Source organism: Thalassophryne amazonica, chromosome 18, assembly GCF_902500255.1.
Source record: "Thalassophryne amazonica chromosome 18, fThaAma1.1, whole genome shotgun sequence".
Lineage (NCBI taxonomy): Eukaryota > Metazoa > Chordata > Actinopteri > Batrachoidiformes > Batrachoididae > Thalassophryne > Thalassophryne amazonica.
The window spans coordinates 56,054,401-56,196,537 of NC_047120.1; the positions used below are offsets into that span (position 1 = coordinate 56,054,401).

At 41.1% G+C, this 142,137-nt stretch overlaps 9 protein-coding genes and 1 long non-coding RNA gene across 12 annotated transcripts; 6 read left to right on the forward strand and 4 right to left on the reverse strand.

Annotated features, from left to right (window-relative positions):
• Positions 1-2,126: 2,126 nt before the first annotated feature.
• Positions 2,127-7,671, forward strand: LOC117530984 (coiled-coil domain-containing protein 189-like). The gene is given in 10 exon segments (XM_034193969.1): positions 2,127-2,148; positions 2,267-2,301; positions 2,404-2,469; positions 3,143-3,306; positions 5,209-5,229; positions 5,232-5,278; positions 5,393-5,509; positions 5,587-5,665; positions 6,697-6,792; positions 6,873-7,671. Coding segments are annotated over 10 exon segments (801 nt in total). The 5' UTR covers positions 2,127-2,130; the 3' UTR covers positions 7,031-7,671.
• Positions 7,154-9,449, reverse strand: LOC117530610 (phosphorylase b kinase gamma catalytic chain, skeletal muscle/heart isoform-like). Its single transcript, XM_034193496.1, has 3 exons — positions 9,384-9,449; positions 8,221-8,346; positions 7,154-8,104 (listed from the first exon to the last, which is right to left on the reverse strand). The coding sequence occupies exons 1-3, from the start codon at positions 9,447-9,449 to the stop codon at positions 7,859-7,861; spliced, it is 438 nt and encodes a 145-aa protein (XP_034049387.1). The 3' UTR covers positions 7,154-7,858.
• An 8,201-nt stretch (positions 9,450-17,650) lies between these two features.
• Positions 17,651-30,581, forward strand: rnf40 (ring finger protein 40). The gene is given in 22 exon segments (XM_034193497.1): positions 17,651-17,710; positions 17,712-17,804; positions 19,871-20,038; positions 20,213-20,316; positions 20,318-20,427; positions 20,430-20,489; positions 22,423-22,561; positions 22,563-22,624; positions 22,803-22,921; positions 23,066-23,183; positions 23,186-23,211; positions 23,536-23,610; positions 24,500-24,618; positions 24,680-24,686; positions 26,118-26,294; positions 26,475-26,610; positions 28,421-28,599; positions 28,740-28,822; positions 28,824-28,913; positions 28,915-28,995; positions 29,838-29,955; positions 30,378-30,581. Coding segments are annotated over 22 exon segments (2,313 nt in total). The 5' UTR covers positions 17,651-17,665.
• Positions 30,582-37,188: 6,607 nt separating this feature from the next.
• Positions 37,189-42,079, forward strand: LOC117530985 (coiled-coil domain-containing protein 189-like). The gene is made up of 9 exons (XM_034193970.1): positions 37,189-37,210; positions 37,329-37,363; positions 37,466-37,531; positions 38,201-38,364; positions 40,258-40,328; positions 40,443-40,559; positions 40,637-40,715; positions 41,746-41,841; positions 41,922-42,079. The coding sequence occupies exons 1-9, from the start codon at positions 37,193-37,195 to the stop codon at positions 42,077-42,079; spliced, it is 804 nt and encodes a 267-aa protein (XP_034049861.1). The 5' UTR covers positions 37,189-37,192.
• Positions 42,080-42,200: 121 nt separating this feature from the next.
• On the reverse strand, positions 42,201-52,115 carry phkg2 (phosphorylase kinase, gamma 2 (testis)). Of its 2 annotated transcripts, XM_034193950.1 has the most exons (10): positions 51,591-52,115; positions 46,263-46,438; positions 46,111-46,165; positions 45,943-46,008; positions 44,874-45,037; positions 44,694-44,784; positions 44,436-44,589; positions 44,201-44,290; positions 43,265-43,390; positions 42,201-43,148 (listed from the first exon to the last, which is right to left on the reverse strand). In XM_034193950.1, the coding sequence occupies exons 1-10, from the start codon at positions 51,683-51,685 to the stop codon at positions 42,903-42,905; spliced, it is 1,263 nt and encodes a 420-aa protein (XP_034049841.1). In that variant the 5' UTR covers positions 51,686-52,115; the 3' UTR covers positions 42,201-42,902. The 2 variants fall into 2 exon arrangements, with proteins under 2 accessions (XP_034049841.1, XP_034049842.1); XM_034193951.1 differs by lacking the exon at positions 44,201-44,290 and having other exon boundaries at positions 51,591-52,111.
• A 225-nt stretch (positions 52,116-52,340) lies between these two features.
• LOC117530954 (E3 ubiquitin-protein ligase BRE1B-like) lies at positions 52,341-90,261 on the forward strand. The gene is made up of 20 exons (XM_034193920.1): positions 52,341-52,406; positions 52,717-52,859; positions 54,935-55,102; positions 55,277-55,556; positions 57,492-57,695; positions 57,876-57,994; positions 58,140-58,286; positions 58,654-58,728; positions 59,622-59,741; positions 61,246-61,425; positions 61,607-61,742; positions 63,615-63,736; positions 63,877-64,136; positions 64,996-65,113; positions 65,540-65,689; positions 77,337-77,549; positions 77,679-77,804; positions 87,627-87,767; positions 87,866-87,967; positions 90,064-90,261. Exons 2-20 carry the CDS (start codon positions 52,722-52,724, stop codon positions 90,238-90,240), a joined length of 2,976 nt encoding a protein of 991 aa, XP_034049811.1. The 5' UTR covers positions 52,341-52,406; positions 52,717-52,721; the 3' UTR covers positions 90,241-90,261.
• On the reverse strand, positions 79,529-86,752 carry LOC117531006. Its single transcript, XR_004566498.1, has 3 exons — positions 86,741-86,752; positions 80,433-80,438; positions 79,529-79,624 (listed from the first exon to the last, which is right to left on the reverse strand). It is a non-coding gene; the product is annotated as an uncharacterized LOC117531006 (long non-coding RNA).
• Positions 90,262-92,806: 2,545 nt separating the features above from the next.
• Positions 92,807-107,769, forward strand: LOC117530994 (tumor necrosis factor receptor superfamily member 12A). Its single transcript, XM_034193984.1, has 5 exons — positions 92,807-93,194; positions 103,167-103,265; positions 103,361-103,504; positions 103,728-103,776; positions 104,673-107,769. Exons 1-4 carry the CDS (start codon positions 93,113-93,115, stop codon positions 103,766-103,768), a joined length of 366 nt encoding a protein of 121 aa, XP_034049875.1. The 5' UTR covers positions 92,807-93,112; the 3' UTR covers positions 103,769-103,776; positions 104,673-107,769.
• An 8,840-nt stretch (positions 107,770-116,609) lies between these two features.
• Positions 116,610-132,767, reverse strand: znf646 (zinc finger protein 646). 2 transcript variants are annotated; one of them, XM_034193915.1, is made up of 4 exons: positions 132,581-132,767; positions 125,221-127,972; positions 122,016-123,095; positions 116,610-118,223 (listed from the first exon to the last, which is right to left on the reverse strand). In XM_034193915.1, exons 2-4 carry the CDS (start codon positions 127,764-127,766, stop codon positions 117,329-117,331), a joined length of 4,521 nt encoding a protein of 1,506 aa, XP_034049806.1. In that variant the 5' UTR covers positions 127,767-127,972; positions 132,581-132,767; the 3' UTR covers positions 116,610-117,328. The 2 variants fall into 2 exon arrangements, with proteins under 2 accessions (XP_034049806.1, XP_034049805.1); XM_034193914.1 differs by lacking the exon at positions 132,581-132,767 and adding an exon at positions 131,859-132,095.
• znf668 (zinc finger protein 668) lies at positions 132,188-138,593 on the forward strand. Its single transcript, XM_034193925.1, has 2 exons — positions 132,188-132,406; positions 136,579-138,593. Exons 1-2 carry the CDS (start codon positions 132,367-132,369, stop codon positions 138,543-138,545), a joined length of 2,007 nt encoding a protein of 668 aa, XP_034049816.1. The 5' UTR covers positions 132,188-132,366; the 3' UTR covers positions 138,546-138,593.
• Positions 138,594-142,137: the final 3,544 nt, after the last annotated feature.

Here is a 142,137-nt window from a genome sequence, read left to right on the forward strand (position 1 = left end):
GATTAAAAAAATTAAATGACCTGTAATGTAGAGATCTTATATGGTGGTTTAATGAGTCACTTGAATAATTGCTTTGTCCCAACTTCTCAGTGTCTCCACAAGAATAACTCAGAATCATCAACGTGATACTACTTATAACACAAGCTTACTACATTCCCTGTGTTAAATTTTAATGGTGATGTTCATTCATTCATTCATTCATTCATTCATCTTCTACCGCTTAGTCCAATTAAGGGTCGTGGGGGGCTGCAGCCTATCCCAGCAGTCATAGAGCACGAGGCGGGGTACACCCAGGACAGGATGCCAGTCTGTCGCAGGGCCACAAACAGACAAACAAACACAGACACACCCACACACGCACCTACGGACAATTTAAAGACTCCAATCCACCTAACCCGCATGTCTTTGGATGTGGGAGAAAACCGGAGCACCCGGAGGAAACCCAGGCACACACAGGGAGAACATGCAAACTCCACACAGAAAGGCCACGGGAATTGAACCCACGACCTTCTCGCTGTGAGGCAACAGTGCTAACTACTAAGCCAATATATATATATATATATATATATATATATATATATATATATATATATATAATATATATATATATATATATATATATATATATATATATATAATTCCTAAATAGAGCCTTGTCATTTGATTGGTGGTTTGTATGTCACGTGATATGGATTATTCATACCATTTGCCATTGTGTTCCATTTACCATGCAATTTTGGTTCAATTTAGCGTGCAGATTTGGTTCTATACATTTTGTGCTATTGCACACCGCGACTATAGCACGCGCACACTAGCAGCAATGGCGCTTAGCTTAAAACCAAACATGGCAAGTTTTGCTTTTGCACAGCATCAGGTATGGACTACATCGTCGATTGTTTTTGAACTATCTGGTTTTGCAAGTTGACTGAGAACAATTTTGGGTTGGATTGCTATCTGAAGTTCATGATGGACTGTTTGGAACCTCTTGACATCAAAGGACCCTTGACACACACCAAAATGTAAGTCCCTTTTCTCTATATAAAACAAATAATGAATGTTTTTTCATTGGTGCAATGAAAAGAATATTTAATTCGGTGAAACATGGACTGTTCCATTCAATGAACCACACGAGTTGAATGGAGCATTCCATCTTTCACCGAATTAAATATTCTTACCATTGCACTTGTAAACATTCATTATTCTAATTCTATATAAACATTCATTTCTAACTCCACTGAGCCAAAATTGTATGATTTAGTATTTTGTCACCTGTTGCCATTGTGAATCTTGGTGTGTGTGTTTCATTGATGCAGACTTTTTAATCATCTGGACTCAGAGTTCAGTGAACCAACTCACATCAAATGTTATGAAACTGGAGTCTGAGAGTTTCATCTTGAGTCAACCCCGAGTTCAGGGTTTGTTCAACCTGCTTTCAGAAACAGGCCGCTGATCATTGGCTTTGAGTGACAAATCTCTTTACACGTAATACCTCGAGCTCCCCCTGGTGGCTAAAATAGCCTGAACACCCCCCCCCCCCCATTAACCCCATGTAAATTGTCTGGATCCGCCACTGCGTTGGTAACTCAAAGACATCTAAAACAGTACAGTTAACAATATGATTTCCAGAGGGAAAATATTTGAACCTGTGCGATTATATATGTTATTGTTATTCCCAGTTTCCCCCATCGTCTTACTTTCGTACAGCCGAGTTTTTTTTTCACTGATACTTTGTAAAGTTCAGTACAGTATACTAGTTAGTTTAATAGTACTCTAACATCAGGCATCATGACGGATACATATCTCATACTTGTATAATATAATAATATAATTAACGAATTAAATTTAAATAGAAACCGGAAGTGAAAAGCGTTGCTAAGTTACAACGTAACAAAACGTGGAAAACGTCTTATTTACCTTCCACGGTTTTTTTGAAAGTCCGACTTCTCGACGTAATATTTTATAGTTCCCTGAAAAAAACAAACAAATAACAACAACAACAAAAAAAAACAACAAAATCTCCACTGCGCCACGGTGGAAAAAAGCAGTTTTAAAATCCCACGGAACAAAGCTTGTGGAGACGCGTGTGACGTAATGCAGAGTGAAGGATTTTTGGACACAATTTTTTTTTTAATGGATGCGAAATTGAAGGTAAAAACTACACCAGCTTTAAATACAATTGCTAATTTTAAATGAGAACAAGTTAAAATAGAAAAGCTGAGAGAACACGGTTGCGTTCTTGTGAATTTGACATCATGTTCTCTTTTAGGAACAAAAGCCCCCAAAAGCTAAAATTATGCTTTGGTGAGAAAAGAGTGCATCCAGATTTCTACAGTTTGAGCTTCATTAACTGCTTCCAACATGTCTTGATAATATATCTAACGCTAAATCCAAATGTGTTCTCAGGACAGATGTCAGCTACCACGACATGGAAGAAATCGACAAACTGCAGAGTGCAGCTGATCTGGAGAGGTTTCGTATTTTACACAAAAATACTCTGTAAAATCTACTCATCCTCTTACCTATTTTTATAGTTTCACGATATAGTGAAACACATAACTGTAACAGTCGTTCATTTCTGGAAACGACCACCAAAATTGGCATACACGATACTTTTTGAACAAAAAACAAAATGATTGACTTGGGGTGACGAAAAGGGTGAGAATTAGGAGACGGATTCTTGGGGCCCATGATTGACAGAGGCCCAGAGAGGCCCCTAATACAATTATAATACTGACAAAATAATACGGGGGGTCCCCAGTAAGTTTTCTTTTTATGGGGCCCAAAATCCTGGTGGCACCCCTGCAGCCAGGTAGGGGTCAATGAAGGGTTATACAGGGGTTAAAATTAAAAGATGCTCCAATCATATGGAAAACTATACAACATTATTTGTCTGATCACAAAGATTCCAAAAAGGTATAGTTTGGACTATCTGTGACTGGATGTTAAGGAGTTATGGGGTAAAAACAGTAAGAATGGTAACAAAGGTCAGTTTCAGTCATCATCATTCAACACAGTCAAAACTATTCCCTTTATTAATCCTATTAGCTCTTTTTTTAAATTGTCATAAGACAGTAAAAAAGTCAACGGCCAAGAGAGTATTTTTTTTTTTAAATAAAAGAACACTTCTTTTCTTCTGTTGCAGTACTTTAAACCGAGTCTTTCAATTTGACATCCCTGAACCACAGAAAGGAGTTCTGCTTGAGTTGTACGTGCAGTCTGTGTTCTTTTGTAGAGAGAATGGATTCAGTAAGGAGCAAACATCTGCTGTCCTGTCAATCATTAAGTCCATTCACGAGGTCAACATCGGTAAGTTATGTTACTGGAAGATCTCACAGAGTTATTTTGTGTGTGTGTGTCTATATATATATATATATATATATATATATAGGGTTGGGTAGGATTACTTTGAAATGTAATCCAAAAGTAATTAGATTACAAGTAATCCAAATGTATGTACATACATACATGTAATCCACATGTATTCTTTCAAAGTAATCCTACCCAACCTTGTATACTATATTATACTATACGAGGTACCGGAAGCTGCATTTCAGAACATCAATGCTCAGCGGAAGCTGCCAGAGCAAAAAACAGCCATCGTCCCAAATGGCACACCTACAAGAACAGAACTAAGTCAGATTTACAGTGAGGAAAATAAGTATTTGAACACCCTGCGATTTTGCAAGTTCTCCCACTTACAAATCATGGAGGGGTCTGAAATTTTCATCTTAGGTGCATGTTCACTGTGAGAGACATAATCTAAAAAAAAAAAAAAATCCGGAAATCACAGTGTATGATTTTTTTAATAATTTATTTGTATGTTACTGTTGCAAATAAGTATTTGAACACCTATGAAAATCAATGTTAATATTTGGTACAGTAGACATTGTTTGCTATTACAGAGGTCAAACGTTTCCTGTAGTTCTTGACCAAGTTTTCACACACTGCAGCAGGGATTTTGGTCCACTCCTCCATACAGGTCTTCTCTAGATATTTCAGGTTTGGAGTTTCAGCTCCCTCCAAAGATTTTCTATTGAGTTCAGGTCTGGAGACTGGCCAGGCCACTCCAGGAACTTGAAATGCTTCTTATGGAGCCCCTCCTTAGTTGCCCTGGCTGTGTGTTTGGGGTCATTGTCATGCTGGAAGACCCAGCCATGACCCATCTTCAATGCTCTTACTGACGGAAGGAGGTTGTTTGCCAAAATCTCGCAATACATGACCCCATCCATCCTCCCTTCAATACGGTGCAGTCATCCTGTCCCCTTTGCAGAAGAGCACCCCCTGAGTATGATGTTTCCACCCCCATGCTTCACGATTGGGATGGTTTTCTTGTGGCCGTTCTCATCCTCTAAACATGGTAAGTGGAGTTGATTCCAAAAAGCTCTATTCTGGTCTCATCTGACCACATAACCTTCTCTCATGCCTCCTCTGGATCATCCAGATGGTCACCGGTGAACTTCAAACGGGCCTGGACGTGCTGGCTTGAGCAGGGGGACCTTGCTGCCCTGCAGGATTTTAAACCATGACACCATCATGTGTTACTAATGTAATCTTTGTGACTGTGGTCCCAGTCATTGACCAGGTCCTCCTGTGTAGTTCTGAGCTTTCTCAAAATTATCCTTACTCCACAAAGTGAGATCTTGCATGGAATCCCAGACCGAGGGAGATTGACAGTCATCTTGTGTTTCTTCCATTTTCTAATAACTAATCATAACAGTTGTTGTCTTCTACCAAGCTGCTTGTCTGTTGTCCTGTAGTCCATCCCAGCCTTGTGCAGGTCTACAGTTTTGTCCCTGGTGTCCTTACACACCTCTTTGGTCTTGGCTATGGTGGACAGGTTGGAGTGTGATTGATTGTGTGAACAGGTAACAAGTTCAAACAGGTGCAATTAATACAGGTAAAGAGTGCAGAATAAGAGGGCTTCTTAAAAAAAAATTAACAGGTCTGTGTGAGCCAGAATTCTTGCTGGTTGGCAGGTGATCAAATACTTATTTGCAGCAGTAACATACAAATAAATTATTAATCATACACTGTGATTTCCAGATTTTTTTTTTTTTTTTAGATTGTCTCTCACAGTGGACATGCACCTAAGATGAAAATTTCAGACCCCTCCATGATTTGTAAGTGGGAGAACTTGCAAAACCGCAGGGTGTTCAAATACTTATTTTCCTCACTGTAACTCTTTCATTTTTACTTCATATCTTTCAGAAACTTCATTGGACAACAGGGAGCATGCTGTGAATACTGCAAGGAGCTTCTGCTCTGTCATTCAGTCCGGGTGGGTCACCGGTTCAACTTTAAATGACAGGAATGTACACAAATATAGTCTGTTATACTGTCTACAAAAATATATTTGTCTTCATACTGATGTCTCTGATCGTGTCCACCACAGCGGCCTCCTGTCAGTGTTAACCTCTTCAGCCTTAAGGAGGCGACTTGTATCCTTGAGTATATCCACAACTCCTACATCACACACTTCAAACTCTATAAATATATTTTCACTCCACAGGTAGGAGCATGAAGGCAGAGTTAACTTTGAGTGAGATGTTCTCCAGCTGACACTTTTTCCCCTTCATGCTATCACAGGAAAAACTTGATCTGTATTTTTCTTACTCTGGGGTTTCAGAGGAAAACATTCTGGCGGGTGAGGATTCAGCTGTTTCAGGTAACAGTTACAGAAAATCAGTCCCAGATAGTTTCACAAAGTGTCATATTTTGTAAAAAAAAAAAAAAAGTGTTACGTGGAATGAAATTTGAAAAAATTAAACAAAAATGGGGAAAAAAAAGTCTAATTACAACTTATCACAAGTTAAAGTTCTCAAATGTAAATTAAGAGATAAGGAAAAGGGTCAAATTTATGTTTTCATATTAGACATGTAGACATTACACAAGACATGTCTTATGATCTTATTGTCATGATTCGTAGGGATGCATTTTTCATAAAATTGACAATCTCTGTCCTTAAATTTGTATGGCTAATTACCAACCATAGGTGGTACTGAGGTGGGACTTAAGGGGGCTGTAGCCCCCTCCCCCACCATCCCAAGGCTTTCAGTATTCCTAGTATAAGGCCACCTGAAAACTCACAATTACAGTTGAAATTCTGTTATTTTCAGCCTAATTTGGAATTACTCTGCCCTCAGTATTAATAATAGTATTGAGAGGTTTTGCCCAACGATAGCAATTGATAAATTCTCTGCAAAGTAGTAAATCACTGTTACTCAGAATAGTGTGTTATTTTAGATTGATTTTTTTTTTTTTTTTTTTTACAAAATACAATTGTATTACGGAATTGACATAACATCAACATTTAATTTTGGTCTGTATCTAAACTAATTCATAGATCTTCACAGCAAATCATTTAGGCACCTTTACTATTAACAATATAACATGGTTTTTAAGTTACATGTTGTTTTAAATTAGCTCTTTTGTTAATTTCCTTCACTTCCATAGACTAGGTCAGCTATTTTACACTTGGTGTCTTTCAGTTTTGTTTAAACAGTTGCTATTTTTCTTTCTTAATACTGTATGTAAATCAACATATATGAAGTAGGCATTTGAGTTTTAGTGTAACATGCACATTTACTACAATTTTTTTCATCCCTTTGCACTTTTTTCTGCTTCCATTTTGACACTTTGAAATGACAAGAATTGATTTATTTCATCTTTCAAACTGTCCCCCACCATTTGCATCAGATGTTGACAATGTGACAGAAGCAGAAATACCACAGAAAGAAACATCTCTTCAAACTCAAGAAGTGTCCAACTTAGAGTGTGAAGGAGCCACACTGGGTAGGACGACAGATTAAACAACACTGTTATAAATTGACTCATGCAAAAGGAAACTTTTGGCTAATTAATTTTTCTTTTAGTCTCTATGTCAGAACTGAGGGCATTAATTGAACAGGAAATCAGACAGCAGATGATGCTTGTGTCTGGACAACTGGACCAACGATTGAAAGAAATTGCAGCTCAGCACAGCAGTGCACAAGAATCCACACAGCATGAACACACCACCATCAATTCATGACTGATATTTTTTTTCCAGGCAATCCTGCATCCAGTTTGTTGATGTGAAACCAGAGCTCATAAAATAAAGACTACTCCAAGACTGGTTTTAGTGTAATTAACCTTTTTTTTTTTTATACAGCACATACATGATTCTTTTATTAAATAGAATATTTGTGTTAGATACAGTCAGACTTCACAGTTACACTAAGTGGGTTTATTGAGGAAAGGCTCTGTGCATGACAGCTAAAGTATTTTTTTTCTAAAAAGAACTAAAATACTGTACAGAACATAAATATTTCAAAAGGTCCTCATATATCGCTTCATAGTACTTTGTTTGCAGTGGCATATTTGTAAAACAGCCTTTATGCAATAGGTGTATATGATTATTAAATAACCAATCACAGTGCTTTAAAAATCAGCTTTAACCACACAGTGATTAGAAACACTTTCCTCAGTCATAACTGATGATCAAAAGGTTAAAATTCCTAATATACAGTATGCAATGCACCTTCTTGTTATGTGTTTAATCAGGACACTGTGTAATGTGTACTATTCTGCAAAGTGGCATCACAAATAGCTTTGTTCTGCAAACCCTCTGACTTGACTTTGTGGTGTTTCCATCAGGAAAAACTTCAGAGTATTATAATAATAATAAAAAATTCTACTGAGCATGCCTGAACTTAAACTGCAAAGAAGGGATGCACAGTAAGGAATAAGAAAGTCCAGGTCCCTGAATTCCTCATTGTAAAATTAAACACAGTAACTTGATAAGGCATGCGCTGACACAACAGTACATGCAAATGGTAATATATAAAACAACAAATCCACATGGTTAGGCATGAGGTTTTTAAGTGTCAAAGTCCTCCAGGTCCAGTAGCACAATCTTAGCTGTGTTTTGAAAGAGGGCGGCTCTGTTCTGCTGCTCGCCTTTCTTCACCCAGTGTCCGTAGATGCGGAAAGCACATCCGTCGATGAGTTTGCGGATGCCGCGAACAGAGTAAGGATCTCTGCCCAGCACCTCCCGAGTCAGTGGCCGAGCTTTGCGATAACGGCTGTACATCCTGATACACGCTAGCACAGAGATGATCAACACCTGTGGAGGGAAACAAAAAAAAAAAAAAGTACTTTAAAGGATCTTTACTTCAGGACATAGTTCTCTGTGTGTTACAGTCTGCTGCCTTGAAAAAAGGACTCAGTATGGTGACTCACTCGAAATGTCTTTCTGGGACTGAAGAGTCGTACGTCCTCCTTCTGGTACTGTCTGAAGAAGGAATGTGATAACGCTTGTTCTGCAGTCAGACGGAGAGCTGGATCGAGTACCAGCAGCCTGGATATCTATCACAAAAATATACCAACACAATGCAGTTATGCCATATACCATGTCTGAGAAGCTGCTGTTTGAACAATCTTAATTTTGTGTCAAATTATAGAAAAAAATGAAAGGTTCTACATGCTCCATTGGAACACACTGTAAGAAAATAAAGTGTTGGTATAGTAATGGCTCAACAAATTTCTCTTGGGTCCAGTTAAACATTTTTCCCTAAAATAACTATATAGGAGCCATTTCCAACCTTAAAAACACTAGGGCCCACTTTAAAAACCCAACCAAACATTTAACAACAGTTTGATTGACGCATTAGATTCAGATAAAGCATTTCCATCTAAATTATGTTAAACTAGGTTGGAAGAATAACAATGTAAATGCCATGACTTTGTTTTTATTACTTCTGATTACATTTAAAAATAATACAATACATATTTTTTTTTTTGGGGGGGGGGGGGGCACATTTATACTTGAGTTTTCAGTCCATCTAACCTGCATGTCTTTGGAAGTGTGAGTAAGCTGGACCACTTGGATGGGATCCACACAAACACAGGGAGAATATGCAAACTCCACCAGTAAACCACTGTGCTGCCATAAACTTTATCATCACATAAAAAAAAAAAAAAAAAAATGTATTTATTTATATTTAATGCCACCTGCAGCTCCCTCGGGCCCACACATTGAGAACCACTGCCTGATGGTATATTTTCCCCCCTCTGCCCTCCTGTATTTCAGCAACCAATGACACAGGGGAACTAGGGTTAAAATACTTGAACACAATCCAACTGAGCAAAAATAACAACAAATTCCATTTCTGACCTTTGAGTCAGATGAAATTATTCCATATGTTGGGAGTAAATCAACCCCAAAATCAAAAGTATACACTGAAAGAGAACTGCTGGACCAACCTAAAAAAGGCAACACATAAATGAATAGGTGGAGCTAATTTGTTAATTAATTTTAACATAAATGGAAAGTCAGAATATTAAACACTAAACATTAGGTTTAAGAAAAAAAATTGGCATCAAGTGTAGAGAAAGAACCTTACTAGAGCCTTTACAGTGTCCGACCTGTCGTCCCACTCCGGAGAGCTGAACTGATAGTGCCCCTCCATTATCATTCTCAGCATCAGCATCTGTTTGCGATGCCAGAATGGCGGTGAACCGGCCAGTAAGGTGAAAAGGATCACGCCGCCACGCCCACCTTACCAACACGTACACCAAAGCAAGAAAGATTCAGAATTAAAACCCAACGCCTGCCTTTACATTTTAACATTAAAATACCCAGATAAACGTTACATCACTTACAGATCAACCTCCTTGCCGTAGCCTGGGTGCATTTCATCCATGGAACATTTAGTATTTCCGGGGCCATGTAACCAGGAGTACCACAGAGTTCTAGTTACCACAACACGAAGAACAGAAAGGATAAACCTCCCTCTATATGCAAAAACTAAAAAGTGTACATTTGTTTTAAACTGTGTACCTCTGAGCTTCTCCCCGGGCTGTAGCTGCACTGAGAAGCCAAAGTCAGACAGTTTGATATGCCCCTTGATCATCCAGGAGAATGTTCTCAGGCTTCAGGTCCCGGTGAACGATATTCAGGGAGTGAAGGTATTGCACACCGCTTCCAGCAAGCTCGCATTATACTCCTGTTTTTATAAGCCCCACAGTTACATTTAAGTTTCCACAAAATTTAAATAATTTACTTTACTACACTTTACTATAAATGTTTTTTTTTTTTGTGGTATTTCAAAAGTTACAGCTAATGTTACTGCTGGTATAGTATTTTTTTTTTTGGGGGGGGGGTTTATGGGAAATAATAAAATTTTGCTCAGTGAAAACTTACAGATATGAACAGGTAAGTACATGATGTATGCATGTTCAAAAATCAACCTTTATGCTGCAGTCGAGTTAACTACACTTTTGGTAACCAGACAAAAACACGGTAACTGAACGTTAGCACTGACAACTGATACAGCAGACCCCCCCCCAACCCCCCCCAAAAAACAAAAAAACAATTCAACCTCACAAAATAGAAAAGCAGGGAGAAGCAATCGATGCCTGTCTCAATCATCCAACATTTATGACAGTAAATCTGTGACTTTGGATGATTGAGACAGGCATCGATTGCTTCTCCCCGCTTTTCTATTTTTTTTGAGGTTGAATTTTTTTTTTTTTTTTTAGGCTGTAGTTTCTGAGGCTGAATATTTTGATGCTAAACAAATTCAACCCTAGAAATTCAACTTCAGACACTGATGGCACAGATTTACTTCCATACATTTCCTATTAAATGGTCATAATAGTGTTTTATTTCTTTTGCTGGATATCTGCTGGACAGGTAAGGCAACAGTCACACAGGTCTGCTGTATGGTCATACTCTGATTTTGATGCAAAAAAAAATTTCAACCTTAAAAATTCAAATTCAACTCTGATGGCACAGATTTACTTCCATAGAAACTGCACAGGTAGGCTGGTATCAGTAGCCAAACCTGCCATATCAAAAACCAAAATGTGTGGAATTTTAATTTTCTGATGGGATGTACCAATGTTGGAAGCTCACCTAGCTTCTTTTTCACTCAGAGGTAACTTTTTCTGTGAGGTAGTCAAACAGCTCTCCACGCCTCATGCTGAGGAGAGAGAGAGAGAGAAAAACTAAGGACATTGATTTCAGGAAAAAATTATGGATCTGGCGGGGAATGAAATGATACATTTCTTTCCATTTTCTCATACTCACCAGGTCAAACACCAAAAATATGAAAGTTGTAGACTCATAGGAATCAATGAGGGTAACTAAAGAGATTCCAAAAGCAGCTGAATCAATGCATAGCTCCTCCACAACTAACAAAAACACAGAGATTCGCAGTGCAGAAAAGTAGAATTCCGACGTACTGATTGAGGAGTGTCCCTTCACCATGTTGAGGACTTGAATTTCTTTAAGTGTGGAGATTTTCACCTCCTGCAACTGCTGAAGTGGTCATCTTCTCTGCTGTGATCTCAATAATCTTCACTGCCAACTCCTGCCCAGTGTGTTTGTGCACACAACGGCGCACCACACTGCTTACACCCCCTAAAACACAAGATCTGCAGCATCTCTACCAACAACAAAAGTGCTATTTGTGTTAACATTGTGCACTGACCTAGAATCTTTTCTGTCGTCAATGACGACTACAACACACAACACACACACACACTACACACACAACACACACACACACACACACACACACACACACACACACACACACACACACACACACACACACACACACACACAAAATCAAGGTAAAACGTTTAATTAATAAACCATTTACAGTTAGAGTTATATATTATTTTACTACTCCATCTACTTTTGTATATTTGTGTTGAATGCAAATGTTTGTTTTGTATTATCTTACTGGATTGCATCATATTTCTACTGGTTTTGCACTCAAATACACATAAAGTATTAAGTAGAGGACCCTTTTAATATAATGAAGTGCTAACACAATGTCTCATGCCTCATTAAAGTACAGTCACAACATCTGTAATAAGTTAATGTACCAAAAAACTTTTTTTTACAGTAATATTATTACCAAGTGGTAGACATATTAATTGACTGGCCAGATAATCACGCATTTAAATGCATTTGACGATAATCACCCTTGGCCAATGTCTGCAATCAAACATAAACGAAAACTACTGTTGCCTTTGACAAGAGAGCATGTCAGGCTGGCATCGGCGGAAACACCTGCCAGGGTCCCCCTTGTGCCAATTTACATGCAGATGGGTGCCTGAAAACAGTGGGAGTGATGTTTTGAAACAGTAGGAAGATTCACATACTGGATGTAATGTTACCTATCCAACAAACCAACAAACAAACACGTAAAACCTCGAACAGGGACATTGCAAACAGTAGACAGTGTTAAATAAATGTTCATTAAATACAGCTATTTTTATTGTGATTCTGTATTGGAGCCCATGCGAACAAACAAAAATAGCTGTTGATACAGTAACATACAAACTGCGAATTGCTATAACGACACCTCTTCTTCTTCTTTGTCTTTCGGCTGTTCCCGTTAGGGGTCGCCACAGCAGATCAATGTTTCCATCTCACCCTGTCCTCTGTGTCTTCCTCTGTCACACCAACACCTGCATGTCCTCCCTCAGACAATCCATGAACCTCCTCTTTGGCCTCCCTCTTCTCCTCCTGCCCTGGTGGCTCCATCCTCAGCATCCTTCTCCCTATATACCCTGGGTCCCTCCTCTGACATGTCAACCACTCTCAATCTCGCCTCTCTGACTTGTCTCCAAACCGTCCCACCGGAGCTGTCCCTCTGAATGTTCATTCCTAATCTTGTCCCATTTTGTCACTCCCCAAAGAGAATCTCAACATCTTCAGCTATGCCCACCTCCAGCTCTGCCTCCTGTCTTTTTGTTAGTGCCACTGTCTCTAAACCATACAACATAGCTGGTCTCACTACTGTCTTGTAAACTTTCCCCTTCACTCTTGGCTGATATTCTTCGGTCACAAATCACTCCTGCCACCTTTCTCCACCCACTCCACCCTGCCTGCACTCTCTTCTTCACCTCTCTACCACACTCTCCATTACTTTGAACAGTTGACCCCCAAATATTTTAAACTCATCTACTTTCACCACTTCTACTCCTTGTAACTGCACTATTCCACGGGCTTCCCTCTCATTCACACACATGTACTCAATCTTGCTTCTACTGACTTTCATTCCCCTTCTCTCCAAAGCATATCTCCACTTCTCCAGACTAGACTCAACTTGTTCTCTATTCTCACTACAGATCACAATGTCATCTGCAAACCTCATAGTCCATGGGGGACTCCTGTCTGATCTCATCTGTAAAGCTGTCCATCACCACTGCAAACAAGAAAGGACTCAGAGCTGATCCTTGGTGTAATCCCACCTCCACCTTGAATGAGTCTGTCATTCCGACTACGCCATCTCACTGCTGTCCACATATTCTTGTACATGTCCTGCACTACCCCTAACATACTTCTCTGCACATCCAGACTTCCTCATACAATGCACAACTCTTCTCTTGGCACCCTATCATAAGCTTTTTCCACAAACACACAATGTAACTCTTTCTGTCCTTCTCGTACTTTTCCAACAGTATTCTCAGAGCAAACATTGCATCTGTAGTGCTCTTTCTCGACATGAAACCATATTGCTGCTCACAGATCTTCACCTGTTTTCTAAGCCTAGCTTCTACTACTCTTTCCCATAACTTCATGCTGTGGCTGATCAGCTTTATGCCTCTGTAGTTACTGCAGCTCTGCACATTACCCTTGTTCTTGACAATAGGAACCAGCACAACTTTGTCTCACCTCCTCAGGCATCCTCTCACTTTCCAAGATTTTATTAACAATCTGGTTAGAAACTCTACTGCCATCTCTCCTAGACATTTCCATACCCTCCACTGGAATGTCATCTGGACCAACTGCCTTTCCACTCTTCATCCTCTTCATAGCAGCCCTCACTTCTTCCTTGCTAAACTCTTTACTTCCTGATTTACTCTCACCACATCATCAGCCTTTTCTCTTGCTCATTTTCTTTATTCATCAACATCTTCAAATATTCCCCCATCTTCTCAGCACACACTCCTCACTTGCTCAGCACTTACCATGGCACTTTTACCACCCTAACTGCTGGCACATCCTTTCCAGCTCTGTCCCTTGTCTGGCCAATCGTACAAGTCCTTTTCTCCTTCCTTCCTATTCAACTTCTTGTACAGCTCGCAATATGCCTTTTCCTTTGCTTTGCCACTTCTCTTCTCGCCTTACGCCGCATCTCCTTGTACTCCTGTCTACTTTCTTCATCTCTCGACATCCAAAGCTTTTTCGCCAACCTCTTTCTCCTTATGCTTTCCTGGACCTCTTCATTCCACCACCAAGCTCCTTGTTTCCTCCACGTCCAGATGTCTACCAGTACTGTCCTCGCTGTCTCCCTCACCACATCTGCAGTACTTTTCCAGTGTCCAAAATTGCTTCCCCTCCAACCAGTGCTTCTCTCACCTGCTCAGCTAAATTTCACACAACAGTCTTCCTCCTTCAGCTTCCCCATCTGATCCTTTTGTTGAGCTCTCACTCTTCTCTTCTTCTTACCTCTAAGTCATCTACAACAACCATCCTATGCTGTCTAGTGACAACTCTCTCCTGCTACCCACCTTACAGTCTGGATTTCTTTTAGCTTGCATCTCCTATAAAGAATGTAGTCCACCTGTGTGCACCTTCCTCCACTCTTATGTTACCCTGTGCTGGCTCCTCCCTTTTCTTAAAGTAGGTATTCACCACAGCCATTTCCATCCTTTTGCAAAATCAACTACCATCTGTCCTTCCCATTCCTATCCTTGATACCATATCTACACATTACTTCCTCATCACCTCTGTTCCCATCACCAACATGCCCATGAAGTCTGCTCCTATCACACTCTTTCATGCTTGGGCACACTCTCCACCACCTCATCTAACACACTCCAGAAATCTTCTTTCTCCTTCATCTCACAACCTACCTGTGGGCATATGGCACTGATGATATTCATCATCACCCCTTCAATTTCCAACTTCACACTCATCACCTGTCAGACACTCGCTTAACCTCCAACACACTTTTAACATATTCTTTCCTTTAAAATGACCCCAACACCATTTCTCTTCCTGTCCTCACCATGGTACAACAACTTGTACCCACTGCCGATGCTCCTGCTCTTACTTCCCTTCCACTTGGTCTCTTGCACACACAATATATCTACCTTTCTCCTCTCCATCATATCAGCCAGCTCTCTCCCTTTAACCAGTCATACTACCAACATTCAAAGTCCCCACTCTCATTTCCACCCTTCTAGTTTTCTTCTCCCGCTGTTCGTGCAACGTTTTCCTCCATCTCTTTGTCGTCTTCGCCCATCAGTAGCCCAATTTCCCACCGGCACCCTGTTGGGCAATAGCACCGGTGGCGGGACGTGTTAACCCGGGCCCGCGACTCGCATCCGGTATGGAATCGATTCTGAGTCTGCATAGTTGGGTTAACTTGTTTTATGCTGGATGCCCTTTCCTGATACAACCCTCATTTATCCGGGCTTGGGACGGCCACCAGAATGTACTGGCTGCACCCACCATGTGGCTGACCATCCTTATTTAAACTACCCCAAATCCAATTCATACACAACCCTAACTCGATTTAATCTATGTTTTGAGCTTACAGTTTGTCAACTGTCTCCTGTACAGCTTTAACGCCACAATGTCAACCTCCATCTTGTGATAATCATGACAGTTTCTTATTGGATGCGGTACGATCACGGCGGTTTGTTATTGAATGGTGAGGAATACAGTACTGTATCAATAGCCAATTTACACAACTTAGCAGTATATGTCAGACATGGGCCAGTCTGTTCTATATTAGAAACATGTCATTAAAAAACCCATTTCAGTCATGCACTAATATTACACTATGTTAACAACAACAATAAGCCTACATCGGCTTATCTCCGACTGTGTAGTGTGAAGTGGATGAGACACCAGTCCAACACCGGTTACTTCCCCATTATTTACAGCTAAGTAAAATAAGACAATGCAGATAAACTGTCTTGTCCAGGACACAGACAGGTACGGATGATCAGGAATTGAACCCAGGCCTACGTATTGAGAGCTCAATTCCTTATCCTGCTGAGATACTGGTCAACAAGGCTATGAGTTTATCCTTGCTGAGTTAGTTTGTACTTTCAAAAACATTTTTTGTAGAGGTAGGTTTTGTGACCGGGGACTATGTGATGGGCGCATCGGCGATGATAGAATTCCCACCGCCCATGCTGCAAGAAAGGGAATTTGCAGCAATGACAAAATGGTAAATGGATTGCATTTATATAGCGCTTTTCTATCTGCATCAGATGCTTCAAAACGCTTTACAGTAATGCCTCACATTCACCCCCGATGTGAGGGTGCTGCCACTACACACACATAAAAGCATGTCTTTTGAGTGCAGGTGTAGTTGCAGGATCATTGAACTTCACCGAACATGTGTTACTTCATTTCATTGTCTTTGACAGATTATTTGGTAATGTACCCTTTCTGAGTGTGACATATGCATCATCTTTGTTAGGGAAGAGTGAGTTGTACTGTGTAGAACATTATGTCCAAAAAAGACAACTACTTCTAAAAGAACAAAAATCATTACTATTACAACTACTCACCTTCCAATCACCTCTTTTGGGTCATATTTCTGGTAGAACTCTTTGGCACCTACCCAGTCTGGCAATTCATCTCCAACAACGATGTCTTTGGTCATGGTGATACAAATCTGCAAGCGGAACGACAGAGAGGACACCCTGACACGGAAGTGCTTCGTTTTCTTCTCGTTTGCAGGCACTTCGGCAGCTGTTCACACGTTTCTCCTCTATTTTGTCATTCTCAAACATATCTGATTCATCATCACAGCTAACTGTACCTGGAAAGCCGCTTTACGGACCAAAACACTCACCGTGTATGCAGTAAAACGACAAAAGAACTGTGAAATGAACACAGGGAATAATGGACGCAACAGAAAAACTTAAAATAATGCCACATCAGTTCGAGGAAAATCACATGAAACCATCTAATTCCCCCGTAGATGGACGTAAGCTAACAGCAGCAGCTACCAACTGTTTACTTTCTGGGCACATTCCTTGAAACTACTTCAGACTTGTTTTACCACGCGGCGTGGCTTTACTGCCACCATGAGGGCGGAGGGGAGAATGACATCGAAGCTTCAGTACAAAAACGACCGTAACAACAGCAACCTTTCAAAATAGAATTCAACAAATGGAAATAATATTAATTAATGCCGCCTTTAAACAATTTGGTTCACGAAAAAAAAAACTTTATTCGAGTCGTTTCTTGTGCCAGAAATTCATCATTTGATTTTTAGTAAAAAAAAAAAAAAACTTTGACAAAATAAAATATTAAGTGGGAAATCTGTCGTCACTTCCTGTCTGGGTATCTTTTTTTTTTTTTCAATCGCCGCCTGAGAAGGTTTGTAGCATCACTATTACGGGGAGACAAAAGCGTTTTTGCACAACATAAAGCGGTTTTTTTTTTCTTTGTGAGAAATATAAAGCACTGAGTTGATATTCGTAGCATAGAGGTTAGCGTTAGCATAGCTTAGTTGGAGGTTGCTAATGTAGCGTTAGCCAAATCAAAGGTAGCTAGAAGCTTTTCTGACTGGCGCGTTCAGCATCAACTGCGATAACCGTCTAGGAATAGTAATTTTAATGTCGGTGCACTGAAAGCAGTTTGTAGGAGTGACTGTGTTTTGAAGCATGTTTGTCTTTTGTAGGGGAAGGAACGATGTCAGGTGTTGGGGGAGGAAAGCGTCCCTCAGGGGGGGACAGCCCCCCCCGGCCCACCTGAGAAGAAGAGCAAAAAGGAAGAGAAGACCACCACCACTCTCATTGAGCCCATCCGAATAGCTGGAGTATCTTCCACGGTCAGTGCTTGAATGCCTCTAGTTTCGTATGTTGCTTCTGCAGACATATTAGTGCTTCAACAATCATACCCATGATTACAATTCCCTTCCTGTGTGACACCAGACATACAGTAAACATGATAAAGTGGTTTATATAAGGTAAAAGTGATTGAAAACAATCAAGAGGAGTACACGGGGGCTCGTAGCATGGGAACACGTACAGATTATGGCCCCATAGGGTAGAAAATGAAGTACCTTGAAATATGTAGTGTAATATACCATTTTAAAGGGTACGGTCTGGAGCAGTGGTTTTCAAACTGGAGTTCTTCAGGGTGGGCGCGAGAGAAGGGTATCATGAACCAGTTCTTTTCGAGAATCATTAAGAAATGATTCACCGACATCAATAGCCTTTTTGCTTAATGAGTCCCTTATCGGTCCTTCAGAGCCGCCATTGTTTTTAAGGGTGTTTAATTGGGAAAATGATAATTTCTTTACATTGATTACAGGCCCTGCAGCAGGTCTGTAATCAACTGCTTCTGTAACGGCTCCACTTTGAAGCATGAAACAACGAAGCAATGCTGACCCACTGCTTCATTGGTTCATTGCTTCACTGCTTTTCAGAAGCAACAAGTCCGCTAATTAAAGATTATTTTTATTTATATTCAGAGATCAAGGATCCAGTGACCAATTTCATATTTATTTACTTTAAGACTCAATAAAATGTTATTGACATAGAAAACCTGTAAAGCCTACTTTTAGTACACAGAAAATTCACAGGAGGTATTCATAAGGGAATCAATAAGGAATCGAATTGATAAGGACACCGATGTAGATAAAATCTTATCGATACCCATCCCTTATTATTTATGTTAAAATGTCTTAGTTATGCCAAAGACATTTAAAAACACAGAGATGTTTTTAAAAAATGATGTTTAGAATATGACAAAAACTAAAATAGAAGAATATTTCTTTAAAAACACATGTTTAAAATGTTTGAAAAGGGTGTAAAATGTATGAAAGAATACAAAGTCCTTTAAAACATGTTTAAAATGTTTACAAAGGCTGTAAAATGTGTAAATTAATAGACAATTCCTTAAAAACGTACAAATACTTTTAAAATGTGTTTAGGATGTAAAAGAATAAAAAGAAACACACAAAGATATTGAAATTGTGTGTATGTATGTCCATGGGGGGGGGTTTCAGCTCATCATTTGTTCTTTGAGGGGGGCTCACTCTCCCACACTTTGAAAACCCCTGCTCTGGAGTATTAACACATGAAGTGTCAGAGCTTAATATCTGCTCAGTGTGGAGACACAACTGAATAACATTCAGATCACCTTGCCACAGGCAAAAAAAAAAAAGCATTTTTGAAGATTATTGTACCAAACTTTGACTAGTCTACTTCCTTAAAATTAATACTCTTCCAACGGCATGTCCGTATTTCTGGTCTAATAACAGATACACAAAAATGTGACGTACAGCAACTGAGAGAGATTTGTTGGAACTGTTAGCTACTGCTTGAAGTGTTTAAACCAAGATGCATTGTGGGTACCAAACAACAGTGTACTCTGTCCCCCCATGGCATAGTTCCAAGCTGGTTCTGCTACAACTGGAAAGCTGCAGAGCGTGACATACCATGTCTGTGTATCATTAATGGACCTGGTATCAAATACATTCAAAGAAATAGCTGACTAAATAGTAACTAAATCTTAACTATACCTTAACTAGTGGCATTCCATAAACAGCTGCCCTGCATCATTGATATGTCATCTCTGGGATGCAAGTTTTGTGACGTACAAAAATGTGATGCACTCTAACAGGAAACAATAAATGACTATACATGTTCCCATGCAACAAGCCAGGGTTGGTGTGACAGCAGTCACTTCAATAACTGAAGTGATAATGGAACTCTATTGTCGTCTGCAAAGCACCCGTGGAGTCACTGGGTGAACCGTCCTCCAGTTGAGAAACTGGCACGATATGTGAACTCGGACTTAAATCGATGCCAGTTGAGTGGTACGCCACTGCAGACATATTCATACAAACAGCATTTCCGTTATGTTGATTTCTGTATTTGTGTTGTGCAGGAGGAAATGGACATGAAGGTGCTCCAGTTCAAGAATAAGAAGCTATGTGAGCGTTTGGAACAGAGGCAAGCTATGGAGGATGAGTTGCGAGAGAAAATCGAGAAGCTGGAGAAGAGACAAGCTACCGATGACACCACGCTGCTTATTGTCAACCGCTACTGGTCACAGGTGATTGTACAGTGTGCACATTTAATTCAGTCAATTAGATTCTATTTTTTAATGGTGGCTTGGGTTGAGAAATGTCGACAAAACAGTGTCAGTATTTGGCATCTGAGTAATGCTGTGTGAGTGATTCTCCTTGAGAGTGAACAGCTCTGTCATTTACTGTGTTTTACTTTACAGTTGGACTCAAATGTCCAGGTGCTGCGCCAGCGCATTATTAAGCACGAGGCTTCAGTATCTGCCCCACCTTGTGTCCCAACTCCAGTGGAGGAACAAAATGTTACCAGCCTCACCATCCTCTGCCTTAACTCCACCTCCACTCCCAGAGGTTCGAACTGACGGGGAGCAGACAGTACAGCAGGACCAGCATCAGCTGGAGCAGGAGCAGAAACCCCCCTTCCTGATGGATCAGAAGAATTGTTGACACCCGTAGACCCACCACAGGATACACCAGTGGGTAAGCAGGGTCTTTTCTGGCCATGGTTCTTTAAATGCTGCCAAATTTATATCGTACTACGCTCTGGTTATGGATAGGGATGCACCGATCCACAATTTTTCACCTCCAATCCATCCCGATACCTGAATTTGGACTTGTACCGATACAGATACTTTTCCGATCCGATACCAGAGCTCTGCTTTAATATTATTAATATTATTATTGTTGTTGTTGATTTTATATGAGGATATTTTCTTAAAAAGGAGACCTGAAAGTTGAGCTACAATATGCCAGAAAGTGCATCTAAGATGAAAGCCTAGATTTGATGTTTTGGTGAAAGAATTAAGTACTTTTTTTTTTTATAGCCTTATTTTTATAGACTTCAAGAGAAAAGACTGCACTCTCTCTCCCTGCCTGTCTCCCTCTCTGTCTTGCTCCCTTTGTCTCTCTCTTCCTGTCTCCCTCTCTGTCTGTCTCTCTCTCTGTCTCTCACTCACTCTTTCTCTCTCTTGCTCGCTTTCTCTCTCCCTTCATCTCTCTTTCTTGTGCTTCCTCTCTCGCTGTTTACGTGCTGCGCAAACTTACAACTTTTGGTAAACACGAAGCCTTTCAACTTTAAAATAAATATCGTCATCGACGCTCATGATTTTAATGGATTAAAGGATTTTAATGGAGACTTTCCCTTTCAGTGGACAGAATTTCTGTTCGCTGTCCACCTCGGCTGCATGCTGACCTGGTGTTTTACAGCCTCGGAACAGTGAAGCGGATAACTTTTTAGCACACATTTTCAGCAACAATTCAGTTAATTTTTTGCGAAATCCCTGCTCGACGAACAGACAATTTGAAGCTGAGAGCTGAGCAGAAATTTGCCGCTAATCGCAGCTAGAACACTGCGGAAGAGAGCTCTCTCAAACAGCCCGCATCAGAAAATCCATCCTCCTCCCCCTCGGCAGTAAACAAGCAGAGGGCAAACAGCAGCAGTCGAGAGGATTCACAGTGGCTCTTCTCCGGTATTGGAAAATGTTGCCGGTTGGATCGGTATTTTCCGATACATGAATTATGTCGGTATCGGAACCTGACTCCGATCCGGGATTGGATCGGTCCCATCCCTAGTTATGGACTCGTGTCAACATGATTTAAGTTTTTTTGTACTGGTTTAATGGCACATTGACGATCACATCAGTTTACGTCCTGCTCCTGTATTGAATTTAAAGCCCCATAGTGGTCGTTTTGTGCCCAGTATATAGAGTGAATGAAATTTTTCAGTGGGTTTATGTTTCAGGTGTAGAATTTGAGATGCAGAGTAACACAAGCTACCAGCTTAGACATCTGGTCCATCAGCTGTCAGTGTAGAGAACAAACAAGAAAAAAATAAAATGTAAATTACATGGCCAGCAGATAAATGTCGAATGAATATCAATATTTGTCTACAATTTGGGCAAATGTCTGCATATTTGGTAGCAGTGCACTCTGTCACTCCAGAATATCACAGAATGTAACAAATGACACTCAGTTTAGAGATTGTATGTTTTTATGTTTTCTGTACCCACTTACTCCATTCAAGGGTCACAGGGGTCTGGAGCCTATCCTAGCAATCATGGGGCATGAGGCAGCGTACACCCTGGACACGACGTCAGTCTATCTCAAGGCCATATAGATAGACAAATGCATTCACACTCTCACCCACACCTACGGACAATTTAGAGTCGCCAATTCACCTAACCTGCATGTCTTTGGAATTGGGAGGAATCCGGAACACCCGGAGAGAACCCAGGCGAGCACTGGGACAACATGCAAACTCCATACAGAAAGGCCCAGGTGGGAAGCGATCCCATGACCTTCTTGCTGTGAGGAAGCAGTGCTAACCACTAAGCCACAGTGCTGCTCTGGGGTTGTTGCTCTGCACAGATTGAAGTTTAATGCTTTATTTGTATTATTACCTGCTTTCTGGCAGCCAGTGCATCACCACCACCTCCTCCCCTTAGTGAGAGTGCGAAGGGTTTCTTGGCCACGCTGGAGCATAGCAGTGATGAGGAGCTCACCCTGCACCTTCAGGAGCATATGCAGTTCAGCAAGGAAGCCATCGCATGCCTGGTGTGTCTTTGACAGGCTGCACAGCCGCGTCGATGACATGTGCAAACAGGTTCAAGCTGCAGGTAACTGGAAATGTTTGTACCTACAATGGATAATTGATGATTCACTGACACAAACTAAGAGGAATTTGAGCACATTGTTTATCTGATGATCAAATTCATTTCTTCCTACATATTGCTTCAGTGTGACTATTGATCACAGTGTTGATTGGATACTGCTAACCTGATCTTTTGTTGGCAGTGTGTAACGACGACAGCCAGACTGAGAACATTCTGAAGTGCACGCTGCTGGAAGAGAATAGTCGTCTGCGAGACTTAGCAACCCTTCTACAAGGCCGCCACCACAAGATGTCAATGGAGGTTTTTTGTGTGAATATCAGGGAGAGAAATCGCTGAATTGTGTATTTGAGAAAGTTGTCAGAATGTCCACAATTAGCCACTGCATATCATTTTAACATGTCAGTGATGAAACGGCAGTTTAAACCTGTCTTTTATGTCTCGCAGTACAATGAGCTGGTGGACAAAGTGACCAGCTCTGAGACTAAGGTGACAGAGATGGAGACGACTGTGGAGGACTTGCAGTGGGACATTGAAAAACTTCGCAATAGAGAACAAAAGCTTAACAACACCTTGCAGAGGCCATGGAGCAGGTGTGTGTGCGTGTGTGCGTGCGTGTGTGCTGCGTGCGCGCGTGCGTACGCGCGTGCGTACAATGTCTGGTTTTTACCTCTTACACATCAGGACAGTAATACAATTCAAACATCAGAGCATGTCCAGCCAGCCAGCCAGCTGCTATTGATGCTTAACTCGCTGTCAGTCCAAGTGTTGATGAACAGATCATTTTCTTTATTGATATGAAAATTCAAGGAAGCAGGTGTTCAAATATGTCTGATCGGATGATGTACATACTGTATGTAGACATCCTTTATTTCGCTGCTGTGCTTTGTTTCCTATTTTTGACATGTGTTTTGCAGCTGAAGTCTGGTTACAGCAGCACCGGCAGTGGTGGGGGCCTTGCTGGAGGTCAGATTACTTTGAACATTCAAAAGGTGACCCTTCACTAGGAGTATCCCTTGTTTTATTTATTTATTTCTCTTTTGAAATTATATTATTTGCTTGGGGCCCTATCTTGATGATCTGTGAGTGCATAGTGCATGTTCATTTGGAGCGCATCCAGCTCCACATTAGTGTTAACATAATGTGTAATCTGAGCACAGATTAGGATGCAGGTTGTAAAAGGGTTCTTTTTATTCGCTTGATTAGTTATGGGTGTGATTTAGTTAAAAGATAAGATAAACCAATCGATATCACCTGTCACTACTTGCACATTGATATTTAGATGATGGATGTAGAAGTGAGGGTGTTTCTGGGGAGGAAATGTTTCCACAGGCAGAGTGTCAAAGAAGAATCATTACAACACCTGCAGCACTGGAACCAAACCGAGTAGAGCCGAGTAGTGCCACATATGTGTAATGGAAAGGGGTTTAACTCATCTCAACATATCCCACCAGGCACAGCCTCCATTGGACAGCTCTGTAATGGGAGGAAGCAAATCAGTATAAAATGTGGCACATTTCAGTTATTAAAGTTTTTTTTTATTTTCCATAAGTGTTTATTTTGGACCAGGTTTTTGCTGGTCTGTCATACAGTTGTGTTTTTGCTACAACATGATAGCAGAGCACCAGCAGTGTACTTGACCACACCTTATTTTACATTTAACATGCCAGTGGGGGTGCAGATCAGAGCAAGTAGACTTGTAGCTACTGTGGGTGAAAACTAGCAGTGACATCTGGGCTACACTTTAGACTGCTTTGAGTTTAGGTAGAAGATGGGACCTTTAATCTCTGATTAATCAGTGTTTTTTTTTTTGCTTTTTTTTTATTGGTGTTGTTTCTTTGTTTTTGATCATCCTTGCCCCTGTCTCCTCCTTTTTGTTAGTTTGAGAGTCTGAATGCAGAGTTGGAGCATAACCAGGAATTGGCCAATAGCCGAATGGCAGAGCTGGAAAAATTGCAGGTGGAGCTCCAGGAGGCTGTGAGAGAAAGCAGAAACTCAAGGTAATGCTATGGTCACTGGAATTCTACAGAATGTTGGTATCAATACACAGTTTCTGTGTAGGCTCTCAGTTGTCCAGGTGGTTTCCATAGTAGAGCTTGAATCTTCGACTGGACTGGGTTGCTTGACGTGAGGACGTTTCGCTTCAGATCACAGAAGCTTCCTCAGCTAAAATTCTTGATTTGGTAGTCTGACTTCTGTCTTGGATTGTAAACTTGGATTTTGTGCTGTCTGAAAACCCACTCACACTGACCAATATCTGCTCTTTGGCTCAAACCACCCCTTGAACACAAGCTCGGGGATCAGGACTCTTCAACACAGAGCCCTACAGGTGCCCGCAACTGCAGATGGAAGGGCTAAAGAACAACAACTTGTACAGAAAGCCCTCACAGTATGTGGGTACCCACGATGGTCCCTGGACAAAGTGCAGAAGTCCCAGAAAACAAGAGACCAGATAGACAGGAGACAAGAAGAAGAGTGTCTCTCCCTTATTTAGCAGGAGTAGGGTAAAAACTACAGAGGATCTTCAGACAGCACAAAATCCCAGTTTACTTTAAACCGGTTAACACCTTGAGGCAGAAATTAGTTCACCCTAAGGACAGGATCCCTAGTTACAAACAGAGCAATGTAGTGTATTTTATCAGATGTCAGTAAAACTGTAATGAACACTACATAGGTGAGACTAAGCAACCTTTACACAAAAGGCTATACCAACAAGGCAGAGAGGGCTCAAATGGACCTCAGTCTGCAGTTCATCTCCACCTGAAAGACACTAACCACACGTTTGAGGACAAGGAAGTTAAAATCTTAGCCAGAGAGAAGAAATGGTTTGAGAGAGGTGTCAAGGAAGCATTCTTTGTAAAACAGTTGAAACCCAGCCTTAATCGGGGAGGGGGTCTGAGACGCTTTGTCCCGTTTACAATGGGGTACTCAGGTCAGAGCAGTTTCAGTCTTTTGTTCATGGTAATGAGTCATTCACGTCATCAGGAGAGTCGTCAAGGGAGCCATCAGGAGAGGCTTCCGTCCCATCATAGGGAGGGACAGCTGCCCTGTCATTAGGAGGGCTAACTAGAGCACAATAGGTGCTAATTAGAGCTATTGTTTAGTCACTAGCCTATAGCAGTCGGCCACTCGGTAGGAGGGGTCTGGTTAGGTTTAAAAAAGTCCAGCTTTTGTTGGCTTCTGTTTATTCTTCTCTACAAGAGTCAAGACAGAAGTCAGACTACCAGAGCAAGAATTTTAGCTGAGGAAGCTTTTGCGATTTGAAGCGAAACGTCCTCACGTCAAGCAACCCAGTCCAGTCGAAGATTCAAGCTTCTCTACTATCAATACACAGGTTGATAAAGCTGGATAGTGTGAAATGAACTCTGTTTTCATCTGTGGATGTCGCCATAGTTGGGGGGGGGGGGGGGGGGGGGGGAAGTGGTGATGAATGTGATATGTTCAGAATTTCATTGGTTGATGTTCGCGTATCTTCTCAATCTCTCCACTTCATTGGCAGATGGACTTGCAGAATATTCCTGAGGAGGTTGTGGAGACGTTGGAGTACAAATGTCTCCAGTCTCAATTCTCCCTGCTGTATAATGAGTCTCTTGGGGTCAAAACTCAGCTGGATGAGGCGCGGGCTCTCCTGCTCACTGCCAAGAATGCCCATCTCCGACAAATTGAGCACATGGAGGTAACTCTTCCAGGAATTGGTTCCTTTGGTATTTTTGTTTTTATGAAGACGAGAGAAAGAAGATCCCCTGATACCACACACCCTGACTGTCGTCTAGTTTTGCAGCTCTCACATATTGCCTGGACAGTTCAGTGTTTATTTGATGAGTAACAGTGGTTGACAATGTTTCCATCTGTTCAGAGCGATGAGCTGTCCCTTCAAAAGAAACTGCGAACGGAGGTCATCCAGTTGGAGGATACTCTGGCCCAAGTGCGTAAAGAGTATGAAATGCTGCGCATCGAGTTTGAACAGAACTTGGCCGCTAATGAGCAAGCAGGTACATTTCCAGTTTTGTCATCTTATCAGTCATAAAAAGTTTGTAAAGGGTGAAGGGAAACACTTCCACTGCATGGTGAATTAGTAGACTCTGTCTTTCTAAGTCTACACCAGTTCAAATCAGTTCTCTTCACTTTTTTTTTTGAAAGTCAACCTTGTAAGACCCGAGCTTTGATTGTGAGCAGCACAGTGATACGAGTTGTGTTTTTCCGCATCTTTTGATAGCAGTGTACAGACATACAACCCCTGGCAAAAATTATGGAATCACCGGCCTCAGAGGATGTTCATTCAGTTGTTTAATTTTGTAGAAAAAAAAGCAGATCACAGACATGACACAAACTAAAGTCATTTCAAATGGCAACTTTCTGGCTTTAAGAAACACTATAAAAATCAAGAAAAAAAGATTGTGGCAGTCAGTAACGGTTACTTTTTTAGACCAAGCAGAGGAAAAAAATATGGAATCACTCAATTCTGAGGAAAGAATTATGGTATCACACTGTAAATTTTCATCCCCCAAATTAACACCTGCATCAAATCAGATCTGCTCATTGACATTGACCCTATGCCATGACATTGACCCTATGTGTCTTTTTGCAAGGAATGTTTTTGCAGTTTTTGCTCTATGGCAAGATGCATTATCATCTTGAAAAATGATTTCATCATCCCCAAACATCCTTTCAATTGTCCAAAATATCAACATAAACTTGTGCATTTATTGATGATGTAATGACAGCCATCTCCCCAGTGCCTTTACCTGACATGCAGCCCCATATCATCAATGACTGTGGAAATTTACATGTTCTCTTCAGGCAGTCATCTTTATAAATCTCATTGGAAAGGCACCAAACAAAAGTTCCAGCATCATCACCTTGCCCAATGCAGATTCGAGATTCATCACTGAATATGACTTTCATCCAGTCATCCACAGTCCACAATTGCTTTTCCTTAGCCCATTGCAACCTTGTTTTTTTCTGTTTAGGTGTTAATGATGGCTTTTTTTAGCTTTTCTGTATGTAAATCCCATCTCCTTTAGGCGGTTTCTTACAGTTCGGTCACAGACGTTGACTCCAGTTTCCTCCCATTCGTTCCTCATTGTTTTGTTGTACATTTTTCGATTTTTGAGACATATTGCTTTAAGTTTTCTGTCTTGACGCTTTGATGTCTTCCTTGGTCTACCAGTATGTTTGCCTTTAACAACCTTCCCATGTTGTTTGTATTTGGTCCAGAGTTTAGACACAGCTGACTGTGAACAACCAACATCTTTTGCAACATTGCATGATGATTTACTCTCTTTTAAGAGTTTGATAATCCTCTCCTTTGTTTCAATTGACATCTTTCGTGTTGGAGCCATGATTCATGTCAGTCCACTTGGTGCAACAGCTCTCCAAGGTGTGTTCACTCCTTTTTAGATGCAGACTAACGAGCAGATCTGATATGATGCAGGTGTTAGTTTTGGGGATGAAAATTTACAGGGTGATTCCATAATTTTTTCCTCAGAATTGAGTGATTCCATATTTTTTTCCTCTGCTTGGTCTAAAAAAGTAACCATTACTGACTGCCACAATCTTTTTTTCTTGATTTCTTATAGTGTTTCTTAAAGCCAGAAAGTTGCCATTTGAAATGACTTTAGTTTTGTGTCATGTCTGTGATCTGCTTTTTTTCTACAAAATTAAACAACTGAATGAACATCCTCCGAGGCCGGTGATTCCATAATTTTTGCCAGGGGTTGTATTAGGTCAGTTCTGGGTGCAGTACAATGTGTTCGAGATAATCAACGCATCCAGATAAAGCTGAGTGACTCAAAACTAAAGCATATATTGACTGTAGTCTATGTTTTGTCTGCCTTGATCCCTTGTGGCTTTTCTCCGGACCAATCAACAAGGAGATGCGACACTTAATCAGCAGTCTTCAAAACCACAACCTGCAACTGAAAGGTGATGTTCAGCGTTACAAGAGGAAGTTGCGGGAAACTCAAATGGAGATTAATAAGGTAGGTGACCTGTTTGATGGCCTCCTGATTTCAGTATTGGTTGGATATTCAAAACGGGAGCAGTGCAGCTGCAGTTACACATCTCTCCTAACCCAGGTTACTTTGTGCCTTTAGAACATAACTTTTTCCTTTAATAACAGTTACGTTGCCAGAGTGGTGACGCAGGAAGTCTGGTCTTAGAGGAAACAACAAATGACAACGTTGATGTGAAGAAAGAGGAGGAACGACCAGGAGGAGGAGGAGGAGAGAAGGAAGGAATTGGAAAGACAGCGGGCCCGCGAAAGAGAGTGGGAGAGAGAGGCTGAACGTGAGCGGGCGAGAGAGGGAGAGGCAACGCACTGACGAAATGAAGAGGAAGGACTCGGACACATTAAAGATGCTCAGAATCGACCTCAAGTAATTCTGTTTAATTTATTTCACAAGTCAATTCAAAGCACCATACACAAAGTGTTTTTTTTTTTTTGTCTAGTTCTGATTTAGTAGCTCATATATAGTTAAATCCTTTCGTGGTACTCTTCAGATATTTTCTCCATTTTTTGGAGGGGGGGGGGTTCACAGATGATAAGTGTAAGATTTGTGGAAATGTTAATGATCACTCTTGCCAGCATAGTTGCCATGCTTGTGTCCCAAAAAGAAAGGCATGGGTTCAAGCCCTGCCTATGGCCTAATCTCTTTCTACATCTGGAGGTGCATCACGATTGGCCTCCAGAATAAAATTTGTGCCAAATCAACATGGATTATTACCAGATCCATGGTGCTGATCCTGAGCAAATGGGGGGGAAAAGTTTATTCTGTTTGTACTTGGATCGTGTCTGTTTTTTCATTTGTCTAGCTGTTTATTTTGTATGAGACAAACTATGATGGCCGATTGAGACGTTTTGAGCCTGACTCAGAAAAAGTAGGGCGTGGTTCTCTCTTTCTTCTCCATTGCCCCTCGTTCATCTTAAACTCGTGGATGGAATCACACAAAAATTTCTCAGGGCTTTGAATTGTGTTCTGGTCACCCACAATTTTCCTTTGGTTTTAAGTGTGTGATTAATTGCAGATTACAGACAAATGTGTGACACCCCCAGACGAGAAAAAAATCTGTTTTTCATAGCTAGTTGCCGATTGTGTCATGCAAGTCTCATAGTACTGCTACATTTTAACGTCGAAAGTGTTAGTAAACTCCTTTCGAAGTGCTCAGTGAATGAATAAATTCTTATATGTATTTTTTTAATCTACACTAACCCATCCAGGAAGGCCCAGGAGTCCCAAAAAGAGATGAAGCTGCTGTTGGACATGTATAAGTCGGCCCCAAAAGAACAGAGAGACAAAGTGCAACTCATGGCAGCTGAGCGCAAGTCAAAAGCTGAGGTTTGTCCTCATTGTGTGTCGCGTCGTCCCCCCCCCGGCAATACAGCTTTTATTATCTGCTCATGAGCAAATATCCAAATTTTATAGGCACACACCAAGATATGTAAAACTGTAAACTTATATCCACTGTATTGTATTAAAAAATGTAGGGTTTGATTTTAGACAGAAAATAAATGTCCAAACGTTCCTGTTCCAATAGAAATTGTGCAGCATTTTCATAGTTACAAAAACATCATTAAAAGAACACCTTGATGTCTTTGTGGGTGTACTGATGTTACAAAACAGGACAATTGTTGCAGATGATCACTGAATTCAAATAGCTGGCCTGCTTGCATGGAAAACATTTTTTTTTTTTAAATGCAGAGGCAACCTAAAATAAATAATGTAAAACAAAAATGTAAAATTAATTTCAACCCTTGCAGGTGGATGAGTTGAGGATGCGTGTGCGAGAGCTGGAGGAGAGGGAGCGGAAGGAAAGTAAGAAGCTAGCTGATGAGGATGCCCTCAGGAAGATCAGAGTGGCAGAAGAGACCATTGAGCATCTGCAGAAGAAACTTGGCGCAACTAAACAGGTAGCATATATTGTGCGTTTCACAGTGAAACCTGCCAACTCAGGAAGGAGATAGCACTACTTTTACTTGTACCTCTATTTTGTAGACATTTTCCTGCTTTAGCACTCTCTCTCTCTCTCTCTCTCTCACACACACACCATGTTAATGATGAAAAAAGAAACAATCGAATTGTCATGATTTCATTGTGCATAGAGCTGAGCTGGTCATTGATTCTTTATAGAGCTTAGACACAGTTTTTCACCATATCAGGATTATGAAAACTTTTGCCTCTCAGAATGTGGCTGTTAGAAAATTGTAAAGAAAGAATAGTTCTGAGACATTGATAAATTGTCACCCAATGCCTATTTTGGTATCTAGATGGATTTATAAAACTGGTGTTGTCATTATAAAATTCTATAAAATAATTGCAGAAAGGACATATAGCATACTTTTTTATTTATTTTTCCTTTTTTAATAAGTTTGTTGTAGTAGTCTACTTGCAGGCGTGATGGTTACATTATTTTGTTCACTGTGCCTGTATGAATGGTCTTACAGTCAATTCAATTTATTATTTTTATAGTGCCAAATCACATGAAGCTGCCTCAAAGCGCTTCACATGAGTAAGGTCGAACCTTACCAACCCCTCTGAGCAAACACACAGGCGACAGTGGTAAGAAAACTCCCTCTGGTGATAATGAGGAAGAAACCTCCAGCAGACCAAATCCAGAGGGGTAACCCACTGCGTAGGCCGTTCTAACAGTTAACAAGGTTTTTACAAATTGTACAAGAATTTCTTTACAAGCAAGAGTCTTTAATTGAAAATAGAGTCCATTTTCGGTCTCTAATACATAGGCGTCCATGTCTAGCACCAGTAGGCTGCAGGACAGGACCTCTGGTCAGTGGTGGAACAGGCTTTTACAGTTATAGTTACCGTATTTTCCGGACTATAAGTCGCACTTTTTTACATGTTTTGACCTGGGGTGCGACCTATACTCCGGTGCGACTTATAAATGAAAAATATACCGGTAGGATCTCAATTAATTTACTGTAACAAAACAATTTTACGTGACAGAGTCAATCTATGTTTTAAAATGGCCACCAGAAAAGGCAATGCATCATGGGCACTGTAGTATGGTGGCCGTCCTATAGGTTATGCTGGTCGCGATAACCAATCAGAGAACAGAACGTTGGACGCGTATTCCTCACCTCACCCACAGCGTGAGAAGCTGACGAACACGGTGCTTGCTGTTATTCCAGCATGGCGAACAAAACAGCTTCAACCCTTGGATATCAGTGTGAGCAGAGTGTTTAAGTTGACGCTGAGAGCTGCGTGGGAGCACTGGGTGAGCGACGGTGGAGGATTAGCGTGTGCACTTGGAAGGAGCTGGCGTTGATGATTGTGAAAAGCGTTTGAAGCAGACGAACATGGTGTTTATTCCGGGACAGCTAACAAAACAGCTTCAACCCTTGGATATCAGTGTGAGCAGAGTTGACGCCGAGAGCTGCATGGGAGCACTGAGCGACGGCGGAGGATTAGCGTCTGCACTTGGAAGGAGCTGTATCGACACCGCTGGGTGGTCATGAGCTGCGCAGGTAGGCGCTGCATGGTTTGGCTCGCAATGTGGTCCGCAAAATACAAACAGGTAAAATGCAGCTCACGAGAGGGCACTCAAGGCTTGTGTGACTGTTCCTGCAACTTCTGACTACCATAGAAAAATAAAAATTTCAACGTTACTGATAACTTAAGACAACGGAGAAGGCCCGAAAAAATGCCACCAAAAAGAAAATCATACTCTGCAGATTACAAGTTGACTGGTTAAATATGCATCCGAAAATGGTAGCCGTCACAATATTATCATCTGAACTTTTCATGTTAACATACCTGTATGTCCATGGGACTTATAGTCCAGTGCAACTTATTTATGGTTTATTTTTCTTTATAATGGATAAAGTGGCTGGTGCGACTTATACTCCGGTGCGACTTATAGTCCGGAAAATACGGTAATTACAAAGTGACATGCATATAAGAAATTATAGAGACGGTTTAAATGCAAACCTCTTTCAAATTCTAACCTTAGACTGGAACTGCAGGATATGAAAAAACAATTCAGCTGTGTACCTTTGATTCTGATATAAATGAGTCAGCTGTGTGAAAATGAAAGTAGTGCAATGAGTATTGCATTTACCTGAAAAAAGCTTCTCCATATCTCATGCAACAAAAGAGGAAATGAAAGATTAAAATGTGGCTTGTAATTTGAATCTAGTCAAGTTTAAATGTGAAACTCTGGCAGTGTTTCAGGTCACTTTAAGGTTGTTTGTAGTTTTTTTTTTTTTTATTATTTTTTTATGTTTTTCAGTTTCCATCTTTATGAAGACACAGGGAACAGTAAAAATAAACAAAAGGCAGCAACCAAAAACAGCAAACTGCCAGACCAGAGACAACGAAGTGGTATGAACATACAACTGATGAGATCTATATCAAATTTAAACGGTCAGAAACTTATCCATGAGCAATAATCTGACATTGAGTCAGGAAAGGTCCCCATATTGCAGCATGTCTGTGTTGTCTGTCCGTATTGTCCAGGCGAAGACGGTCCATCTGTATCGCTGAGACCATTTCTCTAACCCAGTGATTCTCAACCGGGGTGCCGCGGCACCCTAGGGTGCCGTGATCGATCGTCAGGGGTGCCGTGGGTATTTTTCATATTCGCGATTACCGTGAATTATTTATTTTATCCACAAAGCATAAAACGACTCAGAATCTGACGTCATTGTGCTGCAGCCTCGCTCTCGTCTTAAGGCGGGACAATAACAAGGAGGCTGACGGCCGATTAAAACAGTGCCGTCTCCTTCAAAAGCCGTCTAAAATGCGGAGCTGTCGGTGTGTGTGTCTGTGCCTGTGTGTGCATGCGCGCGAGTTAACAGGCTGCAGACTGTGAGGGAGGGGTGGGTGAGGGAGGGAGGGGGTGGGTGAGGGAGATTCCTGAATGCAGGCGCTACACGTTCAGTGCGCAGCGAGCGCGGAGCAGAGAGAGGATTTTAAATGGAGTGAACATGTTAACAAAACGAAAACGTGAAGCTTTTACTTCTCTCTGAACTTTCTCTAAAGGTGTGATTCTGCCGTTACCGTCCTGTTCACACCGTGTGCGCGTCGTATGCTGAATTTGAGATCATGAGATGAAATAAACGGTCAAATATATTTAAAAACATATTTAAAAAATGAGAATATGAATGAACTGAGAGCCACAAAAAAAAAGTTCAGACGCAGAGATCACAAAAAGCAGGTGAGAACGCTGAACTTTAACAGCTGTTATTTTCCAAAGGTATTTATTTGTTCAATCTTAAGCTTAATGCAGTGTTTAAGCACAAAACGTGACTGATGAGGAGAAACAATTTCAGAAATGCAACAGAAACAACCACAAATCAGAAAAAGTTGGGACTGTATGTAAAATGAAGATAAAAATGAAAATGTTGCACCATTCCCAGTTTCTCCACTCACAGAAGCCAAACGTTCTTCCAGAGTTGTGTAATTATACTACAATAGTAGAATATAAAGAAGGGGAAAAAAGAAAAAAAATAGACAATATATTGTCAATCGCAATTATTTGTCTGACAATTAATTGTCTCCAGAAATTTCTAATCGTGACAGCCCTACTTGAGATCAGAGCGCAAAATGCTTGAGGATTTTCGAAATGCGATGTTTTCTGTATCGATTTTCTATTGCGATAATTGGGTTTTGCGCAAAACCAGAGGTAATAGCATTATTATTATTTTAGTTGGTGGTGTGCCGCAGGATTTTGTAAAATAAAAAGGGTGCCGCGGCTCAAAAAAGGTTGAAAAACACTGCTCTAAGCCAATGTTCAAAACGAGGGGTTGGTGGATTTCCAGGTCATCAGGATAAGTTTTTGGCAACTACCATTCCAAGTTGTAATGCTGACCATAAATCAGTTGTGTATCCCAAGCTGTTAGAAGAACATCCGAATATTGCAATATGGCGATCTGGTTTAATATCTCTGGAACAACATTTAGAAAACCAATTAAAAATTGCAGATCAAAACCCAAATGCTCTGGGGCAAAACCAAAACAGATGTGCTAGTGTTCCTTCAACAGAAGGACATTTATCACATTGAGAAGATACATTGGGAAACATTTTGCTTAGTTTTGTCGTTGAATATCATCTGTAATTACTTTGTACTGGATAAGTCTATAGCAACTGTTAATGGAACAGGAGTGAACCTTTGACATGGCTTCATCCCATAGTTCATATGGTACTTCTGAATTGAGATCTTTAGCCCAGGATACACGCAGATGTTCAGTGGAAACATGAATGATAAAACTATCAACAAACCTGGAAATCAAATGTTTAGAGTTGGGACAAAGCCTTAGATTCTCATAAAATGAATGTGTGTTTGGAATAAATTCAAAGTCTTTAAATGTTTGTTTCATATAGTGCCTAATTTGTAGATAGCGAAAGAAATGCGAATTTGGAATATTGTACTTATGATGTAGTTGGCAAATGAGGGAAAATGACAATCTATATACAGATCGGCAAAAGATGAAATGCCCCTCTCTCTCCAAATGTTGAATGCAGCATCTATCTGTCCAGGTTTAAAGAGAATTGTTGCAAATCTGAGCATAGATACAGTCTTTAGGGAGTTAATTTCCCATTTTAATCTGATGCAAGATACGCACAGAATTTGTCAAAACAAAGTTTTGCTGGTTCAAATTTTCCAGTGTGACACTTGAAAATAAAAGTGTATGTAGTGAAATGTTATCAGCCTCGGGAGCCTCAAGTTGTAACCAAGAGGGGACGGCACCTCGCCCCTCTTGGTTGATAGAGCTCCCTTGTTTCCAATAGGTGAGGGCCCTGGAGTTGGCGGCCCAATAATGTTTAAAGATTGGGAGACCAAGGCCTCCTTTATCCGTTGATTTATAGAGATGAGCCTTAGATATCCTATGAGATTTAAATTCCCCAGACAAAAGCAGGATAATAGTCCAATTTTTTTTTTAAAAAGGATGCACTAAGATACATGGGCAAGTTCTGAAACAAGTATAAGAATGTTGGTAGAGTAACCATTTTAATTGCATTGACTCGTCCTGTCATAATTAGTGGTAAGATTCTCCAGGCCTCAATATTACTTTTAAACTTTCCATTGAATCAGAAAATTTGCCTTAAATAGATCTATATATATATATATAATCATGAGCCTTGTCATTTGATTGGTGGTTTGTATGTCACGTGATATGGATTATTCATACCATTTGCCATTGTGTTCCATTTACCATGCAATTTTGGTTCAATTTAGCGTGCAGATTTGGTTCTATACATTTTGTGCTATTGCACACCGCGACTATAGCACGCGCACACTAGCAGCAATGGCGCTTAGCTTAAAACCAAACATGGCAAGTTTGCTTTTGCACAGCATCAGGTATGGACTACATCGTCGATTGTTTTTGAACTATCTGGTTTTGCAAGTTGACTGAGAACAATTTTGGGTTGGATTGCTATCTGAAGTTCATGATGGACTGTTTGGAACCTCTTGACATCAAAGGACCCTTGACACACACCAAAATGTAAGTCCCTTTTCTCTATATAAAACAAATAATGAATGTTTTTCATTGGTGCAATGAAAAGAATATTTAATTCGGTGAAACATGGACTGTTCCATTCAATGAACCACACGAGTTGAATGGAGCATTCCATCTTTCACCGAATTAAATATTCTTACCATTGCACTTGTAAACATTCATTATTCTAATTCTATATAAACATTCATTTCTAACTCCACTGAGCCAAAATTGTATGATTTAGTATTTTGTCACCTGTTGCCATTGTGAATCTTGGTGTGTGTGTTTCATTGATGCAGACTTTTTAATCATCTGGACTCAGAGTTCAGTGAACCAACTCACATCAAATGTTATGAAACTGGAGTCTGAGAGTTTCATCTTGAGTCAACCCCGAGTTCAGGGTTTGTTCAACCTGCTTTCAGAAACAGGCCGCTGATCATTGGCTTTGAGTGACAAATCTCTTTACACGTAATACCTCGAGCTCCCCCTGGTGGCTAAAATAGCCTGAACACCCCCCCCCCCCCCATTAACCCCATGTAAATTGTCTGGATCCGCCACTGCGTTGGTAACTCAAAGACATCTAAAACAGTACAGTTAACAATATGATTTCCAGAGGGAAAATATTTGAACCTGTGCGATTATATATGTTATTGTTATTCCCAGTTTCCCCCATCGTCTTACTTTCGTACAGCCGAGTTTTTTTTTTCACTGATACTTTGTAAAGTTCAGTACAGTATACTAGTTAGTTTAATAGTACTCTAACATCAGGCATCATGACGGATACATATCTCATACTTGTATAATATAATAATATAATTAACGAATTAAATTTAAATAGAAACCGGAAGTGAAAAGCGTTGCTAAGTTACAACGTAACAAAACGTGGAAAACGTCTTATTTACCTTCCACGGTTTTTTTGAAAGTCCGACTTCTCGACGTAATATTTTATAGTTCCCTGAAAAAAACAAACAAATAACAACAACAACAAAAAAAAACAACAAAATCTCCACTGCGCCACGGTGGAAAAAAGCAGTTTTAAAATCCCACGGAACAAAGCTTGTGGAGACGCGTGTGACGTAATACAGAGTGAAGGATTTTTGGACACAATTTTTTTTTTAATGGATGCGAAATTGAAGGTAAAAACTACACCAGCTTTAAATACAATTGCTAATTTTAAATGAGAACAAGTTAAAATAGAAAAGCTGAGAGAACACGGTTGCGTTCTTGTGAATTTGACATCATGTTCTCTTTTAGGAACAAAAGCCCCCAAAAGCTAAAATTATGCTTTGGTGAGAAAAGAGTGCATCCAGATTTCTACAGTTTGAGCTTCATTAACTGCTTCCAACATGTCTTGATAATATATCTAACGCTAAATCCAAATGTGTTCTCAGGACAGATGTCAGCTACCACGACATGGAAGAAATCGACAAACTGCAGAGTGCAGCTGATCTGGAGAGGTTTCGTATTTTACACAAAATACTCTGTAAAATCTACTCATCCTCTTACCTATTTTTATAGTTTCACGATATAGTGAAACACATAACTGTAACAGTCGTTCATTTCTGGAAACGACCACCAAAATTGGCATACACGATACTTTTTGAACAAAAACAAAATGATTGACTTGGGGTGACGAAAGGGTGAGAATTAGGAGACGGATTCTTGGGGCCCATGATTGACAGAGGCCCAGAGAGGCCCCTAATACAATTATAATACTGACAAAATAATACGGGGGGTCCCCAGTAAGTTTTCTTTTTATGGGGCCCAAAATCCTGGTGGCACCCCTGCAGCCAGGTAGGGGTCAATGAAGGGTTATACAGGGGTTAAAATTAAAAGATGCTCCAATCATATGGAAAACTATACAACATTATTTGTCTGATCACAAAGATTCCAAAAAGGTATAGTTTGGACTATCTGTGACTGGATGTTAAGGAGTTATGGGGTAAAAACAGTAAGAATGGTAACAAAGGTCAGTTTCAGTCATCATCATTCAACACAGTCAAAACTATTCCCTTTATTAATCCTATTAGCTCTTTTTTTAAATTGTCATAAGACAGTAAAAAAGTCAACGGCCAAGAGAGTATTTTTTTTTTAAATAAAAGAACACTTCTTTTCTTCTGTTGCAGTACTTTAAACCGAGTCTTTCAATTTGACATCCCTGAACCACAGAAAGGAGTTCTGCTTGAGTTGTACGTGCAGTCTGTGTTCTTTTGTAGAGAGAATGGATTCAGTAAGGAGCAAACATCTGCTGTCCTGTCAATCATTAAGTCCATTCACGAGGTCAACATCGGTAAGTTATGTTACTGGAAGATCTCACAGAGTTATTTTGTGTGTGTGTGTGTCTATATATATATTATATATATATATAGGGTTGGGTAGGATTACTTTGAAATGTAATCCAAAAGTAATTAGATTACAAGTAATCCAAATGTATGTACATACATACATGTAATCCACATGTATTCTTTCAAAGTAATCCTACCCAACCTTGTATACTATATATACTATACGAGGTACCGGAAGCTGCATTTCAGAACATCAATGCTCAGCGGAAGCTGCCAGAGCAAAAAACAGCCATCGTCCCAAATGGCACACCTACAAGAACAGAACTAAGTCAGATTTACAGTGAGGAAAATAAGTATTTGAACACCCTGCGATTTTGCAAGTTCTCCCACTTACAAATCGGAGGGGTCTGAAATTTTCATCTTAGGTGCATGTTCACTGTGAGAGACATAATCTAAAAAAAAAAAAAAATCCGGAAATCACAGTGTATGATTTTTTTAATAATTATTTGTATGTTACTGTTGCAAATAAGTATTTGAACACCTATGAAAATCAATGTTAATATTTGGTACAGTAGACATTGTTTGCTATTACAGAGGTCAAACGTTTCCTGTAGTTCTTGACCAAGTTTTCACACACTGCAGCAGGGATTTTGGTCCACTCCTCCATACAGGTCTTCTCTAGATATTTCAGGTTTGGAGTTTCAGCTCCCTCCAAAGATTTTCTATTGAGTTCAGGTCTGGAGACTGGCCAGGCCACTCCAGGAACTTGAAATGCTTCTTATGGAGCCCCTCCTTAGTTGCCCTGGCTGTGTGTTTGGGGTCATTGTCATGCTGGAAGACCCAGCCATGACCCATCTTCAATGCTCTTACTGACGGAAGGAGGTTGTTTGCCAAAATCTCGCAATACATGACCCCATCCATCCTCCCTTCAATACGGTGCAGTCATCCTGTCCCCTTTGCAGAAGAGCACCCCCTGAGTATGATGTTTCCACCCCCATGCTTCACGATTGGGATGGTTTTCTTGTGGCCGTTCTCATCCTCTAAACATGGTAAGTGGAGTTGATTCCAAAAAGCTCTATTCTGGTCTCATCTGACCACAACCTTCTCTCATGCCTCCTCTGGATCATCCAGATGGTCACCGGTGAACTTCAAACGGGCCTGGACGTGCTGGCTTGAGCAGGGGGACCTTGCTGCCCTGCAGGATTTTAAACCATGACACCATCATGTGTTACTAATGTAATCTTTGTGACTGTGGTCCCAGTCATTGACCAGTCCTCCTGTGTAGTTCTGAGCTTTCTCAAAATTATCCTTACTCCACAAAGTGAGATCTTGCATGGAATCCCAGACCGAGGGAGATTGACAGTCATCTTGTGTTTCTTCCATTTTCTAATAACTAATCATAACAGTTGTTGTCTTCTACCAAGCTGCTTGTCTGTTGTCCTGTAGTCCATCCCAGCCTTGTGCAGGTCTACAGTTTTGTCCCTGGTGTCCTTACACACCTCTTTGGTCTTGGCTATGGTGGACAGGTTGGAGTGTGATTGATTGTGTGAACAGGTAACAAGTTCAAACAGGTGCAATTAATACAGGTAAAGAGTGCAGAATAAGAGGGCTTCTTAAAAAAAAATTAACAGGTCTGTGTGAGCCAGAATTCTTGCTGGTTGGCAGGTGATCAAATACTTATTTGCAGCAGTAACATACAAATAAATTATTAATCATACACTGTGATTTCCAGATTTTTTTTTTTTTTTAGATTATGTCTCTCACAGTGGACATGCACCTAAGATGAAAATTTCAGACCCCTCCATGATTTGTAAGTGGGAGAACTTGCAAAACCGCAGGGTGTTCAAATACTTATTTTCCTCACTGTAACTCTTTCATTTTTACTTCATATCTTTCAGAAACTTCATTGGACAACAGGGAGCACTGCTGTGAATACTGCAAGGAGCTTCTGCTCTGTCATTCAGTCCGGGTGGGTCACCGGTTCAACTTTAAATGACAGGAATGTACACAAATATAGTCTGTTATACTGTCTACAAAAATATATTTGTCTTCATACTGATGTCTCTGATCGTGTCCACCACAGCGGCCTCCTGTCAGTGTTAACCTCTTCAGCCTTAAGGAGGCGACTTGTATCCTTGAGTATATCCACAACTCCTACATCACACACTTCAAACTCTATAAATATATTTTCACTCCACAGGTAGGAGCATGAAGGCAGAGTTAACTTTGAGTGAGATGTTCTCCAGCTGACACTTTTTCCCCTTCATGCTATCACAGGAAAAACTTGATCTGTATTTTTCTTACTCTGGGGTTTCAGAGGAAAACATTCTGGCGGGTGAGGATTCAGCTGTTTCAGGTAACAGTTACAGAAAATCAGTCCCAGATAGTTTCACAAAGTGTCATATTTTGTAAAAAAAAAAAAAAAAGTGTTACGTGGAATGAAATTTGAAAAAATTAAACAAAAATGGGGAAAAAAAGTCTAATTACAACTTATCACAAGTTAAAGTTCTCAAAATGTAAATTAAGAGATAAGGAAAAGGGTCAAATTTATGTTTTCATATTAGACATGTAGACATTACACAAGACATGTCTTATGATCTTATTGTCATGATTCGTAGGGATGCATTTTTCATAAAATTGACAATCTCTGTCCTTAAATTTGTATGGCTAATTTACCAACCATAGGTGGTACTGAGGTGGGACTTAAGGGGGCTGTAGCCCCTCCCCCACCATCCCAAGGCTTTCAGTATTCCTAGTATAAGGCCACCTGAAAACTCACAATTACAGTTGAAATTCTGTTATTTTCAGCCTAATTTGGAATTACTCTGCCCTCAGTATTAATAATAGTATTGAGAGGTTTTGCCCAACGATAGCAATTGATAAATTCTCTGCAAAGTAGTAAATCACTGTTACTCAGAATAGTGTGTTATTTTAGATTGATTTTTTTTTTTTTTTTTTACAAAATACAATTGTATTACGGAATTGACATAACATCAACATTTAATTTTGGTCTGTATCTAAACTAATTCATAGATCTTCACAGCAAATCATTTAGGCACCTTTACTATTAACAAATATACATGGTTTTTAAGTTACATGTTGTTTTAAATGAGCTCTTTTGTTAATTTCCTTCACTTCCATAGACTAGGTCAGCTATTTTACACTTGGTGTCTTTCAGTTTTGTTTAAACAGTTGCTATTTTTCTTTCTTAATACTGTATGTAAATCAACATATATGAAGTAGGCATTTGAGTTTTAGTGTAACATGCACATTTACTACAATTTTTTTCATCCCTTTGCACTTTTTTCTGCTTCCATTTTGACACTTTGAAATGACAAGAATTGATTTATTTCATCTTTCAAACTGTCCCCCACCATTTGCATCAGATGTTGACAATGTGACAGAAGCAGAAATACCACAGAAAGAAACATCTCTTCAAACTCAAGAAGTGTCCAACTTAGAGTGTGAAGGAGCCACACTGGGTAGGACGACAGATTAAACAACACTGTTATAAATTGACTCATGCAAAAGGAAACTTTTGGCTAATTAATTTTTCTTTTAGTCTCTATGTCAGAACTGAGGGCATTAATTGAACAGGAAATCAGACAGCAGATGATGCTTGTGTCTGGACAACTGGACCAACGATTGAAAGAAATTGCAGCTCAGCACAGCAGTGCACAAGAATCCACACAGCATGAACACACCACCATCAATTCATGACTGATATTTTTTTCCAGGCAATCCTGCATCCAGTTTGTTGATGTGAAACCAGAGCTCATAAAATAAAGACTACTCCAAGACTGGTTTTAGTGTAATTAACCTTTTTTTTTTTATACAGCACATACATGATTCTTTTATTAAATAGAATATTTGTGTTAGATACAGTCAGACTTCACAGTTACACTAAGTGGGTTTATTGAGGAAAGGCTCTGTGCATGACAGCTAAAGTATTTTTTTTCTAAAAAGAACTAAAATACTGTACAGAACATAAATATTTCAAAAGGTCCTCATATATCGCTTCATAGTACTTTGTTTGCAGTGGCATATTTGTAAAACAGCCTTTATGCAATAGGTGTATGATTATTAAATAACCAATCACAGTGCTTTAAAAATCAGCTTTAACCACACAGTGATTAGAAACACTTTCCTCAGTCATAACTGATGATCAAAAGGTTAAAATTCCTAATATACAGTATGCAATGCACCTTCTTGTTATGTGTTTAATCAGGACACTGTGTAATGTGTACTATTCTGCAAAGTGGCATCACAAATAGCTTTGTTCTGCAAACCCTCTGACTTGACTTTGTGGTGTTTCCATCAGGAAAAACTTCAGAGTATTATAATAATAATAAAAAATTCTACTGAGCATGCCTGAACTTAAACTGCAAAGAAGGGATGCACAGTAAGGAATAAGAAAGTCCAGGTCCCTGAATTCCTCATTGTAAAATTAAACACAGTAACTTGATAAGGCATGCGCTGACACAACAGTACATGCAAATGGTAATATATAAACAACAAATCCACATGGTTAGGCATGAGGTTTTTAAGTGTCAAAGTCCTCCAGGTCCAGTAGCACAATCTTAGCTGTGTTTTGAAAGAGGGCGGCTCTGTTCTGCTGCTCGCCTTTCTTCACCCAGTGTCCGTAGATGCGGAAAGCACATCCGTCGATGAGTTTGCGGATGCCGCGAACAGAGTAAGGATCTCTGCCCAGCACCTCCCGAGTCAGTGGCCGAGCTTTGCGATAACGGCTGTACATCCTGATACACGCTAGCACAGAGATGATCAACACCTGTGGAGGGAAACAAAAAAAAAAAAAAGTACTTTAAAGGATCTTTACTTCAGGACATAGTTCTCTGTGTGTTACAGTCTGCTGCCTTGAAAAAAGGACTCAGTATGGTGACTCACTCGAAATGTCTTTCTGGGACTGAAGAGTCGTACGTCCTCCTTCTGGTACTGTCTGAAGAAGGAATGTGATAACGCTTGTTCTGCAGTCAGACGGAGAGCTGGATCGAGTACCAGCAGCCTGGATATCTATCACAAAAATATACCAACACAATGCAGTTATGCCATATCCATGTCTGAGAAGCTGCTGTTTGAACAATCTTAATTTTGTGTCAAATTATAGAAAAAAATGAAAGGTTCTACATGCTCCATTGGAACACACTGTAAGAAAATAAAGTGTTGGTATAGTAATGGCTCAACAAATTTCTCTTGGGTCCAGTTAAACATTTTTCCCTAAAATAACTATTATAGGAGCCATTTCCAACCTTAAAAACACTAGGGCCCACTTTAAAACCCAACCAAACATTTAACAACAGTTTTGATTGACGCATTAGATTCAGATAAAGCATTTCCATCTAAATTATGTTAAACTAGGTTGGAAGAATAACAATGTAAATGCCATGACTTTGTTTTTATTACTTCTGATTACATTTAAAAATAATACAATACATATTCTTTTTTTGGGGGGGGGGGGGGGGGCACATTTATACTTGAGTTTTCAGTCCATCTAACCTGCATGTCTTTGGAAGTGTGAGTAAGCTGGACCACTTGGATGGGATCCACACAAACACAGGGAGAATATGCAAACTCCACCAGTAAACCACTGTGCTGCCATAAACTTTATCATCACATAAAAAAAAAAAAAAAAAAATGTATTTATTTATATTTAATGACCACTTGCAGCTCCCTCGGGCCCACACATTGAGAACCACTGCCTGATGGTATATTTTCCCCCTCTGCCCTCCTGTATTTCAGCAACCAATGACACAGGGGAACTAGGGTTAAAATACTTGAACACAATCCAACTGAGCAAAAATAACAACAAATTCCATTTCTGACCTTTGAGTCAGATGAAATTATTCCATATGTTGGGAGTAAATCAACCCCAAAATCAAAAGTATACACTGAAAAGAGAACTGCTGGACCAACCTAAAAAAGGCAACACATAAATGAATTAGGTGGAGCTAATTTGTTAATTTAATTTTAACATAAATGGAAAGTCAGAAATATTAAACACTAAACATTAGGGTTTAAGAAAAAAAATTGGCATCAAGTGTAGAGAAAAGAACCTTACTAGATCCTTTACAGTGTCCGACCTGTCGTCCCACTCCGGAGAGCTGAACTGATAGTGCCCCTCCATTATCATTCTCAGCATCAGCATCTGTTTGCGATGCCAGAATGGCGGTGAACCGGCCAGTAAGGTGAAAAGGATCACGCCGCACGCCCACCTTACCAACACGTACACCAAAGCAAGAAAGATTCAGAATTAAAACCCAACGCCTGCCTTTACATTTTAACATTAAAATACCCAGATAAACGTTACATCACTTACAGATCAACCTCCTTGCCGTAGCCTGGGTGCATTTCATCCATGGAACATTTTAGTATTTCCGGGGCCAGGTAACCAGGAGTACCACAGAGTTCTAGTTACCACAACACGAAGAACAGAAAGGATAAACCTCCCTCTATATGCAAAAACTAAAAAGTGTACATTTGTTTTAAACTGTGGTACCTCTGAGCTTCTCCCCGGGCTGTAGCTGCACTGAGAAGCCAAAGTCAGACAGTTTGATATGCCCTTGATCATCCAGGAGAATGTTCTCAGGCTTCAGGTCCCGGTGAACGATATTCAGGGAGTGAAGGTATTGCACCGCTTCCAGCAAAGCTCGCATTATACTCCTGTTTTTATAAGCCCCACAGTTACATTTAAGTTTCCACAAAATTTAAATAATTTACTTTACTACACTTTACTATAAATGTTTTTTTTTTTGTGGTATTTCAAAAGTTACAGCTAATGTTACTGCTGGTATAGTATTTTTTTTTTTGGGGGGGGGGTTTATGGGAAATAATAAAATTTTGCTCAGTGAAAACTTACAGATATGAACAGGTAAGTACATGATGTATGCATGTTCAAAAATCAACCTTTATGCTGCAGTCGAGTTAACTACACTTTTGGTAAACCAGACAAAAACACGGTAACTGACGTTAGCACTGACAACTGATACAGCAGACCCCCCCCCCAACCCCCCCAAAAAACAAAAAAACAATTCAACCTCACAAAATAGAAAAGCAGGGAGAAGCAATCGATGCCTGTCTCAATCATCCAACATTTATGACAGTAAATCTGTGACTTTGGATGATTGAGACAGGCATCGATTGCTTCTCCCCGCTTTCTATTTTTTTGAGGTTGAATTTTTTTTTTTTTTTTAGGCTGTAGTTTCTGAGGCTGAATATTTTGATGCTAAACAAATTCAACCCTAGAAATTCAACTTCAGACACTGATGGCACAGATTTACTTCCATACATTTCCTATTAAATGGTCATAATAGTGTTTTATTTCTTTTGCTGGATATCTGCTGGACAGGTAAGGCAACAGTCACACAGGTCTGCTGTATGGTCATACTCTGATTTTGATGCAAAAAAAAATTTCAACCTTAAAAATTCAAATTCAAACTCTGATGGCACAGATTTACTTCCATAGAAACTGCACAGGTAGGCTGGTATCAGTAGCCAACCTGCCATATCAAAAACCAAAATGTGTGGAATTTTATTTTCTGATGGGATGTACCAATGTTGAAGCTCACCTAGCTTCTTTTTCACTCAGAGTAACTTTTTCTGTGAGGTAGTCAAACAGCTCTCCACGCCTCATGCTGAGAGAGAGAGAGAGAGAAAAACAAGGACATTGATTTCAGGAAAAAATTATGGATCTGGGGGAATGAAATGATACATTTCTTTCATTTTCTCATACTCACAGGTCAAACACCAAAAATATGAAAGTTGTAGACTCATAGGAATCAATGAGGGTAACTAAAGAGATTCCAAAAGCAGCTGAATCAATGCATAGCTCTCCACAACTAACAAAACACAGAGATTCGCAGTGCAGAAAAGTAGAATTCCGACGTACTGATTGAGGAGTGTCCCTTCACCATGTTGAGGACTTGAATTTCTTTAAGTGTGGAGATTTTCACCTCCTGCAACTGCTGAGTGGTCATCTTCTCTGCTGTGATCTCAATAATCTTCACTGCCAACTCCTGCCCAGTGTGTTTGTGCACACAACGGCGCACCACACTGCTTACACCCCTAAAACACAAGATCTGCAGCATCTCTACCAACAACAAAAGTGCTATTTGTGTTAACATTGTGCACTGACCTAGAATCTTTTCTGTCGTCAATGACGACTACAACACACACACACACACACACACACACACACACACACACACACACACACACACACACACACACACACACACACACACACACACACCACACACAAAATCAAGGTAAAACGTTTAATTAATAAACCATTTACAGTTAGAGTTATATATTATTTTACTACTCCATCTACTTTTGTATATTTGTGTTGAATGCAAATGTTTGTTTTGTATTATCTTACTGGATTGCATCATATTTCTACTGGTTTTGCACTCAAATACACATAAATGTATTAAGTAGAGGGACCCTTTTAAATATAATGAAGTGTAACACAATGTCTCATGCCTCATTAAAGTACAGTCACAACATCTGTAATAAGTTAATGTACCAAAAAACTTTTTTTTACAGTAATATTTATTACAAGTGGTAGACATATTAATTGACTGGCCAGATAATCACGCCATTTAAATGCATTTGACGATAATCACCCTTGGCCAATGTCTGCAATCAAACATAAACGAAAACTACTGTTGCCTTTGACAAGAGAGCATGTCAGGATGGCATCGGCGGAACACTGCCAGGGCTCCCCCTTGTGCCAATTTACATGCAGATGGGTGCCTGAAAACAGTGGGAGTGGATGTTTTGAAACAGTAGGAAATATTCACATACTGGATGTAATGTTACCTATCCAACCAACCAACAAACAAACACGTAAAACTCGAACAGGGACATTGCAAACAGTAGCAGTGTTAAATAAATGTTCATTAAATACAGCTATTTTTATTGTTGAATTCTTGTATTGGAGCCCATGCGAACAAACAAAAATAGCTGTTGATACAGTAACATATACAAACTGCGAATTGCTATACGTACACCTCTTCTTCTTCTTTGTCTTTCGGCTGTTCCCGTTAGGGGTCGCCACAGCAGATCAATCGTTTCCATCTCACCCTGTCCTCTGTGTCTTCCTCTGTCACACCAACCACCTGCATGTCCTCCCTCAGCACATCCATGAACCTCCTCTTTGGCCTCCCTCTTCTCCTCCTGCCTGGTGGCTCCATCCTCAGCATCCTTCTCCCTATATACCCTGGGTCCCTCCTCTGCACATGTCCAAACCATCTCAATCTCGCCTCTCTGACTTTGTCTCCAAACCGTCCCACCTGAGCTGTCCCTCTGATATGTTCATTCCTAATCTTGTCCATTCTTGTCACTCCCAAAGAGAATCTCAACATCTTCAGCTATGCCACCTCCAGCTCTGCCTCCTGTCTTTTTGTTAGTGCCACTGTCTCTAAACCATACAACATAGCTGGTCTCACTACTGTCTTGTAAACTTTCCCCTTCACTCTTGCTGATATTCTTCGGTCACAAATCACTCCTGCCACCTTTCTCCACCCACTCCACCCTGCCTGCACTCTCTTCTTCACCTCTCTACCACACTCTCCATTACTTTGAACAGTTGACCCCAAATATTTAAACTCATCTACTTTCACCACTTCTACTCCTTGTAACTGCACTATTCCACTGGGCTCCCTCTCATTCACACACATGTACTCAATCTTGCTTCTACTGACTTTCATTCCCCTTCTCTCCAAAGCATATCTCCACTTCTCCAGACTAGACTCAACTTGTTCTCTATTCTCACTACAGATCACAATGTCATCTGCAAACATCATAGTCCATGGGGACTCCTGTCTGATCTCATCTGTAAAGCTGTCCATCACCACTGCAAACAAGAAAGGACTCAGAGCTGATCCTTGGTGTAATCCCACCTCCACCTTGAATGAGTCTGTCATTCCGACTGCGCATCTCACTGCTGTCACACTATTCTTGTACATGTCCTGCACTACCCTAACATACTTCTCTGCCACTCCAGACTTCCTCATACAATGCCACAACTCTTCTCTTGGCACCCTATCATAAGCTTTTTCCACAAACACACAATGTAACTCTTTCTGTCCTTCTCTGTACTTTTCCAACAGTATTCTCAGAGCAAACATTGCATCTGTAGTGCTCTTTCTCGACATGAAACCATATTGCTGCTCACAGATCTTCACCTGTTTTCTAAGCCTAGCTTCTACTACTCTTTCCCATAACTTCATGCTGTGGCTGATCAGCTTTATGCCTCTGTAGTTACTGCAGCTCTGCACATTACCCTTGTTCTTGAAAATAGGAACCAGCACACTTTGTCTCCACTCCTCAGGCATCCTCTCACTTTCCAAGATTTTATTAAACAATCTGGTTAGAAACTCTACTGCCATCTCTCCTAGACATTTCCATACCTCCACTGGAATGTCATCTGGACCAACTGCCTTTCCACTCTTCATCCTCTTCATAGCAGCCCTCACTTCTTCCTTGCTAAACTCTTTTACTTCCTGATTTACTCTCACCACATCATCCAGCCTTTTCTCTTGCTCATTTTCTTTATTCATCAACTCTTCAAAATATTTCCCTCCATTCTCAGCACACACTCCTCACTTGTCAGCACATTACCATGTGCATCTTTACCACCCTAACCTGCTGCACATCCTTTCCAGCTCTGTCCCTTTGTCTGGCCAATCGGTACAAGCCTTTTCTCCTCCCTTCCTATTCAACTTCTTGTACAGCTCGCAATATGCCTTTTCCTTTGCTTTTGCCACTTCTCTTCTCGCCTTACGCCGCATCTCCTTGTACTCCTGTCTACTTTCTTCATCTCTCCGACTATCCCAAAGCTTTTTCGCCAACCTCTTTCTCCTTATGCTTTCCTGGACCTCTTCATTCCACCACCAAGTCTCCTTGTTTTCCTTCCACTGTCCAGATGTCATACCCAGTACTGTCCTCGCTGTCTCCCTCACCACATCTGCAGTACTTTTCCAGTTGTCCAAAATTGCTTCCCCTCCAACCAGTGCTTCTCTCACCTGCTCGCTAAATTTCACACAACAGTCTTCCTCCTTCAGCTTCCACCATCTGATCCTTTGTTGAGCTCTCACTCTCTTCTTCTTCTTTACCTCTAAAGTCATCCTACAAACAACCATCCTATGCTGTCTAGTGACACTCTCTCCTGCTACCACCTTACAGTCTGTGATTTCTTTTAGCTTGCATCTCCTATAAAGAATGTAGTCCACCTGTGTGCACCTTCCTCCACTCTTATATGTTACCCTGTGCTGGCTCCTCCCTTTTCTTAAAGTAGGTATTCACCACAGCCATTTCCATCCTTTTTGCAAAATCAACTACCATCTGTCCTTCCCCATTCCTATCCTTGATACCATATCTACCCATTACTTCCTCATCACCTCTGTTCCCATCACCAACATGCCCACTGAAGTCTGCTCCTATCACCACTCTTTCATGCTTGGGCACACTCTCCACCACCTCATCTAACACACTCCAGAAATCTTCTTTCTCCTTCATCTCACAACCTACCTGTGGGGCATATGCACTGATGATATTCATCATCACCCCTTCAATTTCCAACTTCACACTCATCACCCTGTCAGACACTCGCTTAACCTCCAACACACTTTTAACATATTCTTCCTTTAAAATGACCCCAACACCATTTCTCTTCCTGTCCTCACCATGGTACAACAACTTGTACCCACTGCCGATGCTCCTGCTCTTACTTCCCTTCCACTTGGTCTCTTGCACACACAATATATCTACCTTTCTCCTCTCCATCATATCAGCCAGCTCTCTCCCTTTACCAGTCATACTACCAACATTCAAAGTCCCCACTCTCATTTCCACCCTTCTAGTTTTCTTCTCCCGCTGTTCGTGGCAACGTTTTCCTCCTCTTCTTTGTCGTCTTCGCCCATCAGTAGCCCAATTTCCACCGGCACCCTGTTGGGCAATAGCACCGGTGGCGGACGTTGTTAACCCGGGCCGCGACCGATCCGGTATGGGAATTCGATTCTGAGTCTGCATAGTTGGGTTAACTTGTTTTATGCTGGATGCCCTTCCTGATACAACCCTCATTTATCCGGGCTTGGGACCGGCACTCAGAATGTACTGGCTGCACACCCCATGTGGCTGACCCATCCTTATTTAAACTACCCCAAATCACAATTCATACACAACCCTAACTCGATTTTAATCCTATGTTTTGAGCTTACAGTTTGTCAACTGTCTCCTGTACAGCTTTAACGCCACAATGTCAACCTCCATCTTGTGATAATCATGACAGTTTCTTATTGGATGCGGTACGATCACGGCGGTTTGTTATTGAATGGTGAGGAATACAGTACTGTATCAATAGCCAATTTACACAACTTAGCAGTATATGTCAGACATGGGCCAGTCTGTTCTATAATTAGAAACATGTCATTAAAAAACCCATTTCAGTCATGCACTAATTATTACACTATGTTAACAACAACAAATAAGCCTACATAGGCTTATCTCCAGACTGTGTAGTGTGAAGTGGATGAGACACCAGTCCAACACCGGTTACTTCCCCATTATTTACAGCTAAGTAAAATAAGACAATGCAGATAAACTGTCTTGTCCAAGGACACAGACAGGTAGGATGATCAGGAATTGAACCCAGGCCTACGTATTGAGAGCTCAATTCCTTATCCTGCTGAGATACCTGGTCAACAAGGCTATGAGTTTATCCTTGCTGAGTTAGTTTGTACTTTAAAAACATTTTTTGTAGAGGTAGGTTTTGTGACCGGGACTATGTGATGGGCGCATCGGCGATGATAGAATTCCCACCGCCCATGCTGCAAGAAAGGGAATTTGCAGCAATGACAAAATGGTAAATGGATTGCATTTATATAGCGCTTTTCTATCTGCATCAGATGCTCAAAACGCTTTACAGTAATGCCTCACATTCACCCCGATGTGAGGGTGCTGCCACTACACACACATAAAAGCATGTCTTTTGAGTGCAGGTGTAGTTGCAGGATCATTGAACTTCACCGAACATGTGTGTTTACTTCATTTCATTGTCTTTGACAGATTATATTGGTAATGTACCCTTTCTGAGTGTGACATATGCATCATCTTTGTTAGGGAAGAGTGAGTTGTACTGTGTAGAACATTATGTCCAAAAAAGACAACTACTTCTAAAAGAACAAAAATCATTACTATTACAACTACTCACCTTCCAATCACCTCTTTTGGGTCATATTTCTGGTAGAACTCTTTGGCACCTACCCAGTCTGGCAATTCATCTCCAACAACGATGTCTTTGGTCATGGTGATACAAATCTGCAAGCGGAACGACAGAGAGGACACCCTGACACGGAAGTGCTTCGTTTTCTTCTCGTTTGCAGGCACTTCGGCAGCTGTTCACACGTTTCTCCTCTATTTTGTCATTCTCAAACATATCTGATTCATCATCACAGCTAACTGTACCTGGAAAGCCGCTTTACGGACCAAAACACTCACCGTGTATGCAGTAAAACGACAAAAGAACTGTGAAATGAACACAGGGAATAATGGACGCAACAGAAAAACTTAAAATAATGCCACATCAGTTCGAGGAAAATCACATGAAACCATCTAATTCCCCCGTAGATGGACGTAAGCTAACAGCAGCAGCTACCAACTGTTTACTTTCTGGGCACATTCCTTGAAACTACTTCAGACTTGTTTTACCACGCGGCGTGGCTTTACTGCCACCATGAGGGCGGAGGGGAGAATGACATCGAAGCTTCAGTACAAAAACGACCGTAACAACAGCAACCTTTCAAATAGAATTCAACAAATGGAAATAATATTAATTAATGCCGCCTTTAAACAATTTGGTTCACGAAAAAAAAACTTTATTCGAGTCGTTTCTTGTGCCAGAAATTCATCATTTGATTTTTAGTAAAAAAAAAAAAAAACTTTGACAAAATAAAATATTAAGTGGGAAATCTGTCGTCACTTCCTGTCTGGGTATCTTTTTTTTTTTTTTCAATCGCCGCCTGAGAAGGTTTGTAGCATCACTATTACGGGGAGACAAAAGCGTTTTTGCACAACATAAAGCGGTTTTTTTTTTTCTTTGTGAGAAATATAAAGCACTGAGTTGATATTCGTAGCATAGAGGTTAGCGTTAGCATAGCTTAGTTGGAGGTTGCTAATGTAGCGTAGCCAAATCAAAGGTAGCTAGAAGCTTTTCTGACTGGCGCGTTCAGCATCAACTGCGATAACCGTCTAGGAATAGTAATTTTAATGTCGGTGCACTGAAAGCAGTTTGTAGGAGTGACTGTGTTTTGAAGCATGTTTGTCTTTTGTAGGGGAAGGAACGATGTCAGGTGTTGGGGGAGGAAAGCGTCCCTCAGGGGGGGACAGCCCCCCCGGCCCACCTGAGAAGAAGAGCAAAAAGGAAGAGAAGACCACCACCACTCTCATTGAGCCCATCCGAATAGCTGGAGTATCTTCCACGGTCAGTGCTTGAATGCCTCTAGTTTCGTATGTTGCTTCTGCAGACATATTAGTGCTTCAACAATCATACCCATGATTACAATTCCCTTCCTGTGTGACACCAGACATACAGTAAACATGATAAAGTGGTTTATATTAAGGTAAAAGTGATTGAAAACAATCAAGAGGAGTACACGGGGGCTCGTAGCATGGGAACACGTACAGATTATGGCCCCATAGGGTAGAAAATGAAGTACCTTGAAATATGTAGTGTAATATACCATTTTAAAGGGTACGGTCTGGAGCAGTGGTTTTCAAACTGGAGTTCTTCAGGGTGGGCGCGAGAGAGAAGGGTATCATGAACCAGTTCTTTTCGAGAATCATTAAGAAATGATTCACCGACATCAATAGCCTTTTTGCTTAATGAGTCCCTTATCGGTCCTTCAGAGCCGCCATTGTTTTTAAGGGTGTTTAATTGGGAAAATGATAATTTCTTTACATTGATTACAGGCCCTGCAGCAGGTCTGTAATCAACTGCTTCTGTAACGGCTCCACTTTGAAGCATGAAACAACGAAGCAATGCTGACCCACTGCTTCATTGGTTCATTGCTTCACTGCTTTTCAGAAGCAACAAGTCCGCTAATTAAAGATTATTTTTATTTATATTCAGAGATCAAGGATCCAGTGACCAATTTCATATTATTTACTTTAAGACTCAATAAAATGTTATTGACATAGAAAACCTGTAAAGCCTACTTTTAGTACACAGAAAATTCACAGGAGGTATTCATAAGGGAATCAATAAGGAATCGAATTGATAAGGACACCGATGTAGATAAAATCTTATCGATACCCATCCCTTATTATTTATGTTAAAATGTCTTAGTTATGCCAAAGACATTTAAAAACACAGAGATGTTTTTAAAAAATGATGTTTAGAATATGACAAAAACTAAAATAGAAGAATAGAAATTTCTTTAAAAACACATGTTTAAAATGTTTGAAAAGGGTGTAAAATGTATGAAAGAATACAAAGTCCTTTAAAACATGTTTAAAATGTTTACAAAGGCTGTAAAATGTGTAAATTAATAGACAATTCCTTAAAAACGTACAAATACTTTTAAAATGTGTTTAGGATGTAAAAGAATAAAAAGAAACACACAAAGATATTGAAATTGTGTGTATGTATGTCCATGGGGGGGGGGGTTTCAGCTCATCATTTGTTCTTTGAGGGGGGGCTCACTCTCCCACACTTTGAAAACCCCTGCTCTGGAGTATTAACACATGAAGTGTCAGAGCTTAATATCTGCTCAGTGTGGAGACACAACTGAATAAACATTCAGATCACCTTGCCACAGGCAAAAAAAAAAAAGCATTTTTGAAGATTATTGTACCAAACTTTGACTAGTCTACTTCCTTAAAATTAATACTCTTCCAACGGCATGTCCGTATTTCTGGTCTAATAACAGATACACAAAATGTGACGTACAGCAACTGAGAGAGATTTGTTGGAACTGTTAGCTACTGCTTGAAGTGTTTAAACCAAGATGCATTGTGGGTACCAAACAACAGTGTACTCTGTCCCCCCATGGCATAGTTCCAAGCTGGTTCTGCTACAACTGGAAAGCTGCAGAGCGTGACATACCATGTCTGTGTATCATTAATGGACCTGGTATCAAATACATTCAAAGAAATAGCTGACTAAATAGTAACTAAATCTTAACTATACCTTAACTAGTGGCATTCCATAAACAGCTGCCCTGCATCATTGATATGTCATCTCTGGGATGCAAGTTTTGTGACGTACAAAAATGTGATGCACTCTAACAGGAAACAATAAATGACTATACATGTTCCCATGCAACAAGCCAGGGTTGGTGTGACAGCAGTCACTTCAATAACTGAAGTGATAATGGAACTCTATTGTTGTCTGCAAAGCACCCGTGGAGTCACTGGGTGAACCGTCCTCCAGTTGAGAAACTGGCACGATATGTGAACTCGGACTTAAATCGATGCCAGTTGAGTGGTACGCCACTGCAGACATATTCATACAAACAGCATTTCCGTTATGTTGATTTCTGTATTTGTGTTGTGCAGGAGGAAATGGACATGAAGGTGCTCCAGTTCAAGAATAAGAAGCTATGTGAGCGTTTGGAACAGAGGCAAGCTATGGAGGATGAGTTGCGAGAGAAAATCGAGAAGCTGGAGAAGAGACAAGCTACCGATGACACCACGCTGCTTATTGTCAACCGCTACTGGTCACAGGTGATTGTACAGTGTGCACATTTAATTCAGTCAATTAGATTCTATTTTTTAATGGTGGCTTGGGTTGAGAAATGTCGACAAAACAGTGTCAGTATTTGGCATCTGAGTAATGCTGTGTGAGTGATTCTCCTTGAGAGTGAACAGCTCTGTCATTTACTGTGTTTTACTTTACAGTTGGACTCAAATGTCCAGGTGCTGCGCCAGCGCATTATTAAGCACGAGGCTTCAGTATCTGCCCCACCTTGTGTCCCAACTCCAGTGGAGGAAGACAAAATGTTACCAGCCTCACCATCCTCTGCCTTAACTCCACCTCCACTCCCAGAGGTTCGAACTGACGGGGAGCAGACAGTACAGCAGGACCAGCATCAGCTGGAGCAGGAGCAGAAACCCCCTCTTCCTGATGGATCAGAAGAATTGTTGACACCCGTAGACCCACCACAGGATACACCAGTGGGTAAGCAGGGTCTTTTCTGGCCATGGTTCTTTAAATGCTGCCAAATTTATATCGTACTACGCTCTGGTTATGGATAGGGATGCACCGATCCACAATTTTTCACCTCCAATCCAATCCCGATACCTGAATTTGGACTTGTACCGATACAGATACTTTTCCGATCCGATACCAGAGCTCTGCTTTAATATTATTAATATTATTATTGTTGTTGTTGATTTTATATGAGGATATTTTCTTAAAAAGGAGACCTGAAAGTTGAGCTACAATATGCCAGAAAGTGCATCTAAGATGAAAGCCTAGATTTGATGTTTTGGTGAAAGAATTAAGTACTTTTTTTTTTTATAGCCTTATTTTTATAGACTTCAAGAGAAAAGACTGCACTCTCTCTCCCTGCCTGTCTCCCTCTCTGTCTTGCTCCCTTTGTCTCTCTCTTCCTGTCTCCCTCTCTGTCTGTCTCTCTCTCTGTCTCTCACTCACTCTTTCTCTCTCTTGCTCGCTTTCTCTCTCCCTTCATCTCTCTTTCTTGTGCTTCCTCTCTCGCTGTTTACGTGCTGCGCAAACTTACAACTTTTGGTAAACACGAAGCCTTTCAACTTTAAAATAAATATCGTCATCGACGCTCATGATTTTAATGGATTAAAGGATTTTAATGGAGACTTTCCCTTTCAGTGGACAGAATTTCTGTTCGCTGTCCACCTCGGCTGCATGCTGACCTGGTGTTTTACAGCCTCGGAACAGTGAAGCGGATAACTTTTTAGCACACATTTTCAGCAACAATTCAGTTAATTTTTTGCGAAATCCCTGCTCGACGAACAGACAATTTGAAGCTGAGAGCTGAGCAGAAATTTGCCGCTAATCGCAGCTAGAACACTGCGGAAGAGAGCTCTCTCAAACAGCCCGCATCAGAAAAATCCATCCTCCTCCCCCTCGGCAGTAAACAAGCAGAGGGCAAACAGCAGCAGTCGAGAGGATTCACAGTGGCTCTTCTCCGGTATTGGAAAATGTTGCCGGTTGGATCGGTATTTTCCGATACATGAATTATGTCGGTATCGGAACCTGACTCCGATCCGGGATTGGATCGGTCCCATCCCTAGTTATGGACTCGTGTCAACATGATTTAAGTTTTTTTGTACTGGTTTAATGGCACATTGACGATCACATCAGTTTACGTCCTGCTCCTGTATTGAATTTAAAGCCCCATAGTGGTCGTTTTGTGCCCAGTATATAGAGTGAATGAAATTTTTCAGTGGGTTTATGTTTCAGGTGTAGAATTTGAGATGCAGAGTAACACAAGCTACCAGCTTAGACATCTGGTCCATCAGCTGTCAGTGTAGAGAACAAACAAGAAAAAAATAAAATGTAAATTACATGGCCAGCAGATAAATGTCGAATGAATATCAATATTTGTCTACAATTTGGGCAAATGTCTGCATATTTGGTAGCAGTGCACTCTGTCACTCCAGAATATCACAGAATGTAACAAATGACACTCAGTTTAGAGATTGTATGTTTTTATGTTTTCTGTACCCACTTACTCCATTCAAGGGTCACAGGGGTCTGGAGCCTATCCTAGCAATCATGGGGCATGAGGCAGCGTACACCCTGGACACGACGTCAGTCTATCTCAAGGCCATATAGATAGACAAATGCATTCACACTCTCACCCACACCTACGGACAATTTAGAGTCGCCAATTCACCTAACCTGCATGTCTTTGGAATTGGGAGGAATCCGGAACACCCGGAGAGAACCCAGGCGAGCACTGGGACAACATGCAAACTCCATACAGAAAGGCCCAGGTGGGAAGCGATCCCATGACCTTCTTGCTGTGAGGAAGCAGTGCTAACCACTAAGCCACAGTGCTGCTCTGGGGTTGTTGCTCTGCACAGATTGAAGTTTAATGCTTTATTTGTATTATTACCTGCTTTCTGGCAGCCAGTGCATCACCACCACCTCCTCCCCTTAGTGAGAGTGCGAAGGGTTTCTTGGCCACGCTGGAGCATAGCAGTGATGAGGAGCTCACCCTGCACCTTCAGGAGCATATGCAGTTCAGCAAGGAAGCCATCGCATGCCTGGTGTGTGTCTTTGACAGGCTGCACAGCCGCGTCGATGACATGTGCAAACAGGTTCAAGCTGCAGGTAACTGGAAATGTTTGTACCTACAATGGATAATTGATGATTCACTGACACAAACTAAGAGGAATTTGAGCACATTGTTTATCTGATGATCAAATTCATTTCTTCCTACATATTGCTTCATAGTGTGACTATTGATCACAGTGTTGATTGGATACTGCTAACCTGATCTTTTGTTGGCAGTGTGTAACGACGACAGCCAGACTGAGAACATTCTGAAGTGCACGCTGCTGGAAGAGAATAGTCGTCTGCGAGACTTAGCAACCCTTCTACAAGGCCGCCACCACAAGATGTCAATGGAGGTTTGTTTGTGTGAATATCAGGGAGAGAAATCGCTGAATTGTGTATTTGAGAAAGTTGTCAGAATGTCCACAATTAGCCACTGCATATCATTTTAACATGTCAGTGATGAAACGGCAGTTTAAACCTGTCTTTTATGTCTCGCAGTACAATGAGCTGGTGGACAAAGTGACCAGCTCTGAGACTAAGGTGACAGAGATGGAGACGACTGTGGAGGACTTGCAGTGGGACATTGAAAAACTTCGCAATAGAGAACAAAAGCTTAACAAACACCTTGCAGAGGCCATGGAGCAGGTGTGTGTGTGTGTGTGTGTGTGTGTGTGTGTGTGTGTGTGTGTGTGTGTGTGTGTGTGTGTGCGTGCGTGCGTGCGTGCGTGCGTGCGCGCGTGCGTACAATGTCTGGTTTTTACCTCTTACACATCAGGAGACAGTAATACAATTCAAACATCAGAGCATGTCCAGCCAGCCAGCCAGCTGCTATTGATGCTTAACTCGCTGTCAGTCCAAGTGTTGATGAACAGATCATTTTCTTTATTGATATGAAAATTCAAGGAAGCAGGTGTTCAAATATGTCTGATCGGATGATGTACATACTGTATGTAGACATCCTTTATGTTACGCTGCTGTGCTTTGTTTCCTATTTTTGACATGTGTTTTGCAGCTGAAGTCTGGTTACAGCAGCACCGGCAGTGGTGGGGGCCTTGCTGGAGGTCAGATTACTTTGAACATTCAAAAGGTGACCCTTCACTAGGAGTATCCCTTGTTTTATTTATTTATTTCTCTTTTGAAATTATATTATTTGCTTGGGGCCCTATCTTGATGATCTGTGAGTGCATAGTGCATGTTCATTTGGAGCGCATCCAGCTCCACATTAGTGTTAACATAATGTGTAATCTGAGCACAGATTAGGATGCAGGTTGTAAAAGGGTTCTTTTTATTCGCTTGATTAGTTATGGGTGTGATTTAGTTAAAAGATAAGATAAACCAATCGATATCACCTGTCACTACTTGCACATTGATATTTAGATGATGGATGTAGAAGTGAGGGTGTTTCTGGGGAGGAAATGTTTCCACAGGCAGAGTGTCAAAGAAGAATCATTACAACACCTGCAGCACTGGAACCAAACCGAGTAGAGCCGAGTAGTGCCACATATGTGTAATGGAAAAGGGGTTTAACTCATCTCAAACATATCCCACCAGGCACAGCCTCCCATTGGACAGCTCTGTAATGGGAGGAAGCAAATCAGTATAAAAATGTGGCACATTTCAGTTATTAAAGTTTTTTTTATTTTCCATAAGTGTTTATTTTGGACCAGGTTTTTGCTGGTCTGTCATACAGTTGTGTTTTGCTACAACATGATAGCAGAGCACCAGCAGTGTACTTGACCACACCTTATTTTACATTTAACATGCCAGTGGGGGTGCAGATCAGAGCAAGTAGACTTGTAGCTACTGTGGGTGAAAACTAGCAGTGACATCTGGGCTACACTTTAGACTGCTTTGAGTTTAGGTAGAAGATGGGACCTTTAATCTCTGATTAATCAGTGTTTTTTTTTTTGCTTTTTTTTTTATTGGTGTTGTTTCTTTGTTTTTGATCATCCTTGCCCCTGTCTCCTCCTTTTGTGTTAGTTTGAGAGTCTGAATGCAGAGTTGGAGCATAACCAGGAATTGGCCAATAGCCGAATGGCAGAGCTGGAAAAATTGCAGGTGGAGCTCCAGGAGGCTGTGAGAGAAAGCGAGAAACTCAAGGTAATGCTATGGTCACTGGAAATTCTACGAGAAATGTTGGTATCAATACACAGTTTCTGTGTAGGCTCTCAGTTGTCCAGGTGGTTTCCATAGTAGAGAAGCTTGAATCTTCGACTGGACTGGGTTGCTTGACGTGAGGACGTTTCGCTTCAGATCACAGAAGCTTCCTCAGCTAAAATTCTTGATTTGGTAGTCTGACTTCTGTCTTGGATTGTAAACTTGGATTTTGTGCTGTCTGAAAACCCACTCACACTGACCAATATCTGCTCTTTGGCTCAAACCACCCCCTTGAACACAAGCTCGGGGTGATCAGGACTCTTCAACACAGACCCCTACAGGTGCCCGCAACTGCAGATGGAAGGGCTAAAGAACAACAACTTGTACAGAAAGCCCTCACAGTATGTGGGTACCCACGATGGTCCCTGGACAAAGTGCAGAAGTCCCAGAAAACAAAGAGACCAGATAGACAGGAGACAAGAAGAAGAGTGTCTCTCCCTTATTTAGCAGGAGTAGGGTAAAAACTACAGAGGATCTTCAGACAGCACAAAATCCCAGTTTACTTTAAACCGGTTAACACCTTGAGGCAGAAATTAGTTCACCCTAAGGACAGGATCCCTAGTTACAAACAGAGCAATGTAGTGTATTTTATCAGATGTCAGTAAAACTGTAATGAACACTACATAGGTGAGACTAAGCAACCTTTACACAAAAGGCTATACCAACAAGGCAGAGAGGGCTCAAATGGACCTCAGTCTGCAGTTCATCTCCACCTGAAAGACACTAACCACACGTTTGAGGACAAGGAAGTTAAAATCTTAGCCAGAGAGAAGAAATGGTTTGAGAGAGGTGTCAAGGAAGCATTCTTTGTAAAACAGTTGAAACCCAGCCTTAATCGGGGAGGGGGTCTGAGACACGCTTTGTCCCGTTTACAATGGGGTACTCAGGTCAGAGCAGTTTCAGTCTTTTGTTCATGGTAATGAGTCATTCACGTCATCAGGAGAGTCGTCAAGGGAGCCATCAGGAGAGGCTTCCGTCCCATCATAGGGAGGGACAGCTGCCCTGTCATTAGGAGGGTGCTAACTAGAGCACAATAGGTGCTAATTAGAGCTATTGTTTAGTCACTAGCCTATAGCAGTCGGCCACTCGGTAGGAGGGGTCTGGTTAGGTTTAAAAAAGTCCAGCTTTTGTTGGCTTCTGTTTATTCTTCTCTACAAGAGTCAAGACAGAAGTCAGACTACCAGAGCAAGAATTTTAGCTGAGGAAGCTTTTGCGATTTGAAGCGAAACGTCCTCACGTCAAGCAACCCAGTCCAGTCGAAGATTCAAGCTTCTCTACTATCAATACACAGGTTGATAAAGCTGGATAGTGTGAAATGAACTCTGTTTTCATCTGTGGATGTCGCCATAGTTGAGGGGGGGGGGGGGGGGGGGGGAATGTGATATGAGTTCAGAATTTCATTGGTTGATGTTCGCGTATCTTCTCAATCTCTCCACTTCATTGGCAGATGGACTTGCAGAATATTCCTGAGGAGGTTGTGAAGGAGACGTTGGAGTACAAATGTCTCCAGTCTCAATTCTCCCTGCTGTATAATGAGTCTCTTGGGGTCAAAACTCAGCTGGATGAGGCGCGGGCTCTCCTGCTCACTGCCAAGAATGCCCATCTCCGACAAATTGAGCACATGGAGGTAACTCTTCCAGGAATTGGTTCCTTTGGTATTTTTGTTTTTATGAAGACGAGAGAAAGAAGATCCCCTGATACCACACACCCTGACTGTCGTCTAGTTTTGCAGCTCTCACATATTGCCTGGACAGTTCAGTGTTTATTTGATGAAGTAACAGTGGTTGACAATGTTTCCATCTGTTCAGAGCGATGAGCTGTCCCTTCAAAAGAAACTGCGAACGGAGGTCATCCAGTTGGAGGATACTCTGGCCCAAGTGCGTAAAGAGTATGAAATGCTGCGCATCGAGTTTGAACAGAACTTGGCCGCTAATGAGCAAGCAGGTACATTTCCAGTTTTGTCATCTTATCAGTCATAAAAAGTTTGTAAAGGGTGAAGGGAAACACTTCCACTGCATGGTGAATTAGTAGACTCTGTCTTTCTAAGTCTACACCAGTTCAAATCAGTTCTCTTCACTTTTTTTTTTGAAAGTCAACCTTGTAAGACCCGAGCTTTGATTGTGAGCAGCACAGTGATACGAGTTGTGTTTTTCCGCATCTTTTGATAGCAGTGTACAGACATACAACCCCTGGCAAAAATTATGGAATCACCGGCCTCAGAGGATGTTCATTCAGTTGTTTAATTTTGTAGAAAAAAAAGCAGATCACAGACATGACACAAAACTAAAGTCATTTCAAATGGCAACTTTCTGGCTTTAAGAAACACTATAAGAAATCAAGAAAAAAAGATTGTGGCAGTCAGTAACGGTTACTTTTTTAGACCAAGCAGAGGAAAAAAATATGGAATCACTCAATTCTGAGGAAAGAATTATGGTATCACACTGTAAATTTTCATCCCCCAAATTAACACCTGCATCAAATCAGATCTGCTCATTGACATTGACCCTATGCCATGACATTGACCCTATGTGTCTTTTTGCAAGGAATGTTTTTGCAGTTTTTGCTCTATGGCAAGATGCATTATCATCTTGAAAAATGATTTCATCATCCCCAAACATCCTTTCAATTGTCCAAAATATCAACATAAACTTGTGCATTTATTGATGATGTAATGACAGCCATCTCCCCAGTGCCTTTACCTGACATGCAGCCCCATATCATCAATGACTGTGGAAATTTACATGTTCTCTTCAGGCAGTCATCTTTATAAATCTCATTGGAAAGGCACCAAACAAAAGTTCCAGCATCATCACCTTGCCCAATGCAGATTCAAGATTCATCACTGAATATGACTTTCATCCAGTCATCCACAGTCCACAATTGCTTTTCCTTAGCCCATTGCAACCTTGTTTTTTTCTGTTTAGGTGTTAATGATGGCTTTTGTTTAGCTTTTCTGTATGTAAATCCCATCTCCTTTAGGCGGTTTCTTACAGTTCGGTCACAGACGTTGACTCCAGTTTCCTCCCATTCGTTCCTCATTTGTTTTGTTGTACATTTTTCGATTTTTGAGACATATTGCTTTAAGTTTTCTGTCTTGACGCTTTGATGTCTTCCTTGGTCTACCAGTATGTTTGCCTTTAACAACCTTCCCATGTTGTTTGTATTTGGTCCAGAGTTTAGACACAGCTGACTGTGAACAACCAACATCTTTTGCAACATTGCATGATGATTTACTCTCTTTTAAGAGTTTGATAATCCTCTCCTTTGTTTCAATTGACATCTTTCGTGTTGGAGCCATGATTCATGTCAGTCCACTTGGTGCAACAGCTCTCCAAGGTGTGTTCACTCCTTTTTAGATGCAGACTAACGAGCAGATCTGATATGATGCAGGTGTTAGTTTTGGGGATGAAAATTTACAGGGTGATTCCATAATTTTTTCCTCAGAATTGAGTGATTCCATATTTTTTTCCTCTGCTTGGTCTAAAAAGTAACCATTACTGACTGCCACAATCTTTTTTTCTTGATTTCTTATAGTGTTTCTTAAAGCCAGAAAGTTGCCATTTGAAATGACTTTAGTTTTGTGTCATGTCTGTGATCTGCTTTTTTTCTACAAAATTAAACAACTGAATGAACATCCTCCGAGGCCGGTGATTCCATAATTTTTGCCAGGGGTTGTATTAGGTCAGTTCTGGGTGCAGTACAATGTGTTCGAGATAATCAACGCATCCAGATAAAGCTGAGTGACTCAAAACTAAAGCATATATTGACTGTAGTCTATGTTTTGTCTGCCTTGATCCCTTGTGGCTTTTCTCCCAGGACCAATCAACAAGGAGATGCGACACTTAATCAGCAGTCTTCAAAACCACAACCTGCAACTGAAAGGTGATGTTCAGCGTTACAAGAGGAAGTTGCGGGAAACTCAAATGGAGATTAATAAGGTAGGTGACCTGTTTGATGGCCTCCTGATTTCAGTATTGGTTGGATATTCAAAACGGGAGCAGTGCAGCTGCAGTTACACATCTCTCCTAACCCAGGTTACTTTGTGCCTTTAGAACATAACTTTTTCCTTTAATAACAGTTACGTTGCCAGAGTGGTGACGCAGGAAGTCTGGTCTTAGAGGAAACAACAAATGACAACGTTGATGTGAAGAAAGAGGAGGAAGACGACCAGGAGGAGGAGGAGGAGAGAAGGAAGGAATTGGAAAGACAGCGGGCCCGCGAAAGAGAGTGGGAGAGAGAGGCTGAACGTGAGCGGGAGCGAGAGAGGGAGAGGCAACGCACTGACGAAATGAAGAGGAAGGACTCGGACACATTAAAGATGCTCAGAATCGACCTCAAGTAATTCTGTTTAATTTATTTCACAAGTCAATTCAAAGCACCATACACAAAGTGTTTTTTTTTTTGTTTTTTTTTTTTTGTCTGTAGTTCTGATTTAGTAGCTCATATATAGTTAAATCCTTTCGTGGTACTCTTCAGATATTTTCTCCATTTTTTGGAGGGGGGGGGGGGGTTCACAGATGATAAGTGTAAGATTTGTGGAAATGTTAATGATCACTCTTGCCAGCATAGTTGCCATGCTTGTGTCCCAAAAAGAAAGGCATGGGTTCAAGCCCTGCCTATGGCCTAATCTCTTTCTACATCTGGAGGTGCATCACGATTGGCCTCCAGAATAAAATTTGTGCCAAATCAACATGGATTATTACCAGATCCATGGTGCTGATCCTGAGCAAATGGGGGGGAAAAGTTTATTCTGTTTGTACTTGGATCGTGTCTGTTTTTTCATTTGTCTAGCTGTTTATTTTGTATGAGACAAACTATGATGGCCGATTGAGACGTTTTGAGCCTGACTCAGAAAAAGTAGGGCGTGGTTCTCTCTTTCTTCTCCATTGCCCCTCGTTCATCTTAAACTCGTGGATGGAATCACACAAAAATTTCTCAGGGCTTTGAATTGTGTTCTGGTCACCCACAATTTTCCTTTGGTTTTAAGTGTGTGATTAATTGCAGATTACAGACAAATGTGTGACACCCCCAGACGAGAAAAAAATCTGTTTTTCATAGCTAGTTGCCGATTGTGTCATGCAAGTCTCATAGTACTGCTACATTTTAACGTCGAAAGTGTTAGTAAACTCCTTTCGAAGTGCTCAGTGAATGAATAAATTCTTATATGTATTTTTTTAATCTACACTAACCCATCCAGGAAGGCCCAGGAGTCCCAAAAAGAGATGAAGCTGCTGTTGGACATGTATAAGTCGGCCCCAAAAGAACAGAGAGACAAAGTGCAACTCATGGCAGCTGAGCGCAAGTCAAAAGCTGAGGTTTGTCCTCATTGTGTGTCGCCGTCGTCCCCCCCCCCGGCAATACAGCTTTTTATTATCTGCTCATGAGCAAATATCCAAATTTTATAGGCACACACCAAGATATGTAAAACTGTAAACTTATATCCACTGTATTGTATTAAAAAATGTAGGGTTTGATTTTAGACAGAAAATAAATGTCCAAACGTTCCTGTTCCAATAGAAATTGTGCAGCATTTTCATAGTTACAAAAACATCATTAAAAGAACACCTTGATGTCTTTGTGGGTGTACTGATGTTACAAAACAGGACAATTGTTGCAGATGATCACTGAATTCAAATAGCTGGCCTGCTTGCATGGAAAACATTTTTTTTTTTTTAAATGCAGAGGCAACCTAAAATAAATAATGTAAAACAAAAATGTAAAATTAATTTCAACCCTTGCAGGTGGATGAGTTGAGGATGCGTGTGCGAGAGCTGGAGGAGAGGGAGCGGAAGGAAAGTAAGAAGCTAGCTGATGAGGATGCCCTCAGGAAGATCAGAGTGGCAGAAGAGACCATTGAGCATCTGCAGAAGAAACTTGGCGCAACTAAACAGGTAGCATATATTGTGCGTTTCACAGTGAAACCTGCCAACTCAGGAAGGAGAGATAGCACTACTTTTACTTGTACCTCTATTTTGTAGACATTTTCCTGCTTTAGCACTCTCTCTCTCTCTCTCTCTCACACACACACCATGTTAATGATGAAAAAAGAAACAATCGAATTGTCATGATTTCATTGTGCATAGAGCTGAGCTGGTCATTGATTCTTTATAGAGCTTAGACACAGTTTTTCACCATATCAGGATTATGAAAACTTTTGCCTCTCATCAGAATGTGGCTGTTAGAAAATTGTAAAGAAAGAAATAGTTCTGAGACATTGATAAATTGTCACCCAATGCCTATTTTGGTATCTAGATGGATTTATAAAACTGGTGTTGTCATTATAAAATTCTATAAAATAATTGCAGAAAGGACATATAGCATACTTTTTTATTTATTTTTCCTTTTTTAATAAGTTTGTTGTAGTAGTCTACTTGCAGGCGTGATGGTTACATTATTTATTTGTTCACTGTGCCTGTATGAATGGTCTTACAGTCAATTCAATTTATTATTTTTATAGTGCCAAATCACTATGAAGCTGCCTCAAAGCGCTTCACATGAGTAAGGTCGAACCTTACCAACCCCTCTGAGCAAACACACAGGCGACAGTGGTAAGAAAAAGCTCCCTCTGGTGATAATGAGGAAGAAACCTCCAGCAGACCAAATCCAGAGGGGTAACCCACTGCGTAGGCCGTTCTAACAGTTAACAAGGTTTTTACAAATTGTACAAGAATTTCTTTACAAGCAAGAGTCTTTAATTGAAAATAGAGTCCATTTTCGGTCTCTAATACATAGGCGTCCATGTCTAGCACCAGTAGGCTGCAGGACAGGACCTCTGGTCAGTGGTGGAACAGGCTTTTACAGTTATAGTTACCGTATTTTCCGGACTATAAGTCGCACTTTTTTACATGTTTTGACCTGGGGTGCGACCTATACTCCGGTGCGACTTATAAATGAAAAATATACCGGTAGGATCTCAATTAATTTACTGTAACAAAACAATTTTACGTGACAGAGTCAATCTATGTTTTAAAATGGCCACCAGAAAAGGCAATGCATCATGGGCACTGTAGTATGGTGGCCGTCCTATAGGTTATGCTGGTCGCGATAACCAATCAGAGAACAGAACGTTGGACGCGTATTCCTCACCTCACCCACAGCGTGAGAAGCTGACGAACACGGTGCTTGCTGTTATTCCAGCATGGCGAACAAAACAGCTTCAACCCTTGGATATCAGTGTGAGCAGAGTGTTTAAGTTGACGCTGAGAGCTGCGTGGGAGCACTGGGTGAGCGACGGTGGAGGATTAGCGTGTGCACTTGGAAGGAGCTGGCGTTGATGATTGTGAAAAGCGTTTGAAGCAGACGAACATGGTGTTTATTCCGGGACAGCTAACAAAACAGCTTCAACCCTTGGATATCAGTGTGAGCAGAGTTGACGCCGAGAGCTGCATGGGAGCACTGAGCGACGGCGGAGGATTAGCGTCTGCACTTGGAAGGAGCTGTATCGACACCGCTGGGTGGTCATGAGCTGCGCAGGTAGGCGCTGCATGGTTTGGCTCGCAATGTGGTCCGCAAAATACAAACAGGTAAAATGCAGCTCACGAGAGGGCACTCAAGGCTTGTGTGACTGTTCCTGCAACTTCTGACTACCATAGAAAAATAAAAATTTCAACGTTACTGATAACTTAAGACAACGGAGAAGGCCCGAAAAAATGCCACCAAAAAGAAAATCATACTCTGCAGATTACAAGTTGACTGGTTAAATATGCATCCGAAAACGGTAGCCGTCACAATATTATCATCTGAACTTTTCATGTTAACATACCTGTATGTCCATGGGACTTATAGTCCAGTGCAACTTATTTATGGTTTATTTTTCTTTATAATGGATAAAGTGGCTGGTGCGACTTATACTCCGGTGCGACTTATAGTCCGGAAAATACGGTAATTACAAAGTGACATGCATATAAGAAATTATAGAGACGGTTTAAATGCAAACCTCTTTCAAATTCTAACCTTAGACTGGAACTGCAGGATATGAAAAAACAATTCAGCTGTGTACCTTTGATTCTGATATAAATGAGTCAGCTGTGTGAAAATGAAAGTAGTGCAATGAGTATTGCATTTACCTGAAAAAAGCTTCTCCATATCTCATGCAACAAAAGAGGAAATGAAAGATTAAAATGTGGCTTGTAATTTGAATCTAGTCAAGTTTAAATGTGAAACTCTGGCAGTGTTTCAGGTCACTTTAAGGTTGTTTGTAGTTTTTTTTTTTTTTTATTATTATTTTATGTTTTTCAGTTTCCATCTTTATGAAGACACAGGGAACAGTAAAAATAAACAAAAGGCAGCAACCAAAAACAGCAAACTGCCAGACCAGAGACAACGAAGTGGTATGAACATACAACTGATGAGATCTATATCAAATTTAAACGGTCAGAAACTTATCCATGAGCAATAATCTGACATTGAGTCAGGAAAGGTCCCCATATTGCAGCATGTCTGTGTTGTCTGTCCGTATTGTCCAGGCGAAGACGGTCCATCTGTATCGCTGAGACCATTTCTCTAACCCAGTGATTCTCAACCGGGGTGCCGCGGCACCCTAGGGTGCCGTGATCGATCGTCAGGGGTGCCGTGGGTATTTTTCATATTCGCGATTACCGTGAATTATTTATTTTATCCACAAAGCATAAAACGACTCAGAATCTGACGTCATTGTGCTGCAGCCTCGCTCTCGTCTTAAGGCGGGACAATAACAAGGAGGCTGACGGCCGATTAAAACAGTGCCGTCTCCTTCAAAAGCCGTCTAAAATGCGGAGCTGTCGGTGTGTGTGTCTGTGCCTGTGTGTGCATGCGCGCGGAGTTAACAGGCTGCAGACTGTGAGGGAGGGGGTGGGTGAGGGAGGGGAGGGGGTGGGTGAGGGAGATTCCTGAATGCAGGCGCTACACGTTCAGTGCGCAGCGAGCGCGGAGCAGAGAGAGGATTTTAAATGGAGTGAACATGTTAACAAAACGAAAACGTGAAGCTTTTACTTCTCTCTGAACTTTCTCTAAAGGTGTGATTCTGCCGTTACCGTCCTGTTCACACCGTGTGCGCGTCGTATGCTGAATTTATGAGATCATGAGATGAAATAAACGGTCAAATATATTTAAAAACATATTTAAAAAATGAGAATATATGAATGAACTGAGAGCCACAAAAAAAAAAGTTCAGACGCAGAGATCACAAAAAGCAGGTGAGAACGCTGAACTTTAACAGCTGTTATTTTCCAAAGGTATTTATTTGTTCAATCTTAAGCTTAATGCAGTGTTTAAGCACAAAACGTGACTGATGAGGAGAAACAATTTCAGAAATGCAACAGAAACAACCACAAATCAGAAAAAGTTGGGACTGTATGTAAAATGAAGATAAAAATGAAAATGTTGCACCATTCCCAGTTTCTCCACTCACAGAAGCCAAACGTTCTTCCAGAGTTGTGTAATTATACTACAATAGTAGAATATAAAGAAGGGGAAAAAAGAAAAAAAATAGACAATATATTTGTCAATCGCAATTATTTGTCTGACAATTAATTGTCTCCAGAAATTTCTAATCGTGACAGCCCTACTTGAGATCAGAGCGCAAAATGCTTGAGGATTTTCGAAATGCGATGTTTTCTGTATCGATTTTCTATTGCGATAATTGGGTTTTGCGCAAAACCAGAGGTAATAGCATTATAATATTATTTTAGTTGGTGGTGTGCCGCAGGATTTTGTAAATATAAAAAGGGTGCCGCGGCTCAAAAAAGGTTGAAAAACACTGCTCTAAGCCAATGTTCAAAACGAGGGGTTGGTGGATTTCCAGGTCATCAGGATAAGTTTTTTGGCAACTACCATTCCAAGTTGTAATGCTGACCATAAATCAGTTGTGTATCCCAAGCTGTTAGAAGAACATCCGAATATTGCAATATGGCGATCTGGTTTAATATCTCTGGAACAACATTTAGAAAACCAATTAAAAATTGCAGATCAAAACCCAAATGCTCTGGGGCAAAACCAAAACAGATGTGCTAGTGTTCCTTCAACAGAAGGACATTTATCACATTGAGAAGATACATTGGGAAACATTTTGCTTAGTTTTGTCGTTGAATAATATCATCTGTTAATTACTTTGTACTGGATAAGTCTATAGCAACTGTTAATGGAACAGGAGTGAACCTTTGACATGGCTTCATCCCATAGTTCATATGGTACTTCTGAATTGAGATCTTTAGCCCAGGATACACGCAGATGTTCAGTGGAAACATGAATGATAAAACTATCAACAAACCTGGAAATCAAATGTTTAGAGTTGGGACAAAGCCTTAGATTCTCATAAAATGAATGTGTGTTTGGAATAAATTCAAAGTCTTTAAATGTTTGTTTCATATAGTGCCTAATTTGTAGATAGCGAAAGAAATGCGAATTTGGAATATTGTACTTATGATGTAGTTTGGCAAATGAGGGAAAATGACAATCTATATACAGATCGGCAAAAGATGAAATGCCCCTCTCTCTCCAAATGTTGAATGCAGCATCTATCTGTCCAGGTTTAAAGAGAGAATTGTTGCAAATCTGAGCATAGATACAGTCTTTAGGGAGTTAATTTCCCATTTTAATCTGATGCAAGATACGCACAGAATTTGTCAAAACAAAGTTTTGCTGGTTCAAATTTTCCAGTGTGACACTTGAAAATAAAAGTGTATGTAGTGAAATGTTATCAGCCTCGGGAGCCTCAAGTTGTAACCAAGAGGGGACGGCACCTCGCCCCTCTTGGTTGATAGAGCTCCCTTGTTTCCAATAGGTGAGGGCCCTGGAGTTGGCGGCCCAATAATAATGTTTAAAGATTGGGAGACCAAGGCCTCCTTTATCCGTTGATTTATAGAGATGAGCCTTAGATATCCTATGAGATTTAAATTCCCAGACAAAATGCAGGATAATAGTCCAATTTTTTTTTTTAAAAAGGATGCACTAAGATACATGGGCAAGTTCTGAAACAAGTATAAGAATGTTGGTAGAGTAACCATTTTAATTGCATTGACTCGTCCTGTCATAATTAGTGGTAAGATTCTCCAGGCCTCAATATTACTTTTAAACTTTTCCATTGAATCAGAAAAATTTGCCTTAAATAGATTCTTGGGATCTTTAGTTAATTTTAACCCCAGGTAATTAAAATGATGATTTACTACGCTAAAAAGAACAGATTCTAGAAATACTTTAGGCAATTTATCCCCAAGAGGCATAAGCTCACTCTTTCCCCAATTTATTATATACCCAGATATATGACCGAAGTCCAAGAGGATAGAAATAGACGTTTTTGGATCAGATAAACAAATAAGCAGATCATCTGTATAGAGAGTTACACAAGTCTCAATATCGCCCAACTTAATAACTTTAATATTCGGATGTTCGCGAATCCCTGTGGCCAATGGTTCCAGTGCAGTGTTGAAAAGCAGGGGGGACAGGGATCACCCTGCCTCACTCCTCTTCCCAGAGAAAGTTGTTTAGACTTGTTTCCATTAGTAAGAATTGAGGATCTGGGATCAGTGTAAGGTTGTTTGTAGTTGTTTGTGATCACAACACATCTAAAATATTTTGTCTTCAGCTTACTGTTCCATTAAATTAATTGAAATTAACTTTTACAGCAATTAACTTTTCATGCATTTTCAAAATCTGAAGTGTTTACAGCAGTGATCTTGTTGAAAACTTACAACTTTTTTAATGAGGAAGGGAGAGAGAGATTGTCTCTCGTGAAGTATGTAGTAGTGACTGTTGTATATTCCCTACTAAAATCATTTTAATTTAAAATTATGTGAATGGTAGTACTTTCACTGTAAAACAAAAATTGTGATGCATATAAGATCATGTTTTGGTTTTGTATGTTACCTTGGATTAGAAAACAAATTTTCCGCACAAGCTGAAACACCTTTTGAATTCAGGAAGTTTGCAGTTTTGTATCGTTTGATTTGATATCCACGGTTATTAATTTTTTCTCTTATCTGTTTATTGTCAGACTTACCAGTGCCTTGCTTTTAACGTTCTTCACAGTTTGCCCATAATTTTATTTTTTGAGTCTTTCAAAATTGTTGCAGGCCTTGTAGTAAATTACCTAAAATGTTGAAGAAAAAAAATGCCTGAATGGTGCTTATAATTACACTAATCTGAATGCCGATTTGCTCAAGTGACAGACATGCCGATATTTTATGGTTTTTGCTACTTTAAAGAATGACTGTGATATTTTGATACCTGGCATAAATAATTTCATGCTGATGTTCCTCTGTTTTACTCAGCCACATAACAGATAAAGATGGCAGTGATAAATTAAGACATGCAAAAATGGGGAAAATTCTTTCTCAGTTTGGGGTGCAGTCACTGTCACAGCTGAGCTCATTCCATCCTGTAAATACTGAAACAGTTGAAGTGAGTTTCCTTAGTTCTTCAGAGACCTATGATTAGGAGAACACACTCAGACACGTCCTAAAACCATTGGTGGACGGACCACGTGGTAGAGTGACGCATTTCAGGGTTTTCCGGGGGTGTAGGTGGGTTACAGGATATCTGTTTGCTATGTTTTTGGGCTCCCATCTAGTCAAATCAAGTGTTTCGCCATCTTACTAACAGACTTCAACAGTCTTGCTGAGTGGCTAAAAAATATTAACAGAATTAATTTTAAAAACCTGCCAGGTCTCATGGGTGTAAAAAACAAAACAAAATAGGGACCACCAACCAGAACTTAACATGTAGAAAATAACTTTGCAATTTCCACATATTACAGGACAGCAGAGCCCACAAACAGCAGTAAAATTACATATTTATTCCTGCTTTGAACAATCTTTCAGCGCGGATAGAAGTGCACTGAATACACTACTTCCTGATCACTTTTGGTTATGGTTTATGGATTTGGTAATACTGATATGTATTTTTTATGATGCACCATTTTGTAATTTTTCTGTTTCTCCTTTACATAGCTGGACTGACCACACATAAGTTTTTAGTGGATGTCAGTCCCGCCCTATGAAACCGTTACCCCTGACCATGTTTATTAAAAGAACGCCCATATAGCACTTTGCATGCAAGATGGCGGAGAGTAGTGACTTCCCAGAAATTCACCCCCACAAGAAATACTCCCAGTCAAAAAAAAAAAGAGGCCTCTGAACGAGAACGTAGTCAGACTAGAATCAATATTGTTATGGCGTTTCCCGGAGAGAGGGTTAGGGTTGAACTGCTAAAGGGCTCCATCTTGACTTTGAACTGGCATTCCTTCTCCTCAGTACAGAGGATGGAAGGCTGACAAGTGGCTGAAGGGAAGCCAGTGTTTTTGTCTGAGATGCATCTCTACTTGAGTCATTGATTGGTTTGTACACAGGCATGCGTCTGATGTCGGCCGGTTATCAATTTGGTGTATAGTTCGGTTTGAACACACATTAAAGTTCAGTTTGAATGGGGAAAAATTCTGTAGATTCTGTACATCATTTTAATAAATGACCGCTATTTGCATTTGTCTGCTACGTCAGTGTTTCTCAAATGTTTATGGACGTAGGACCAGTTAACCAAAAAAGAAAAATCCTGCAGACTACCTAACTCCCCCAGATATTCAAAAACAGTTATAATTTACATACAAGTTGAGTTAATAAGGAAAATAATGTGTGTATATATATATATATATATATATATATATATATATAGACAGTAGTGTTCAGAATAATAGTAGTGCTATGTGACTAAAAAGATTAATCTAGGTTTTGAGTATATTTCTTATTGTTACATGGGAAACAAGGTACCAGTAGATTCAGTAGATTCAGCATTCATGATATGCACACTCTTAAGGCTATGAAATTGGGCTATTAGTAAAAAAAAAAGTAGAAAAGGGGGTGTTCACAGTAATAATAGTGTGGCATTCAGTCAGTGAGTTCGTCAGCTTTGTGGAACAAACAGGTGTGAATCAGGTGTCCCCTATTTAAGGATGAAGCCAGCACCTGTTGAACATGCTTTTCTCTTTGAAAGCCTGAGGAAAATGGGATGTTCAAGACATTGTTCAGAAGAACAGTGTAGTTTGATTAAAAAGTTGATTGGAGAGGGGAAAACGTATACGCATATGTTTCTGTGTAGGCTCTCAGTTGTCCAGGTGGTTTCCATAGTAGAGAAGCTTGAATCTTCGACTGGACTGGGTTGCTTGACGCAAGGACGTTTCGCTTCAAATCGCAGAAGCTTCCTCAGCTAAAATTCTTGCTCTGGTGGTCTGACTTCTGTCTTGACTCTTGTAGAGAAGAATAATCAAGAAGTCACAAAAGCTGGAGTTTTAAACTTAACCAGACCCCTCCTACCGAGAGGCAGACTGCTATAGGCTGGTGACTAAACAATAGCTCCAAAGGAAGTTAAAATATTAGCCAAAGAGAAGAAATGGTTTGAGAGAGGGGTCAAGGAGGCATTCTTTGTGAAACGTTTGAAACCCAGCCTTAACCGGGGAGGGGGTCTGAGACACGCTTTATCCCCTGTTTACAATGGGGTACTCGGGTCAAAGCAGTGTCAGTCTTTTGTTCATGGTAATGACTCATTCACGTCATCAGCAGAGTCGTCAAGGGAGCCATCAGGAGAGGGACAGCTGCCCTGTCATTAGGAGGGTGCTAACTAGAGCACAATAGGTGCTAATTAGAGCTATTGTTTAGTCACCAGCCTATAGCAGTCTGCCTCTCGGTAGGAGGGGTCTGGTTAGGTTTAAAACTCCAGCTTTTGTGACTTCTTGATTATTCTTCTCTACAAGAGTCAAGACAGAAATCAGACCACCAGAGCAAGAATTTTAGCTGAGGAAGCTTCTGCGATTTGAAGCGAAACGTCCTCGCGTCAAGCAACCCAGTCCAGTCGAAGATTCAAGCTTCTCTATTATACGCATATGCAAAACATTATAGGCTGTTCATCTACAATGATCTCCAATGCTTTAAAATAGACAAAAAAAAAAAAAAACAGACGCGTGGAAGAAAACAGAAAACAACCATCAAAATGGATAGAAGAATAACCAGAATGGCGAAGGCTCACCCATTGATCAGCTCAGGATGATCAAAGACAGTCTGGAGTTACCTGTAAGTGCTGTGACAGTTAGAAGACGACTGTGTGAAGCTAATTTATTTGCAAGAATCCCCCGCAAAGTCCCTCTGTTAAATAAAAGACATGTGCAGAAGAGGTTACAATTTGCCAAAGAACACATCAACTGGCCTAAAGAGAAATGGAGGAATATTTTGTGGACTGATGAGAGAAAAATTGTTCTTTTTGGGTTCAAGGGCCGCAGACAGTTTGTGAGACGATCCCCAAACTCTGAATTCAAGCCACAGTTCACAGTGAAGACAGTGAAGCATGGTGGTGCAAGCATCATTATACGGGCATGTTTTTCCTACTATGGTGTTGGGCCTATATATCGCATACCAGGTATCATGGATCAGTTTGGATATGTCAAAATACTTGAAGCGGTCATGTTGCCTTATGCTGAAGAGGACATGCCCTTGAAATGGGTGTTTCAACAAGACAATGACCCCAAGCACACTAGTAAATGAGCAAAATCTTGGTTCCAAACCAACAAAATTAATGCCTCGCAGATGTGAAGAAATCATGAAAAACTGTGGTTATGCAACTAAATACTAGTTTAGTGATTCACAGGATTGCTAAAAAAGCAGTTTGAACATAATCGTTTTGAGTTTGTAGCGTCAACAGGAGATGCTACTATTATTGTGAACACCCCCTTTTCTACTTTTTTTACTAATAGCCCAATTTCATAGCCTTAAGAGTGTGCATATCATGAATGCTTGGTCTTGTTGGATTTGTGAGAATCTACTGAATCTACTGATACCTTGTTTCCCATGTAACAATAATAAATATACTCAAAACCTGGATTAATCTTTTTAGTCACATAGCACTATTATTATTCTGAACACTACTGTATATATAATGAGGAAAATGTGTGTGTGTGTGTGTGTGTGTGTATGTATATATATATATATATATATAATATGCTACTTTCAATGAGACTTTGGAGTCATTTTTATTAAATAGTTTGAGAAACACTTTTCAATCAATTAGAGAATGATATTAATTTAAAATGTTATTTTGCCAATATAAACAGGCCACTGGTGGTCTGTGAACAACCCCCAGTGGTCTGCGCACCATTCTTTGAGAAAGGCTGGTCTACTTACAGTGCATTTGTAAACTATTCACAGCACCTCACTTTTTCCACATTTTATGTTACAGCCTTATTCCAAAATGGAGTAAATTCATTATTTCCCCTCAAAATTCTACTCACAACACCCCATAATGACAACATGAAAAGTTTTTTTTCCAATTTATTAAAAATAAAAAAGATAAGAAATCATGCGTACAAAAGTATTCACACCCTTTGCTCAGTACTTTGTTAATGTATTTGCCCATCATACTGTCGAGTGAGCTGTTGGTCATGGGCTACTTTAAGTATGACTTTATTATGGAACAGATGATGGTCACCCAACACATTTTACACATTAACTCGTTTAATTTGAGATTAAATGAAGCATGGAAAAAAAGAAGAAATATAATGCCAAGCATTTGTTGATTCTCATCATTATTGCTGAGAATCTAATTATACCGACGACTGTGAACAAAAGTGCAAAAGCATCATGTCTGCTTTAAGTTGCTGATGTGTTTTCGTGCACTGTTTTAGAAGTACAGAGTCAACAGATGATGCCGGCTGATAGCTTACAGGTCTCAATGCTTGGGAAACCGAGCAGAACATAAACGGCTGAATGCAAAACAGTCTGATAAATGACAAATGGTTCTATTTGACTCCTTTCTTACCTGCTCTACAAAAGTACTTCAAATGCAGCACCTTCATAGTACTGGAGTCAGATGTTTAATTTCTTCCCTCCAGTTTATGGCTGCCACAATTTGACTTCATAGTATAACAGTTTGCCAGAACTATCCAATAAATGAGCTACTTGTGATTTTGTGTGACGCTTTGTTTATAAGCGGAAGTTGACTGATTATGTAAATGAAACAAACGTACCAAAGCTTTTTTTTTTTTTTGTAGCTTTTTGTGCCTCATAAAATAAATTATTTGTGATTCCTCCCTGAGACGCAGCGTTAACATTCAGCCACTATAAGTAATTAAATTATATTAGTTATGGTGATGACAGCAGGCTCAAAAATTTAACAGCCCACCACAACTTTGGTGCTTTACAGTGGGATACCGGAGAGACTAAACATGAATGAGTTCAGCTTTCTGCGGATATGATCACTATTGTTTATGAGACACTTTGCAACTTGGTTTAATTTTTTTTATAATTTGTCTGAGTGTGAAACAGTATATTTTCCATCATTAATCACTGGGAGTGGTTCTGCTCTGCTGCAGGCTCATTTTGGAACTTATAGCTCAGTATTCAACTTGAATTGAGTTAAATCTGCTTGTTTTACAGTCTAAAATTATAATATTTTGCTTCTGAATGTACCTCATCATTCTTAAATAAAAGCACTTTCTTGACTTAAGTTGGGATTTTCTTGCTTTTGAAGGATTTATATCTACATTGACTGCATTGCATATCTTCTGACGCCTGTGTGTGGCTTCAGGAGGAGGAAGCCCTGCTGAGTGAGATGGACATAACGGGACAGGCCTTCGAGGACATGCAGGAACAAAACACCCGCCTGTTGCAGCAGCTGCGAGAGAAAGACGATGCTAATTTCAAACTGATGAGCGAACGGATTAAATCAAACCAGATCTATAAGCTTCTCAAAGAAGAAAAGGAAGAGTTGGCTGACCAAGTTCTTACCTTCAAAACCCAGGTGAGCTCTGCGGACTGTGATGATGGATTTAAAAATACAAAAACAAAAAACAACAACCTCGAAACGCTGATAGTTTTCTTTGTGTCTGGGACACTAAAGCACTGACTGGTTGCTCTTGGTGTCTCGCAGGTTGACGCCCAGCTGCTGGTTGTGCAGAAACTAGAAGAAAAAGAGGGTGTTCTTCAGAGTACATTGGCTGCATTGGAAAAAGAGTTGGGTTTGCGTACGCAAGCACTGGAACTCAATAAAAGGAAGGTCAGTAGAATTATGATCATCATCACGTCTTGCATTTATGATCCAAGATCATTTTCATTTCTGCATGTCATCTGATAGCTGGTCTTAAGTCAGCTCAGACATTTAGCAGATGTCTGGATGGTGACATCTGCTAAATGTTGGTTGTTGGCTGTTGTAAAGAAAGCATTCTATACTTATAAATAGTAGACTGTGATTCTCTATTAAGTGCAATAACAGTTTTTCTGTTAGGAAAAGACTTGTAAAAATGGCAAGGCAGTCAGACTGATTATATGGTAAATGGACCGCATTTATATACCGCTTTTCCATCTGTGCCAGAAGCTCAAAGCGCCTTACAATGATGCCTCACATTCACCCATTCACACAGACACACTCACACACCGATATTAGGGTGCTGCCATGCAAGGTATTCACTACACACCGGGAGCAACTTGGTTAATAAGGACCTTGCCCAAGGGTCCGTAGCGATTGTCCAGCCAGACTGGGGTTTGAACCGAGGATCATTTGGTCTGAAGCCCACTGTTTGACCACTCGACCATCACCTCCCCAAGTTGGGACAGAAAAAAAAGTACAACACCTCAACACATACACACACTGGTGTCAAGTGGCTACGATGTTCTCCATATGTGATGTGACCCTGTAAGCTTGAGAAATGCTCCCGTAGTGTCATGTGACCCGTAAAGGCCAGAACAATGGCTCTCACAAACCTGTTACGTGGCTAAACAGTGAGTTACTGTGAGTCAATAAAGCATAACTCAGAGCCTTCACCCAGCATTGTTCCCATAATTTAAAAATTAATTTCACCCCATCAGGCAGTGCTCCCCTCTAGATCTAGTGAATTTTCACTACCAGCACTTTAATTGTTAGTGAGTTGTGCTGTTAGAAAATCAAACCCAGTGACTGAAAGTTTGTGGAAGATATTCAGAGCACATGAGATACAAATAATGCAGTTGTGTTCTCACATATCCTGTGATGGACTGGTGCTTTGTCCAGGATCTACTTCGCCTATGGGGCATCTGGAAAGTATTCACAGCGCTTCACTTTTTCCACATTTTATGTTACAGCCTTAATCAGCCATGTGAGAATTTTGTGTATTTCCGCATTTTTAAATTTCTGCCAAACTGTTTTGCATGAGATATAAATTGATCAGTTTATACAATACTACCATAAATGGGTGTGAGTTGCCGTAAAGCAGTCAAACTAGAGTGGCGTCAGCTCGGAACATGGCGGCATTTTGGTTCCAACTGTGCTGAACTACTGAATGAAACTTTCATGTTTTCAACTTTTTTTTTTTTTTATCATTTAACCACATACAGCAAAACATCCAGGTACATGTGCTATCAAAATAAATATAAAAATAGTTAAGCTATCAGATTTACATACATTTACAATTTATGATGACTTATTTAATGAATTTAAAGCCTGATTTATGCAGCTGCACAGCTATTATTCCGTGTCGTGCAATGACGTGCGTGACAGTTTTAAAGTTCTCGGTTGCTGGAGGTGGTGTGAGATCCTGGTGAGTTGCTCTCTGCTTCTTTGCAGCCTGTATGATTTTTTTTTTTTCTGAAACTGTATCAATGTGATAACAAATTCATGGCTAAATATGATGTATGCTTTTAATCCCCCCAGTTTTTGGGGAAGTTCTGTGCAGGTTTTTTTTTTTTTTTGGTGGACTTTTTTTTTCTTCAATATTTTGTTGCGGTTGTCACAGCTCATATTATATCAATGCACAAAAAAGTACAGAATGCAAAGGCAAATAAAAAATGAACCTGGGATGATATTGATCATACCATACAAGTACCATAACTTACAAAGTGGAACTGTGTGAGAAGTATTTAGTTAGGTTTCCCACATATCTGCTCATATATTTTCAGAACCTTATCATGGAATCCTCTGCATAAGTATATGGATTTTATATCATTACAACAAGACAGCCATTTTCTTATTAAAATCATATGAGAATTGTAAGAACTCATCTGGTTAGAGTTGCATGCAGTATGATAGTGTCCTGTGTAGGATCCACAGTTAAATCTTTTTTTATTTTTCTCACTACCCTTTTGACATTTTTAGTTCCTGCAGTCACATTTAATTATAAGTCAGATATTTTGCAGATTCACTGCAGAAAATGGTTCTGGGGAGCATTAACATGGCTAAAACCCTTCAGTTTCTGTGGAGCAAACCCCTCAGTCCTCCAATCAGAACCCCCTTGAACCCTTTCCATTTTAAGTATTTTTCTTTATTTGCTTCTCACATGCCTGCTATTCCAAAATGGATTAAATTCACACACTACCCCATAATGACAATGTGAAAAAAGGTTTTTTAAGATTTTGCAAATCATTAAAAAAAAAAAAAAAAAAGAAATCACATGTACGCAAGTGTTCACAGCCTTTGCCATTAAGCTCAAAATTGAGCTCGGGTGCATCCTGTTTCCACTGATCATCCTTGAGATGTTTCTGCAGCTTAATTGGAGTCTACCTGGGCTAAATTCAGTTGATTGGTCATGATTTGGAAAAGTACACATCTGTCTACATATACTAAACAAAAATATAAATGCAACACTTGTTTTTGCTCCAATCTTTCATGAGCTGAACTCAAAGATCTAAAACATTTTCTATATACACAAAAGACCTATTTCTCTCAAATATTGTTCACAAATCTGTCTAAATCTGTGTTACTGAGCACTTCTTCTTTGCTGAGATAAGGCCCTTTGTCAGGGAGGTGACCAAGAACCCGATGGTCACTCTGTTAGAGCTTCAGCATGCTTCTGTGGAGAGAGGAGAACCTTCCAGAAAGACAACCATCTCTGCAGCAAGCCGACAATCGGGTCTGTGTGGTAGAGTAGACAGACAGAAGCCACTCCTTAGTAAAAGGCACATGACAGCCCGCCTGGAGTTTAACAAAAGGCACCTGAAGGACTCTCAGACCACAAGAAACAAAATTCTCTAGTCTGCTGAAACAAATATTGAACTCTTTGGTATGAATACCAGGCGTCATGTTTGGAGGAAACTAGGCACGATCCCTACAGTGAAGCATGGTGGTGGCAGCATCATGCTGTGGGGATATTTTTCAGCAGCAGGAACTGGGAGACTAGTCAGGATGGAGGGAAAGATGAATGCAGCAATGTACAGAGACATCCTGGATGAAAACCTGCTCCAGAGTTCTCTTGACCTCAGATATCAAAGGAGTGTCTTCAGGATAAAACTGTGAATGTCCTTGAGTGGCCCAGCCAGAGCCCAGACCTGAATCCGATTGAACATCTCTGGAGAGGTCTGAAAATGGCTGTGCACCGATGCTCCCCATCCAACCTGATGGAGCTTGAGAAGCGCTTCAAAGACTAATGGGCAAAATTGCCCAAAGATTGGTGCACCAAGCTTGTGGCATCATATTCAAGAAGACCCGAGGCTGTAATTGCTGCCAAAGGTTGTATTGAGCAAAGGGTGTGAATACTTATGCATATGTGATTTTTTTTTTTTTCTTTTTATTATCTTTTTTTTTTTTTAAATTGGCAGAAATTTTTAAAAAAAATTACTTTTTTCATGTTGTCATTATGGGGTGTTGTGAGCAAAATTTTGAGGGGAAAAAAGAATTTACTTCATTTAGGAATAAAGCAGTAACATAACAGAATGTGGAAAAAGTGAGGCGCTGTGAATACTTTCCAGATGTACCGTATGACCACTGGGATATACTCTACTTCCCCTGTGACCCTTAATTGGAGTAAGCAGGTATAGGAAATGAATGTTGTCACATAAATGTATGAGTATTTTTAGAAGGTCTGGAGCTCAGAACCCATCTATGCCTCAGTCTCCTTGTACATCTGGAGCTCCATCAAGTACAGAACCTGTCGTAAAGGTTGTGCCAAATCAACTTGCCAAACCATGTAGGATCTGCTGTGGTGACCCTGAGAAACAACAAGAACAGCAAAAAACTTTTTTTTTGTGCACACAGACAAGATGGTGTAATCAATGCTAACAAATAAATTAAAAACAGGACAGCACTTATCGAGGACGCTTAATTCAATCCAGTGTCTGGCTGTAAGTTGGCATTGAGATCAGAAAATGTTTTTGGTTTGCTTTTTGGAAATGGTGAGCCGTGATGATTTGTGTTAAATGTACTGAAAACATACAAAACTAGTGTTGCTATCTTGTAAGAATACAGAATAAACTCATGGGAACTCTGTGTGCACGCCAAGACCCGATCAACACAGTTTAGGGATTCATTCATCTAAGAGCCATCTTGGACAAGGACGTGTGGGGACTATGTGTGAGCTTTTTGAGATCCAGAGTGTGCCTGTGGCATAGGAGGACCATTGTGTGCACATGTATCAGGGTTGAGGTGTATACTGGGGGATGAGGTCTGGCATCAGTACAAAAACTGTCTGTCCAGTTTTAGTCCAATTTACTGGGAATCTCTTCTTCACCTCTTTGAACAATCAGCCGTAGTGATCACTCGGCTCCATGTGCATATGGTTGCTTAGCTGTTTTTGGTTTATTTTGTTTCATTTATTTTGTTTCATTACTGTGGCCAAAGCAGATGGTCACCTCACTGAGTCTGGTCTGCTTAAGGTTTCTTCTATAATCCAGAAAAAAAAAATGTTAGGGATGTTTTTTTCTTTTCACTGTCACCAACAGTGTTGCCACAGTTACTTTGAAAAAGTAATCCAATTACTGATTATTCCTTGAAAAAGTAACTTAGTGACTTTACTGATTACTCAATTTCAAAAGTAACTAAGTTAGATTACTAGTTACCTTATTAGTTACTTTCAGCAGCTGCCGACAACACACCCCCCCCCCCCCCCCGCCACCTCACCATGAAAATGATAACCCATTTTGCCAGTACTTACTTTATAGTCACCCTTTCTTGACTTCAATTAACATAAATACTTGTTTTATAAAAAATAAATTAAAGACATCTTTTTTGACCACATATTTAACTGTTGACAGCACTGTAACAGTAAAACTTGCAATTTCTAACCTACATTGTTTACAAATGTAACTATTTAATTCATTCTAACATTTAAATTCTTTCTAAACATTTTAGTTGTTGATATTATTATTGTAGTATTAGTAGTAGTAGTAAAAAAAAAAAAAGGCTTCAAAAGTGGACCTTTAAGCTCGGTGGGGGGCGCATCCCTGTCCCACTCCACGCCCCCTTTCCGTCTAGATTTGCCCCTGCTAAATCTAACAATAAGCTGTTTTGGAGTGTTTTGGTTTATACTGTTCAAGCAAGCAGCCAGCTGACATCAACATGCGTCTCTGCTCTGATTGGCTGTTGCCGTGTTCTCAGCATCCCTCGCACAAGTCAGTGGAAGCTTCCATATGATCTGATGTCACTACCAAATTTTGATCATGACTGGCCGATTGCTTGAAATTCCTCCCTTCAGGGGCAGAAATTATTCGTTTTTCCAGACAGCATGAATTTTGATTATTTTGGCAATGTCATATGATGAATCCCTTATTTAAATGCTAAGGCATAAAATTACAGTGGTGCCAAAGAAAATTATTTTTATGCCTTCAGTCTTAAAAAAAAAACAGAAGCCATACAGCTTTAAACAAAACACCAATTTGTTGGTTACAAACTTTAATATCTGTTTTTGATAGTGATCATCTCAGTTTATTTATACAGCGCCAAACCATAATGTACACAAGTCGCCCCAAAGTGCTAAGTACATTGTGGTAACATGGCAACAGCCAGTCAGAGCAGAGAGGCACGGTGACATCAGCTGGCTGCTTGCTAGAACAGTATAAACCAAAATGCTCGAAAATAGCTTATTTTAAAAATATATGTTTTTCATATAGTTTGTAAAAATTAGCAAGAAGTAAACACTTCTAAATCTAACAACGTTGTTTTTTAAACCAGATAACACTTCCGAAGTGATTTACAAGACATGAGGTTAATTTGCACACCACTGGAAATGTGTGTCACATACAGTAGTGTTCAGAATAATAGTAGTGCTATGTGACTAAAAAGATTAATCCAGGTTTTGAGTATATTTCTTATTGTTACATGGGAAACAAGGTACCAGTAGATTCTCACAAATCCAACAAGACCAAGCATTCATGATATGCACACTGTTAAGGCTATGAAATTGGGCTATTAGTAAAAAAAAAAAAAAAAAGAGAAAAGGGGTGTTCACAATAATAGTAGCATCTGCTGTTGATGCTACAAACTCAAAACTTATGTTCAAACTGCTTTTTTAGCAATCCTGTTAATCACTAAACTAGCATTTAGTTGTATAACCACAGTTTTTCATGATTTCTTCACATCTGCGAGGCATTAATTTTGTTGGTTTGGAACCAAGATTTTGCTCGTTTACTAGTGTGCTTGGGGTCATTGTCTTGTTGAAACACCCATTTCAAGGGCATGTCCTCTTCAGTATAAGGCAACATGACCTCTTCAAGTATTTTGACATATCCAAACTGATCCATGATACCTGGTATGCGATATATAGGCCCAACACCATAGTAGGAGAAACATGCCCATATCATGATGCTTGCACCACCATGCTTCACTGTTTTCACTGTGAACTGTGGCTTGAATTCAGAGTTTGGGGGTCGTCTCAAAAACTGTCTGTGGCCCTTGGACCCAAAAAGAACAATTTTACTCTCATCAGTCCACAAAATATTCCTCCATTTCTCTTTAGGCCAGTTGATGTGTTCTTTGGCAAATTGTAACCTCTTCTGCACATGTCTTTTATTTAACAGAGGGACTTTGCGAGGGATTCTTTCAGATAAATTAGCTTCACACAGTTTCTGTGTAGTCTCTCAGTTGTCCAGGTGGATTCCATAGTAGAGAAGCTTGAATCTTCGACTGGACTGGGTTGCTTGATGTGAGGACGTTTCGCTTCAAATCACAGAAGCTTCCTCAGCTAAAATTCTTGCTCTGGTAGTCTGACTTCTGTCTTGACTCTTGTAGAGAAGAATAAACCAGAAGCCAACAAAAGCTGGAGTTTTTTAACCTAACCAGACCCCTCCTACCGAGAGGCCGACTGCTATAGGCTAGTGACTAAACAATAGCTCTAATTAGCACCTGTTGTGCTCTAGTTAGCACTCTCCTAATGATGGGATGGAAGCCTCCCCTGATGGCTCCCTTGACGACTCTCCTGATGACGTGAATGACTCATTACCATGAACAAAAGACTGAAACTGCTTTGACCTGAGTACCCCATTGTAAACAGGGGACAAAGCGTGTCTGAGACCCGCCCCCCGGTTAAGGCTGGGTTTCAACTGTTTTACAAAGAATGCTTCCTTGACAGCTCTCTCAAACCATTTCTTCTCTCTGGCTAAGATTTTAACTTCCTTGTCCTCAAACGTGTGGTTAGTGTCTTTCAGGTGGAGACGAACTGCGGACTGAGGTCCACTGGCGACCTCTCTGCGGTGCTGGTATAGCCTCTTGTTTAAAGGTTGCTTAGTCTCACCTATGTAGTGTTCATTACAGTTTTCCTGACATCTGATATAATACACTACATTGCTCTGTTTGTAACTAGGGATCCTGTCCTTAGGGTGAACTAATTTCTGTCTCAAGGTGTTAACTGGTTTATATATATATATATATTATAAGTTAAATATTGGTCAGTGACACTGACCAATATCTGCTCTTTGGCTCAAACCACCCCCTTGAACACAAGCTCGGGGTGATCAGGACTCTTCAACACAGAGCCCTACAGGTGCCCACAACTGCAGAGGGAAGGGCTAAAGAACAACAACTTGTCCGGAAAGCCCTCACAGTATGTGGGTACCCACGATGGTCCCTGGACAAAGTGCAGAAGTCCCAGAAAACAAAGAGACCAGATAGACAGGAGACGGAGACAAGAAGAAGAGTGTCTCTCCCTTATTTAGCAGGACTAGGGGAAAAACTATAGAGGATCTTCAGACAGCACAAAATCCCAGTTTACTTTAAACCGGTTAACACCTTGAGACAGAAATTAGTTCACCCTAAGGACAGGATCCCTAGTTACAAACAGAGCAATGTAGTGTATTCTATCAGATGTCAGGAAAACTGTAATGAACACTACATAGGTGAGACTAAGCAACCTTTAAACAAGAGGCTATACCAGCACCGCAGAGAGGTCGCCAGTGGACCTCAGTCTGCAGCTCATCTCCACCTGAAAGACACTAACCACATGGTTGAGGACAAGGAAGTTAAAATCTTAGCCAGAGAGAAGAAATGGTTTGAGAGAGGTGTCAAGGAAGCATTCTTTGTAAAACAGTTGAAACCCAGCCTTAACCGGGGGGGGCGGGTCTCAGACACGCTTTGTCCCCTGTTTACAATGGGGTACTCAGGTCAAAGCAGTTTCAGTCTTTTGTTCATGGTAATGAGTCATTCACGTCATCAGGAGAGTCGTCAAGGGAGCCATCAGGGGAGGCTTCCATTCCATCATTAGGAGAGTGCTAACTAGAGCACAATAGGTGCTAATTAGAGCTATTGTTTAGTCACTAGCCTATAGCAGTCGGCCTCTCGGTAGGAGGGGTCTGGTTAGGTTAAAAAACTCCAGCTTTTGTTGGCTTCTGGTTTATTCTTCTATACAAGAGTCAAGACAGAAGTCAGACTACCAGAGCAAGAATTTTAGCTGAGGAAGCTTCTGTGATTTGAAGCGAAACGTCCTCGCGTCAAGCAACCCAGTCCAGTCGAAGACTCAAGCTTCTCTACTATAGCTTCACACAGGCCTCTTCTAACTGTCACAGCACTTACAGGTAACTCCAGACTGTCTTTGATCATCCTGGAGCTGATCAGTGGGTGAGCCTTTGCCATTCTGGTTATTCTTCTATCCATTTTGATGGTTGTTTTCCGTTTTCTTTCACGCATCTGTTTTTTTTTTTTTGTCCCTTTTAAGGCATTGGAGATCATTGTAGATGAACAGCCTATAATTTTTTGCACCTGCGTATAGGTTTTCCCCTCTCCAATCAACTTTTTAATCAAACTACACTGTTCTTCTGAACAATGTCTTGAATGTCCCATTTTCGTCAGGCTTTCAAAGAGAAAAGCATGTTCAACAGGTGCTGGCTTCATCCTTAAATAGGGGACACCTGATTCACACCTGTTTGTTCGACAGAATTGACGAACTCACTGACTGAATGCCACACTACTATTATTGTGAACACCCCCTTTTCTACTTTTTTTTTTTTTACTAATAGCCCAATTTCATAGCCTTAAGAGTGTGCATATCATGAATGCTTGGTCTTGTTGGATTTGTGAGAATCTACTGAATCTACTGGTACCTTGTTTCCCATGTAACAATAAGAAATATACTCAAAACCTGGATTAATCTTTTACTCACATAGCACTACTATTATTCTGAACACTACTGTAAGTGTCAAGTCAAAGGTAATCTCAAAACTTCACGCATGTACGCACGTGCTTCCTCCTGGTAGACACTGTTAGGAGGAAAAGAAAATATTTTTTGGAATTCCCCCCAAGGTAAATATGCTCTCTTCATTAAAATGAGCTTTAATTTCGCAACACATTAAAAAAATAAACTGATGTTGTAATGCTTGGATTTCAGTAGAAACTAAGTTATATCAGTTTTTTGAAATTTGAACGTGCGTACAGCTTTTAAAATAAATTAAGAAATTTTCATGTCTCAACATTGAATCAACTTTTCCTTGACCCAAGGCCTGGCTCTCCCTCAGATTTCACTGACATCAATGCATGTGTTTTTGAAGGATCCTACTAACAAACATAAATAATCAAACTAGGTCCAACCCCCCCCCCCCCGCTAAGATAATTAGTAATTGTCCAGGTTTACTGTAAGACCACGGTGGTACAGTACTGGAATCTCCTCACTGTGTTTTTCATTGAGTGTATCCGGTTGGTTCCTCGCTGCAGGCAGTGGAAGCTGCCCAGCTGGCGGAGGACCTGAAGGTGCAGCTGGAACACACACAGGCTAAACTTAAGGAGATCCAGGTCTCTGTGGCTGAGAACCGAACCGCCCGAGAGAGGGAGAGCAGCAACCTTAAACGAGCACAGGTGTGTGTTTGTGTGACTCCTGTCACAATGATTAGAGCTTCTCCTGGAGAAGGAGCACATGAGAAATCACAGCCGTGCGTTGTGTTGACGTCCTGTAGGAGGACCTGTCCAGGCTGAGGCGTAAGCTGGAGAAGCAGAAGAAGGTGGAGGTGTACTCCGATGCTGACGAGATCCTGCAGGAAGAGATCAACCAGTACAAGGTGAGAGAGTGACGACATCTTTAATTTGTGACACACGGCTGAGGGGAACAACACCAAGAGGCTGTTGTAAACAGAACTATAACATCGCAGGTAAAAAGCAACGTGTCATGGATGTAAAATACTGCAGCTTTATTTTGTACTTTCTGGACTGGCTGTTAGTAGGAGACAGAAAGTGAGCTCAAATCTCTGGAGAAATACTCTGCTCAGCAGGGGCAGATCTAGCTTCAGGTGAAGGGGTGGGGGTGGGGGGGTGTTGTAACTTCACTGAAAAAAGAGAATAGTTGAACCAACTTAATAAAACATTATAATTGTTAAAACCTGAATGAATTAAGTTGTTTGAACTTAAGTTTGTAAGTTACAAACTTAAGTTCAAACACCTTATTTCATTCAGGTTTTACTGATAGTAACGTTTTGTTTTTTTTTAAGTTGGATCTTTTCTCAGTGTTGGTAGTGCCTGTTGAGGATAGGCCGCTTTCTAGTGGTCTGGGGGCATGCCCCCCCCCCCAGCTTTTTCTTTTTTTTTAATCTATAGGTTTTTTTCCCCCCTGCATTCTAAGGCCGGGTTCACACGGCAGGATAATTAGGCCGATATCGGACCCGATCTTCCCCTTCTGACAATCTTAACCCTATAAAGCCCACCCTGTGAAATAATTGTCAGAAAATTCTAATTTTTTGAAACAAGAGTCTTTATTGGACCTTTTACCAAACCCACCAAAAACAAAACCAAAAAAAAAACCTTTTTGCATATGAGTTTTTATTTGTATCATATTTGCTACATTAGACATTCTAGCATAAAACATCCCTTTTAAATCCAGGTTTGTCTGTGCACTACAAGTATCTGATTGTATATGATGGGTTTTTTTGGGGAGAAAACATCACACTGATGAAGCAGACATCTCAGAAAATCCTGTATCAAATATGATACACTTGGCGTTATAGGGTTAAGGACGCCTCGACAATTGTGATGACGCTAAAGATAATCTTATCAGATATTCCTGTCGTGTGTGGTGTGTTAAGAGCGCTCTGATCTGCTCGGAAGGATGTCAGAAGCGCTCCGATCGCAAATCGGGGATATTCAACATGTTGGATTTTTTTGGCCCGATATCGCAGCGTGTTGTGTCCTCCGACCAAAATGAGCACGCAGCCTGCTGAATGTGACGTGCAGCCAGTCATAAAGTGAGGTGACAGACGTACGGAGCGGAAAATAAAATCAAAACAGCTGTTCTGACTTACCAGAAAGTCCAGTGGTCACGCTGTCTCCACTCCTTTAAAGAACGCCTTTTCTTTTTCTTTTTGTATCATTTTTCCCCTCTGTTTTAAATAGTCCACAAAGTACCTCCGTCAATTGTGCCATGAGTCTGAAGTCACGTTTAATCTCGAGAGATTTTGCGAGATTTCCTGTCTGAACTTAAATGTCCATGAGTGAAATGTTCGTGTGTGGTGTTTTTGTCCTTACCGTGTGGCTGAACACCACACACTGTACGACCAAACCTGTTAGATCCATGATTTTTTTTATCTTCACGTGTGTGGTCTCTCGGGTTTTGGAAACCTAAGGATAATTTTAAAATCCTGTCGTGTGAACCAGGCTTAAGGCAATCTAGTCAGCTAAATACTGACTAGCTGTTATTTCTAATACAGACAGCTAATTCTATGAGACTGTCGCGTCTGTTCCAGCTTACAGTGGTCCTGCTGTACTCTACCTGTGCCTGAGACTTGTTATTAATATGACAAAAAAAAAATACTGGACAAACCATGACTCTCTGGAATAGCAAGATTTTAGCGAGACTATTGGAAGTGGTAATTGACAGTCATTGACAGTCTCATGGAATTGCTCATTTTTATTTTATACAGGGAAAATCTAATTCTGCATTCATCAGTCACCCCTTTTTTTTTTTTATGCGAGACCTTTCCCATATTTTATGACAACTTTGGTCATGGGGTGCAACCCCTTCAAACCCCCCTCTAGATCTGCCACTGCTCAGCGATGTGTTTTAGGATTCTTGTCGCTCCCTCAGCTCCTAGCCGTCAGCAGACGTAATAACAGTGTTGGTAAGTCGGGTTCAGCCTATATAAAAATGCTTTTTATCCATGTTCAGGCCAAGCTGCGCTGCCCCTGCTGCAACACGCGAGACAAGGAGACGGTGCTCACCAAATGTTTCCACGTTTTCTGCTACGAGTGTTTGAAGATGCGCTATGACACCAGACAGAGGAAGTGCCCCAAGTGCAACTGCGCCTTTGGCGCCAACGACTTTCACCGCATCTACATAACCTAAGTTCACAGGGAGACAGAGGAGAAGACAGAACGAACCAAAGGATGAGAAAAAAAGAAGTGCGGATTGATGGGGGGAAAAGTCTGTGGGGAGAAGAAATGAATTTGTTTCCCCATTTTAATCTCTCTTCAGAAAGACTCGTTTTACCGCATCATTACCAGCTCGTGATTAGTTTGGTGACCAAACAGACACATCTGTGTGTGTTTTGTGCTGTAGTTAATAAACACAGTTGTTGTGCAATGTTTTAATGTGTGCGCCAATGTTGCCAAATGTCAAACATCCTCCCTTTTTAGTCAGCGTTTTAAAACGTATCTTTACAGATTTATTTGTATTTGATAAACATCAGTGCTACACCATCGATCTTCCCGATCTTGTTCTTTTGTCCTGCATTCGGAAATCCCACCAAGAAAATAAAATCCTACAAAAATGAAAAGAAGCTGTTCTTTTCAGACTTCAGAGTTGTGCACGTGGAACGCTTAAACGTGTTTCTAATAGATATGATCCGCAGTCGGCTCTGTTCTCGGCTCAGGCTACAGTATTTGCATCGTCTGAGAAACAACAGTGCTCCTGGCACACAGTCAGCACATACAGGAATGTTTGGATCACCTTGGGCAAGGTCCTCGCTGTGTGTTCATCCTGTTGCCATGGTTGCCGTTGGAGAGTTTGACACAACATCTGCAGCTTATAGTGCCTCATTACTGATGAAATCACTCCAGTGGAAAGTCAGCTCATATGGGTGTCCTTAGTGGGCCGTGCTGCCCCGGGTCCTCTTCAGACCGCGTTCCTAAAGGTTAGCCGTGACTGTTGAGTGCAAAAACATCTGCTTTGAAAGCAGTTACTGCACATTTTGTGAGGGTGTGTTTGACGTTCGCTTTTGTGGGAAAGGCAGTTCACACCATTGTAGCACATTTAAAAAGAAAAGAAACACGTTCCAAACTGCAGAAAAAAAGAAATGTGAAAAAGTTTATCAGTCCTTGGAGAGAGCTTACACTGTTTAAAGAAATGTTTAATGGGGTTTGTGTGTGTGGCTGAATAAGCTGGAGAGACTTTTCAGCATGAAAAAAAGTTTGAACATGTACACATTTCAGTAAGCTGACGACTTATTACAAGGTGTTGGTACAAAACATTTGGACAGGCGATTTATTTTTTTTTAAGTGAATGATCATAAAATGAGTTTGACTGCATGTAATTTATTGTGATTAAAGTGAAATGTTAGTATTCCTCTAAAACATTATGAGTAGAAGTTAAATAATTTGGCTACTTAACACCTAGTCATTTTAATTAAGTTGGTTCAACTTAATTGACCTTGTAGAGGACAAAGCAAGTATACTAAATGCTTAACCGCCTCAACTTGAGTAACTTGCATGAATATTTGATTACACTGAAAAAGAATAGTTGAACTAACTTAAATAGTTTCAGTTGTTAACATCTAAATGAATTAAGTTGTTTGAACTTAAGTTTGAAATTAGTTGATCCAACTTATTAACTTAAGTTCAAACAAATTAATTAATTTATACGTTATCAATTGAAACAACTTTTGAAGTTGGTTCTTTTTTCAGTGTAGAATGGTAATAAATAAGTTATAACTTAAAAGATATAATTTGGCTACTTTACACCAAAACCTTTGCACCTCACATCTTGACTTTTATATTTTTAATTAATTCATATCAAGTTGTAGAGATTTGCTTTTAGTCAAAGTTTAAGAATGATAATTTTAGAAATGTTTATTTTTTGTAGTTCATGTATTTTTTTTTTTTTGTATTTGAAATTGCATAAACAAATTACAATGTGAAATACCAGGGACCAAATACTTTTGGACTGAACTGTAAATGAATTAAGTTTTGAACTTTAGTTTGTAAGTTAAAGTTGATCTAACTTACTAATTTAAGTTCAAACAACTTAATTCATTCATGTGCTACTAATTGAAACAGCTTTTTAAGTTGCTTTTTTTCAGTGTACTAAAGTACTTAAGTATATAAATGCTTTGCTAAACTTGCGTCAGTCTTACTATAAAAGTCTCATGACATTTCCTCAGTAATGGCTGAGTTGTAATTACTTAAAAACATCCGTGCAAATAACGTTTTAAAAGTTGAGCCAGTGCATTTTTTAAGAGTGTACCTATGATGAGAAAAGTCAGGTTTGGATTAAAATGAGAGCATCACTTTGTGCTTTGAGACAATCCTGCGATAACAGTCCAGGCATCTGTCCACTGACTTTGTTATTGCATTTTTGTGCAAAAAAGCAGACTACACCCAGCCCCAGACTCTAATAACACCACCCTGCGTCACGGTGCGAACGTCAACACATTTCTGCACATTTACAGCAGTAAAGATCAGCTCTCAAACTCCCAAGTTTCTCAAAGCTGTGCAGTGAATGTCATCTGCTTTTGTCTCTGTTTGGGACGCGCTCTCCTGCCAGGGCTTTGTGTTTTTTGGCACAGACGTGCATGACGCGCACAGGCGTGGTACTAACAACAAGAACACTATTAAGTCCAGACTGCGCACAAATAAGAGAGATGGGGAGGAAAAAAGAGGAGTGTGGATATAAAACACAACTTTATGGATATTAAAACTCTCCGCCGTGAGGTGGTGAAAGTACAAAACTTTCAGTTTGAGTGAATCCAAAGAGTTTGGTGACGGAGTTTCCTGAGAGAGAGAGCGCGCGCAGAGTCGTACAGTACATAGGAAATGAGTCATAGGAGTTGAACTGTTTAGCGTGGGTGTGTGCGCTATTAAAACAAGGCGCAGACTCCTCCGGGTGACTCACTCTGATGCTCGCTTTTCCATGCTGGAAAGCAGCGCCGATTCACATGAACTTTTCGGGAATCGTGTTGTAGCCCACGGCGAGCGCGCAGCTTTTTACGCACGGACGACAAATGGCTCCAAACGCGCTCTGCGCTTTGTGTGGACTTCTTATAGCGGCCGTGACCAGCATCCACGGGGCCAACGCGCAGAAAAGTAAGGTTTTTTTTTTTTTATTTTAACATTTTTGTAAGAAGATGCAAACAAGTCTGTGCGTAAATCGGTGCGTAAATGGATGCGGGATGATCGTAACTGACTTTTCTTTAATCTGTAAAGACACCTCGCCGTGTTTGTGTGAACCTGGATTATTTAGTGTGTGGTGGTCGTGGAGGTTCACAGAGCCGCTTTCTTTAGCAGCTGCAGTTCTCACCGGTTCCGCATTCCGATCGCCTTATTTCACCCCATCCATCCGTGTCCCTGAACAGGACACAGGCCACATGGAGAGACGAACACTGTCTTTGTTCACTTTGTCGACATGTGCTTTCACAAGAATCATTCAAAAAGAAAAAAAATCTTGGATTTGTTTTCACAGCCCTTTGAGATTTGGATTTTTGCAGAAGCTGGAAGAGCTCAGATGTTGAGTAACTGGGTCAGGAACATTTCTTCAGGCATAATTCATTCATTCAAATCATGAATTATCAAACCAAATATTCTGGATTTAAGATTCTATCAAACTAGACAACACACTTGGTTTTATTCTTGAGGGGGGTCCCAATCTTAAACTTTACATCTGGTCATCAGCTGTTCCTCCCTGCTTACCCAACTTCTGATGAACTAGCACCCCCCCCCCCCCCCCCCCCCCCTCACCAGCCTCTCTTTCCCAACAGCAAATCTCACTTTACTCATTAAACAGCAAAACCTTCCCCTGGGGGAAAAAAAAATCCACAGTTTGTGCTCAGGAATGGAGAAAATGTGCAATTTCTGGCTCTTGAAGAAATCATCTCAGATGTGGTTTTGGTTTGTCAAGATGCCAACATCATGCAGGCTTGCACTCATGTTCCAGTCCCTTTTCTGTGACCTTTTGAACCCTTCACTTAGAGGTCAGTTGGAGTTGTAGGGTGCGGTGTGGTTGAAATCACCAGGAGAACACTGACCACATCCATGAAACATTTAGCCATGACCGCTGGTGCAACATGACTCATCGGTTCAACACTGAGAGTCTATGAAGGCCTGAACCTGTGCTTGCGACTCAGAATGGTCAAATGCATTCAAAGGACTGATCGAGCAGGTGCATTTTTATTTATTGATTTATTTTTTTTAAGGCAGGTGGTGAGTGATCTGAAATAGTGACAGTCTACTGGATGTGAGACAAAATGAGGAAGGTTCAGGATGTACGAGTAAATTTGCACACGTCTGGGCCTATATCTGTCACAGCTGAGCAATGTTTAAATTTTTGCAGCTCAGTTTTTTTCCAGTACAGCAACTACAGTAAAACTGCACAATATGCAAAAATAATGTTGCTATCTTTAAAAAAAAAAGAAGTGAAATAGTGTTTTCATCTTGCCACTTTTCTGTGAACTGACCTGGACAGACACAATGAAAGCATAAACCTCATTGCAGAAGCACATTTGGATGTTCGGATGAATATAGAGTAATATTGTGGAGGCCGTGTGTGCTCCGTGTTGCAGCTTTGGCTTTTGTTCACTCTGGCACTTTCATTCATACAACAGTCATAATTTCACACCATCAGCATATCTATTACTCTCCCTCATACTTATTACACTAATTATTACACAACAGGTGTTCTTCCACTCCAGTATCTGGCACATATCTTCCTGTAATGTTGGGAAAACATAAGAAAATTTACACCAAAACAACTGCCTTTATTGTTATTTAACTTTTGGTAGATATAATCTGAAGGGAACTATCTTCCACCCAGTGCAAACCGTTGCACAGCCCGGTGAAGGTGGCATTGCTTGTTTCCACTAACAGTTGTAATTTTTACACCCAGTGTCTGTGTCCTCCAAATTACAACAGAACGTGCGCTCATCTGGGCGTGTTGGTGTAAAAGTAAGATGTGGTCATTGGCGCAGTGATATTGTCCATCACCAAGAAAATATGTGCCACTTAGACCAGCAAAAAACACATTTAAAGTAGAGGTGTATGGTATCAGAGTGCTGGTAGGGGGAGTAATCCAATCTTATACAAGGGTTTTTTTTTAAATTGCACATCCAAGTCATTTTCTGGCCTTTGTATGTTATTATTGCTGTTATTTTTAGGAGAGTAGAATATTTCTTTTACAGTTACAAATTATGTTTTGTTTTCTTTTGTTTTTTAGATGTCAGGGTAGCAAAGTACAGCCAGACAAATGTATTTATCAACAGATTAGTTGTGTTAACACAGGGAAATGGGTATCGGATTGGTATTGGTAATGGCAGATCCTGAAGGATCTGTATTGTATTGAACAAATCTTAACACTCAGACGCGCCTCAGATAAGTGGGTTCACAATGTGTGTACAATCTGCTTGCCTGCACATATCATCTCCAGTATTATGACAGTAATATTATGGCTGCCCCCCACCCCCACACATACAAAATCACCACCACTACCACCACAGTCTGTCTGTCATGGACACAAAGACGATGTGCTCCAGTGACACATATGATAAATAACATGAGGTGTTAATATGCACGTTCAAAGCTGTTGTGCCTCACTAATGTGCACAATTGACATCGATATCTGTAATGCGAAGCTGAAACGTAAATATGGAAAAAAAAAACCACTATCTGTCTCACCTTTCTCTTTTTCTCACACTTGGCTGCAAAATACACAATGAAAGTGAACTGAAAACAGCCACTGAAATGAAATAACAGTAAATACAAAATCTGACCATGCTCTTGCATTGCTTCACCTCAGGGAGCTTTGGTAGCCATTGTGTGCTATATGTGTTCTGACAGACTGGCTCTAATCCGTTAATGCACCAGAAATCATTTCACTTGCATACGGTTTCTCAAGTATCACAGCACCTGGTGCACTCCATTTTAAGTCACTCTGGTTGATGCATTTGGACTACAAAACAAACACCCATGCCGAATCAACACAGTGTAATCTATGCAGTGTGTGGCTTTGCACTGGTATTTCCTGCTGCTTAAATAACAATGTGCATTCAGAGACACCCCAAATGCATTTGTGCCCACTGCGCACCTTGTTTGTGTGTTAGCTGTCAAGATACAGTTGAAAGTCTTTATTTTAAAAAAATGTGTTTCCCTTTTATTGCTTTGTTCCTTTTCAAAAAGTGGCTTTCTGATGTCACACATGCCCATACAAATGATGTCACAGTGATGTAAGACCCAAATTTAAATTATTATTGACTGTATATTTGATTTTTTGATTTTACTTTCTTTTATTTTTGGTGGTGGCTTTAGGACATTACAAAGATTCATGTTTGTCAAGTTTAAAAGATTAGCTGTTTTTGATTTATTTCCTTTGAGGTGGTCTCAAATTTATAGAGCTGGCTTTATGACATCAGAAAGATCCATAGATACAACAACATACAATGGCTGAAGATCAAAGTTTAAAAGATGATCTATTTTTGATCTCTATTTAGTTTTGATCTGTGTTTGCAGACCTGTCTTCATGACATCAAAAAGACTTTTGATCTGTTTTTGCAGACCTGGCTTTATGACATCAGAAAGATCCATACATACAACAACATACAATGGCCAAAGATCAAAGTTTAAAAGATTACCTATCTTTGATCTCCCTATTTGCTTTTGAACAGAAGTCCATTTATATGAGGGTGGCAGAGTAAACCCCAAGTTTTAAATCCCTCCCTCCACGTTGGCAATTCCTCTCAGAGGAATTAAACTCATGCGCTCATTGCAGACGTTTCTCACTCATCACTTTGCTACTTTTTATTTTATGCCAAAAGTAGCTTTGATATTTGCAGTGTTTGTTTCTCTAATGATTGGTGCAGCTGGTTTCAACAATAAACACACATCAGATGATAATTATGCTCGCATGGTTCCAGATGCAGCTACATCATGCAGAGAAGAAATAATGAGTTTCATCATTTGATTTGTCAAATATCCAAAGATGAATTCCTTGTTTTCTTTTTATGTCATTGTTTGTTTTTTCCCATCACATGAGCATTTTTATTTTGCAGCACAGTTCTGACAACATGATTTGTGTGATCCTCCATGGGCTCGATGTCACAATATTCATGTATGACGCTGGAGTATTAATGCAGGCACATGCGTTTTAATCAAAGCCAGGATGGTAAAAAGGGACAAAGAAAAGCCCATGGTGACAGAAACACTCCTGTTACTTGTGTCTTAGCTTGCCAGAGATGTTTCAGCTTCCTTATTGTGTGGGAAGTTTTATTGTTCACCTGTCTGGCTGCTGCAAAAAGAGATTAAGCTTTTCATTGTGTTAACACGTAGATGATTTCTCGTGTTTACCGCTGCAGTTTCTATCTGACGTGTTCATTTATTCACTGGAAGTTGCTCACGTACACAAAAGCCAAAGAATTCAACCGAAGGACTTTGTGAAAACACATCCTGCCCTTCACGCACTGGCTGTCTGTACATGCAAAATGACTGAGTGATTCTCAGCCGCGCCACCTGCCCTGAAGGAATTTCCAAACTTTCGTTTTGTAAGATGACCAAACCCACAAAGACCTGCATGTGTTCGGCTCCAGTTCCGTCTTTCACAACTGATACGAGCAAATTTTCTTCTGTGCGTCGTCTAGTTTCATTTCTGCTCCAAGCATGACCGACACACACTCAAAAAAAAACTGATGCATTGGATGAACTCAATTCAATTATGTGCAGGATTTCCATCTAATAAATATACTCAACAAAAATATAAACGCAACACTTTTGGTTTTGCTCCCATTTTGTATGAGATGAACTCAAAGATCTAAAACTTTTTCCACATACACAATATCACCATTTCCCTCAAATATTGTTCACAAACCAGTCTAAATCTGTGATAGTGAGCACTTCTCCTTTGCTGAGATAATCCATCCCACCTCACAGGTGTGCCATATCAAGATGCTGATTAGACACCATGATTAGTGCACAGGTGTGCCTTAGACTGCCCACAATAAAAGGCCACTCTGAAAGGTGCAGTTTTGTTTTATTGGGGGGGGATACCAGTCAGTATCTGGTGTGACCACCATTTGCCTCATGCAGTGCAACACATCTCCTTTGCATCATCCGTGAAGAGAACACCTCTCCAACATGCCAAATACCAGCGAATGTGAGCATTTGCCCACTCAAGTCGGTTACGACGACGAACTGGAGTCAGGTCGAGACCCCGATGAGGACGACGAGCATGCAGATGAGCTTCCCTGAGATGGTTTCTGACAGTTTGTGCAGAAATTCTTTGGTTATGCAAACCGATTGTTTCAGCAGCTGTCCGAGTGGCTGGTCTCAGATGATCTTGGAGGTGAACATGCTGGATGTGGAGGTCCTGGGCTGGTGTGGTTACACGTGGTCTGCGATTGTGAGGCTGGTTGGATGTACTGCCAAATTCTCTGAAACGCCTTTGGAGATGGCTTATGTTAGAGAAATGAACATTCAATACACGAGCAACAGCTCTGGTTGACATTCCTGCTGTCAGCATGCCAATTGCACGCTCCCTCAAATCTTGCGACATCTGTGGCATTGTGCTGTGTGATAAAACTGCACCTTTCAGAGTGGCCTTTTATTGTGGGCAGTCTAAGGCACACCTGTGCACTAATCATGGTGTCTAATCAGCATCTTGATATGGCACACCTGTGAGGTGGGATGGATTATCTCAGCAACGGGGAAGTGCTCACTATCACAGATTTAGACTGGTTTGTGAACAATATTTGAGGGAAATGGTGATATTGTGTATGTGGAAAAAGTTTTAGATCTTTGAGTTCATCTCATACAAAATGGGAGCAAAACCAAAAGTGTTGCATTTATATTTTTGTTGAGTGTATATGTGGCCCCAACTCAAATAAAACACATCCATGCAAGATAATGCAATTTAAATTAGTTGGGCCTACGTAATATTTATTAGATGGAAATCCTGCACATAACTGAACTGAGTTCATACAAAGAGCCATTTTTGAGTGCATCTGCAATATCCCACAGGCTTAAACTGTGTTAAATGCCTAATAATTCACAAAAACTGGTCCATTTGCACAAATAAAAGCAACAAATTTAGAAATTTGCTTCTGTACAGGGTTGTTCTACCTGCATCAAGATGGGGAATGAGGTTTAAACTTGGGTCTTACTGGCTTTGATATCACGTTTATAGTTGTTTGTGATGTTGTAAAGCCAGTTCTTGAACCACTGAAAAAAAAAAGATGAAATGGAAAATAAAGCCATAAAACATAGAGAAATCTTTAATCTTGGGCCTTTCAGTGTGGTGACCTTTTATGAATGGATAATTATGTTGCTATAATATTCTTGTAATGCTGGAAGATGATAAAAGAGTCATACCACTTAGAAACCACAGGTTGAAAGGTATCTTTTAATATATTATAGATATTGTGATGTCATAAAGCCATTTCTTGAAACACTGGAAAAATATATAAGGAAAGGACTAAAAGGAAATGGACCAGATGAAAGAAAAAAAAAAAATGCCTTTAAGATTGTGGTGTCATCAAGCATTTTTTTTTTTTTTTAGAAATGTTTGAAAAATAAAAAAGAAACTGAAACTTTTCAATTTGGGCCCAGAGGTGGTTGTTACATCAAATGTATGTTCGTGATGTTGTAAAGATTGTTTTTTTTAATATTGGAAACAGATAATAGGAAATAAGGGAAATGTGAACTGGGGTTTATATATATGTATCTTTGTAATGTCATAAAGTCAGGTTTTGAAATGTTGGAAGGATTTAAAGCAATATAGGAGAGATAAACTTTAAACTTGGGCTATATGTTGATGAATATGACATCATATTATGGCATACTATTTGTTGAAATACTAGAAAAACATAAAAAGAAAATGAAGAAATAAAAGGAAAAGGAAGAGACAACAGATTTTATTTCAGATCTGGATCACCACTACGTAAAAGTACGTATCCTACAATCCCGATGATCCTTTTGGTACAACCCCTGGCAAAAATTATGGAATCACCGGCCTCAGAGGATGTTCATTCAGTTGTTTAATTTTGTAGAAAAAAAGCAGATCACAGACATGACACAAAACTAAAGTCATTTCAAATGGCAACTTTCTGGCTTTAAGAAACACTATAAGAAATCAAGAAAAAAAGATTGTGGCAGTCAGTAACGGTTACTTTTTTAGACCAAGCAGAGGAAAAAAATATGGAATCACTCAATTCTGAGGAAAAAAGTATGGAATCACCCTGTAAATTTTCATCCCCAAAACTAACACCTGCATCATATCAGATCTGCTCGTTAGTCTGCATCTAAAAAGGAGTGATCACACCTTGGAGAGCTGTTGCACCAAGTGGACTGACATGAATCATGGCTCCAACACGAGAGATGTCAATTGAAACAAAGGAGAGGATTATCAAACTCTTAAAAGAGAGTAAATCATCACGCAATGTTGCAAAAGATGTTGGTTGTTCACAGTCAGCTGTGTCTAAACTCTGGACCAAATACGAACAACATGGGAAGGTTGTTAAAGGCAAACATACTGGTAGACCAAGGAAGACATCAAAGCGTCAAGACAGAAAACTTAAAGCAATATGTCTCAAAAATCGAAAAATGTACAACAAAACAAATGAGGAACGAATGGGAGGAAACTGGAGTCAACGTCTGTAACCGAACTGTAAGAAACTGCCTAAAGGAAATGGGATTTACATACAGAAAAGCTAAACGAAAGGCATCATTAACACCTAAACAGAAAAAAACAAGGTTACAATGGGCTAAGGAAAAGCAATTGTGGACTGTGGATGACTGGATGAAAGTCATATTCAGTGATGAATCTCGAATCTGCATTGTGCAAGGTGATGATGCTGGAACTTTTGTTTGGTGCCTTTCTAATGAGATTTATAAAGGGGTGATTCTTTAACTACGGGCACTATTGGCCTTGTAAATGTAATTTCCACCACACTATTGCCTTACAATATAAAGCGCCTTGGGGCAACTGTTTGTTGTGATTTGGCGCTATATACATGTGCTCTGATGTCACTGTTTATCTCCATAGAAACTACCCAAACAATCTTTCATACAAACTGTCTAAAGGGACATTACAGTGTTGTGGTGGAAATGACGGCAATAGTGTGGGACAACTACATTTTGTTTAAAAAAATCACAACAGTTGTATGACATTGAATACCCCAATTATGTTTTGATTATTTTACTGATATTTTGTTCAGAGATATTTTAAAACATTAGAAAAAACATTTCTTTACCATTCATTTTTATCATTGAAGATCAAAAGTCTAGGTGTGGGACAAGCACAAAACGGCAATATTTGCATATAATGATGCTGAAAAAAGTTGAAAAAGTCATCATAGACTACTAGAACAAATTTCTTAACACACTTTCATTGTAAAGATAACTATAAAAGTGTGAAATTTCCCCTTTTTTCTGTTTTTCATACAATATGATCAAAGGACATAATAAGTGCCCGTAGTCTAAGAATCACCCAAAGATGACTGCCTGAAGAGAACATGTAAATTTCCACAGTCATTGATGATATGGGGCTGCATGTCAGGTAAAGGCACTGGGGAGATGGCTGTCATTACATCATCAATAAATGCACAAGTTTATGTTGATATTTTGTGTTATGTGTCGGACGCAGCTCGGAGAACCGACCAGCGTTTGAAGGACCCAGTATGAAATAAGCAGAGCACGGTACAAAGGCTAACTGAATTTAATACATAACAGTGATACAAAAAATAACAAAAGAAAGTGCGGTCTGGCGTGGTGCGCTCCCAGCAGCGCTAACGGTCCAGAGCCAGAAGCTGTTCAGACCCAAGGACCCCGCCGACACCCCCCAGGTGGCCGCAACAAACCGAGTCTGTGAAAGAAGGAACCATTATGTGAGTCCACACTCTACACACAGAGAGAACACTTAAAGGTGTACAAACAGCAAACACTTCTTGGCTTGATTACTAATCAGCTTCCCAACCTGCAGGCATGGAACATCCAGTTCACAAAACTCCACTGCAGTGGAAGCCGATACATGACTAACATACAGCTCAATATAATAAAGGTGTGAGGGACACCACATTTACTGACTGTATAAATGTTAGTCACAAAATCTAACGTACCTCAGGAAGTGTGCTGACGAGCGTGAGACCTCACCCCCTCCTCTTTCACAGACCGTGCATCAAACCCTGGACATTCTCTGCATCCACTGATGATGAGATGGCTCCCGAGACGACGATCTCACCCGTCTGGTCACAAGGTCGAGTCTCTGGCAAATACACACTGTATACTCCAGTCTTAAATGCCACCATGTTCCAATCCATATAGATGCACCTTAGCTGTGAGTCCTGACGAGCCACAGGTGATCAGGGTGAGGTCCTGATAACCTCAGCAACACAGCCACTCAGTCCCAAATGCAAGCCACCTGGAAGGAAAAACAAAAGACAGAAACAAAAAGGCAGCCAGGCCCCCCAGCCATACAACAATTTTGGACAATTGAAAGGATGTTTGGGGATGATGAAATAATTTTTCAAGATGATAATGCATCTTGCCATAGAGCAAAAACTGCAAAAACATTCCTTGCAAAAAGACACATAGGGTCAATGTCATGGCATAGGGTCAATGTCAATGAGCAGATCTGATTTGATGCAGGTGTTAATTTGGGGGATGAAAATTTACAGGGTGATTCCATAATTTTTTCCTCAGAATTGAGTGATTCCATATTTTTTCCTCTGCTTGGTCTAAAAAAGTAACCGTTACTGACTGCCACAATCTTTTTTTCTTGATTTCTTATAGTGTTTCTTAAAGCCAGAAGTTGCCATTTGAAATGACTTTAGTTTTGTGTCATGTCTGTGATCTGCTTTTTTTCTACAAAATTAAACAACTGAATGAACATCCTCTGAGGCCGGTGATTCCATAATTTTTGCCAGGGGTTGTATAAATATTCCGTGGCTTTTCCCAATGCTGCCAGATCAGCGACTTACAAAATTTCCTGTGGCTAGAATATAAATCAGCAGAATAAGTAGAAGGTGTTCATGTTAAAGTACCGCTAACATCACATCTAATTATCTAACTGGTTTGTCTTTGCAGGTCAATGTAAGAGCTTTGAGTTTTGGAATTCCGACTTGGATGCTTGTGTCTCATGTGCATTATGTAAACAGTACCCAAAGACGCCATCGTGCAACACGTGTAAGACATTCGATTTGCAGTTTGGCTTCACGCATCAGTGACATCATTTCCTGCTGCCTTTCAAATTATTTTTGCTTTTTTAAAAAACTTTTCAGGTGTATATGTTGAAGAGTCGTCTGACGTGTGGAAACTGGCCGCCATCACCAGTTTCTCGGTGCTGGCTGTTGTGCTGGTTGGTGCTGTGTTGATCATTGGGGTCATGTTGCATCGACGCAAGGCACAGAAACGGCCCCTACGTGGTAAGATTCTCTAACATCAAAGGTCTAGTTGCCCATGGAAGTCTGCTAAATCTTGAGCCAGATATGGATCCTCATTCATATAAAACGGGTAATTTAATAGTGTTCCTCATTGATTTTCATATTATTTGTACATTGTCATAACAGCGCCCCCATCTGCAGTCTTTTAGTCTTTGTTCAGGTGTTGCGCAAAACTGGGCTGAAATATTGTCTTTATTTCTTACAGAACCCATTGAAGAAACGGCAGGGCCACTTTATCAAGCTTAAACACTTCAGTACGTATCCATTATTACATACTTTAGGCCAACATATTTTTGTATCTCTCTCTTCAAATGAAAATCTGATTAAATTTTAAAGGGGTTATATTGTTCAAAGTCCATTTTGACATTTTACACTTGCTTTTGCAATGCTGGTGTTTGATGTTAAACACGCCCAAGGCCTACCTGACTATGCACGTAGACATTCTGCTGCTGTAAGCAACATTTAGGCCAGAACCAGCTTGTTTTAGTCATCTGTGACATATGTCACACAAGTCTCTGTGGAGTACAACATGATTTGTAAGATGCCCATTGAGCTGGTGTACACTATGTGCAACACATGCACATGATCTGTGGAAGAATGAAGGAAATCTCTATGCCCCCAAAATTGAGAGGGGGCATGGCAAGCAGCAGCATTTAAAGCAACAGGTACAAAAACAGGCCACATCTTAGACAAATGAAAATCTTTCTTTTAGGATATATCACCGCTGGCTCTACAGTGTATTTACTGTATGGCTGCAAACTCTAGTATCTTTTTAAAAGACATCTGGTGATCCATATTAGCTTGCTGAAAACAAGCATAATATGACCCCTTTAATTCAGTTTGTACAAGGATGAATTCTGCTGTTACTGGTTGAGCATCTTCAAATTATGCATATTATATGTATGTTTCCTGGGCAGGGGTGGTGGCCAAGTGGTTAGTGTGCTTGGTTTCAGTGCAGAAGGTTCCTGGTTCAAACCCCACCTCTGCCACATTTCTCCATGCGATGTGGAGTTGTGTCAGGAAGGGCATCCGGCATAAAACTTGTGCCAAATCAGCATGCAGATCCCTTCAACACATTGATCACCACCTTCTTCTAGTGTGATATAATGTTGATTTAAGAGATATTAACCCATATTCACGCCTTCCACAGCCTCAACTTCCTCTGGATAAAGATGTGACTGAACCAAGAAAGGACTGGTTCAGAACCGGATGGAAAAACCTCTGGACCATGAACTGTACACTCTGACTACAGGGTATCATTTGAGCAAAATTGGACCTGTTTTAATTTATTGTACTGTTCAGAGATGTGCCCAGTTCTCGTGCTCATCTTAGGTTCACGTGCAGTTTGATGTCCAGCAAAGACTGCAATGCTCACAGGGGACTGGAAATACAATTATAATCGTATGATGTTTAGACTTTGTGTCTTTCTATTCCACCTCATTGACATTTTCATCCGTTAGACCTTTGTGGTTACAGATGTGACTATAGTTCATTTTGCCACAGGGAATGCTGTGAATGTAGCACAGCTCATTCTGGGCTCCACTTTGTTCCTGTGTGATGCCAGAGGGATCTGTTTGTTCGTCACTCCCTACAACAGGCTGATAAAACACCAGGCACATCAAGGCCATTTGAATGTAGCAACGTTGTAAATGAACTCTTCTCACCGGTGTTCCTTTCATTTTAAGAGCCTGACACAGTGATAGTTTAAGCTGATGACTGACGGAGAAAACTGTACTTATATACACTGTTACACGGCCTTCCTAGACCGCAACAGTCCCCCGTCCCTCCCCCATATTTTTTAAAAACGTTTTTAGTCTTACATTGTAACTTTTAGTTATATTAGATTTTACCATTATTTTTTTTTATTACAACCACAGAACTCTTGTTATTGTCCCTGAGATAGAAAATGTGAGCTATCAACAGTTGTAGGACCGGACGTTTGAAACACTAGACGTAAAATCCCAAACTGCAAACATTTGGGGAATGTGCAAATAATGTAGTCTACTGTATGTCATAAAGAACTTAACAGTTATAGCGATGATAGCTGAAGCTATGTAATTACCTTGCTTACTAATGGATTTCGTTCTGTAAATCATTGGGCGTTAGCCTGGAAGTAACACAAACCAAATCAGTGTCATCTTATTCGTGACCTCGCGAAATATGGGCTGGAATTTTATTGCATAAAAACTCCTTGCGGGTTCTGAGTTACTTTATTGTGTCTTATGGCGCTAATCATCACATATAAACATATGGATACATCAGAAGACATTATCTGAATGCAAACAACTGCAACAGCACATATTTTGTGCCAGCTACATGCTAACTAGCCAAGCTAACTGGCTTTGCAAGCCATATTCACTGGGATAGTCTAGTTAGCTAGCATCCCTCAGTCCCTAACCAAGTAATAGTTACTTAAAAGAGATATCTGTTTGACCCAGTCTTACACCTGACTGTAAACAATAATTGTAAATTATTATACATGTTCATATGTTGGTAGGTTGAGTTTTGCAAATTGGTGTATTATGTGACAGAGCAAGCTAACCACCACCATTTTGGACTCTTCCAGTACTTCAAAGGTTAGCAGCATCAAGGTAACTTCTGATGTCACATTGACGCTATTTATGCTTGGGTTTGCCAAAACGGAGCTGCACACAAAGTATTTGCTTTTAGTCAATCATCTATCTCGGGGAGTCTGGGTAAACTGTTGGCTAACAGGGCTATCTACATTAACGTCACAGATGATGTGGCACATGTGGTAACCTATGGCGGTTCCCCACAGACAGATGGGCGTTAACAGAGCATTGGCATTTTGACGTATGTAAACTACTATTTAACTACATTGCAGTGTCAGAGGTAGAAATGGGCATAGATAGAATAGAAATAATGTCCAAATGTCGGTACAGGTCTAGATTACAATAGCAAGTTTCTGGTGATATGTTGTCCTGTCTTGCAGCATCATAATGATGCTCTGACATCCTGACACCACCAATGTGTTTAGTACCCAACAATAGGTGCCAGCCCTTTGGCATCCTAAATAGGAACTACTAAAATTCACTGATGTGGTCACCCCCCTGAAGTTCCCTTTTAATTTTCATTGTCAAAATGATGCTGTGGGTGTGACTTTATATTTGAACTGCAGTTGAATAGGCTTTGGTCTACAATGTAACAATGGTTGAACATGACCAAATATTTCAAGTGTCTGAAGGTATGCAAGATATTGTGTGTCCTGCATTTTTTTTTTAGCACATCCTCCACAACTGCCCACATTCAACATACCTGCCTCAAACTGTGGAAACGATTGGAGTTGTAGTAAAAACAGAAAGTATACAGATACAAACTGAAACTTACCTTGTTTTCAAATTCATTTAGATCTATAAACGTATGGACACTGGCAAAGGTTTTTATTTTAGGCTGCGTCACACAGTATATCTGTTTTGCTCCTTCCAACAAATTGGCAGCATTAATTCAACCAAAACCTTTTGACATTTGAATAGAACAAAAACTTTTTAAATTAAAATAAGCCATGACATTTCTATGATTAAAACTAACATTATTATTGTAAAGTATGTTACAATACTGTTAGAATACTTTTAATACCCCTGAGACAATCCTGGCTATGACCCCTATGTTAAATCCAAACTAACCTGTGTTCCTTTTTTTTTTTACTGGCCAAAATTAGTCACATGAAGTATGCATTTATGAATAAATTTCCAAAGGCAAGTGCTGAAATGTTTCATGTGGCACGTTTTTAACAAGCAAAGTGATGAAGTGGGATCTTCTTTTGGGACCTTCCACCGGCCTGATTTGTCCATCTGTGCTTGTGAAAACTGTTGGAACGTTTCAGCACCAAACTTTGCACGTGTATACTTTGGAGGTCACGAGTCAAGGTTGCGAGGCACATTTCTAGCTCAGATTATATTGTCTGTCTGCTTGTCGCTTGCAGCAAAAGTGCCCCCCCAAAAAATATATATCTATTATTTATTAGATCTGTTGCATCAACTGCAACATGCAAGCACAATATCAAAGGGACTCCAGTGAAGGTTTCTGTCAAAGCTTCCGAGAAGGCCAGCAAACTGTTACTGAGCAATAACTAATATTTCTGCATATTTACCTGCTTAGTTAAAAAAAAAAAAAAAAAAAAAAAAACTGTAAATACTGTACGTGCACTGGCTTCCTTTACCGAATGCTATGTACTATAATCTGCTTTGTGTTACAAATGTATTTTCACAATAAAATGAAACTTTCTTTAAAAAGAATGCCAGTTATTTTTAACTGTATGCTGCACAATTCTCCGCTGCAACCGTTTTGTTAGTTTGTAGCTTCTTAAGGTCACATTCTGCAACTAGGAACAATACATACAAAACACAAACACACTTTTTTCAACTTTACATTTTTAATTTATGCTTATATTCTAAACTAAGATCTAACAAGTAAAAATCTAAGCTTCAGTGACAAAATAGTTATATAAATATGCATTAAATACTGAGCAGACTAAAGGTTTAATACATCAGAATGTTAATATGCTTTTTTAAAATTACACAATACCTAATCTAGCAGGTTTCTGCAAAAATGTACATCGACCCAACCAATATTCCCAGAGCGCTGAGGTTACCACAAATAACAGGTTGTGAATGTGATTTTTTTTTTTTCCTTGACAAAACACATTTAAGTGCCACGTGAAATAAGACTGATATGGTACATTTTGTTGTACATGCATATAAGATATTGTGACTTATGAAAATTATGTTTGAAATCTTAAATGCACAGAATACTTGTAAACACTGACAAAGTTTCAGACGGAAAATTGTAAAGACAGAACAAACGATAAGAACTAATGCACTGAAACGCTTTCTGCATATTGCTTCAATATTACAGCTGGGCTGAATGAAACACTCGCTTTGAGCTGGAGGTGACATCAACTTCCAAACTGATGACCATCTCAAAAGGTTAGCTGCACCATTCTACGTCTAAACTTGGCGCAGTTGGAACACGTGTACCAAGTACATATCTGCGAATTACTCTAAAAACAGCAAACCGAGGAAAAACTGCAACAAGAGGGAGTTGCTTCAAAAATCATCTTGCAAATTGCGAAACACTTGCCAACACAGAACAGAAACACAACCTACAGCACATGCAAATTTAATTCAACCAATATGCTAAAATACAGATGTACTGCAAAGCTTCACAACCCAACAGAAGTACTAGCGATACAAAAAGATGTTTCTGCCTGGTGGATATTTTGTGGCTTCCACTTCTAAATGCATTGCAAATAAAATAAAATGTGAAAACATCACTTACCTTAAGAGTAAAACCATCAATAAAGTAAATAAACTTTTTTCAGCTGGGCAGCAACGAGGAGAATAGAGCGCTGTGACACAATGAACCGTCGATTAGTAAAAGCCCTCCAGGCAAGCACAAAACTTTGTGTGTTGTTAGTACTTCTGTTGTGTTGTGGCTATTTGTAGAGTGTCTGTTTTGTTTTTTGTGTTAAACTGTCCCGTGCTGTATGTTATATTAGTTTGCGTTTTTGATGCAGCTTATTTTGTTGAATTCTCAAGCATTTTCTGCATTTGCTACTGTTGTCTCAATTAAGAAGCATGTTGGCCTTTCTTGGCCACCGTACACATGTATAAAATATAGCATTTAAGGCAGAAAGAAAACTAACTGCTGCAAAAGTAAAACCCACTTACTGCTGCTTGATTTCTGAATTGTCAAAAAAAATGGTGAAAAAAACAAACACAAACAAACAACAACAAAAAAAAAACAGCAGAACAGACAACCTGGCAAACAACTTATAATCAATAATTGCACATTTGTTACATAAGTGGTAAAGACAAAACTATTTGTTCCTTGTAAAGACTCTCTGATGTCCATAATTGCTTTGCAGAATTGAGCTTTTTGTTGGCCACATAATCCATCTGTTCCAGTGTAAAAAGTCTTTTGTACATCTTTTTAACTTGTTTACAGCATGTGAGGGGTAAAAAAACAAAACGAGAGTTACGAATGTAACTACGGTTCTATGAATTCCGGATGACTGCCAGAGGGCGGTGCTTTAGCACCTGGATAACTACATGTGCGCAGCACAGAGGTCGAGAATATATACCAACAAAGTCACACCATTGAATGTGACCTGGGTGACGTCACTGGTTGTCTTTATATACCAGACGCACCCAGCACTCGCTTCTTTTCGGAATGAACTCGCAAGACTCTGAGTGACAAGCAACTCTGGCGGTCATCCGGAATTCATAGAACCGTAGTTACATTCGTAACTCTCGTTCTATTTCATTCCTCCTGACCGCCAGAGGGCGGTGCTTTAGCACCTGGATGACTTAATACCAACAAGGTCACGAAGAGTCACACTCACCTTGCATCAGCAGTGGGGAGTGGAGGCAGACAACACCGCCGAAGTCACCGCAGGAGGAGCGGCCACATTCAGTCTGTAATAGCGGGCGAAGGTACAGGACGAAGCCCACGTAGCAGCAGCACAAATATCACTCAAAGGGACACCTGTCAGTGCAGCCCAGGAGGTGGACACCCCTCTGGTGGAATGGCACGTAACCTTAGGAGGCTGAAGACCTCTGGACCTATATAATTGTAAAATGGCATCCACGACCCAATGCGAGAGTCGCTGCTTTGAGACAGCACAGCCTCTATTGTGATCACCGTAACACACAAACAGGGCATCCGTTTTCCGGATCCCGGCAGTCGCACTAATGTACTGCTTCAACATTCGGACAGGACACAGGGAACCTGAAACAGATAATCCTGGATCAGAATGCGGGACATACACAGCCAAGGAAACTGGCTGGTTAACATGAAAAGCTGAAATTCTCTTGGGTAAAAAGGACGGATTAGGCCACAGCGTAACCCCAGATCCGTCAGAATTCCATCGTAAACAGTCCCCAGCGACTGATAGGGCATGGAGCTCTCCCACCCGCTTAGCCGAAGACAGTGCAAGTAGAAAGGCAGTCTTCACTGACACCCATTTAAGATCAGCACTTTCAACTGGTTCGAAAGGGGATAAGGTTAAACCTTCCAGGACTAGAGGAAGGTCCCATGAAGGTACGCGTGCAAGCCTTGGAGGCCGCAAATGTAGAGCACCTTTCAAAAAACGACACACTAAGAGGTGTGAACCCACTGACCGGCCATCAACGTAGACGTGCCGGGCAGAGATTGCAGCAACATAAACCTTCAAGGTAGCGACAGAAAGTCCTTTCTCCAGCAGTTCTTGTAAATATTTGAGAAGAATAGGCACAGGGCAATGCTCCGGGTCTAACTTTTGTTTCTCACACCACCGTGCAAACAGCTTCCATCTGTTGTCATACAAAGCCCTGGTAGAAGCAGCATGTGAATTAAGGATAGTCTGAACAACAGCCTGGTCACAAGAACTTAACAAGGAGTCTGGCCCCTCAATGGCCACACATACAGTTGAAGGCGTTCTGGGTGAGGGTGCCAAATCCTCCCCTGTAGCTGTGACAACAAATCCTTCCTCTCCGGGAGAGCCCAAGGTTCTCCCTCAAGGAGTTTGTAAATCATGGGAAACCAAATCCTCCCAGTCCAGAATGGAGCAACCAGCAGCACCCTGTGGCTGCTCTGATCTATCCTGTGCAGTGTCAACATCAGCAGCGGGAGAGGAGGGAAGGCATAAAGGAGGCAATCCGGCCACGGGTGAGCCAATGCATCCTGCCCCAGCGGGCTGTCTGGTTCCAAGAGGGAGTACCATCATGGGCAATGTGTCGAGGTGCTTGAAGCGAAAAGGTCCACTTCCGCTGCACCATATTTCTGCCAGATCATTTGGACCACAATCGGGTTCAGTCTCCACTCTCCCGGTGGTGGTTTCTGTCTGGAGAGTAAATCTGCTGCGCTGTTCTGTACACCGGGCAGATGAACTGCTCTGACACTCTGAAGGCGAGGCAACACCCATAAGAGAAGCTTCCGAGTTTCTGCCAATGAGTGATTGGACCTGGTGCCCCCCTGATGGTTTATGTGATAGACTGTTGACGTGTTGTCCGACCGGACAAGAACATGTCTTCCTCTCAGGGCTGGGAGGAAATGCTTGAGAGCCAGTCGCACAGCGCGAAGCTCCAGCACGTTTATGTGTTGGAGTCTCTCCTGGGGACTCCAGACACCCCTCACCATCCTGTGATTCCACACGGCCCCCCAACCTTTGAGTGATGCATCTGTAACAACCACCTCTCGGCGAGAAGGAACAGAGCCTAGAGGGACACCCTTGCAGATGAAGTCCACGTTCCCCCAGGGTTTGAGGTGCAGAAGGCACTGGTTGGAGAGTCGTACAAGCCTGTGCTGATGCAACTTCGAGTTGAGGCCTAGGTTGTTGATCCAAATCTGTAAGGGACATAAGAACAGAAGTCCCAAAGGTACCACTAGCGACATTGCAGTCAATTTGCCCATCAACCGGAGCAGCAAACCAAAAGGCAGCGTCACAGCCCGTTGAATGTGTGAGACGAGACGAATTACATCGTCCACTCTCTGCGGGGATGGCGATGCAGTCATAGTCAGGGAGTTGATGGCAATGCCGATGAAGGTCGTTTGTTGACTGGGAACAAGCGAACTCTTTGCAAAGTTCACTGTGAGTCCTAAATGAGAGACATGGTTCAGTAGAAGAGCTGTGTCGTTGTGCGCCTGCTCCTGAGTCGGAGCGCAGACAAGCCAATCGTCTAAGTAGGGTAGGATTCTTAATCCAAGAGCTTGCAGTGGGGCTAGTGCTGCAGCCATACATCTGGTAAATGTACGAGGGGCAAGAGAGAGGCCGAAAGGAAGCACCCTGAACTGGTATGCCTGACCTTCGAAAGCAAAGCGGAGAAACTGCCTGTGATGAGGCGACACTGGCACATGGAAATAGGCGTCTTTTAAGTCGACACTTGTGAACCAGTCTCCTGGTGTGATAGTTTGAAGGACGTCTACTGTGTGGAGCATGTGAAACTGCAGCACTTTGATATAACGATTCAGACGTCGGAGATCGAGGATAGGACGAAAGCCGCCATCCTTCTTTGGAACAAGGAAGTAAACTGAATAGAACCCGCTGAGCTGGTCTGATCTGTGAACTGGCTCTATGGCCCCCTTCTCCAGGAGTTCCAAAATCTCTCGTTGTAGGGCAGCAGACTGCACCGAGTTGGAAACAACAGTCATCCTCACCCCATTGAACTTTGGAGGACGACATCCAAACTGAATTCTGTAACCTTCGAACAAGGTTGAAATGACCCATGGGTCTTGAACTTGGGCCTCCCAGTGGCTGAGTTGATTTCGTGAAAAACGGCTGGGGGCCAAACATTGGCAGTCAGACCCGACCACCTCTGCCTCGCATCCCTGAGGACCTCTGGGCGCAATTACTGGAAGCTCTGCGAAACCGTTCAGTTCTTGGGGGTCTGCCCGTAGGCTCACGAAAGGCAGGCTGCTGGGAGAGCTGGCCCTCAACTGCAAAAGGACGTGCAGCTCTGGGAGTTGGCGGAAGCCTGGATGTAGAGTGAAAAGCTGTAGCACGTCTGACTGGCTGATGTCTGGAAGACCGGTGTAGGTCAACAAACTGTTGCCGAGATTTACTAGCCTCAACAGCACGCTCTAAAGTTTGTTGGGCTGCAGGTCCAAATACTTGGCTTGGAAGAACCGGCAGCGAACGGAGTGTGCCTCTGCAGGATTCGGAAAGGGGGGACTGCGCAAGCCACACCTGACGTCTAGTGATGGTAAGGGTTGACATTAGTCTGCCAAGCTCTCTGGACATATAAGCAAAGGTTTGGAGTGAGGCATCACTAAGACTTTGCGTAGCATCATCAACCTCTGCCTCCCTCAAAGACTTTGAGAGGGCAAGGGCTAAATGGGACAGTGAGTTGCCTAGGCGACCGATGCGAGCAGCTATGTCATAGCTTTTGGTGAGGAGGTCATCAGTGACCCTACACTGAGGGCGTGGGCAGCGGGCATCCGGCCGAGCAGCATCAGCTGGAGCCACAACCAGGTTCGCAATAATGCTGTCAACGGCGGGCATACGGTTCAGACCATACTGCGCTGAATCACACATAGAGCTAAGGGCTCTGCAGTCCTGTGATAGATGGGTCAATGATTTGGGGTCTGCCCAACATCGGTGGAGCTCCTCGATATATGGTTGTGAAACTGGAACGTTGAACTCAGGCTTCTGAGTGACTTTGAAAAAGGCACTTGAAGCGGTGGTTTCTGCAGGGGGATTGTCGACCCCAAGCCTGGATAAAGCCAACTGAACAGCTTGCTTGACAAAGGATAGTCCAGGTCCGGTTTGCGGCATGGACTCTGCCTCGGAGGTATGAGAGCCCACTAATGAATGGCTTGGAGAAAGACTCCTCTCATCCTCATCCTCCACACAGTTTATATCACTTGTCATGTACAAGGAATCAGTTGCAGCAATAGACACGACATCATCCTCCTGCTGAGTAACTACATTGGTCTGATCAGCCTCATTAGGGACAGCAGGAACCGTCACTGCATCCTTAGGCTGTAGATTCAGAAGCAAGGACTTAATCTGAGCAAACTCAGAAGTCAATGTTTTGACCTTTTCAGGCAAAGCATGGTCATGAGTAACCTTCTTAGCAGAAGGGGCTCCTGCATGTAGGCATTTACAGCGCTTTGGGTCCTTCCTGGGGCTGGAGGCCAAAGTCGCACTAGATATTCCACTTTCCAATGCCGCAAGTCTAGCAGATCTCTCTGCCAGTGGCATGCTGGCACAATTAAGGCAGGCATCGCCAGTCAGGGCTTCCCTCAGGTGTCCGATCCCAAGACAGGAGGGGCAAAACATATGTCCATCATCTGGGCTCAAGGGAGCCAAACAGGTACTACAGCCATGCAACAAAGGCCCTGTCAACATTGTGGACTGCGTGCAGATGGCTAACGCAAGCCCTGATGGTTACAAATGGAAAGACAAAGCGTGAATCACACGCAGTGTAAATAGTAACACGAGGCACGGAGCGTGAAGCACTCACAGCCATCGGCTCGACACGAGGCACGGAGCGTGAAGCACTCACAGCCGCAGACTCGGCACGGAGCTTGAAACACTCACAGTGTAAAAGCTAATACAAGGCCCGGAGCGTGAAACACTCACAGCCACAGTAATAACATGATGCACACAGCCGAAAAACTCACAGCCCAAGTGCTAAGTCACTTAGAGCAACGACGACAACACTAGCTGCTAGCGGAGCTGTTAAACTTAGCAAATGGCGGCAATGCAGACAAAGTACTTCAAGGAGTGGAAAACACTCACGGCAAGCCCAACACAGTACACTATACTGGTTCTGATACACACACTACCACGTAGTTAACGGGGTTAGCGACACAACTAAACAAATAGACAGCTTTCATCGAAACAACACAGCTAATGTGCACAGAGGAAAATATCCAGCAGGGCAGCGGCAAGGCGCGCACCCGGCGTTTAGGAAGGTGTACTCACGACAGGCGTCAAAGAATACAAAAAATGGTGAAGCCGTGTCTCGCAGCCTCTGGAGGACGTGTGCAGTGCACGTAGCTCCAACCGAAGGTGGGTTGCGAGGCTACAAGCAAGAGCAGCAATCGCAGCTAAATGCGTTCTCAACCTCTAAGAATGCGAGAATGTAGAAAAGAAGCGAGCGCTGGGTGCGTCTGGTATATAAAGACAACCAGTGACGTCACCTAGGTCACATTCAATGGTGTGACTTTGTTGGTATATATTCTCGACCTCTGTGCTGCACACATGTAGTTATCCAGGTGCTAAAACACCGCCCTCTGGCGGACAGGAGGAATGAAATAGAACAAGACGCTTTCACTTCATTGTTCAAACATTTGCCATCATCTGCTTTTGAAGAGCTTTTAACTTGTTGCAGCTGAGCATAAATATGTATATATATATATATATATATATATATATATATATATATATATACACGAGGTCTGTGAGAAAAGTATCCGACCTTTGTATTTTTTTCAAAAACTATATGGATTTGAATCATGTGCGCTTGCATCAGACAAGCTTGAACCTTCGTGCGCATGCGTGAGTTTTTTCACGCCTGTCGGTTGCGTCATTCGCCTGTGGGCAGGCTTTGAGTGAGCACTGGTCCATCCCCCTCGTCGGATTTTTATTGTCAGGGAAATGGCAGAGAGGCTGCCGCTTTGCTCCATGAAATGTTTTTCCGAAACTGTTAGAGACAGCCAGTTGGAAACCATTCGAAAGATTCAGATGGATTTCGGTGAAGATTCTATCGGTATTACACAGATTAAGGACCATTAAAAATGGCCCACGGCGGCGGAGGGCGCACCGCGCCCCGAGCGGCCATCGACAGGCTGGAACGAGCAGATCACTTCCAAATTTAAGGCTCTGTTGATGCAGGTCGTCGTGTGACTAGCAGAGAAGTTTCAGAAGAGGTCGGGATCAGCACTTTATCGGCACATTCCACTGTTAAAGCAGATTTTGTAATTAAAGACGTGCGGATGGATTCGCGCGTCGCGACGCAGCCGCTCATGGCGCGGGACAAACAACACCTCCGTGTTGGAAACCATTCGTAAGATTCAGACGGCTTTCGGTGGCTTTTCAGTCGAGTGAGTATCCGAGAAATTGCTTAACAGCTGGACATGTTCCAACTTGTCCTGTGAGACTTCCAACATGGAGGTGTTGTTTGTCCCGCGCCATGAGCGGCTGTGTCGCAACGCGCGAATCCGTCCGCACGTCTTTCATTACAAAATCTCCAACCGACAGGCATGAAAAAACTCACATGCGCACGAAGGTTCAAGCTTGTCTGATGCAAGCGCACATGATTCAAATCCATATAGTTTTTGAAAAAAATTAAAATGTCGGATACTTTTCTCACAGACCTTGTGTATATATATATATATATATATATATATATATATATATATATATATATATGGTATAACAGTGTGAGTAGTTTCATTTATATTAAAAGTTAATTGCTACAATCAACTTACATTTTAGGCACTGGCACTCTCGACGGTTGGAGGTGGATTACAATTCAACAGCATGCGCCGTGTGAGGAGCTGCAGGTCAATAATTCATAACCATCAAATGAGCAAAAATTACAAACCCTACTGACAAACTGATTATCTACAGTTCTATTTGAAACACATCTGGTACATTCCTTTCTGAGGGTGGCAACTGTAGATTCACAAATCGACTGATGAATGTCTTTACAGGCTACATAACTTTTTAGAAATCAGTTTTTTTTTTTTTTTTGCAACATTCAGAAAAAAATGTTCTCTATGAAAGATATGCACATGAAATAAAGTGGATTCTTCTATTAAATGCACCCACTTCAACATACAGTGTGAAGAACTTGAGCATTAAGGTTACAACTATTCAGTTGATAAATGATCCTGCTGCTAAATTCTGGGTACAAACAGAGGTATCTGAATATGACGTGAAGCTTCACCGGTTCCTGTAACCGCATGTGAAGTTGAATACAGGCTGTGTGATGAGCGTACAGAGGCACCTGACTCAATGGACAGAAGATATCACTGGAGAACCAAAGAAACGAGAAGGTTCTGGGCTGCAGTTCTCTGGTCACTTTGGTTGGTTGAATGGTCGTTGAGGAATTAGCGGCGACTGAGCTCTTTCACGTTTTGAACAGTCATCCTGAATTGTGTACTCCGTGACAAACATTCGCCATTCTGACCAATAAACCTTCTGGAGAACTTTCAAAGACGCCGCCATCTGTTGTAGAGGTAAGACTGGAAGTCAGCAGTCAGATGTGCAGGTTTTCAAGAGCTTCTGTCGGCAAAGACGAATACAGTACAGTTGTACAAAAAAAAAAAAAAAAAAAAAAAAGGTCAGTAAAATCCTCAAAGGAACGAGCCCATGTCCAAGTCCATAAAACTATTAGCGTCCATGCTAAAAGAGGAGCCGTATGACTGTGTGTTCTGGTGCATCCTTTGATGGTGCCGCAGGTTAGACTTGCTGGAAAAGCTCTTGTCACACAGCAGGCAGGAAAACGGCTTCTCTTTGGTGTGGATTCGTCGGTGGCATATGAGCTGAGTGGAAACGCGGAATGCCTTTCCGCACTCCTGGCACTGGTAACGTTTAGGCTCTGTGTGGATGCGCCGGTGGTTCTTGAGAGCCATCAGGTTGGTGAATTCTTTCTGGCACACGGAGCAGAAGAAGGAGCCCATCTTGTGGCTGTTCTTGTGGTTGAGCAGGGAGCCGGCGTGCCGGTAAGTGCGGCCGCAGTGCTCGCACACGTGGCTCTTCTCGTCTGTGCCGGCAGAGTCCTCGTTCTTCTGTGAGTTCGTGATGGCGCTTGGAAGGTGGGACAAAGGAGGTGGGATTGGTTTACTCATTCCATCCATCTCCAAGGTCTGACTGATTCCCGTGTCCCAGCAGGCGTTATTTATATGCCTATTCCCACCTTGCTGACAGTCGGCGTCAGAGCTGTGGTGCGTATCGTGGTGCTGACGGTAGCTGGCCGTGTTGGGGAAGCTCTGCTGGCAGAGGCTGCAGACCACAGCCCGGTGGTCCTTTGAGTGCACCTCCATGTGGCTCTGCAGGTGTGCGATCAGGCAGAAGGTCTTGCCGCACTCGGGACAGCAGTGGCGCCTCATTTGGGAGTGTATCTGCAGCGTGAGAAGATCAGGAAATGTCTGGAGACACAACGTACAGTGGTGGAGGTTTTCGGAGTGGGTCTGTTTATGGTTGAGGAGGGAGCCGGCGTGACGGTAGGAGCGCCCACACAGATCACACCTGCAGCAGGAGTCAGAGTCAGTGACTAATATTTATACCAACGCCCACCAAAAGAAAAAAATGATGAGGCTGCAAATTACAGGAAACATTTCTAATTCTACAAATACGAGGTCTGTTAGAAAAGTATCCGACCTTTTTATTTTTTGCAAAAACCATATGGATTTGAATCACATGTGATTGCATCAGCCAAGCTTGAACCTTCGTGCGCATGTGTGAGTTTTTTCACGCCTGTTGGTTGCGTCATTCGCCTGTGAGCAGGCTTTGTGTGAGCAGTGGTCCACCCCTCTCGTCGGATTTTTATTGCGAATAAATGTCTGAACGATTTTGAGCTTTGCTGCATCAAATTTTTCCAGAAACTGTGAGAGACCTCCAGGTGGACACCATTCGTAAAATTCAGATGGCTTTCAGGGACGATTTTATGGGGATTACACAGATTAAGGAGTGCTCCAGCCGGTTTAAAGACCGCCCACAGCGTCTGAGAGCGCGGCGCACTCCGAGCGCCAATCGACAGGCTGAAACCGCGCTGAAACAACCAGATCATTTCCAACGTGAAGGCTTTGTTGATCTGGGACGTCGTCTGACATACACAAAAATGGCAGAAGACGTGGACATCAAGACTTTTTCGGCACATTCCACTGTTACAGGAGTTTTTTTCATGGAAAGAGAAGCGGAGGGATGCGCCACGGAGCCGCTCATGGCGCGGGACAAAAGCACCTCCGTGTTGGTCTCACAGGACGGCTTTGAGATGGCTTTCAGTGGCTTTTCAGTCGTGTGAATATCCGAGAAATTGTGCATGAGCTGGACATGCCAGAACATGTCCTGTGAGGCTTCATCACAGCGTTGCTTTGCGCCATGCGGCTCCACCGCGATGCGCGGAATTCCTCCGCTCCTCTTTCCATGACAAAAACTCCTGTAACAGTGAAATGTGCCATTCATTTCCACACTGGACGCTGTGTTGATCCGGGACGTCGTCTGACTTCCACAGGAATTGTGGAAGACGTGGACATCTGCACCTTTTCAACACATTGAGACAGACGTGCGGAGGAATTCCGCGCGTCACGGTGGAGCCGCATGGCGCAAAGCAACGCCGTGATGAAGCCTCACAGGACATGCTCTGGCATGTCCAGCTCATGCACAATTTCTCGGATAGTCACACGACTGAAAAGCCACCGAAAGCCATCTCAAAGCCGTCCTGTGAGACCAACACGGAGGTGCTTTTGTCCCGCGCCATGAGCGGCTCCGTGGCGCATTCCTCCGCTTCTCTTTCCATGAAAAAAACTCCTGTAACAGTAGAGAAGCTTGAATCTTCGACTGGACTGGGTTGCTTGACGCGAGGACGTATCGCTTCAAATCGCAGAAGCTTCCTCAGCTAAAATTCTTGCTCTGGTAGTCTGACTTCTTTCTTGAATCTCTTGTAGAGAAGAATAAAACTGTAACAGTGGAATGTGCCGAAAAAGTGCTGATGTCCACGTCTTCTGCCTTTTTTGTGGAAGTCAGACGACGTCTCGGATCAACAAAGCCTTCACATTGGAAATGATCTGGTTGTTTCAGCGGGGTCTGAGCATGTCGATCGGCGCTGGGAGCGCGCTGCGCTCTCAGACGCTGTAGGCGGTCTTTAAACTGGCTGGAGCACTCCTTAATCTGTGTAATCCCCATAAAATCATCCCTGAAAGCCATCTGAATTTTCCGAATGGTGTCCACCTGGAGGTCTCTCACAGTTTCTGGAAAAATTTGATGCAGCAAAGCTCCAAATCATTCAGACATTTATTCGCAATAAAAATCCGACAAGAGGGGTGGACCACTGCTCACACAAAGCCTGCTCACAGGTGAATGACGCAACCGACAGGCGTGAAAAAACTCACGCATGCGCAAGAAGGTTCAAGCTTGGCTGATGCAATCACATGTGATTCAAATCCATATGGTTTTTGCAAAAAATAAAAAGGTGGGATAGTTTTCTAACAGACCTCGTAACTCATGATGTCAAAACATCTGGTCTGTGCCAAATAGAAGGCACTCACTCCAACAAGACTCAACAAAAATGAAAGAAATTACAACAAATTTCCTGGCTCCACCCCTTTAGTCAGTTCAGATTTTTCTGACAATGTGACAGAAACTTAAACAAGTAGCTATGGTCTTGGTGGCCACCGGGCCGAGGCCTGGCAATGCAGGGTTGTGTGGACTTCTGACTGTGTCAGTTGAGTTTTAGAATGTACCCACTGTTACTCAGAAAGTTTCTGTGTGGAAACTCTCTCTCTCACAGACCCCATTTACTGTGTACTTTTCTCCTCTTCTTTCCTGGTTAAATTCATACAAGATCCTTTCTACAGGGATGTGTGTCGGTATGACTGTTATTGGAGTGTGTAACCACTGTGAAACACACACAAAGTAACTGTTTGTTTATGACTGAACATTACTATTTGGGAATGGTCTGTGTATCTTACTGACAACCACACCTGCTTGTAATCCATTATCAATCCAACATCCACTAAGCATCCAGCAGGTGGCATATGCCAACAATGCCAACCAAAGATGCAAAAGTGTTTGTACTGACTTTTGCACTTTGAATTTGTTGAGTTGTAACATGACAGTATTTATTATTTTTAACGTTCTGTTAAACTGGAGTAGCTGAACACATTTATCTACATACTCCCGTATTGCATTTTAGAGAGTACATGCCTAGGCTTTTCCAAAACATAGGAATATTTCAGGGTAAGCTCACTTTTTTCACCAACATCTATGAAATTTGGTTTCTAAACATTTCTTATTATTATTTTTAATTAAAACTTTGGCCTAGCTCTCAATCTTAAAAGATTCAGGCTTAAGTCCCCCCAATAATTCTGCCAATAATGTGAATAGCGACTGACATATTTGTGGATCTCAACTGTAGTTTTGCACTGAGAATGCCTCAATATTGCGTAACTAAGCAAAGTGTTGAATGTGTGTGTTCAGTGATCCACCAATGCTGAATCACCCTTCACAAACAGAATTTTCAGTTTTTCAAATAAACATTTATTTGTAAAAACCCACACACAAGTTACAAATCAGAAATTTGTGTTTGTGGATCACAAAGCACGTGTACAAATCAGGATATTTGTAAATCACCTTCTGTGCATTTGCAAGTATTAATGAGACAAATTTAACTCCATACTCCAAAAATTTAAGTTTCCTAAATATTTATTACGGCCACTCTTAAAACGTCACTTATCTTTATAATTCTATTACTGGTAAATTTTAGAATGAGATATACTTATTATCTCACTGGAATACATCACAATTATCTGGGAACTATTTTTTGTGCAGGAATTCGTCAAGCACGTCGGCCGCAGCCGTGCACTAACACAGAATATACAGAAGCTCTATATCATTGTTCGGCAATCATTCTAAGTGATGTGTGTGTGCATTGATACCACATTTTAGAGGAGCACGGGTGACTAAAACATATACCTTGGCATTTATAAAGCAATTTACTATATATTATTCATTTCGACAACATTTTGTGGAGCCCCTCCAACTTTTACCCCAGCCCCCCCCAGCTACCCAACAAAAATTTCCTGGCACCGCCACTGTGTGGAGGGAGGGGCTGGTTTGCAAAACAAACTCCAAAAGTCGAGCACTTTCTACTACATGGCGGGTGCTTGTTACCAATTTTCATGAAAATCAGCTCCTTAGTTTTCAATTAATCCAGCTAAGTTTTTTTTTAGACAGACGAGCCTAAAGACAGTGACAAGAGGTAAATATCAAATTTAAACCATAACAGTCATATGTGAAGTTTACAATGGGACAGTAACTCACATGAAGCACCTGTCTCCCCTCTCTGATCGGTGGACATCCGACTTTGCTGCATCATTTCGCCCCCTGTGGCAGCGATGCCTCTTCAGGCCGGACCGGCCCTGGAAGCTCTTCCCACATGCAGGGCAGCTGAAGTGGCTTGCCACACGGTTGTGGATCTTCTGGTGGTTGTGCAGGATGCTGGCCAGGCGGAAGGCCTTGCCGCATGTGAGACACACGTACTTTTTCTTCTGCGTGTGGATACGTGTGTGATTGCGTAAAGCCATGGGGTTTGTAAAGGGCTTGGAGCAGAAGGTGCAACTGAAGTGTCCTGTCTTATGTGTGTTTTTGTGATTCAGGAGGCTGCCAGCGTGGCGGTAGCTACGATTACATATGTTACATGTGAAAGGCCGTTCATCTTCATTCGGCGATGTATTTGCTTGTGTGTGGTCGCTGTGCGAATGTGTGTCACACGCGTGGGTGCCCAGTTGGTCAACAGACAGAAAAGTTTGGTGGCACTTTTTGCACTTAAAAGATCTAGATCGCAGACTCCTCCTGCCTCCGGTGCCGTCCTTTCTGGGGTCTAGGCAGCTATGAGCTAACAGCTGCTTCTTTCCTCTGAAGCCTTTGCCACACTTTTGGCAGCAGTGCTTTTTATATGCCGTGTGGGTTCGCAAATGGTTCTTCATGGCGAGTTGATTAGAATAAGTGTTGTTACATACAGAACAGCAGTAATCACCGGTTTTATGGGAATTTCTGTGGTTGACCAGACTTCCTGCGTGCCGATATGTGCGCCCACATTGGTCACAGGCAAAAGGGCGGTGGTCACCTGCGTCCTCTGCTTTGACTGTTGTCTCAGACTTCGTTGGATCTGTCTTCCCTTCAGGAACTCGCTTGCATTGTCGAACAGAACTGGAGGCCCGTTTGCTGTTTATAATTGAGGACTGCAGTTTTCCATCTAAGCTGGTTCCATTCATCTGCATGAGGGCCTGGATCTGGTTATTGAGTTCCTGGATTTTGGCCTGGTTTTCCTTGTGCCTTCTCAGGTGGATCGACAGCTGCTTTTGAATTTTGAAGGCTTTCCCACACTCATGGCAAGTATGCCTGGTGGAGACAAACAACAGAAGTAACTCTGTTTGCAAAACAAAGCAACGCATAAACACTCCAACAAAGAGACACGGTTGACAACATACAGGGTACATGTTTGATCAAAGCAGCAATAAACACAAATTCTTCCAAGATTTCATCAACTTTCCACGTGTACCCTCAGTACTTGTGCACTGCTTTGCATTAGGGTTGACTCATTCATTACAGACAGGACATCCTTTGCAGATATAGATGATTACTACATCATATTGCCTACATTTATAAAACATCTGCATAGTTACATGTATATACACTTAGACAAGGATGGCAATTTTATTATTTTGGCTCCCACAACGGAATAAAACAATACAACCATGGTTTAAGTGGAGGCTTACGTCAAGAATAAGATAAGGCCCATAACTGCATATTCACAGAACTGTTGAACTTGAACTCTGCTTCACCTTGTTGTTTTTAACCTGCTGATGCAGAAGAAGCCCTTTTAGGACAACTTAAAAAAAAAAGCATTGTGCCACTACACCATGTCAAAACCTGCATATTACTGCCACAGGAACTTTTTTGTTTTCAAAGTATGTATCAGAAAATATCGTTGTCTAACATCTAGTCAAATGATTTAAAATTTACAGATAGCCGTTTCATTGTGCAAAATGACAAAGCGTACTGAAAAACCACCCCAAGACTGAAATGACAGGCTCTGTAGTGGCTAAATCAACCACCTGCCTGAAACCAACAGTATATGCATTTATTATAGCCAATTATTCTTCTTTCGGATTCTCCTGTTCGGAGGTGCTACAGCAGATCAACTGTATCCATGATCTCACCCTGTCCTCTGCATCTTCCTCTGTCATACCAACCACCTGCATGCCCTCCCTCAGCACATCCATAAACCTTATTTTCTGAGACCTTTAATTCTTCTATCCAGTAGGTGACTTTTCATGGCATCATGATACTATTTCAAAAACAATATGCTTCGATAGAGTCCCCAAGATACTATTATCATGATAAGCGATGTATAATTCCACCCCATTTGAAACATGTCTACATTTTACAGGTCATAGGCCAAAGGTCAAAGTCAGAAAAAAATCCCTATCTTTAACACTGAATGAATTTTCAAAAATTCACAACTCCGTCAAAAAATATAAAATTTCTTTCATATCTGACAGCATTATGTAGGGTGGTATCCTTTACCTACTGACAAAGTTTGATCTGGATCTGATCCAGATTAGATTTTATGGCCATTTAAAGTTAACACTGAAAACCCCATTTAATGTATATTTTACATTACGTTAATCAAACATGCCCTAATCACTCTCATATTTGAAAGTGAGGTGCAGACTGGCACTTAGTGTCACCTGACAAAGTTTGTCTGGATCTGATCCGGATTATGGATTTTGTGGACATTTGAATTTAATATTGTAAAGCCCATTTGGTGTAAATTTTGCATTATATCTCAATCAAAAGTGCCCCAATATTTTGTGAAAATTATCTGAAAAAGAATTCAGAAAGCAAAAAAGCCACAAAAAAACACACACACACACACACAAAAAAAAAAACTATGATTCAAGTGCATGAACTAAATATACATCCTCCTGACATTTGATCACATCTAATTTACCTTATGAAAAGCCACTTTTTCCAAGGTGAAATTTTGCATTTTGGAAACTACTGTTGGCAGGGTTGCGCTGTACAAGTGCGGTGCTCTAGTTTATTTTATGTCCATTATTGTTGCAGAGAGAGTCGATATCTAATCATTGTCTAATTATTTACTGACTAAATTGTGTGTGTGGTTACTGAAATTTGACTAATTAATTTCAGAATAAAAAATAATTCCTCTATATTATGCAGATTTCCACACTGATTTTTTCCCCCCATCTTTCAAAGTCTATGTAAAGCATGTGAAGTGGAGACAGTTTCATCCAGAAAGTGTAGGATTTGCAGCAATTGAGCGTCTGTATCATTGTGGTGGATTTTATGACAGCAAAGCAGAAACATTAATCAGGAAGAAAGCAAAACACATTGCAAAGGAGTGAACAAAAAAAAAAATCTGCAATATGACTAAAGTGCTGCACTACAACAATGTCGAATAATGTTTTCCATGGAGTTTCCATGAAAACGTGGTACTTGCCTCTTAATATCAAAGTGCGACCTCTGGTGGTTCTTAAGTGCCAACAGATTGTAGAAGCGTTTCTGGCATACGAGGCATCTAAAGACACCTGTTTTGTGAGACTTTTTGTGGTTGAGTAGGGAGCCAGCGTGTCTGTAAGACCGCCCGCACTGGTCACACTTGAACTGACGAGCTTCAGCGCCACTGCTCCCTTCTTCTTCTTCATGTTGAGTAACATCATTTACTTTCAATTCCTCTTTGCTCTGTGATGGCTCATTTTCTCTCTCAGCTGTACAACCGTGATTCTCAAGATGATGGTAGCTGGTACAAAAGATGCCGCAGCTGCCACAGATGATACTCTGCGGCTCCTCCTTGCCTTCATACCCATCGCCGTTGCTCATGTGTGGGCGGCTAACATCACTGACCTGGTCCTGGTTGTGCAGGAGCTGATGAGCAATTAGGTCCTGCCTACTGGCAAAACTCTCCCCACAAGTACTGCAGATCATCATCTCTCCGGTGTCATCATCTTTCACGTCTTCATGGGAGGATAAGGAAGAAGGGCCTGAACTTACGGGAGCATCACGTGTCTGTGTGTGCCCTCGTAGATGGCTCCTGAGGGACCTCATGTTGGTGTAGCTGTTTCCACATATAGAACACTGGTAAAGATCTCCATCATCCTCATCCTCCTCAGCATTAGTACCATCTCTGCTGCTGCTCAGCTCAGCTGTACTCATGTTTCCTTGAAAATCCTGCTCAAAGTAATTCTGGTCTTGACCATTCAGGCTAGTGAACCCCACATCACTCATGGGATTCCCATTAGGGCAGCAACCACTGCTACCTTGGAGGTTTATGCTGTCATAGGGACTGCTCATAGAGTTTTGCTGATGTTGCAGCAGTGGGCAACTGTGAGACTTAATCCCTGCGATGTCTGCAAAAGTCTCCCCACAGTCTGCACACATGTGCCTCTGCATCATGTGTTCGTTATGAGGTAGATGCACAGTCGTATCCTGCAAGAAGTCCTGACTAAAGTGCTCTGGGTACATTGCTTCGTTGCTGCGCCCAACACTATTTTCTTGATCGATGCCAATTGGAGGGTGACTGACATTCTCTTCTTGTGAGGAGAAGCAGTGCTGCTGATTTTCCAGCGTTAGAGGCTCTGGGGAGAGCCAGTCTCCAGCTGTGCCGCGGCTAAGAGACCGCTGGCCTTTGTGGAGGCGAAGATGACTTTTAAGGGCAGCTAGGTGAGGGTAACTCTTCCTGCAGACGGAACACTGGTAAATCCCGACCTGATGTGACCTTTTGTGGTTGATGAGGCTCCCCGAATGCCGGTAGGTTTTACCACAGATCTGACACTTGAAGGGGCGCTCATCAGAATCTACAGCTGAAGTTTCTTCCATTGCAGTTGCACTGTTAGTATTTTGTGGACTGGCAATGTTTGTGTCAAAAAGTTTGAGCTCTCCCTGAGTGTTATTGCAAGATAGCGTTTGATTACAGTCTGAGTACATGTGGCCGTTTATTATCTGCTCCTGTTGCTCATCAAATCCAACATGATTATTCACTGACAACGCTGAAGACACACTATTCACAGGAGATGCATAAAGATTCGTCCCAGGTGAAGCAATGTTGTTATCGTATGACAGATTCTGGTTGTCCGACAAGACTTTGTGAAGCCCGAATGATGCAGATGATGAGTTGTGCATGTGAATGTGTTCCTGAAACTCCCCATCACTGGGGAATAGTACTTGACACAAATGGCAAAAATTTACAGCGCCATCCCGGCTGGGAGGGGCAAACTGGTCCAGTGTTGGTCCTGTTGATAACTGACCAGTCTCAGCAGGGTCTGTCACACTTTTTGTCTTGTGTGATCTCTGGTGGCTGTAAAGAGCAGCCAAGTTATTGAAGACCTTCAGACAAACGCTGCACTCAAACGTTCCTACTTGGTGAGTCTTTTTATGATTGGCCAGGCTTCGATGATGAATATATGATTTGTCGCACAAATCACACCTGAAAGGTCGATTAGATGCATCCTCAGAGGTCTCATGTTGTGCTTTGTAGGCATTCGGTGTAGCCACACCTGGGCTATTTTTAGAGGATATCCCATCCTCAGGCTGCTCAACTAAATGATTATTGCGGTCACTTTCACTTTCATTTGCAACGAACTCCACATCTACCTTCCGATACGACTCCTGCTTTGCTCGCCTGGCGAAATGAACCCTCTCATGTGTAGCCAGCTGTGTCGCCAGGCGAAAAGCTTTCCCGCATTCCACACACGAGTATTTTTTCGGTGATGTGTGGCTCCGGATATGACTCTTCAGGGCCAAAGCGTTAGAATTTTCTTTCCCACATATGTTACACTGAAACAAACCAACATCATGGGTCTTTTTGTGATTAGCCAGGCTACCAGCATGTCGATAGCCACGCCCACATTCGTCACACTTAAATTTGCGTTCTTCCTCTTGCTGAATGTGAATGTCCATGTGGTCTATCAGACTTGGCAAACTGGAACATACCACGTTGCACTGTTTGCAAGGAAATCCTGTTGCTCTGCCAGGGTCTTGCATAGCCATTACAAAAGAATTCAAATAACGGCAGCAAGCAGAGGCTGTGTGAATATGCAGGCTGAAAATGCATTAGAAGTCTTTAATGTCGGAGGGAAAATGAGGAAATTCTTTACAACAAGGTTCACTGAGTGCCCAGAAGATGAAGAAAACCAGTTGTGTTCAATTAGAAGGCGGGTTACTTGGGTTGAGGACAAGTAGGCATTCCATGCAAACTGTTGGGAAGAGAGAAGATACAAGTCACAATGGACACACAAACAAGCTTGAATAATATGAAAATAAAGTTAGAAAAAAAACATTTGGCAATAAAAATGCCATGTGAATATAAACATTTGTTAAAGGACACGTCTCACATTTTTTTAACATCCCAGTTAGTAAGACAACATAAAAGTACTCATGATTGTAATGTCTCCAGACACGTGCTAGTAATTAGTGATCTCTAATGTATTTTATTCCTTTCACTCTGAGTGTGAGCAGGTGCATTTCCGGAAAACGTCTCACTCTGCAATTTTCAGTGTATGACGTCCTTATTAGCAAAACGGAAACATCCCAATGACAGACAGACAGAAGGAAACGAACCTGCTCCATCTGAAAACGAAGATTCTGAGCTGCCGATCGAAAGTGATGGCTCGGATTTACAGAGAGGAGACGACACGCTTCACCCTGAAACTCTGAACTCTTTCAGAGTGTCGGATTTTGGAGCCTAAAGTGTGGTGATGCGCTGTTTGTGTGGATGCTGGTTTACTGAAGCTGTGGACATGGACGTGGGACATCGGACACTGTTTTAACAGACTGCCTGGACATGGAGATGGATTTGTTACATTGAAAAACATCAGAATACAACCCCTGGCAAAAATTATGGAATCGCCAGCCTCGGAGGATGTTCATTCAGTTGTTTAATTTTGTAGAAAAAAAGCAGATCACAGACATGACACAAAACTAAAGTCATTTCAAATGGCAACTTTCTGGCTTTAAGAAACACTATAAGAAATCAAGAAAAAAGATTGTGGCAGTCAGTAACGGTTATTTTTTTAGACCAAGCAGAGGAAAGAAATATGGAATCACTCAATTCTGAGGAAAAAATTATGGAATCACCCTGTAAATTTTCATCCCCAAAACTAACACCTGCATCATATCAGATCTGCTCGTTAGTCTGCATCTAAAAAGGAGTGAACACACCTTGGAGAGCTGTTGCACCAAGTGGACTGACATGAATCATGGCTCCAACACGAGAGATGTCAATTGAAACAAAGGAGAGGATTATCAAACTCTTAAAAGAGAGTAAATCATCACGCAATGTTGCAAAAGATGTTGGTTGTTCACAGTCAGCTGTGTCATTACATCATCAATAAATACACAAGTTTATGTTGATATTTTGGACAATTGAAAGGATGTTTGGGGATGATGAAATCATTTTTCAAGATGATAATGCATCTTGCCATAGAGCAAAAACTGCAAAAACATTCCTTGCAAAAAGGAATGTCAATGTCATGGCATAGGGTCAATGTCAATGAGCAGATCTGATTTGATGCAGGTGTTAATTTGGGGGATGAAAATTTACAGGGTGAGTCCATAATTTTTTTGTCAGAATTGAGTGATTCCATATTTTTTTCCTCTGCTTGGTTTAAAAAAGTAACCGTTACTGACTGCCACAATTTTTTTTTCTTGATTTCTTATAGTTTCTTAAAGCCAGAAAGTTGCCATTTGAAATGACTTTAGTTTTGTGTCATGTCTGTGATCTGCTTTTTTTCTACAAAATTAAACAACTGAATGAACATCCTCCGAGGCCGGTGATTCCATAATTTTTGCCAGGGGTTGTACATTATTTCCAGGAATTAATGGACATTATTTAACGTGCCACGATCATGAGAGAGGCGAAGCTGGAGCTTGTTTCTTTGTTCGTGTGGAGTTTACATTTGGAAAACAATATAACATGATAAGTCTGGCATGTTCAGGATTTTACCCATTTTGTGTTTTGTGGCAAGCTTCTTTTTTGTTGTTTTTTTGCTTTGAGGAGTTGGAGGGAGTGCGAGTGTGTGCTGCTGTTGCTCAATGCTCCTCTCAGCTCGCTGCGAAAAGGAATGCCTCCAAGACAGTTTTTCCCCCAGCAGCAGATGTATTTTTTTTTTTTAGATTTTATTGATAACACTCATAATTAATTGTGCACAAAGCTGAACCTGGAGCAGAGATGGTTATTGACAGGCTGCATTTATGACTCGTGGCCGTGCAGGTGCACAGAAACCTTCACAAGAAATGATTCGATCGGGAAAATGATCAATTCCCTACTTTGATTGCAGACCCCGCAGCTGGTCTGCAATCAACCGCTTCTGCAGCGTGGCTCTGCTTTCAAGCTTGAAGCAATGAACCAGTGCTCCGACCCGTTGCTTCGTTGGTTCTTTGCTTCACTACTTTTCAGAAGCAGCAAATCCACTTCTTAACCCCTCTCAAAGCCATTAAAATATGTCAATTGTGAGTCACTTTTGTGTTGATTAAAGTCACTAACTGAGACTTATGTCTTGTTGCAAGAAAGAAATGAAGAATCGTCCTCCATTCCGTTCGCACAGCTTCAAACACTGCACAGCTCTCTGCCAAGTCAAGTTAGAGTCCAGTCAGAATTAAAAACTTCAAAGCGCATCGCCATTTTAAATCAAATGACACCTCTTTCCAAATGTTATAATACAAACAATAAACTGCAATCGATCAAAGCCTTTTTTTCCTCCCAAAATGAGACCGCTGACGTGCAGCAGCTGGTTGAGTTCAGTTCAGAGGTATGGAGTGACATTCATGCCAAAATGTCTGAAAGAAGATGCTTTTGACAAAAACTACAGATTTTGTTTATTTCGATTTATGTCCAGAGATCAGGGATCCACCATGTAGAGTTTATTATATCCAGAGATTGAGGATCCACCATGTAGATTTTATTTAAGTCCAGAAATCAAGGATCCACTGACCAATTTCATATTTATTTACTTTAAGACTCAATAAAATGTTGTTGACATAAAAAACCCCGTAAAGCCTACTTTTAGTACACAGAAAATTCACAAGCGGTATCAATAAGGGAATGGATAAGGAACTGGATCAATAAGCAGAACTGATAATGGCATTGATATTGATGAAATCTTATCAACACCCATCCCTAATCATGGCTGTTTTGTATTGCATAGGGTACAACCACGACTGTTTCACATTGGATGCCGTACGATCACGACCGTTTCGTATTGCATGCTGTACAATCACAACTGTTTTGTATTGATGCCATATGATCACAACTGTTTTGTATTGGAAGCCGTACGATTACGATGGTTTGGGTTCCTATTGGATGCTGTATGATCAGGCTGTTTGTACTAGAGACCATACTGTGTAAAAGGAATACGGTACCATATCAACAGCCACTCTGAATAAAAACATGTCCATCACAAGTCTCCCAAGTGGCATCTACAGCTCGCTTGATGTGTATGACCATGAACTGCTAAAACAGCTGTGTGGTGGCTTTACTAGTCCATTGCGGAAAAAAATAAATAAATTGCACAATTAATTGATGAGGAAATGTCGAAAGTTTTACTGGCTGCAGCTTCTTGTACACAAAGATTTGCTTCTTTTCTCATGATAGTAACAAACCTTTAAAACATTTCTATAACAAAGGTTGTTGCAAACACCAAAGACGGTTGAGGAGCAAACGTTAATAGCCTTAATTTCTGATTCCACATTTAAACTCGTCAGATAAAACTAAACTTGAAATGTGCGATATTTGAGTACATCCTCCACGGACAGTAGAAAGCACCGTGAAGTAAACGTTTCATGCAGCTGGTATCTTCTGTGCATCATCAAGCTAACTCAGTTAGCTCTGCTAATAAACTGAGAAAAGAACATAAATTCACCTCCCTGCAGGTTTATCGCCACTGCAAACCACAGTAACTTTGACTTCACAAAACCCCTAAGACTACTGGGCTAATTTTCTTATTTTTTGCTACAACAGCCAACATGAGCTAACCTTGGCAGTTATGCTACATCTAGCATTAGCTCGCTAAACAAACATTACACCAAAAACGCAATGTAGTCGTTCCCGTGGGAAAATACTATGTCAGTTAATGAGTCAAATACCTGCCGACTCAATTACGAGTCCGGGAGATGTGGTTTTCATTCATTAATTAATAAACGTTATTGTATACTATGGAAACTTCCTATTTTTTCCTCCACTCCACATTGCCCTCGTTGCTAGGAAACAGGAAATGTGCAGCGGATAAATGCTTCCCCCGCGTTAGCAAAGCTAACGTTCGGTGATGTTTTTGTTTATTAAACAAAATTTAACCTATCTACTAGGAAGCAGTAGTAAAGCGCAGACAAATATGTCGTTAACTGGAAGCTCTTTTTTAAAAAATTATTTTACGGAACCACAATTAGCACATCGCTAGTTTACAGAGCCAACGATTTAACGTGATTAGCTTCGCTATATTGCTGTTACGCGCTTCTTTCAAACAAATGTGTTTCACCGGTGGGTCATGTTAAATATTTTCACGCATTTCAATATTTTATTTCTTTTTTTCTGTCGTCATCATCATGGTCCTAAAGCCGTCCCCCTCTAGGTGCCACACTAAATGCAGCCGTGTTAATGCAGGCTTTGTCCTCCCACAGTCGGTGCACAAATACTGGTAAGAAACGTTTTTTTTATTTAAATTCTGAAATATAAACATGCAACTTGCTAATGTTAGATTTAATGTGGTTCAGTGGAGATGGTGAGTGATTTAACGCACCCAGCGGTCCTAAAGCCAGCCATTTTGAGACGGTTACAAACTGGGCGTCAAACTCGGAAATGGAATACGTACATATCGTGATTCTGAGCGCAGTCATCGCACAGATGGGCGATTATTAATCCTGGCGTTCGGTCTGGTGCTGGTCCTGTCACCCAGCGGTCTACAGACTACGCTGGCACAGCTTCCTACGGCATCGAAGCCATTTAGCTTATTATCCCTGAGGTCCTAATGCCAGCCATTTTGTGATTCATGCACACTCCCATGTTTCTGTTGAATGATGTTTTGGATTCTTTTTGTGATCCTGCGACATTCAGAGTCGTATTAAGACTGCAGGAGAGGTCCTGGGCTTTAGTATAAAATGAGGCAACCCCAGGCAACACACATTACTGTACTACTGCGATGTATATGTACCTACCTACCTACCTACCTACCTCGGTCTGTCTACATGACATCATATCTATATATTAAAAGCCAAGTGGCCTTTGTGTACATGTGTGTAACTTTGTTCACAGAGAAACTGGGGAGAGCTGACATTTGCCGTTTGGTATGCTAATGTATTTTGGTTCGGATCATAGTGAAGTCACCCCACTGCGAACTCACCCCAGGTGAAGTCACCCCACTCTAGTAACACAATATTTCAATTATGATATGTAAGGATTAAACAATGAGAAGCCGTGCATTATACGGTTTGAATGCACGACGCAGAGCTCGCGTCGTGGTGTTACTCTGCGGCCAACTCTGGCAACAGGTCCAGAAACTACGCTTGCTGTTTTAATGCGGAGCGCTTCGGCCGCCCGCAAGGAAAGAACCATTCTCTTCTTCTTTCCTGTCTTCAGTCTTGTCCAGTTTGTCCGATGTTAAATCTTTACACCGTTGCGTTTGCTGTTCTTCTCACTTGCTCTTCTCCTCTTTCCATTCCTCAAACATTTTATTTTGGCCAAAAATATTAAAATTCACTTGGAAATCCATGTTTTATCGCGTGTCTGTCATTCACCTGTCAAAACACAGCTGATCTGCGTCAACTGATCTGTGCGTTGCTATGGTGACAACCAGAGCGGAGTGATATAACAGTGACTTAACTCGCCGAACTATGTGTGTGTTCTATAAGTGTATTCTGTCAGATGTCAGTAAAACTGTGATGAACACTACATAGGTGAGACTAAGCAACCTTTACACAAAAGGCTATACCAGCACCGCAGAGAGGTCGCCAGTGGACCTCAGTCTGCGTCTCCACCTGAAAGACACTAACCACACGTTTGAGGACAAGGAAGTTAAAATCTTAGCCAGAGAGAAGAAATGGTTTGAGAGAGGTGTCAAGGAAGCATTCTATGTGAAACAGTTGAAACCCAGCCTTAACCGGGGAGGGGGTCTGAGACACGCTTTGTTCCCTGTTTACAATGGGGTACTCAGGTCAAAGCAGTTTCAGTCTTTTGTTCATAGTAATGAGTCATTCATGTCATCAGGAGAGTCAGCAAGGGAGCCATCAGGAGAGGCTTCTGTCTCATCATTAGGAAGGACAGCTGCCCTGTCATTAGGAGGGTGCTAACTAGAGCACAATAGGTGCTAATTAGAGCTATTGTTTAGTCACTAGCCTATAGCAGTCGGCCTCTCGGTAGGAGGGGTCTGGTTAGGTTTAAAAAAAACTCCAGCTTTTGTTTGCTTCTGTTTATTCTTCTCTACAAGAGTCAAGACAGAAGTCAGACTACCAGAGCAAGAATTTTAGCTGAGGAAGCTTCTGCGATTTGAAGCGAAACGTCCTCGTGTCAAGCAACCCAGTCCAGTCGAAGATTCAAGCTTCTCTACTATACCCACCAGTGCCATAATGCACTTTTCTTACTCACGTTTTGCTAGTGACATGTTATTTTAAGGTAGGGGAATGTAATTGTCAGGTAAAAAGCCTAGTGATGGGAGAAGCAGGGAGCACTGTCCAGTTCTATACATCACACTGGCAAGCCCCTAACTTTAAACTCGTCATTCGTAATTATTTAAAAAAAATAAGCATAAATAGCTGGAGTGGGGTGACTTCACCTGGACTGGGGTGACTTCACCTGGGGTGAGTTCGCAGTGGGGTGACTTCAATATACGTTTTGGGTCAAGGATGAATGCAGCGAGAACAGAAAGTTGATACTATTTTTGGAGAAATTTGGGATATTAGCTAACAACATTGAACAATGGACATTTATAATTAAATTGTGGACTTGCATGCCATTCCAGCAGTAGGTGGTAACTCATCTATATATTAAACTTCAAGTGGCCTCTGTGTACATCTGTGCGTGTGTGTAACTTCAATTACAAACTGGGGAGAGCTGACATAATGGAAAGTTGATAGGACTAATATTTTTGGAGAAATTAGGGATATTAGCTAACAACAGTGAACAATGGATGTTGATAATTAAATTGTGGACTCAGATGATTTACCGCCCCCTGCTGTAATGGCGTGTATTTAAAGCCAAGTGGCCTCTGTGAGCATCTGTGCGTGTGTGTAACTTTGATCACAGAGAAACTGAGGAGATCTGATATTTGCCATTTGGTATGCTTATGTATTTTGGGTCAATCTAGAGCCTGTGGATCCCCACGGGCAATGCGCTAGTCTGATTATAATTTGACAACATTAATTGCCTTCAAATCTGAGCAGTTACCACTTAGCCAAACCAAAAAGGGCACGCACAGAGCGTAGTGATTCACAAGACATCTTACAGAGATGTTAGCAACTATTAATACAGGAAAGTCACTGTAACAGGCGTTGGAATGAAACAAATCAAGCAAACTTTGCTTCCGTTAAGCATTGAGAAAAAACTCAATGACAGTGTCGGGTTTTCCTGTTGTTTATAATCTATCATTAAACAATGTGCACATTAACACCAAGTAACCACAAGCTGGCCATGCCCCGGGAACGCTCATCAAGTGACAAACTCCAGCTGTTTGTAGCTAATGTGACCATTGGGTTAGGCACTGGCTACAAGTTTAGGAGACAGAATGCCTGTGATTGGCTGATCATCATCACATGACAACCTTTGTACCATCCCTTTTCCTTAAGTTTCTACTGATACAGATGATTCGTTATCGCAACATTAACCCTGTACCATGCACCTTTTAATTCTTCCCTCTATGTATACAAATATTTGTTGTACTGTACTTCTCTTGGTGTGCCTGTAGTATCCGTGTGTTGGGATACGTCTCTCGTACCTGTCGTACTTCGTAAATGTTATTCTTTGGCGTTGACAAAAACCTTGATAGGCATGCACCCTGTAAAGTGCTGTGAGTGAATACATGGAAGAAGTCCGTAGACCCTGAGGTCGATCGGGGCAATGCTTGTTTCCAGATGATCAGGATGTAACGATGCATCGCAAATCGGTTAAAAATCGATATAAATGTATGAAGATTCAAATCGGTTGAGATGAAAGACAAATTCACTCACTCACACACCAGAAACCAAGGCAGAGTTCGCCACAGTATTGCCTACATTTTTAAAAATAGATCCATGTTGCATTTCCCAATAAAGTAATAAAATGGCAAAAAAAAAAAAAAAAATGGGGGAAAATTTCCTAGATTCTGATCCACTCCCAAATATAATGAGGTCTTTGGCACATGCTCCACTCCTCCCCAAGTTTCTTGAAAAGCAGTGCGGTAGTTTTTGACAAACTCTTATAGACAATCCAACAGTAGTCAAAACACACAAGTGGGATGAATATAAAGAAAGACTTGCACATTGCTAGACAATATCCGTTTATGGGTACACAAGATAACACATGATAGTTAGCAAGCTTGTGTGATTTGGTGATTGTGAATGTTTTCTGTCACAAACAAAGGCATCTCTACTGGTAATGTTAAAAAAAAAAAGACAATTGAGAGTGAGGGAGTGACATATTGCATACAAGAGAGATGCAAAGCTAAACTGGAATGTTTCTGGTCATGATGACATTGGTCAATTGCTGCAAATAAATTTAACTGACAAAAATTCAGCACCACCTGGGTAATGTTCAATCTGCATTTTATGTCTTAATCGACTGTCGACATAGTAAGAGATTTAATGGATTTATTAATTTATTTTTAATATTATCCCTTTGCAGCAATAAACATGGCCTCCCCTCAGCCTGGAAGCCCATCTCTTGCAGAGCAATACACTCCACCTGCGCAGGAGGAAGAGAGCCAACAAGAGGAAGACGAAGTGAGAGATCCACCTGAGAGAAAGCGTGGCAGAGGCAGACCCCCAAAAGCCAAACTCTCCTTCAAATGCTCCACGTGCACAGAACCTTTTAGGAGTCTCTCGGCATTACGGAGCCACAAACTTTCAGCACATGTAAAGGACCATCAGCAGCAGCGTTCGTGTTCTCAGTGCAGCAAAACATTCTCCAACAAGGCTCAGCTTTCAAAACATGAGCGCATTCACTCAGTCCAGCGCCCCTTTCAGTGCCCCGACTGTCACAAAGCTTACAAGACTCCGACAGAGCTCCGGAACCATAGCCGGTCTCACACCGGGGAGAAGCCGTTCATATGCACAGAGTGCGGCAAGGCCTTCATGCAGGCCATCTGCCTGAGGATCCATATGACGCAGCACAGTGGAGAGCGCCCCTACTCTTGCAAGCAGTGCCATAAGAGCTATCCTACTCTTTCCAAACTGAAGGTCCACATGCGGTCTCACACGGGAGAGAAGCCGTACTTCTGTGCCGAATGTGGTAAGAGCTTTGCCGATCCCTCTGTATTCCGAAAGCACAGGCGCAACCATCAGGGCCATCGGCCTTACGCCTGTGACGAATGTGGGAAAACGTATACAGAGCTGAAGGACCTGAAAAACCACGAGCGCTCCCACACGGGTGAGAAGCCTTACCTGTGCTCAGACTGTGGCAAAGCCTTTTCCCGGTCATCCTCCCTGGCGTGCCATCAGCGCATTCATTCCCAGAACAAACCATATCAGTGCGAGCAGTGCGGTAAGGGTTTCACCCAGCTGTCCTCCTACCAGTCTCATCTCCGCACTCACTCTGGAGAGAAACCCTTCCTCTGTCCACAGTGTGGCAAGATGTTTTCAGACCCTTCCAGTTTTCGTCGCCACCAGCGAGCCCACTTGGGTTTCAAACCCTACCCCTGTGATAAGTGCTCCAAAAGGTTTCGCCAGCCGGCCGATCTGGCTGTACATGAGCGTGTTCACTCTGGGGAGCGGCCTTACAAATGTCATGAATGCGACAAGGCCTTCGTAGCCTCATGGGATTTGCGCCGCCACACGCTCGTACACACAGGGAACAAGCCCTTCTCCTGCACGGAGTGCGACAAGTCATTTGCAGAGCGCTCCAGCCTCAACAAGCACCGGCGTGTGCACTCTGGCGAGCGACCTTTTAAATGCGAAGAGTGTTTAAAGTCATTTGTGGTGTCATCAAGTCTGCGCAAGCATGAGAGGACTCACCTGGTTGAACATTCTGAGCAGCAGCAAAATCAACAGGAGACGGAGTCTGGTTCCGCCACAGGCTTTACTGCCCACACTACCTTGCCACAGTTCTCTTGTTCTCACTGTGACGCCACTTTTGGAACCTGGGAGGAGGTTCAGGCCCATGAGAATCTTCACTCCATCTCCACTCCTCCGGTTGTTACCAAAATTGTGACTCTGGGCCCACACATATGTGAAACCTGCCAGGTAGAGTTTGCACAGTTGACAGACTTGCAGGAGCATAAAAAGCAGCACCCCAAGCCCAGGCCGCATGTCTGTGATAGCTGTGGGAAGGGCTTCCTCAACAAATCGGGACTACGTAAACACCAGAAGATCCATTCTGCCAGCAAACCTCACAGCTGCCCCCAATGTGGCAAAGCCTTTTTGTTTGCGGCCTACCTTCGCAAGCACTTACGGACCCACCGGGACAGTGTGTTAGCTACCCAACTCAGTGAGCTAAACATCATTCATACAGACCCACTCCCATCTCCACCCCCAAGTGATGTTTCCCCCAATGTGGTTGAGACCACTACAGTATCCCTGACTCTTCCAGTGACTGTACCTGTGACTGCTTTTCAGACTCTGCCAGAGTACCTGGTGAAGGAAGAGGGACGTTAAGTTTATTTTTCTTTTTTAATATTTTGGAGCATTGATTCCACAGGTATTCAGCCTGCAGCCTTAATAGAGAAGCAGATAATGGAAAAATCGTGCCTTTGGTGGTACAAGCACCAAATTTGGCATGGTGATCCTCATGCTATTTTCTTAGCATATCTGCTTGATTAGCTTCTTGAATATTAACCCCTTAACGCCTATTGTCGCATATATGCTACAATATTTGACTCAAATATGCAACATACCAAATTGACCAGTATGCCTGTTGTCGCAAATTTGCAACATACCATTATTATTATTATAACATTATAACAAATTCATTACCAAAATACCAAAAGTACTATTTATTTTTTGTGCAAAAGTGAAATTAATAATCTCAACATTATTTACCATCTACTTAAAGGCAAAAACACACACACATTTTTTTTATATACAGCTATTTAAATTCAGGTGTTAAGGGGTTAATGATGGTGGTCATTTTCCAAGATGGCTGTCAAAATGACCTTTTGAAAATTACTTTTTGCATAGAAGTGCTCCTATTTGATCGATTTAAAATTTTATTAATGTCAAATTCAATTTTGTCATATTTTATTTTATTTGCTATTTATGGTATTTATTATGTTTTATCTTGCTTATATGCCAAATTAGAGTTAAGTTTTATTAAATTTAGTATTAATGATTTCCACCCAGCACATTTTGAAAGTGTTCATCTCTTGAAACTGCTGCTTGCAGGCCTATGAAAAGGTGTTTAGCGTTGAATATATTGGGTTATTTTTGATATCTGCAGTCAGTATGGTCAGGTAACAATTTATGCCACTAAGAGTGTCATATTGCTGTTGGAACATGAAAAATTACATCCAGTATACCTGAAAACCAACAATTTTACACCAAGATCACACAAATCAAATACGTAATGACATTTTTATGAAGAAAAATTATTTTAGAGTTAATTTCATGCCCATCTTGAAATTAGATGCTGTCTTGGATTTCACTGATGCTGTAAACAGATCCGTTGCAATAGGATCATTTCTATGCAAAAAGTAATTTTTGGTAGGTCATTTTGGTGGCCATCTTTGAAAATGGCCAGCATCTTGGAGTTTCAAGTGGCTAATCAACCAGATTTGCTAAGTACTGCCTTGGTAAACAATATGTCAGATTTGGTGCTTGTACCACCAAATGCAGGATTTAGCTGTAAAACTGAAGTTATCTGCTCCACTGTAATTATGTTCATAGGCTAAGTCTAATTTTGACAAGAGTAATTTTTCAGTCTAACTTTTCAAATATGGTGTCTTCTCGTTGTAAAACATTTGTGCGTCCTCATTGTTTTGCATTGCTATATTCCAAATGTATGTTTTTCATATTTTAAATTTTATACATATATGTATATATGCTACTAACCTACAATGAAATAGTCTTATCAGTTATAATCTTCATTAAAATGTTGCAGGCATATGCTGATCACTGTAATAATTAGATTTTAAGTAAATGTTTTATAATGTCATATCTGCATACCTGGAATTTATTTTGTTGAAATAGCTAAACATTTTGCTTTCTTGTCTAGTAATTTACTAATATTGTTGCATCATAACTGCTAAATGATGGTAAAGATAACAATGCCATATTGAATTGTTGTTTACAAGAATTACGTTTGATATAAAAAAAAGTAACTTCAAATGGAGCCCATGTTCATGTTTTAACATTGATAATTAGGTAACTTTACCTGTGGCCATGAAGATAGGAGGGGTTACAGCAATATGATATTGGACCCCAATAATCCTGACCTGGCTAACCTTTCCAGGGTAGTTCTGGAATCTACATGTGTACCACTTTTGGTTCAAGCCGGGTTGTAAATGAAATTCCAAGACATTTTCCAAAATTAACTCTTTAAGGCATGGATCTTCTTGGACATACTAAATCAACAAAAGGCCCTGGGAGGAGCAGGCCAAGAAACACAGATAGATATGACCTTGATCCCAATGATTTACCTTTAGCAAGTTTGATGTTGCTAGGCGATTGACCTAGCAGCATTGTGCACATGGCATCATTGCAAAGATACTGGATGTACAACATAGAAGCCAGGCAGCTTCAGCATTAGCCAGTAGCACAAAGGTCAGGTTTGTTAATGAGGATGTATATCACAATATATATACAGACATTTATGGCATAGAAAAATACATTGTTAGGTATTTGAACAAAAACTCTATTATAGAGTGAAATCATCTCTACCATCTTGTCAGATCAAGTGTGTCTACTCCAATAAGAGTTGATTTTACACTGATAGAGTTGATTTAGCACTGTGATAGAGTATATTTAACTCTATTTGGACTGGGACCAAATGTTATCCCAGCAGAATAAATTTTACTCTGCAAAATTTACTGTGTTGGCAATTCCAGAGCCTGTCTACATTAGAGATAGACCGATAATCGGTTTGGCTGATTATTGGCAGAGTATCGGCCATACCAATTATCGGCATTGGCCGATTATCACTGTATCCTATGGAGCACCCAGAGGGATTATTGGCCCAACCAATTATCGGTCTATCCCTACAGAGTACCCAGAGGGATTATCAGCCAGTGCAGATTATCGGCCCGGCCGATTATCAGTCTGTCCCTAATCTACATATATGTGTCAATTTTGGTGGATATTGGAATGAAAAATCCAAATTGATCAAAATACTGCTAAAATTATAGCATCAATTCAGTGTGTGAAGTGTTTTTCAGGCATGTTGAAGAAGAAAGTGCACAATCCAGTGAAGAGGCTATCTATAGGTGAGGAAGTGACAGTAACACACAATGATAATGCACATATTTTGTAAACAAAACACTGAATACTAAGTAACTGTATTTGTGTATCTGTAACTTATAAGATCTGTCACCTTTTACACTTTGCAAATTGCAGTTTGCAAAGATAGACGCTCATGCTTCCTTAAACCAGAGCTCAGGTTGATACCACATGACAGAGATTGGCATCAGTAACACGCAGCAGAAGTTTTGTTCTCTGCATAAAGGAAGGCGCACGCAGCAGTAAAATGTTCCTTTGTGTGGCTGCAGCCTGCGGGGGCATCTCGTTTAGAAAGAGACCATTTATTCTGCATGGATGTAAAAGTGACTGACTTTTGAGGAAAAAAAAGAAATCTTCATTCTCTAACTTTGTGCTGCCATTTATTTACAATTTAAAAGAGCTTAATGGCAAAAATGAGGTATAACAAACATTTTATGCAAATGTTTTAACTGTTCTGTCGGGGTGATTTTCATCCCTTTTTTTGTGCAGTGTCACTTGTCCATTTTCTGCCACTTATCCGAGTCATGGTGGCAGTAGACCAAAGAGCTCATCCAAGTTCTCCAACTCTTCCCGGGGGATCCTGAGGCATTCTCAGGCCAGCTGGGAAGTATTTCTCCAGTGTGTCATGGCTCTTTCCCGGGTCCTCCTCCCAGCTGGACGTGCCTGGAAGACCTCCCTCGGGAGACAACCAGGGACATCCTCACCAGATGCTTGAATGATCTCAGATGGCTCCTTTTGATGCGAAGAAGCAGCGGCTCTACTCAGTCTCTCTCTGTTATTTGAGCTTCTCGCCCTGTTCCAGAGTGTAAGTCCAGAT

Bases quoted from the DNA above. Each gene is read 5' to 3' on its own strand.
- LOC117530610 (XM_034193496.1), bottom strand. From the start codon at position 9,449: ATGGAGGGGCACTATCAGTTCAGCTCTCCGGAGTGGGACGACAGGTCG. The intron at 8,347-9,383 runs GTAAGGTTCTTT...TTTTTGTGATAG, and splicing joins CGGACACTGTAAAGGCTCTA to ATATCCAGGCTGCTGGTACT. The intron at 8,105-8,220 runs GTGAGTCACCAT...TTCCCTCCACAG, and splicing joins GTCCCAGAAAGACATTTCGA to GTGTTGATCATCTCTGTGCT.
- LOC117530985 (XM_034193970.1), top strand. The intron at 38,365-40,257 runs GTAAGTTATGTT...CATATCTTTCAG, and splicing joins CATTCACGAGGTCAACATCG to AAACTTCATTGGACAACAGG. The intron at 41,842-41,921 runs GTAGGACGACAG...TTTTTCTTTTAG, and splicing joins GTGTGAAGGAGCCACACTGG to TCTCTATGTCAGAACTGAGG.
- phkg2 (XM_034193950.1), bottom strand. From the start codon at position 51,685: ATGACCAAAGACATCGTTGTTGGAGATGAATTGCCAGACTGGGTAGGT. The intron at 45,038-45,942 runs GTGAGCTTCAAC...TTATAAAAACAG, and splicing joins CTGAGTGAAAAAGAAGCTAG to GAGTATAATGCGAGCTTTGC. The intron at 43,391-44,200 runs GTCAGAAATGGA...TTTTTGTGATAG, and splicing joins TAATTTCATCTGACTCAAAG to ATATCCAGGCTGCTGGTACT.
- LOC117530954 (XM_034193920.1), top strand. From the start codon at position 52,722: ATGTCAGGTGTTGGGGGAGGAAAGCGTCCCTCAGGGGGGGACAGCCCC. The intron at 58,287-58,653 runs GTGTGTGTGTGT...TGTGTTTTGCAG, and splicing joins TTGCAGAGGCCATGGAGCAG to CTGAAGTCTGGTTACAGCAG. The intron at 87,968-90,063 runs GTGAGAGAGTGA...ATCCATGTTCAG, and splicing joins AAGAGATCAACCAGTACAAG to GCCAAGCTGCGCTGCCCCTG.
- LOC117530994 (XM_034193984.1), top strand. From the start codon at position 93,113: ATGGCTCCAAACGCGCTCTGCGCTTTGTGTGGACTTCTTATAGCGGCC. The intron at 93,195-103,166 runs GTAAGGTTTTTT...TTGTCTTTGCAG, and splicing joins CGGGGCCAACGCGCAGAAAA to GTCAATGTAAGAGCTTTGAG. The intron at 103,505-103,727 runs GTAAGATTCTCT...TATTTCTTACAG, and splicing joins ACAGAAACGGCCCCTACGTG to AACCCATTGAAGAAACGGCA.
- znf646 (XM_034193915.1), bottom strand. From the start codon at position 127,766: ATGGCTATGCAAGACCCTGGCAGAGCAACAGGATTTCCTTGCAAACAG. The intron at 123,096-125,220 runs GCAAGTACCACG...TGTCTCCACCAG, and splicing joins TCGCACTTTGATATTAAGAG to GCATACTTGCCATGAGTGTG. The intron at 118,224-122,015 runs GTGAGTTACTGT...CTCCTGCTGCAG, and splicing joins AGGGGAGACAGGTGCTTCAT to GTGTGATCTGTGTGGGCGCT.
- znf668 (XM_034193925.1), top strand. From the start codon at position 132,367: ATGCAGGCTTTGTCCTCCCACAGTCGGTGCACAAATACTG. The intron at 132,407-136,578 runs GTAAGAAACGTT...ATCCCTTTGCAG, and splicing joins CAGTCGGTGCACAAATACTG to CAATAAACATGGCCTCCCCT.